This window comes from Peromyscus eremicus, chromosome 23 (assembly GCF_949786415.1).
Source record: "Peromyscus eremicus chromosome 23, PerEre_H2_v1, whole genome shotgun sequence".
In the NCBI taxonomy this organism is placed as follows: domain Eukaryota; kingdom Metazoa; phylum Chordata; class Mammalia; order Rodentia; family Cricetidae; genus Peromyscus; species Peromyscus eremicus.
In genome coordinates, this window is record NC_081438.1 from 28,266,594 (window position 1) to 28,407,541 (window position 140,948).

The 140,948-nt window shown below is 51.3% G+C and overlaps 2 protein-coding genes across 6 annotated transcripts; one reads left to right on the forward strand and one right to left on the reverse strand.

The window, feature by feature from the left end:
- The first annotated feature begins 8,142 nt into the window (after positions 1-8,142).
- On the forward strand, positions 8,143-102,447 carry Tnrc18 (trinucleotide repeat containing 18). Of its 4 annotated transcripts, XM_059249653.1 has the most exons (29): positions 8,149-8,971; positions 32,306-32,461; positions 34,910-35,035; positions 36,481-38,097; positions 47,564-47,660; positions 47,914-48,119; positions 48,337-48,483; positions 48,959-49,149; positions 50,008-50,437; positions 51,744-52,745; positions 59,223-59,398; positions 60,094-60,230; positions 60,380-60,508; positions 62,061-62,232; positions 64,830-65,190; positions 69,150-69,428; positions 74,033-74,287; positions 81,997-82,424; positions 84,760-84,909; positions 85,442-85,583; positions 87,622-87,739; positions 88,219-88,294; positions 88,425-88,533; positions 93,305-93,421; positions 94,030-94,197; positions 94,456-95,816; positions 99,282-99,518; positions 100,127-100,201; positions 100,955-102,447. In XM_059249653.1, exons 1-29 carry the CDS (start codon positions 8,785-8,787, stop codon positions 101,159-101,161), a joined length of 8,856 nt encoding a protein of 2,951 aa, XP_059105636.1. In that variant the 5' UTR covers positions 8,149-8,784; the 3' UTR covers positions 101,162-102,447. The 4 variants fall into 4 exon arrangements, with proteins under 4 accessions (XP_059105638.1, XP_059105636.1, XP_059105637.1 ...); XM_059249654.1 differs by lacking the exon at positions 32,306-32,461; XM_059249655.1 differs by lacking the exons at positions 32,306-32,461; positions 60,380-60,508 and having other exon boundaries at positions 8,143-8,971; positions 50,011-50,437.
- Positions 102,448-104,954: 2,507 nt separating this feature from the next.
- On the reverse strand, positions 104,955-119,720 carry Slc29a4 (solute carrier family 29 member 4). Of its 2 annotated transcripts, none has more exons than XM_059249683.1 (10): positions 119,552-119,720; positions 115,327-115,458; positions 114,428-114,541; positions 113,673-113,764; positions 112,039-112,108; positions 109,351-109,595; positions 108,495-108,624; positions 108,216-108,403; positions 107,258-107,498; positions 104,955-105,469 (listed from the first exon to the last, which is right to left on the reverse strand). In XM_059249683.1, the coding sequence occupies exons 1-10, from the start codon at positions 119,718-119,720 to the stop codon at positions 105,327-105,329; spliced, it is 1,524 nt and encodes a 507-aa protein (XP_059105666.1). In that variant the 3' UTR covers positions 104,955-105,326. The 2 variants fall into 2 exon arrangements, with proteins under 2 accessions (XP_059105666.1, XP_059105665.1); XM_059249682.1 differs by having other exon boundaries at positions 112,039-112,113; positions 113,673-113,801.
- Between the last annotated feature and the right edge of the window lie 21,228 nt (positions 119,721-140,948).

The window sequence follows — 140,948 nt, forward strand, 5'->3', positions numbered from 1 at the left end:
ACTAACGTGTATGAGTGATTGGATTCCATTCACAGCACTAGAAGGGGGGAAAAAAGATCCTATGAGACCCCGAACTCGCAGCCCAAGCAACTTCCTAGCGGAGTGGCTGTGACCTCCGGCATCTCCTCCATGAATTCTTTCAGGACACACTCAGACCACAGAGCTGCGAGTCTGCAGTGGCTTCCTTAGGCAACATAGAAGCTGGGAGGGCTCAGCTACAGGGGGTGGGACAGTCCCAATTTGGAAGCGGCCAGCCCAGATTTGGAGGCACCACGTGGGTTAGGGAGGCGGGAGGCCAGGAGCTGCCTCTGGGCGCCAGGCATGCTGTGGAATTTGCGCCACAGCTCCCTAGCATGCACGGGCCTGCCAGCCAGCCCCGCAGAGGCCCAAACAAAGCTGGGAGCCAGGAGAAAGGGGGAGGGGAAGGAACTTCTGAGATCAGCCAGCCCCCTCCTGGGGCACCGAGTCCCCACCTAGGTGCAGCGCCCCTCCCCAAACACACGTGCTGCCAAACCCTCCATTAGTCACCCCGGCACTCACACACATAAATCCGATTAGTCACACCCCGCACAAACTCGCTGCGGAACACACCCGGTCACACCCAGACAAAGACCCGAGGTCCCCAAAGAGGCCTAGTTTGTCCATCGGGGTCTGTTCCCCGTTCCCCAGGGACTAGCCTGGCGTTTTGCGGGGGAGGGCACCGCAATCTGGGGTTCACAGGCGTTTTCGCAGCAGCCAACTCCCCTTTACAGGGCATTGCACCCCTTAAATAACCATAGTACCCCTTAAGCTCTTTCCAAACTCTCCTCGGGGCATACATGCTACAATATACATCCACCAATGTCCTTGGCCACCCCCTCTTCCGTCTTATCTGGGTAGTGCGTGGGTTGACGCTGGGCCCCCTCCCCCACACCAGTCCTGGGACGGGTCTAGCAGGAAAACATTCCCCCCAAGGTCACCGCAGCTCTAAAGCGGGCAGCCGGGGAGCTGATTTATTTGCGGTTTCTTTGCAGTAACGCTATCGCTCTGATTCCGGAGGGGGTGGAGAAAAAGAAAAACGCTTGCGGTGGAGTTTAACCTTGGATGAAACTAGCAAAGCTTTGTTTTTTGTTTTTTTCCGAGGCGCTTCGTTGGGGCCTTGCACGGACTGCTTGGCCCGGAATGTGGATCTGCAGCCTCTTGCTGCTAAGCTACCACCCGGGTCAGTGCTCATATTTCTCTGCGCCCAGCCCAAATCCCTCGGCCCCCCTAAAAGTGCTTTTGAAACATCGTAGGGAACCTAGTAAGAGTTCCGTGGGCGAGAACAAGGATTCCACGTCCTGCACCCCGCATCTGACACATGTAGATGCATCCAGGAGGGGATGAATGCTCGCCACCAGTGTTGCTGTCCCCACCCTGAGCCCCATGCACTTACGGAGACCAGCATAATGGGCTGTTGCCTGCCTCCTTGGCAAAGATAATTCTTGTGGCATTAGACGTTATTAACCGCAAATGCATCTACTTGGGTAGTTCCCCCTTTAGGGGTAACCGTCACCCTATGGCCGCCACCACCAGATGACCAATGCCTGCTTTTCGGATGGTTCAGTTCTGACTATTAAGGCGGGTGGTGGACTTGGTTAAAACCAGACCCGAAGGAGACGCTTCGGGGTGTCCTTGGCAAGGAGTCAAGGGAAGCCCACGAGGTCCTGCCTCCAAATAACATGCCTGTAACCACTTCGATCGGTTCTTGGATGCCCCCTCCCCCAAAATAGATCCTGTGTAAGAGCCTGGGATTAATACGGGTCCAGAGTCTCCCTCCTTGGTATAAATGACCACACACCCACCCCAGACTCATCGAACTTTCCCACATGAAATGCCTGGGCCCAGACACCCCTACCCCCGACCGTGATCTGTGAGGCCCGTCACTCGCGGTGCTGGCACCGAGTGGGTGAGGCAGTTCCCTCTCTTTGGCGAATGGGGAAGCTCCTGGCTTGATTCCCTGCGTGGTCTCGGAGTCCCCAGGCCGTGACCAAGGAGAAAAGAGTGCCTGGCCCAGCCTCAGGGAGGAGGGCCAGCGAGCAGATTTATGACCCTACCCGGTCCCCGCGCACCAAATGCATCTCGAGCCAGACAGTGGAATGTAAGACCCGACCGGGGCCAGAGGAGGAGGCCAGGGTCGGAGGCGGGGCTGAGAGGAGCAGAAATCCGAAGTGGCCCGGTGCCACCGCACCAGGGTTACGGGTTGCGCGCTGGGGTCTGGGTGGCGTGCGAGGCTCTGGCACCACATCTTTGGTCTTGCTGGCGGGCCCGGGCTGCCCTTGGCTGGATGAATCTCTTCAGGATACCCAGCTGCTGATGGGCCAGCTGCAGCTAGAGACTGCGAGCGTGGCTGGGCCGGGCGCGGCCTCTCCGGGTTTTAGCGGCGCCCGGGCCGGGAGCTCTTGGGTAGCCGGATTTAGGATCTACGGAAACGCGCGCCTTAGACTCTACTAGGGCATCTCCAAGAGACGCACAACTCAGCTTTCTTTTGGGGTCCCTTTCACTTCCGTCTCCAGTGGAGTCCCATTCCTTGGGAGAGCTGGTTCAGGGCAACGAATAGACGGTGGTTTGGGGTGCCCTCTCTTAGGAATGGAAACTAGCTTTGTTTCTTTTTCCTTCTTCCCTTGATGGAGGAGTATGGGTTGGAAACCTGTCCACATCGCTTGCAACATCGGGATTGTGGAAGATGAGGGGGTCAACCTTTCGTGGGGCAGAAGTAAGGAAAGCGCGGGGTTCCCTGGAGCTGGACAAAGGCGCACTGCAGGGGAGGCAGCCGCGCTCAAGGTTGGCTTGTCCTCTGGTTTTACAACAAAGAGTTTTGAGTTTTGTCCGTGGGGACTCGTTCAGAGCGTCCAGACCGGGATCAGGGACCTGGAAGAACACACTAAAAGCCTCAGGAATGGCCGGGGACAACCATGCCGGACCAGACAGGCCAGCCCGGGTGGGTTGTCCTGGAACTGCGTGGAGGTCCCTCACCCCCAGCTGAAATTCCATCCAGTCAGTACAAAACAAAACACACACACACACACACACACACACACACACACACACACACACACACTCTGCGTCAACAGTTTTTTCTGGCCACGGATCCCGCCGGGTAAACAAGCGAGAGGGATGGGGGATGGGGAGCGAAAGATGGCGCCTGGACCCGTGGTCCGTGCGGTTGTCACCAGCTCCGTTTTAGGACGAGTACACCGGGCTTTTGTAGTTAAGTGTGGCTCAGCCTGGCCTGGAGGTCATTTCTCCAGACCCGGAGACTCTCTGAGGTGGTGGTGGTGCAACCTCTGCTTTTCTGGAAGTCCCCACGCCCCAACATGGCTCCCGGCCGTTGTTAAATGGGAGACACAGGGGCTCAGAGACCAGGGCCCTCGGGTGCCCACCGCAGACAAGTACTTGGCTGCCTGGAGAGACTCGGGAGAGAGCCTGCGTTCCCCTGCCCGGGGGCTGAGAATCCAGCGTCACGGGTTCCCCAGGTCTAGCGCACCGGTGGCCCGAGGGCGGAGTGGCAGGCCGAGAGGGGACCCGGGGCGCCGCACATTCCAGAGGGGAGCGGGCCACGTTCCACACCAACCACGGCCCTAATGAAACTCTGGGTCGGTATGCCACGGCGACAGGGCGCACACTTGAAAAATGCAAACGCCATCGGCAAGTCCCGGGCAAATTGGAATAATTTTTTATTAGCAGCTAAATGATTTATGGCACAATACCCCGCCGTCACAATTACGGCGTCTTGGAGCATCCAGGGGTGAAAACATTAAACATTTATAAAAACAGGCCTTTGTTTTTTTTTCCAAACCCGCAAGCCTTTTGCACAATCCCCCACCCCATCTCTCTCAAGATACATATTTTTTCTTGAGCTGTATTAAAATAAGGAAAACATTCTGGATCCCGGGAGGGATGAGGGGGTTGGGGAAGATCAGGGCCTGCGCTCTGAATATTGGAAGGCGATGGGGGTGGGGGAAAGCGGTGGAACTGAGGCGTGGGAGGGTTTAACTGGGAACCCACAAAGGCCTCTGGATAAGGCTCAAGGGCACTAGGCGCCCCCCACCCCCTCATCCCGTTCCTCTCTGGTTTCTAGAAGCCCGCGCAGCTTAACCGCATTTATTTTATTTCTTGCAATCAACCCCCCCGTCCCCTAAGGCACATAGACACAATACCTCCTTTCTCTAACCCCCCTCACTCCGTCTTTGCTCCTGGCCGTCCCCGGGCAGCACCGGGCGCCTCCGGTCGCCCCTGGCTGCCACTGAGACCCGCGCGCCCAGCTCCAAGCGCTCGGACACCGCCGCTCTGTTCCCCTCGGCTCGGGCTATTTTCGTTCTTTTCTCTCCTTCTCACTCCTCCCTCCTCCCCCTACCGAGCTCCAGCTTCCAAAAGAGGGCAGCCTAGAAACCAGCGCAGGAAGCTCCAGGAAGGGCAACTTGAAACTGCCCTCAAGAGGCCGAATTTTTTTTTCCTTCAAATTTATCCTGGAATTAAATTAGACACCCCCAGTTCTCTCTCGAATCTCTCTCCCCCCTTTTTTTTCTTTCTAAAAGTAGAGAAAAGAAAATAGAACGGATGAGCGCTAACTAGCTCATTAAAAAAAACCCTCAGAAAAAAATGCCTTAAAAATGGATTTTCTTAAAAAAAAAAAAAGCAGCAGTGCAAAAACGCTGAGTCCGCAGAGCAGGGCGAAAGAGCGGGCTTCTTTTGTTTTAATTAAAATCCTATAACCACGGTTGCTCTCGAGGCAGGATCTGCAAGCTCTCTGCCTTTCCAAGCTTCTTTTCCAGGGTAGGTAATGCCTAGCTGGGCTCGGGCTCCTGTGGGGCTTGCGGAGAGGGTGTGGGGGATCCCCCCCCCACAACTTAGGACTCGTCCCTTCGGCGAGGACCACACTCCCTGCGTCCCCAGACAGGTAGATCTGCCGTCCGCATTTCCCGGCCACTCAACCTCGAAAGTCTTTTTTTTTTTTTTTTTTTTTGCTGAAGGAGCAAAATTAAAGTACAAAGTCTAGGGGATTGGGTCTCCCCTCCCCCTCTGGCCGCCGTGGCCAGCCAAGCACTTTTGGGCTTGGCTTGCTTCCTCTGAGCTCAACAGATTTTTTTTCTCCCTTTCCCGGTCTCGCCCTCCCTGGAGGGGGCGCGGCGGATGGAAGGCGAGAGAGGCCCCCAGCCAAGAGGTTTTTAATATTACACCTTAATAGGTTTCAGAAGGCCCCATGGAGAAATGCTAATAGGGCTGAAATGTCAGAACCGAGAGGGATTCAGCTCGCGCTCCGCCGACCTAATCCTTTTTTCTGCTCTGGTTTTTCTTGGGGGGTGGAGTGGATTTTTTTTTTCCTGCTCTGGTTTTCTTGGGGGGGGGTGGAGGGGGAAGGAGGGGCGCCCACGCCAAAAGGGGCTTTGGAGAGGGGCGCGCGGTGCGCACTCAGCCGCAGAGCCCCACAGCCCGGGTTTCTATAGGAACCCTTTTTATAAGATGCAACTCACCGCTGCCGGTCGCCGCGGCCTGTCCAAAATATTAAATAGCAAAGCCTTCTGACACCGCGTTTCAGGGAGGGGACCCGCAGGCTGGGGCAACAGGGAAAAAAAAAGTCGGTCGCCTGCCCACCCTACCAGACCGCGACTGCTGAGGGGACAAGGAATGAATCGCTGCTTTATTTTAAAGAAAAACAAAAAAGAGAGAGAGAGAGAAAACAGGCCTTGTTATTTCGGCGTCTGAACTGCGCGCTTTGGAGTGGCACCCTGGAGAGGGAGCACCAGGCGCGGGCGCAAAGAGCAGCCCACCGGCGGACGGCCCTGCCCGGCTAGCTTGTCACCTCCTCCCGCTGGAGGAAGCTGACAGGAGGCCTTGCAGAGCCCGGGATTGCGGCGACAACCATCTTCCTATATTTTGATCACTCAGCCCAGACGCAGGAGGAGGGGCTGGGATGGGGGGGGAGAAAGGGAGAAAGAGAAACGGGGGGGGGCTGCTGGAGCTGGTGAGGGAGGGCTGCCTAGAAACGGCTCGGAAAAATTCTCACCACCAGTTTTGATCATTCAGCCCCGCCGTGGGGAGCCTGGAAACTGCTGGAGCCCCGAGGTCCGTAATTGGTTTTATAGGAATGGCTGAGGGCCAAGGTGTTTACATGCGCGTGATGGGCGGCGCGCAGGGCCAATGCGCTGCGGCCGGGGGCTGGCCCGAAGGGGGGGGGCGTGCACCCGGGAACAATGCGTGTTTCTTCGCCTGCGAGGCTCCCCTCCCCCAACCCCTTCTACCCCCCCCCTCCGCTTTTTTTTTTTTTTTTTTTTTTTTTTTTTTTTTTTTTTTTTAGATCCAGCGAGAGGAACTTGAAAGGGGGGTTGTGTAATGTACCTTTTCCAATCCCGGGCTGTATATGGAGATTTGGGATTCTTTAAACCGGCGCTACCTGGATTTTATTAAAAAGCGGGGAGCTCGGCGGGAGGAAAGCTGGCTTTTCCGGGGGCTGCGGGAGCGGGGCCGCGGGAGGGCGGAGGAGTTGGCGCGCCGCGCGCCCGGCCCGGGGAGCGGTTTTCTACCAAAAAAAGGAAAGGCGGGCAAAAAGTGTGAGGCGGCTGCGGGTGGCGGAGGGGAGCGGCGGCCGAGGGATGGCGGGCAGTACGGGCGCCTAGCCGCGCCTGGAACCGCGGCGGTCGCCGGAGTCGCTGTCGGAGCCTGGAGCCCGGAGCCCCGCCGCGCCAGGTACGCTCCGGGCCCCGATGCTCCCTAAACTTGTGCAGCGCATCCTTCGGGCCCGTTGGGCAGGCGGGCCCTGAAACTGTCGGGGTCCCCAGAAGGGACGCGGAGGGCAGGGACCTGGGGGAGAGGGCGCGCCACTGCGCCCTGGGCTCCCACCCGAGCGCCTAGCCTGCAGCGCCGCCGAGGGCGGCGGTTCCCTACTCGGTTCCCGGCAGGCGGCGGGCTAGCCGGGGGACGCCGAGACGGTTTCGATTATAGGCTGTTTTTAATTAAAAGCCGGAATTCAGCCATTTTAGCTGCATTTAAGAGGAGAAAAGTAGAGGAGGACGCAGTGGAGCCCCGCAGATGGCCATGCCAGCTTCTCGGCCATCGCAAAGGCTGCTCTATAGGGCTGGCTTCACCCCGACTTCCTTAAAGTGGGGCGCCTGGGCAGTGCCTTTTTCAAAACGCTGCCTTTAAAGATTATATTTAAGTACGTGCGGGAAAGCTCCTCGAGTCTTTGAGACACGTATCCCGGGCTGTGGCGATCGTAGATTTTTTCAAAAATAAACGCGGATCTGGTAATCAGACCCTGATGAGAGCGAGGGAGGGTGAGGAAGAGGGGGTGTTTGTAACCAAAGCCACGTTAAAATAGGCGTCCTTAGCAAAGTTAAGGGAAGAGGACTTTGGGGTCTGGAGAAGGGCGGCCACCCGGGAGCCCGTGGCTTTGGCTTAGTCCTCGGCTACTAGAGCGCCCCGGGCCTCCCGGAATCAGATGATCTAGAGCTGCCTGGGGCTGGCGGATGGTCTGCGAGGGAAGGGTGGGCTCTCCGAGACTTCCTTCTGCCCCCCACGGGAAAACGACAGATCTTTTAAACAAACAGCTTAAACTGGAATTAGAAGGGTTTCTACCCGATGCTGGGGAAGCGCCCCGTTGCTGGCCCGCGCAACTAAGGTTTTCCTTTGTAGGTTATTTTGGGGGTGTGTGTGGGTCGCAAAGCTAGAGTAGAAGAGAGATCCTAGGAGCCCCCTTCTTTCTTTGACGATCCCCAAATCCTCCATACCAGGCCACGTCCTCCCGTCCTCGGGATTCCCAGGCCTGGGCGTTGGAAAATGAAACCAAATCTTGTTTTGAAGGAGTCTTTTTCCAGTCCGCGGGCGAGAATGCCACGTCTCGGGGACTCGGATTCTGCGACTCCCAGTGGCCCAACGGGGGCAGCAAGAGGGGGCGGTGATCTTCCTTTAAAAATAAGCCCGCTTTTGTATCTGACCTTGGTAAACAACAACAAAAAGCCTCGAAACCGAACACTATTATTATTATTTTTGTTAGCTGACAAGGGGATCCACAACTCGGGGGGAAAAAAGAGAGAGAGACGAGGGCCCCAAAAAGGTTAAACATTAAACTTTGCGGATCAGATAGTGGCATGGCGTTATGGACACATTTCGACCAACTCTAAAGAGTTTGCAGTTTTAAACCCCCGGAGCATGTGACGCCTGGGAAATAAAGCACTCTTCGGATTTGGATTTAGCTGAACGGGCGCGGTCGGCTGAGTGGCCTTCCCCAGTTTCAGGAGGACTTAACAGGCAGGAGTCCGGGTTGGGACGCAGCGCGCCGGGGCAGTTTTCCCAAGCCAGGTTCCTGGGAACCCCGAGCTGTTGGATTATAGGTCTTTGCATTTCGCGGAGAGGGGTCGGCGAATCCCGATTTTATTTCTAGCTAGCAGCTTGGTTCGCTACTCTCCGACTCTGAAGGGCGAGGCGACTTTCTGAAACTTGTTTTTGTTTTTTTTTTCTCCCCTCCTTTTTTCCCTTTCCTCCTCTTCTGTGACTTCCGCGGCTCATCTTATTCCCTCGCCAAGACGTCGTGTGCGCCTCCTCGCGCATCTCCGCTCGGCCGCCCGGAGGGGACTCACCGCGGGCTGTTCATGCGCCCCGGGCCGCTGGCCCGTGGTTGAGCGCAAGCCCCGCTGGCCGCCGCCATGCACGCCGCGGAGCGCCCGCCACCCGAGGACACTAGGACTACATCGAGGCCGAACTTTTAAGTCCAACTGAAGCAGGCCGGTTGGCCGGGTGGGGAGGCTGACCGCGGCACTCCCGCGGAGGATGGATGGCCGAGATTTCGGGCCCCAGCGGTCCGTCCACGGCCCCCCGCCGCCGCTGCTGTCCGGCCTGGCCATGGACAGCCACCGCGTGGGCGCGGCCACCGCCGGACGCTTGCCCTCCTCGGGCTTGCCAGGTCCTTTGCCGCCCGGGAAATACATGGCTGGTCTCAACCTGCACCCGCACCCGGGTAAGTGTTGCTCACTGAGCTGGCACCCACCCTCCTGCTTTGAGGCGGGTCCTGGGGAGGGAGCCCGGGGCAGACCTCCGCGGCTGGAATTGAGAGCCTCTGTCCTGTTTCACCGGAGTGTGCAGGAGGCTCCTCTCCCAGCGCAGAGGTCGGTCCCGAGGCTCTAGGAAGACAGTCTCGGTTTCTGTCTCTGGGGTACCAGATAGTCTCAGTCTTCCCGAGGCTCAAGTGTCTGCAGTCACAGCCACCCTGAGGGAATCCCAGTCCAAGCGCTCTTGAGGAAGTGGAGTTTGCAAAAATAAATAAATGAGTAATAATAAATAAATAAATAAAATAAATGTAGGCGAGAAAACAACGTGTCGGCTCCGCACCTCCGAAGACAGCCGTTCCCGGATCATTTCCTTGGCGAGCTCTCTTCGTTGCATGGGTTCTGTACCCTCGTGGAGCCGCTTCCTGGGCGATTCCACAACTCGGAGGGTAGGGTGGGGAAATGAAGGAGAATAGGAACACCAGTTTTAGGAGCCTGATCTGTGGTGACCCTTAAGATTCTGGGGACCTGGTTATTTGGAAGAAATGAGTGTACCTGGTCTGTACAACCCAGCCGCCAGTCCGACTGAGCCCGGGCTGCACTGGATACCTTGCGGTGGCGCATGGGAGGTGGTGGCTGAGAAGGCCCAGACCCTCACCAGTTTCCCCGGGCTACTCCGGGAAAAAGCAGAGGGCCAGGCAGGGCCGAGCCAAGCCTTGGCCACTGCGCGCCGCAAGAGAGGGAGCCTGGGATCTGCAGACCTGCCTGCTGGCGGCTCCGTGAGCCGGTCCCTCCTCCCCGGCCGCTCCTCGCTTCTGCGCCTGGCTTAAGGAGAACGCTCCAGCTCTTCCTTAAAAAGCACCACCTTGTCGATTTCACAGGGACCCCGCTCTTCTTGTCCCTGGAACAAGTCTTGGAACAGACACCCTGGGGGCCCACAGCCACCACTTAAGTTTCTCTCTCTGCCCGCCAGGGTGACCAAGGCTCGCCGACTTGGCCTCTGCCTTTGATTTTTCTCCTGGAACTTTTCTAGAATCGGGAGTCTGGGACTCAGCGGGACAAAGGGCCTTTGTGAAGCGCCTAGCGGGGGAGGGGCGAGTGGAGATCCCTGCCGGCGGGGGCGCAGGGACCCGGGTCACCTCCCCCGGTGCGCGTGTGCCCCTTGAGAGCTGGAGGTGCGTCCGCACGGGGGGAGGTGGTGACAAGACCGGATTCGTACAGGAATGGTGCCCTGTGACCCAAGTGGGTCATCAGAGACCACTCCCAAGGCATGATTTGGGAATGGCCTTGGGATACAAAGGCCATTTGGGCCAACCCCTCTTGAGCGTCTATGAAAGGGGCCATTGGAGGTTCATGGATGTGTGAATTTGCGTGCTTTTGGGGGGTCCCTGGGTTAGTTGGTCTGGCTGGAGGTGGTGGCAGGGGCTCCTCTTGTGGCCTGGGAATCTGACCTCAGGGTATTCCTGGCTGGCTGAGTCTCAGCTTGTCGCCTGCTTCAGGTTTGCCTGGGATCTGGCCCAGACCTGACTGAGAGCAGTGCCGACAGCCACTCCTTGCCGGTGCACAGCCTTTTCCAACACTGATAGCACAGCATAGTTAGACTGCCTCCCGTGCCTAACCCCCATCTGGTGGATGGGGTGGCTGTGGTGCAGACTAGGAAGTCCAGCTGGAAGCCTCCTTGGAATCCTGTGTCGTGGCCTTCTGTGCTTGGAGCTGTGTGACTTATGCACAGGGTGGCTTGAGGGCGTGGAGGAAATGGAGGGAAAGCCACTGCAGTCCCCCTGAGGCCTTGCTTACCAGAGAGGGAAGAGTAGGGGCCCTCGAAGCTCTCTATTACTTCCCGCTGGCCCCATCTGTCCCCCGCTCCAGATGGGGCAGAGAGACCGGACCCCAGGTCAACGCCCAGAGCTGAAGCCACACTTAATCCCATTAACCACGACATGCGACTGCACCCCATTCATCCCCTAGGGATGATGGGGATAGAGATGGGAGACACCCCTCCCCCACTCCGCTTTCCTTGCGGGGGTGCAGGTGCAAGATCTTTTTACAGGGCACCACCCTGTGCTTTTTCTGGCTGCCAGCTCTTTAGATCTTACCAGCCTTCTCAGAGCCATCGTTATTTGTTTACTTTTGTATAAAAAAAAAAAAACAGAGAAGCTGAGCTATTTGCCAGGGTCACACAGCCTGGAGGGAAGAGAGTGTTTGTTACCACTGGGCTGGTCCCACTGGGGATGTGTGGATTTGCCCATGGCTTCTAGGGTCAGAAACATCTATGAAAGTCCACTAGGCAGAGGGAGCTTGGTCTGGTAACCTTGAGGGAGGAGGGCTGTTGAGTGAGGGCCCGCTGGAGGCAAAGCTGTCTGCTCTGATGTGGGTTTGGCTAAGGTCTCTCTCTAGTCCCTTCCTTAGAGGAAATAAAATAAAAAATAAAAACAAAAAACAAATGGGGTGCCAGGTATGGAGGCTCACACCTACAATCTCAGCACTCAAAGAGGCAAAGGCAGAAGGAACCAGGAGTTGGGGGCCAGCCTAGACTACATACCTGGACACACACACACACACACACACACACACACACACACACACACACGGTTTGGATTAAAGCAGGGGTGGTGGCTTCTTCCTTTTTCCTTGGCTATAAGCCCTGCTGTAGTTTGAGCAGTGACTATTCACAGCCTGTCAGTGAGCTGGACCAGTGGAGGGCCTGGGGGAGAATCTGTCTTTCAGTTAGTGTGCTGTTAGCAAGATCCCGCACCTGGATACTTATTTTCTCTGAACCCACACCCTGGACTGAATGAGGGGTGGGACTCAGGGCTCTGGACACAGGAGGCACTGCACTTTGACCTGGGCCTTCAACAATAGGCAGCTAACCATGGGCTCCAACTCCAACCGGGAGTCCACCCGGTTAGCCTACTGGGCTTGATTTAGAAAGATTAATCAGTTAGGACCGGCTGGTGGAAACAAGGAATCCAGAATAAGGGATTTCTCTCTCTTTCTTTCTTCCTTCCTTCCTTCCTTCCTTTCTTTCTTCGGTCAGAGGCAGCAAGGGAAGGCACGGGGAAGGTTCTGGAACCTAGAAGGGCCCCTTGGGTTCCCTGGTTCTTAGAATGGTCACCTCCTGTTCTTTTTTTTTAAAACATTTTAAATGTGTGTGTGTGTGTGTGTGTGCGCGTGTGCGTGCATGCGTGTGCGTGTGTGTGTGTGTGTGCGCGTGTGTGTGTGTGTGTGTGTGTGTGCGTGCGTGTGCACACCCCACTGCAGAGATCAGAGGACAGCTGTCTGCAGTCGATTCCCTCCTACCCCGTGGGTCCTGGGATCGAACTCAGGTGTGGCCTCGGGCCCACTTCAGCCTCTGAGTCACCTTGTCGGCACCTTTGGTACTTCGGCAACTGAAGCCTTGATTTTCTTCCTCCTTCACTTGTTCATTTGCTTAGCAAATGACTTCCAAGCATTTCCTGCTCACCGGGCATGGAACTGGGTCCTGGACCTGAGGCAGGGAACCAAACAGAAGTAAGGCTTTGCTCTTCCTTGGGGCTCACTTTCTAGTGTGGGAGCCAGGCAATAAACACACCAATCGGGAGGAAATCATTGTAAATGGGGACACAGGCCATGTAGAAAATAAAATGCCCTGGGTCTGCTGTGGCCCTTGGGGTGAAGGGCCGGGCCAGAGGGCTTGACCTCAGCCATCCCTAGAGTGAGCTCTTTTGTGTGTCTGAAGAGCCGAAGGATTGACAGAATGCAGAAGCAGAGAGCTTGGTGAGGTATCAGAGACTTGAGAGCCCTGGGATCCGTCAGCCCAGTGGGAGATAGAGTGTATGGGGCGGGGCAGATCTCACCCGGTCCCTGAAGAGCAGCAATGAAGTCTTGGAATTTTAAACAGCCATTTTACAAAACTGGCCTGGACTCTTAAAAAAAAAAGAAAAAAAGCCAGTGGTATGCAAGGTGGAGGTAGGCAGAGAGCCGTGACTGCTTAAGAGACAACGGAAAAAAATGGCCATGGCTACAGGCAGTGTGCAGCCCAAGACTGAATCTTGGTTTAAGGAAAAAAACCTGCTCCAAAGATTATGGAGGCAATTGGAGAAATTGGAATATGGCTGTAGATTAGCTGATAGTGATGAATCAACACCGTGTTCTCGGACACCAGTCACTGGGTTAAGCGCTATTTTCACTGTTTGGGAATAAGGATGCCAAAGTATTTAGGGCAGGGGATGCCATGTCTGCCGCTGTCTTGCGAATGGCTGGGATTGAAAAAAGGAATACTTTGAATTTAGATGTCTGGGCATGTTTGTGGGGGACCGTAGGTCATGTCAGATAACAAACAAAGTAAGAGGTATAGTGGAGTGATTGAAGCCCGTGAAGGTCACAGTAGTTATGGTAATGACTTCAAACTTCTCTGAATTTGAAATTCTTCCAGAGTGAGCATGTAAGGGCAAAGGGGAGGGGGGCTCCCTAGAATGGCTTAGTGGGTAAAGGAGCTTGTCAAACCCGGGGACCTGAGTTTGATCCCTGGGATTCACATGATAGAAGGAGAGAACGGATTCTGGGGAGTTTGTCCTCTGAACTCTAGAAGCATGTGTGTTTGCGTGCGTGCGTGCGTGCGCGCGCGCGCGCACACACACACACACACACACACAGAGAGAGAGAGAGAGAGAGAGAGAGAGAGAGAGAGAGAGAGAGAGAAAGAGAAAGAGAGATAGAGACACCCTGGCGTTTGGTCAGAGATGTTCATAGAAGATGGAAGGAAGTTTGATGGGACTCCCCCACCCCCTTTCTTTCTTTCTTTCTTTCTTTCTTTCTTTCTTTCTTTCTTTCTTTCTTTCTTTCTTTCTTTTTGTCTGTCTGTCTGTCTGTCTGTCTTTTAAAACAAAGTCTCAAAGTCCTGGCTGGCCTGGACTTCACTGTATAAACCAGGCTGGCCTCAATCTCAAGGAGATCCACCTACCTCTGCTTCCTGAGGGCAGGGATTAAAGGCCTTTTTTTTTTTTTTTTTTTTTTTTAGTTTTCGAGACAGGGTTTCTCTGTGTAGTCCTGGCTATCCTGGAACTAGCTCTGTAGACCAGGCTGTCCTCAAACTCACAGAGATCTGCCTCCCTCTGCCTCTGGAGTGCCGGGATTAAAGGCGTGTGTGCTCCGCCACTGCTCAGTGATTTTTTTTTGTTTGTTTGTTTTTCCTTTTAAGATAGAGTTTTATGTAGCCCAGGCTGCTCTGGAATTTATGATCCTTCTGCCTAAGACTCTGGAGTGCTGGTAATTGCCTGGGGGTGGTGGGACATATTTGTATTTTGTTGTTGTGGCTTTTTTTTTTTTTTTTTTTAAATAAGACAGGGTCTACTGCAGCCCAGGTGGGCCTCCAATTCACTACATAACTGAGAATGACCTTGAACTCATGATCCTGCCTCAGTCTACAAGTGTACCGCTTGATTTGGTTGTGGCCAGTTAGGGATGGATGGTCTTGACTCCTTTGGTGGACCTGATTTTGCTTCCATCTCATGATGTAGTTAGTATTCATAGTCTAGACTCTAGGCCGTCTACTGTTTACTAACCATGCATGAAACCCTGGGTTGGATTCCCCAGCCCTGCATTGTTGGCATATACTTTGTAATCCTGGTTTTCCTTCGGTGAAGATAGGTTGAGGCCAACTTGGGATTTGTGAGACCACTGTCTTAAAAACAAAAAAACAGAACAAAAGAAAAGCCCACCATCTGGAGTTAAGCCTCCCCCAGGGTCCTTTTATTTATTTTTGTATTGCTAGCAATGAAACCCAATGCCATATGCATAGACCACTGTATCAGATCCTCAACCCATGAAGGCCTGGGGACCTTAGCATACATGTTGCCCAGAGAGGCCTGGCATCTAACTTTGGTGGAAGTGAAAGCCATCATATAGTGAGATCCTGTCTCAAGATAAAAAGTAGGACTATGGAGATGCTGCTTAGTGGTAGCGGACCTGCCTAGATTCAGCTGGGGGTGTGACTCAGTGGTAGATGACCTGCCTAGAACCCCCCAGTGAGGATTTTGGTGCGTGGCTCAGAGGCTCACACACCTTTCCTAACAATTTTACACATTTCTCAGCAGGAGGTAGTTGAGGTTCTGAATCTGCAGTCTTTTGATAAGAAACTGCTTCTTCTGGAGGCTGGCTGTTTTAGGGCTGAGGTTTCTTTCTTGTTGTTTTTATGACATTTGTGTGTGTGTGTGTGTTCAAGTGTATGTTCAAAAGGACAATTTGCACAAATCAGTTCTCTCCTTGTACCATTTGGGTCCAGACGACCAAACTCAAGTCATCAGCTTTGGAGGCAAGTTGCCCGGTGAGCCATCACACCTGCCCAGGCCTGAGACTGAAGTCTTGATTTTCTGCCTGTGATGAGTCTGAGAGTCTCAATTTTCCCATCTGCAAAGTGGACCAATTAATACTGAAAGCTTCCTTGTCTTGTGATGTTTGATGGAGCAAGCTCAGGCCAGGTGCCTGACCCAAGCACAGCCCTCTGCAGAAGTCACTGAGAAAGTGATTGCTGTAATTACGGACATCATTAGTGGGGTGACTCACAGATTCCTCCGACTCATCCACACCTCTCCCTGGGCTTTGGAATTCCCTTCGAACTCTCTGGTGGAGCACAGTCCTTAGCCACCAGGGGCCAGCCTAAGCTTTGATTTTATTTTGGGTCTGGTGATTGACCCCAGGGCTTTGCAGCTACCACTGAGCAGTTCCCCAGGCCCTCATCGCTTATTTTATTCTTTTCCCTTTTTTGTATAATAGCCAAATTAAAATGCTTCCATTTTATGTAGCTCAAGCTCGCTTTGAACTCCTGATCCTCTTTCCTCTACATCCCAAGTGCTAGAATCACAAATATGTGCTATCAAACTCATACCCAGCCTTAGAATGCTTTCATCTCAAGTTTCTCGTTTATTTGACTTTTTTAGGGTCTCACTGTGTAGCCCAACTATAGCTCAGGTTTGCCTCAAAACTGGGAACTTTCTGCTTCCAATATTGCCACACCCAGTGGTATATGCCTTTAATCCCTGCATTTGTGGAGTTGGAGGCTAGCCTGGACTACATATTGAGAGAGTTTCAGGCCAGCTAGGGCTATATAATGAGACCCTGCCTCAAAAGAAATCAAAGTATAACACCAAGCAAGGCATGGTTGAGCATATATATATATATATATAGCTCAGTACATGTTTGTAGCCCTGGATTTATTTGATCAGTCATGGTGAAGCTCACGGTGGTGCATATGCCTGTAATCTAGTACTCAGAGGCCAGAGTAGTTCAAGGTCATCTTCTCTTGAGTACACAGTAAGTGTGAGGCCAACCATGCCTCAAAGAACAAAACCAAGTTGGATGTAATGGTGCTAATTTTATTTAAGATCCGCCTGGCTCTGCCTCCTGAGTGCTGGGATTAAAGGTGTGCGCCACCACCGCCGGGCAAGGTGCATAATTTTAATCTCAGCACTTGGGGGAGGCAGAGGCAGCTGGATCTCTGAATTCGAGGCCAGCCTGGTCTACAGAGAGAGTTCCAGGACAGCACAGCCAGGACTACACAGAGAAACCCTGTCTCCAACCTCCCCCCCGCCCCCCGCAAAAAAGGAAATAAAAAGAATAAAGAAAAAGAAAAAAGAGTATTAAAAATAATGAAGTGGAGGGGCTGGAGCAATGGCTCAGCAGTTACGAGCACTTTTTGCTCTTGCCGGGACCTGGGTTCAATTGCCAGCACTTATACAACAGCGCAACTATCTATCTATCTCTAACTCCAGTGCCACAGGATCCGATGCTGCCCTTTGACCTCTGTGGGCTCTGCGTGCATGTGATGGTGCAAAGACATACAAGGAAAGCACCATATACATAAAAAAAAGAGAAATAAAATAAAATGGAGTATGATAATAGGATATCTGAGAGATGTTTTTGAGGATTAAGTGGTGCAAATGAAGCATTTAATAACACTGTGCCTGATATATCATAGGGACCTAGTAAATGGTTATTATTGTGGTCACTATTTACTCCCTCCCTGGATTCAACCCCTATCCTGATCTAGATGGAATACAGTTTTGTTTAAGCCGGTTTTATTACTATGGCTTTATAAATTTTGTTCCTAGAGTCAATGATGTAGTAAAATTAATGTCTTCTGGAGTTACCTTTTTTTGTTTTGTTTTGGTTTTGGTTTTTCGAAACAGAGTTTCTCTGTGTAGCTTTGCGCCTTTCCTGGAACTGGCTCTGGAGACCAGGCTGGCCTGGAACTCACAGAGATCTGCCTGCCTCTGCCTCCCGAGTGCTGGGATTAAAGTTGTGCACCACCACTGGCTGGCTTTTTGTTTTTTCAAGAATCCCTGGGGGCGGGAGGAGGCAGGACAGGGGAATCTGTGGTTGGTATGTAAAATGAACAGAAAATCTTTCTCTTTTTTTAAAAAAGATTTATGTATATATTTATTTATTATGTATACAGCATGTATTCCTGCAGGCCAGAAGAGGGCACCAGATCTCATTACAGATGGTTGTGAGCCACTATGTGGTTGCTGGGAATTGAACACAGGACCTCTGGAAGAGCAGTCAGTGCTCTTAACCTCTGAGCCATCTCTCCAGCCCCGAAAAATCTCTTAATTTAAAAAAAAAAAAAAAAATCCTTGCCTTCTGGAGCTGGAGAAATGGCTCAGGGTTAAGAGCACTGGCTTGCTCTTCCAGAGGTCATGAATTCAATTCCCTATCTGGATACAGTAGTTTATGTTTAGCAGTATCTACTGCCCAAGTCACCCTTGTATTTTCTTGAAGGTTCTAGTCCTGGGTTATTCCGTCTTCCTTCATGTGGTTGTCTGCTGCTACTCTATTCCTTGATTTCAGGGCCTTCCTGTTTCCTTGTTTCTATGGAGCATGTCCAGCAGTTGCTTTCTGAGACATGGTGTTTTGAGGGCAGATCTTCTGAGGTCAAATGTGCCTGGAAAATGCCTTTAACCTGCCTTGACATGTTAGTGGTTAGTGATTTTACTAATTTCCACTATTCTAACGCTTTCAAAGGTTATGATGCTATGTCTACCCCTCCCCCTGCCTTTCCCCGTTTTGGTGGTGCTGTGGATCAAGGCAGTACGGTGTTTCATTATTATGTGTTTAGCTTGTGAACGATTATATGTACTTATTTTTTTATCCAGTGACAGTTTCGTTCATGTACATAATGAATTTTAGTCATTTGTACCCGCTCTCATCTACTTGCCCTTTTTTGAAGCTCAACTTCCCAGATCTTCCTCCTGTTTTCATGGCTTTTTTGTGCATGACCAGTCAGTTTAATTAAGAGTTTCTTTCTTGAGCTTGGGTGGCAGCTTACTTATTGGAACAGCTTAACCAGTGGCCATACCACTGAAGAAAACAACATGCCACCCCCTATGAACTGCCCACAGACCCTCAGAGCCTCACCCCCCTGGAACTCACTAGGTAGTCCAGGCTAGCCTTGAATTTAGAGTGCTAGGGTTAAAGGCGTGGACTGCTCACTTTGAATCTCGATCTCTGTATGCAAAGTGCCCCTCCTCCTGTAAATGCTTGATATCTTTTATGGCCTCACAATAGTGGCACACGTGGCTATGGAGACCCGGGGAAGGCTTGGCCTCTTCTAGCTGCGTGGGATGAACATTTTGCCTAACTGACCTGCCTTTTTCTCTCTACTAAAATGGCTGATAATAGTCGCTTTTCACGACTGTGTGGAGGCTAAGTGTGTTTAGGCGCAGAAGCACCTAGAGCGTTGCCTGGCTCAAAGAAAGCCTGAGCTGCGAATGGGGATTTTCTTCCCATCCTAGTTGTCTGGAGATTCTGTGCACAACTGACTGCCGTGGCCTCCTTTTGTGTCTGCTGTGCTGCATGCCCCGGCAGCCGGTCAGTCTTAGAATTCAGTTCTTCCAGTCTGAAATTGTTTTTGAGTTTCTATTTTTATTCATATTTGATCATTTCCTGCCCACCATTCTCTCTCCGTGCCAGGAGTGAGATATCTTGAGGCCCCTGCTCCGGTAAATACATTTTCTGTATCCTTTCTTTCTTTCTTTCTTTCTTTCTTTCTTTCTTTCTTTCTTTCTCTCTCTCTCTCTCTCTCCTCCTCTCTCCTCTCTTCTCTCTCTCTCTCTTTCTTTCTTTCTTTTTCTCTGAGACAGGACCTCAATATATTGCCCTAGCTAGCCTGGAGCTCTCAAACTCACAGAGATTCATCCATCTGGGTCTGCCTCCTGAGTGCTGGGATTAAAGGTCTCCAGGTCCAGATTTATCTTTTCTTTCCAAAAAAATTTCTTTTTTGGTATTACAGTTCTGTGTGTGTGTGTGTGTGTGTGTGTGTGTGTGTGTGTGTGTGTGATTCAGAGGACTTTTGAGAGTAGTTTCCTCTCCTGCCTGGTTTGGTCCTGGGATCTAACTCAGGTTGTCAGGTTTTGCTGCAATCGTCCTTACCCACTGAGCCGTCTCACCAGCCCACACCTGCTTTGCTTTTTATGTTTTGGCTTTTTGAGAAGGGGTTTTCCTGTGTAGCCCTGGCTATGCTGGAACTCACTCTGTAGATCAGGCTGGCCTGGAACTCAAAAATCTACCTGCCTCTGCCTCCTGAGTTCTGGGATTAAAGAACCCACCTGGTTTTCTTTGCTATTTTTTTGCCTTTCTATTTCTCAATCTTTCAAGATGTCCTCCTGTCCCCCCACCCCCCTTTGGTTTTTCGAGACAGGGTTTCTCTGTGTAACAGCCCTGGCTGTCCTGGAGCTCACTCTGTAGACCAGGCTGGCCTCCAACTCACAGAGATCCGCCTGCCCCTGCCTCCTGAATGCTAGGATTAAAGGCGTGCACCACCACCGCCCAGCTCAAAGATGTCTAGGATTTCTAACCCTTCACTATCGTTTTTGAAGTTGGCTGTCATTCATACATAGAATATATGTAATGTACACACACACTCCCCCGCTCCCCATGTAGTCCAGGCTGGTCTCAACTCGATATGTCCGTGAGGGCAACCTTCAGCTTCTAATCTTCCTGCCTCCATCTTCAGAGAGTGCTGGGATTACAGGTGTGTGCTCCCACAGCCAATTCTGGGGCTAGAACTTGGGTCTTCCTGAATGTCAGGCAAGCACTCTGCTCAGCCCTGTTATTGTTGCTGATGTCATCATAGCATCCCGTTCTTTCATGGCTGTGTTAGCTCTCGTGACTTGGATGGTAGTGACTGTGTGTGTGTGTGTGTGTGTGTGTGTGTGCGCGCGCGTGTGTGCGTGCGTGCGTGCGTGTGTGTGTGTGTGTGTGTGTGTGTGTTTGTGTATATATATATATATATATATATATATATATATATTTTTTTTTTTTTTCTTTTTTGGCTGGCTTGGAACTCACAAAGATCCGCCTGGCTCTGTCTCTGGGATTAAAGGCGAGTGCCACCATCGCCTGGCTGTGACTGTATTTTTTGTGAGGTTTCCTTTTTCCTGCCTTTTCTCTGTACCCTCTAGGTCTTTTGTCCTCTCTTGTCTTCTGGTTGGAAATGTGTAGTTATCTGTCTTGGAAGTCTCACTGCTTGGGAGGTAGAAGCAGGAGGGTCAGGAAAGAATTCAGGTCTAGTCTTAGGTCTGTATCAAGTTTGAGGGCAGCCTGGACCACGTGAGAATGTGTCTGAAAAATACGGACAGGTTAGAGCCCTTGCTACTTAAGCGTGAGGACCAGAGTTCGGATCCCAACACCCACTTGAAAAGCTGGGCAGGGCTGTGCCTGAGCTTCCGTTAGTTGGAGTGCTTTGGGGCGTGGAGACAGACGGTTTCTGGGCTTGCTGGCCTCCAGCCTGGCTCCAGGTTCAGTGAGGGAGCACTGAAGAGTGAGAGGAGAGGCCACCCAACCCATGCTATCTCTGTAAAAAGATACTCCCCCCACATGGTTGTTTTGAGACAATTGTTGCTGTGTGGCTGACCTCTGCCTCAGCCTTCTCCCCCAAGTGCCTGGATCACAGGGCCAGGCATATCTGGTACAGGCTTTTGCTGCTTTTCTTTTTGGCCTTGTATGACTCAGAAGTGAGAGTACGCTAGATGCTTAGGCGCCTGGGTTTCCGCCTGGCTCTGCCTCTGCCTAAACCCAACCTTGAGAATGTCTGTCTTTTTATAAGTTAATTCACTAATTTAACCATTGTTATTATTTGAGATAAGGTCTCTGACACACTTGTGTAGCCCTCTGTAGGTGAGGCTGGCCTTGAGCATCCTGCTTTCACCTGGAACTCCTGCCTCAGCCTTGGGCATGGAGGTGGGCAGAACCCCTCCCCCCATGAATTCCACCCTTTTATAGTTTCATCTTTGTCAGCAAGGGCTTGTGGGAGACTAAATTCTTCCATGAAAACGGCTCCTCAGGTATGGCAGACAGCCGTGGCCTTTGCTGGGCTTTCCATATGCCATGTTCTATCCCCTGCAGGGCAAACAAAACAAAACAGACCCTGCCCAATCAGCTGTGGTCTTAAGCACCTCCCTGCCCCCTGGGTTTTAGAGATGCCAGGGCCTCCAAGTTGGGAGGACCGGAAATATTCTAATTTGATTGCCTTGTCTATTTGTTTTGAGACAGCATCTCACTCAGCTCCTACTGGCCTCCAAGTTCTTGGGACATGCGCCATCATGCCTTGGTGGTTTTTTGTTTGTTTGTTTGTTTGTTTGATTTGGTTCTGGGAATGGAACACAGATGCTATATCAGCAGTCTGCCACTGTGCTACATCCCTGGCTTTGTTTGTTTGTTTATTTGTGTGTGTTGGTGTTTATTCAGAGGCAGGGTGTTAGTGTCCCAGGTTGACCTGGGCTTTCTCTGTGTAGCTACGTAGGATGGTCTTCTTGCAACCTGGGGTGCTAGGATAGGGTTATGTGTGCCACCAAGCCTGGTTTATGGGATGCTGGTGATTAGGCTAGAGTCACATACCCCCAGCCTTTTGTGTGTGTGTTTGTATTTTCGAGCGCGCGCGCGCGTGTGTGAAACTGGGTAATTGCAAAGTGTGTGTGCATGCATACGTGTATGTGTATGTGTAAAAACGTGGGCAAGAAAGAAGTGTGTGTAGAGGTCAGACAACTTGGGATATGGGCATTTGGTTTTTTTCCTTCCATCATGTGGGTCCCAGGGATCAAACTCAGATCATCAGGCTTGGCGGCAAGCTCCTCTACTTACTGAGCCATGTTGTCAACCCACAGAAGGAATTCTTAACTCTAAAGTTGTGCTACAGCTTCTGGTATGATGCCTCACTCTGAACCTACCGCTTTGCCCAAGCAGTCTTTAGAAGTTCATCTATCCCAAACTCCTTCACTCCTGAGGCTGGCTTGGTCCTTAGGGGATGCATTCTTTCCATAAGGAAGTCCCTCTGTAATTACCTGCTGATTGTGACCTGTCTGGAGCCTGCGGGCTTAAGCTGAGTGGACCTATTTGCATATCGTTGGAGCCTTTGATACTCTTTTTTATTTAAATTTTAAGCATCTCATTTTTGGGGTAAAATATCTCGCGTGTGTGTGTGTGTGTGTGTGTGTGTGTGTGTGTGTGTTGAGACAAAGCCTGTGCACCCCAGGGAGGATGTTTGATTTTGTGATGGTTGAGGGGCTTGGATTTGGGGGGAGGCTGGAGGTCCCGTAGTAGGCTTTGAGGCTGAGGGCCAGGTAGGGTAGGGAGGCAGGGATGGGCTTTAAGTCCCTGGGACCAGCCTTTAGGCTCTCCTCCTAGGGTGGGGCTGGTTTTTTTAAAATTGGCTTTGCCTTAGCTCCATTCCTTCAGCCCAGAGGAGGTGGCAGCCACAAGTCCCCAGCCACTGCACCCAGAGAGCGCAGGGGAAGCCTCCACATCTGCCACCCCAGCAGCTGCTGTCACCTGGTAAGTGCCAGAACGCCAGGGACGGGAGAGTTTCAGGGTCTTGCTTTCGAAATGCCCTTGATTATTTTGTAGGAGTGGGAAGGCACAGAGAGGTTGGGTTGCCTGCCTAGGAGCCCACAGCTGGCAAGGGAAGCCTACAGAAGCCAGGCTTTAGCTGTCGCTGGGAAGCTGGGGATGATGGGGGCAGGGCTTGGTGAGAGGCATTTTTCTTACTAGAGTTACTTTAAAAAAAAAAATGACTTCTTATTTATTTGCGTGGATGTGGGACGGTGTATGTGTGCTAAGGTGCACACGAGGAGGTCAGAGGACAGTTTTTAGGAGTCAGTTCTCTCCTTCCAGCATGTGGATCCCAGGCATCGAACTCAGTCATCAGACCTGGCAGCAAGCCCTTTATCCACTGAGCCATCTTGCCAGCTGGTGCTTGTGCTGTGTGTGTGTGTGCTGTGTGCGTGTGTGTGTGTGTGTGTGTGGGGGGGAATGGTTGGGCATGCGGGCTTGCCTGCTGTGGCTTGAGTATGGAGGACACCTTTTGGGAATTGGTTCTCTTTTTGTTGTTGCATCATCCAGGGCTCGAACTCTGGACATCCTGCTTGCTCGGTGAGCACTATTACCCACCACACCATCTCATTCATCATGGACTCAACTTTTATTCATTTACTTGCCTTGCTTTTTTGGTAAATTATATCCATGTTAGAGTTCATGGGAATTAGTCAAAATAGAAATTATCTCAGGCTTCTGAAAGTTCAGATTAGTTACTGGCCACACATACCCTTTGTACCCCTTCCTTTTGCACATTCCTGCACCCATAGTCCCTTCATAAGGAACAGCATATGCTCTACCGCTGAGAGTCCACCCCTCTCATTTTATTATGCGGCAGCGGCTAAGGCTGGCCTTGAACTCGCTCTGTAGCCCAGGCAGACTGAACGTGTGATCCTCCTGCCTCACATTCCCAAGTGCTGGGGTAACAGGCTTGTGTTTTTACCCTCTTTCTCCTTCCCTCTGTCCCTCCCTATTTTTAATTCTAACTGCACAGTTCAATGCATTTATACTGTACAGCTGTCCCTGTCCCCTGACTTCCTTTCTCCCTCCCCCAGCCCCTGGGACCTACCCTTCAGCTTCCTCTTTCAGTGAATTGGTAGTTCTGGGTTCCTTATCACCATGTCCCTCATACAGCATTTACCCTTTTGTTTGAATAGGTTTTTCTTCCTTTTTAAAGGCAGAATAATATTCCACTGCATAGACATGCCACAAATTTGTTTACCCATTCGCCCACTGCAGAACTCTTGGGCTATTTTTGTCTGGGCTATTTGAAAACACTGCTGTAATGCTTCTGGTGTGCAGATAACTGTTCATATGCCTGCCAGGGTTAGCTTTACAGGACTGAGCCTCCAAATCTGGCTTACATTTTTTTATTTCCCCTTTAAGACAGGGTTTCTAGCCCAGGTTGGCCTTGTACTGGCTATGTAGCCAAAGGTGACCCTATGAACTGATCCTGTCCCCACCTTCCAAGTGCTGGGATCACAGGCAAACACCTTGTCTGGCATTGTTTTTGTTTTTTGAGACAGGGTCTTACCATGTAGCCGGAGCTGCCTCGTAACAGCCAGGATTATAGGAGAGCATCCATACACACAGCTTGGATAGCATGGCTTTAGGAGTCCAAGCCTGCTTCCTAATCCATGGAAAGGACTAGAACTACTGTGGCCAGCTTCCCTGATGCTTTGGAAGCAGCGTGGGGCAGGGCCTGTAAGCAGGGAAGTGAGGCATGTGGACAGCCTGATTACCCCATAAGCTGGAGATGTTTGGGAAAGGGGCAGGGAAGGGTGGGCCTCATTCTGTGTGTCTGTGTCATGTGAATCCTTTCCGGTATCTAACAGGTTGGATTCCCAGCTGCTGTGCCAAGGCCCTTAGGTGCCAAGTCCCAGGTATAGCCTTGGGAAGCCCTTTCCTTCTCCAGTGGGTGGTTTCCAGGGTGCCCAGTGCACCCAGACAATCTGAATATGGCCTGTGGACTGACTGACTGCCTCTCTCTGTCTCTCTGACCCTCCCTCCCTCCCTCCCTCCCTCCCTCCCTCCCTCCCTCCCTCCATTTATTTATTTATTTATTTACTTATTTATTTATTTATTTATTTATTTTGTGGTTCCTGGAACTTGCTCTGTAGACCAGGCTAGCTTCTTAATTCAGAGATCCACTTGCCTCTGCCTCCCGAGCACTGGGATTAAAGGTGTGCGCCACCACCGTTACTGGATTTTCTTACATGTTCATACCCCTGCTAAACTCTTAACTTGTAAGAGTAGACAGAGTGAGAAATGAGCAATGATGATTGATTGCACAATAGAATAGTCAGAGTTGGGAATGGGGCTCCTTTTGGTAGGTGCTTGACTAACGTGCTGGAAGCCCTGGGTTTTCCCAGCAATGCAGCAACCAGGCATGGTGGTGCACACTGAAATCCCACCACTCAGGAGGTGGAGGCAGGGGATCAGGAGTTCAAGGTCATCTCCTGCTACATGAGTAAGTTTAGGGTCAGCCTGGGCTACATGAGACCCTGTCTCAAAAATAAAAAATGGGGCTGGGGAGATGACTCAGCAGACAAGAGCATTTATTGCTCTTGCAGAGAACCCAAGTTTGGTTCCCGGTAGCCACAGTGGGTAACTCGGAACCACCTGTAGCTCAGAAGTCTCTGTCACTCGTGTGTACATACCCACATGCACACATGCATACATAATTCAAACAATAAGTATTTAAGAAGACAATTATAAGTACACTCAGAAAAAAAAAGTTTCGTTTTCATTCATTGTGTGTGGACGTCTGTGTGCCATCATGCACTCCTGAAGGTCCGAGGACAACTTAGAGAGGTTCTTCCCCTCTACCATTTGGGTGCTGGGGATTGAACTCAGGTTGTCAGCTTGTTGGCAAGCTCCCTTGCGTGCTGAGCCATCTTGCTGGCCCACAAGTACACTTCAATACAAGTAGCGTGACTGTGGTTGCTCATAAAAATACCTATTATTTATTTATTTATTCAAGATGAACTTACTATATATCCCAGGCTGACTTCAAAATTGATCCTTCTGCCTCCAGAGTGCTCGGGTCACAGGTGGACATTTCCAAGCAATCTTATGTTGTTTTCACACCTCTCCCACCTCTTCCTGAGATGGTTTCATGGAGCCCAGGCTAGCCTAGAACATGCTAGCTCTGTAGTCACTGATGACTTCGAACTTCTGATCCTCCTCCTTCCACCTTTGAAGGGCTGGGATCCTAGGTGTGGACTCTCCACCCTAATCCTTCTTTTGGGAATGACGTGAGACAGTTTATTTGACAAGATGAAGTGTTTGAAGTAATGTACGGGCACTGGAGGGGTGCAGGTGATGAGTGTTAAGGGCAGCATATGCTGGGGCTTGAATGCATTGGGAAGAGATGCTTCACTTACGGGCAGAATAGATCAGAAGGGCGCACGATTCCATTCCATCAAGCTATTCAGAATGGCATGGGATTTAAAACTTTACCAATGGTTTATTTCTGGGATTTTTTTCACCTAGCACTTCTGGATTATGGTTGAAATCACAAATAGGGTCAACTTTAGGTTTCCTCATTCATCTGGATTTTATCCAGAGCACAGGGAGGATGCCACTGGCTCTCCAAGAGGCTTGTACCCCAGCTCCCACAGACAGTGCCCCCCTTACGAGGTGATAAGGAAGTGTGGTGTCTGGATTTCCCCATCAGCCCCTGGCGATCCAGGCAAGCCACAGCGGCTTTGCTTTCTCCTTTGTAAGTGAGTGCATCGTGACTAACTCCTTCCGGGAGGAGCCTGGGGTTACAGGAGCTGGTGAGGTATGTGTTTGGCACACAGCCTGGTGTGTAAGAAAATGACTCGGGAAAGTTGAACGTTTTATGAATGTCATTAAATCTTTTCACAAGAAACAGAGATACCCAAGAGGGCTCTCGTCCTGACTTTGAGCAAGTGGCACCCTTATTAACCCCAACTTCTGAAAATGTGTTTTTTTTCTTGAAGAGCTGGAAATGGAACCCAGGGCTGCTTCATGCATAATATTCAGATGCTCTACACATTCAGCCCAGCCCATCCTTTTTTTCATTTGGTTTTTCAAGACAAGGTTTCTCTGGCTTGGCTATGTATGTGTAGGCTGGAGAACAGCTTTGGGTGTCTGTCATTCCTCAGGTAGCTGTTCACTTCCTTTGAGGCAGGGTCTCTCTCAATGGCCTGGAGTAGGCTAGGCTGGTTGACTGAGCCCTAGGGATTTGCCTATCTCTACTTCCTTAGCCTTGGGATGACATGGGTGTGTCACTACATCTGACTTTGTGTGTGTGGTTTTTCAAGACAGGGTTTCTCTGTGTAACAGCCCTTGCTGTCCTGGAACTTGCTGTGTAGACCAGGCTGGCCTCGAACTCACAGAGATCCACCTGCCTCTGCCTCCGAAGTGCTGGGATTAAAAGTGTGGGTCATAGTACCTGGCTGCATTTGATATTCAATCTGAAGATTGAATTTATGACCTCATGTTTGTAAGGCACTTGCTTGACTGACTAAGCAATTGCCCCAGCCTTTTTATGTTCTTATTTATTTGTTTGTTTTTTTGAGTCAGGATCTTTCTGTGTAGCCAAGACAGGCCTTCAACTTGAAGATGCCCTGTAGAGAAAATTATTGGCATGTACCACCTACCTCAGATGAGTCATAGTTTACTCCTTGTCTGTTTCCCTCTGTTAGTTGCCTAGGCTAGCCTGGAATTTACTTTGTAGCCTAGGCTGGCCTTGAACTTGACCTCTTCTTGTGTGGGTCCATAGTGGGATTATAGGTATGAGTCTTTAAAATAAAGTTATTTTATTGTTATTTTATGTGTTATTTTGCCTGCATGTATGTCTCTTTACCATGTGGCCTACAGAGGCCAGGAAAAGGTGTTGGCTGTGAGCCACCATGTGGTTGCTGGGAACTGAACCTAGGTCCTCTGAAAGAGCAGTCAGTGCTCTTAACCACTGAGCCATCTTCCAGTCCACTGGTTCGAGTCTTAGTTTTTGTTTTGTTTTATTTTTAGACAGGGTTTCTCTATGTAGCCCTGGCTGTCCTGAACTCTGCTCTTAGACCAGACTTGCCCTGAACTCAAGAGATGTGCCTGTCTCTGCCTCCTGAGTGCTGGGTTATGGCATGTGCTGCTACCACTGATTTGAGTCTTAATTTCGTCTTTTTTTTTAAAAAAAATGATTCTTCAGTTTTATTTTGTGTACATTGGTGTTTTACCTGCATGTATGTCTGTGATGGTGTCCAGTCTCCTGGACCTGGAGTTACAGACAGTTGTGAACTGCCATGTGGTTGCAGGGGAATCCAGGTCTTTGGAAGAGCAGCCAGTGCTCTTAACCACTGAGCCATCTCTCCAGCCCCAAAGTCTTAATTTCTTGCTTTCTTCTTCTTGTTTTTTTTTGTTTTGTTTTGTTTTTCAAGACAGGGTTTCTCTGTGTAGCTTTGCGCCTTTCCTACAACTCGCTTTGGAGACCAGGCTGGCCTTGAACTCACAGAGATCCGCCTGCCTCTGCCTCCCAAGTGCTGGGATTAAAGACATGTGCTATCACTGCCCGGCAGTTTTAATTTCTTAATCTGAAATATGAGTAACAAGGTTCCTAGGCTCTAGGGCTTCAGGAGAGTGAGCAAGGATCTGGGAAGTGTCCTGAGGCATGTGGGCAAAAGACACCTGAGGTTTGGAGGTAGAGAAGGGCTTGCAGGTTTCTCCTCCCCCCAGCTCCCTAAGACAGAGTTTCTCTGTATAATCCTTGCTGTCCTGGAACTCACTCTGTAGACCAGGCTGGCCTTGAACTCACAGAGATCCACCTGGCTCTGCTTCCCGAGTGCTGGATTAAAGGCGTGTGCCACCACTGCCTGGCAGAAGTGTTTGGGATTTTGATACCACTTCGAATGTTCTGATCTTGGAAGCTAAGCAACTTGGGGCCTGGCTAATGCTTGGATGGGATAAGTACCTGGGTCTTTGGTGGATATGACAGTCATAAGCCTGAGGACGTGATTGATATCCAGCACCCTTGTGAAAAAACAGAAGAGGTATCACCTGCCTGGAATCCAGGTGCTGGGAGCCTGAGACAGGGGGATCCCTCAGGATCTAACCAAATCAGAGGCCCCAGTCCAGGGAGAGACCCTGTCATAAAAAATAAGATGAAAAGTGACTGAGGAAGACATCTGAGGTCAACTTCAGGATCTGTATGCACGGACACACATGAACACACACACACACACACACACACATACACACACACACACACACACACACACACACACACATACACACACACTACACAATTCAAAGATAGTGTGTCAATAACTTATAACCACTCACTTCTCATCCGAGGAAGGATAAACTATGTGTGGGTAGGGCAAGTGGACCCCCTCAAACCCTGACCTTGGAGAAGTCACTTGTGGCAACAGCTGGCACTACATGGCACCCTGTGGTAGACAGAGCTCCAATCATGTTGCAGAAGAAGCTTTTTAAATCTTTCTGTACATCAGCCTCGGCTGTGAAAGCATGGGGGCCCGACTTCAAATCCTGGTACCCACGTTAATAGCTGAGGAGACGTGCATATGCTGAATGAACGTGAGTACATACACACACACAGTGAGCCGGGGAGCTAGCACGTGGCCCTTGCTCACCCTAGGAGTCCCGCTTTGTCCCAGTTCTTCCCCATGGAGACTGACCTTCCACATTCACTCCTTCCGTTTCTAGCTGGGAAAAACCTTCAGCTTAGAACATTGCTGAATTAAATCTAAATTAATTGAGATTTAATAAAATAAAACAGAATTCTTCAGTCTCAGTAGCTGCATTTCAGATGCTCAGGCGTGACATGTGTTCAGAGGCTACCACATCCCACAGCACAGTGTCTGCTGGGCCCTGGTCCTCTCGGTGTTGCTGTGCATGTTTATTTACCCAGTCCTGTACCTGACAGACCCAGCTATGCTTGTGGCTTTGTTGATGATGTCAGGCAGGGTGATGAGGCTGGTGGTCCTAGTGTAACTGTTCTGTAGGAGCTATTTAAAGTCCCGTGAATGGGACCCGTAAGTGGGTGCTATGCCACTGAGCCATACCCCAGCCACTCACTGGCGGATTCTAGGCAGGGGCTCTACCACTGAGCCACACCCCAGCCCCTCACTGGGGGATTCTAGGCAGGTGCTCTACCACTGGGCCACACTCCAGCCCCTCACTGGGGGATTCCAGGCAGGGGCTCTACCACTGAGCCAGCCTTCCTAGCTCTTTATGTCTTTTATTGAGACAGTCAGAGTGGCCCTGGCCAGCCTTTGTCCACTCTAGTCCAGAGTGGCTTTGAACTTTCCGTCCTCTTGCCTCAGCCTCCTGAGTAGCTCCAGTGGCTGTCCTGTGCCACCATTCCTGGTTTTGCACCTGCTTTAGGATGGCAGCTCCATGCTCAGAGGGCATCACTGGCTTGCTTGGTCACTGGGAATCCCCCTCCCACCAGCTGTTCTTATTCCCAGCTTGGGAGGCAGTAGTTGGGGCCCCTTGGATCCCTGACGGTGACAGGAGCCGTTGGTGGCATCCGGGCTCCAACGCTTCTGGGTTTTGCTTGCTGGGTTTCACAAGCCCAGGCAGGGGAAGGCCTGGGCCCTGCACTTCCGCACAGCCGGGGCAGGAAGAACTGGCGGCTGATGTAAGCCTTTGCGCAAACCCCTGGCTACTGGCTTCCGGAGCCTTCTACCCGCCATCTGCCACATCAGGGAGGAAGCCTAGGGCTTGGCAGGGCCCAGAGGCCCTACTTCCCTGGGACTCAGGCAGCATGGATGTGCTGACCAGCCACAAGGGCCCTTGGGCCGCAGGAATTTGCGCTGGACTCTGGGCTGCAGGAGTTGGCCGCAGTGACGGTGGCTGGACATAGACCATGGTAACAGGCATGTGGTCAGAGGGTGTGTGCTGTCTCTAGCTACCGCTGTCCCTACTCTGGGGGTAATTAATGAGGAAGCCCTGCCTTTGGCTAACTCAGTTTTCCTGTGTCTACCTCAAAGGGCCTGGGGGTGTATTTTGGGATCTTTCCCCGTTTGAGAGGTGGTCAGTGGGCACTTGTATACAGGGCTTGCATGGGAGGGCTATTGGGGACACAGAAGCTGGAATGTGTATACACATGGGTGGAGTCTGTGAGTTCCCTGTGGCTTAGACCAGGGGCCCCCCGGCATCTGAGCCACACGCATCCTGTCTGTGTGTCCAATGTAATGTTACTTGCCTGTGTTGTTGCAAACAGTGCCTACCTCTCAGGGACTAGAGAAGGCCCTGTGTGTTTACACGAAGCCCTTCTCTGGGGACTGGCCAGGATGGGCACCTGGCGGGTGCTTGGTTAGGGTGCTGGGCCTAGTTATGTGTTCAGGGCTCGCTGCCTGTCTTGCGGGGTATATTGGGGAGAGCTTGAAATCTCCCACGGAACATCTGGCCTATTTACTATTATTGTTCCTAAAACTATCATATCTATTATACAGTTCTTGTTAAATGCCTCCCACCCGGTTTTTTGTTTTTTAAATAGTTTTTTTTTGTTTTGTTTTTTGGTTTTCTTTGTTTTGGTTTTTTTTTTTTGGTAGTGCTGAAGATTGAACCTAGGTCCTCATGCATACTAGACAAACACTCTACGTTACTTCCCCAGACCGAGGATGGGTATATTAGACAGGGTCTCATCCTGTAGCCCAGACTACCTGGAATCTGCTACATAGCTCAGGCTGGCCTTGGATTGCCTCAGTCCTCCTGTTGATAACCGATGGGAACTATCATTGGCAGGCTCCATCTTTTTAAAAACTTTTTCTCTTTGAGACAAGGGCTCACTTTGTAGCCATCCTTCTGCCTCAGCTCACAGGGGCTGGAATTGTACATGGATGTCACCATTCCTGACTTGCTGTTTTCCTCTCACCTTGTGATGGTTCCACGTGTCACACCTCTCAGGTTGGGCTCTGAGATGTCCCTCTAGGTGTCACTACTCTTTGGCCATGCCAAGGCCTTTCCTCTTTGGGTGTCCGCTTCTCCACCAGTTACATGGGCACTGTAAGTGTCTAGTGATTGTCCAGTTACAGTCACTGGACACTCAGGCTCTTGCACATCATGGGTGACTGTGGGGTCCTTGGGGACGTCGGTGTCCTGTGCTGAGGTTAGAACATGAGCTCCTTCTCCAGTAACCATTGTCTTCCTTACACTCTGTGGGTCGCCTGGGTGGTCGCTGGGGGCCCCCTACTCCCATTCCAGACTGGACTCAGGCTTACGTCTGCAGCCAGAGTAGTAAAACTATTCGGTGTGTGTGGGGGGGGTGCTCAGGGGAAGTCTAGCTGTCTTCCTTGGTTGCTATGGTGATTGGGCCCATAGGGTGTGGCCCGGGCTGGGTAAGGGGTGCCTTTTGATCTCTCTGGCAGTGAAGGATTCGTGCAGTGAGGGGGGGCCTTGGTATGGTGGTCCAGGTGGTTTACTGGTTTGCTGGCTGCCTGACAGGGGACCCCCCCCCCTTTTCTCTGCAGGCGAGGCCTTCTTGGGCAGCTTTGTGGCCAGCGGGATGGGGCCCTCGGCCTCGTCTCAGGGGAGCCCAGTATCCCTGCCCTCTGACCTCTCCTTCCGCTCCCCCACCCCCAGCAACCTGCCTATGGTGCAGCTGTGGGCTGCCCGAGCCCATGAAGGTAAGGAGTGGGCCAGATGGGAGGGGCTGAGGGCTGCTGGGCCACTGTCTCTACCATGATAGCAATTTTATGTCCCCAACACCATTCTCAACAACTTTCTCACAGTGCTTATCTTGTTACCACAGGGCCTTTGCACAAGCTGTTTACGCCTCTGCTTGCAGCCTCTCACCCCAGCCCACTGGCTCCTCCTTCATGGGCTGCTTAAGCAGTCACTCCTCTCCCTGCTCTTCTGTAGTAGAAGACAAAAGGCTTAACCCATGTGGTTATTCCCAGGTGGTGTGCGTTTTGAGGTCAGGGGCTGGTGTCTATTCAGTGAGAACTATCCCCGCCCCCACATTTACTCCCACCTCATGCCCCAGCTATTGTGGGGAGCCTCAGGCCTACGGATTCTGGGCTTTTTTTTTTTTTTTTTGGCAGTGCTGGGAATTGAATAAATCTAAGGCCCCATGCATGGGAGGCATGCCTCCTCCACCTCTGGCTCTGGTGGATTTGGGGTATTGCTTGGTTGAGGTTAAGGCCCTCTATGTCTCGTAGACCCTGTGGGCTCCCCTAGAATCTGGGATACTGTAGTTCTGGGAGGCCCCTGTTGCCTGCTTTAGGCTGTCTTGGCCATTCCCTGTTTCCTGGGGTTGGAGACAGAATGAATGCCCACCAGCATGGGGTTGTGGGCTGCTGAATTTTGCTCAGTGGTAGCTGAAAGTGTCCCTGTCAGGCATGACAGCGTGGTCCTTCCTGTACAGAGGAGGTCACTAAGGCTGTTCTTCCTGGGCCTTTTGAGATAGGCACCTGAGTCCAGGAACGAGTATATATGTCTTGCAGGGGAGGGCTGTATCCCTCTGCCGGGTGTTTGCCATGGTCTGGGATAATGGATGCTTGTGTGGGCTGGTGTTCTGAGTCCCTTCCACTGAGTTCAGCCGGGGTGAGTGGTGAGCAGAGGCTTGGCGCGGGTCACCTCTCCTGCATCACCAGTTCAGTCCTCAGTCCTTCCCGAGATGCTGATAGCAAACACATATGCCACTGACATGACCTGGTCCTGGGGCTGTGTTTTTGGGCCCGCTCCATCCTCTGCAGCAGTCTGGGAAAGGGACTGAGGTACCCATCTTGCAGTATGAAAGCAGAGGGACCCGCTGCAAGCAGCTTAAGCACTGGTTCATGTTTATCTGCGATGCCGTAGACCACCAGTCTGTTTTGTTTTGCGACTTGTGTTGTGGGTTGCCTTGTCTTGTTTAGTTTTCAAGACAGAGTCTTACTATGTAGTGCTGGCTGGCCTAGAATTCACTGTGTCGACCAGAATGGCCTTGAATTTGATGCAATCCTCCTGCCTCTGCTTTTCAAGTATTGGGATTACATGTGTGAAGCCAACACTCTGGACAACCCCCTTTTATTTATTTATTTATTTTTGTTTGTTTGTTTATTTTGAGACAAGGGGTCTTTCTTACTGTGTAGCCCAGGCTGGCCTCGAACTCACAGAGATTCACCTGCCTCTGCCTCTGCTGGATTAAAGGCATGAGCCACCAAGTGCTCGGCTATCTGGTGGTCTTTAATGTATCAGGTGATGTGGAAAAAATATGTCAGCCATGCCTTGCATCCCTAATCTCAGACAGACCGAAGACTAGGTCCAGGGATACTGTCCCTTGTTGCTCTCCAGTAGGACCCCAGCCCCAGGCAGGACGCAAGAAGTTTTCCTGGCCCCTCAGTGCCCGTCTTTCTGGCCCCTCATGCCTGTCTTTCATCCCTGCTTGCTCTTCGTTGTCTGTGTTTGATACCTGTCGCCACCCTTTCTGAAGTCACACCACTTTCCCCTTGGGCTTCACTGTAGGAGCCTTTTCAGGGGACTTAAGAGGTTTTCCTTGCAAGATGGGGCAGCTAGAGATGCCTGGCTTCTGTGTTCAGAGAAGGCAAACAGTCAGTTCTGAGTTACACAGCAGAGGCCCGTGAAATCCATTCATCCAGGGTCCACACTCTACTGAGGTCTGGGCTGTAGGGTCCAGGCCCTTCAGTTCAAAGCCAGGTTTAGCTACAGTGTGATCTCTTAGATAGCGGTCTGTACTGTGAGTCTGTTTTTGTTTTATTTTGCGTTGTGTTTAATCTGTAAAATGAGATGATAAGAGTGTGTGGTCCTCTCAAGGTTGCTTTTGAGGTTTAAAATGAGAATCATGGCTTCCGAGTCTCCTCTAGGTTGGGTCCATTCTGATTTTGATTCTGGGGTATTTGAACTTGCATCCAAGCCCTTGTGGGTTTCCTGGGCCTCAGGGAAGGCTTGAGGTGGCAGGGTTTGGAGTGGGACAATGGCCACCCTGCGAACTGGTGTTAACCGCTCAGCTTCTTGTACCAGGGAGCTGACAGGCCACTGTGTTTTTTTTCCAAGGAAAAGAAAATGCTAGAAGGAAGTTCCCTGTGGGGAAAGTGTGACTGACTGGTCTAGACCTCTCTGTCTTCTCTCCTTAGGCTTCTCCCACCTGCCCAGTGGGCTGTACCCATCCTACCTCCACCTGAACCACCTGGAGCCCCCCAGCAGTGGGAGCCCCCTCCTCAGTCAGCTGGGTCAGCCCAGCATCTTCGATACCCAGAAAGGTTAGGAGCAGGAGAGGGTGGGACTGTTGCCTGGCAGGGAGGGGGTGGCGGAGTGATTTCCTGTGGTTTCTCTGGGGGTGTCCTCTGCAGGATTCCAAGTATCTTCCATGTTGTTTCCTTGGGGGGGGGGGGAGATCCCTAGGATGGAGCCCAGGGCCTTGCAGGTGCTAGGAAAAGGCTCTACCACTGAACTGCAATCCCCCTGCCCCAGCCTCTTCACGAGTATTTACTTTTCTTTTATTGACATAGGGTTTCTAGGTAGCCCTGGCGGTCCTGGAACTCACCATGTAGACCAGGCTGGCCTTGAACTCACAGAGATCCACTTGTCTCGGCCTCCCAAGTGTTGGGATACGTGTACCACCATACCTGACCTTCAGCTATATTTTCTTTTCCCTCTTTCCTCCCCCCCCCCCTTTTTTTTTTTTTTTTTTTTTTTTTTCTTAGACAGGGTTTCTCTGTGTAGCTCTTGAACCTGCCTCTGCCTCTTTTTTTTTGGTCTTTTGAGACAGGGTTTCTCTGTGTAGCTTTGCGCCTTTCCTGAATCTCGCTCTGTAGCCCAGGCTGGCCTCGAACTCACAAGAGATCCTCCTGGCTCTGCCTCCTGAGTGCTGGGATTAAAGGCGTGCGCCACCACTGCTTGGCTTTTCCTTTCCTTTTTTAAACTAATAATTGAATCATTTTTTTCCTTTCTTCCTTCTTTTCTTTCTTTCTTTCTTTCTTTCTCTCTCTCTCTCTCTCTTTCTCTCTCTCTCTTTCTTTCTCTCTTTCTTTCTCTCTTTCTTTCTTTCTCTCTTTCTTTCTTTCTTTCTTTCTTTCTTTCTTTCTTTCTTTCTTTTTCTTTCTTTCTTTCATGTGTAGATCAGAGGACAACTTGGAATTCTTTCCTTCTACCACACTGGCCGGAGATCAAACTCAGCTCCTCAGGCTTGAGAGCAGACACTGTAGCATGCTAAGCCATCTTGCAGTCTCTCCTTCATTCCTTCCTTTCCCTCCCTGCTTTCTCTTTTCTCTCCCCACCCCTCCCTCCTTCTCGCTCTTTCCTCATGCAGCCCATAGTGGCCTAGACCTTGCTCCATAGCTCTGGATGCCTTTAAACTTAACATCCACCTGCTTTTACCGCTTTGAATGCTGGGATTACAGGTGTCGGCCTCAAGGTGCCTTTTTGAAACACAGTCCCAAAGACCCTTAATGTCATTGTGTCACCCACAGCCTTTTAATAAACCTGGATAGCTCTGAAAGCAGCCTTTGGCCTTTCTCCCTTTACAGTGAGGAAACAAGCCGGGGAGGATGAGATGGCTAAAGTCAAGTTTTTACTCGTTTTCCAGCCGTGCCTGGCCCTTCCCTCGGAAAGACCAGGTCCCTACACATTGTCTCTCTGGGGTGCCATGCACCCTTGGGTGAGGAGTGGGTAATTATTCTAGTTCACTGTGTCCTTTTCTCCCTAGATGGCTTCTACCTGCCTGCGCCTGGGACCTTGCACTCTCATGCACCCTCGGCCAGAACCCCCAGTGGCCACTCCTCAGGTGGTCCAGCCAAAGGCTCCTCCCGGGAAGGTGCAGGGAAGGATCGCTCAGGCCGTGGTGGAGACCCCCCTCCGTTGTTTGGCAAGAAAGACCCTCGGGCACGTGAGGAGGTATCCGTGCCCCGTGGCGTGGTGGACTTAACCCAGGAGGCCCGAGCCGAGGGCCGCCAGGACCGTGGGCCCTCACGCCTGGCTGAGCGCCTGTCACCCTTCTTGGCAGAGGCCAAAGCCAAGGGTGCTTTGCAGCCATCCACCTTGAACCTGTGCAATGGCGCGGTGGACGCAGGGCTGGTGGCGGAATTGGGCCGTGGAGGTGCCAAGGAGGTGGCCAGGCAGGAGGAGAGTGCTCGGCTGCTGCGGCGGGCTGAAGCTCTGCTGCCCACGGCAAGGCCCTGTGGGTCCCCACTGCCACCGCCTCCGCCGCTGCCTCCCAAGGGTCCCCCTGCACCCCCTTCCTCGACACCAGCTAGTGTCTACACCGTGTTCCGTGAACCAGGCCGTGAGCACCGCGTGGTGGCACCCACCTTTGTGCCTTCTGTGGAGGCCTTTGATGAGCGTGTGGGACCCATCCAGATAGCATCTCAGGCTCGTGATGCCAGGGCCAGGGAGCGTGAGCCAGGCCGTCCTGGCGTCCTGCAAGGTCCCCCTGGATCTCCACGACTGGAGCGACCAGAGGTCCTGCGGGAGAAGAGTTCTGTCATCCGTTCCCTCAAGCGTCCACCTCCATCCGATGGACCTCCAGCCCGATCCTCTCGGTCCTCCCCGGATGCCCGCGCCTACCTGCCCCCCAAGGAACTACTCAAGCCTGAGGCTGATCCGAGGCCTTGTGAGCGTGCACCACGAGGCTCTAGCTCCTCTGCTGCCCAGCAGGCTGCTAAGTTCTTTGGCCTGGAACCATCCCGACTTCCTGGGCCAGAGCACAAGTGGAAACCTTTTGAGCTGGGCAACTTTGCCACCACGCAGATGGCTGTCCTAGCTGCCCAGCACCACCATGCCAGCCGAGCTGAAGAGGAAGCAGCTGTTGCCACAGCGTCCAAAAAGGCCTACCTAGACCCAGGGAGTACAATGCCCCGTGCCTCGGCCACCTGCGGCAGGCCTGGTGCTGACCTCCACTCCGCAGCCCATGGACCCGGAGAGGCCTCTGCTATGCAGAGCCTCATCAAATACAGTGGTAGCTTTGCTCGGGAGGCCGTGGCTGTGCGCCCTGGCGGCGGTGGGAAGAAGAGCCCCTTTGGAGGCCTGGGCACCATGAAACCTGAACCTACACCCACATCTGCAGGTCCCCCCAGAGCCCAGGCCCGACTTACACACTCTGGAGTCCCTGCAGCTGGAGGGGGCCGGCAGCTGAAACGGGACCCAGAGAGACCTGAGAGTGCCAAGACCTTTGGGCGGGAGGGCTCTGGTGCCCAGGGGGAGGCCGAAGTGAGACACCCGCCTGTGGGCATTGCTGTGGCTGTGGCGCGGCAGAAGGACAGCGGGAGCAGTAGCCGGCTGGGGCCTGGGCTGGTAGACCAGGAGCGCTCTTTGTCACTGAACAAAGGTAGGTGCTGGGTCCTGTTTTTGTTTTATTTTGGTGGTGGGAAGGTCGAACCTATAGGATTACTAATGCACAAGATAGGCAAGTACTGTGCCACTCTGTTATTTTTTGGGGGGGGCGAGTCTTATATAGATTCCAGCTCATGTTGTAGCTAAGAATGATCTTGAACTTTTGATCCCCTTGCCTCCACTTCCTGAGTGCTGGGACCGGCGGCATGTGCACCCTGACACTGGTCCATGCAAGGCTGGCATAGACGCCAGGGCTTGCTGCATGCTATGCAAGCAATCTAGCAAGTGACCCACACCTCCAGCCCCCGTTTCTTGTTAAGTTGCCCAGACTTGAACTTGCTGTGTAGCCTAGATAGGATTTGGATTTGTAGTAGTTGGCATTACACCAGGCCTAGTCCCACTCTTAAATTTTAATCTGTGGGTGTGGGTGTGGGTGTGGGTACAGGTGTTATGCGCAAGTGTAGAGGTCAGAAAACAACCTCAGGAGTTCTTTTCACCGTCTACTTTGTTTGAGATAGGCTCTCTTATGATGTTTACCTATTGTGTGTGTGTATGTGCGTGCATGCCCAGACACACACGTGAGTACACTGCACACATGGAGGTCAGAGGACAAGTTGTAAGAAATGGTTCTTCTTCCATGTGGGTTCTGGGAATGGAATTCAGGTCTTCAGGCTTGGCAGCAGGCGCCTTCACCTACTGAGTCACCTCATTGGCCCGAGACAGTTTCTATTGTGGGGCTTCAGAGACCAGGCTAACTGGCACCAGATCTTCTGTGGATTCTCGTTTTTCCACTTCCCAGCTTTACATGCTTCTGTGGGATCCAAACTCAGGTCCTCACACTTGTACTTTGCTTTTTCTGAGTCCTCTCCCCATTCCCTAATCCTTGGATCTGCTTGCCTCGATGTCTCACTTCTAGTTTCCTGTCCTCCACCCTTTTTAAAAAACAAAAACAGGCTTCATTGTGTGGCCCTGGTTAGCTTGGAACCTACTCTGTAGACCAGGCTGGCTTTGAACTGCCTCTGGAGTGCTGGGATTTAAGGCACGCACCACCGCTCCGGGCTGGTTTCCCACTCTTTTTCCCCTAAGCCTCGCCCGTTCCCCAGTACTTCTTGTCCATTGTGGCTGCTATTGAAACTTTGATTGCCTTTCCCATTGTCCATATAGACGTGTAGAGTGCAGGAGAGGAGAAGGAAGAAAAAGACCATTTTGTTTTCCCAGCACCCCAAACACTTTCCTGGCTTTCCCTGAATTCATTTCCCCGTGCAATTTGTGTCTACCTGCAGAGCGGCTAGCGCGGCATAGTCTTGGTCTTAATGCGTTGTTCTGGCATCACAGTGTGGGTCGTTTCTCCCAAGATGGTGGACTCTTTACAAGTGTCATTTCTTTTACGGTCTTTAATATTCCGTGGGGAGCACATGCCAGCAGGTACCATAGTTAGGTTTCTGGTCCCCTGTGGGCATTTTAAGTTTTTGCCTGCTCTCTTTTGTGTCGAGAATGCTGTGTGGAATATTTTTGCACGTAGTACCTCTGTGCTGTTTTGAGTCACTTTGTTATGTCCTGGAGATTCCTAGGTATAGACTAACCTTAAGCCTCCTGAGTCGGGGTGGGGGGGATAGAGCCGGGTGTCGCTTCATTCAGTGCCTCTGGTGCCCTGTCAACATGGGGCTTGGAGCATAGTAGGTGTTGGGTAAACAGGTGAATGATTGAATGCTTGTGGATGGTAGAGACGGCTTCCTGACAGGCTTTAGTGAATCTTATCTAAGTGAAGAAATGTATGTGCATGCGTGTGAGTGTATATCATGTGTGTGCTGGTGCCCAGAGATGTGAGAAGGGGCAATCATATCCCTTACACTTGCTGAGTCTTCTCACCAATGCCCTAGCTGCTGCTGTTTTTTGTTTTTTTGTTTTTTTTTTTAATTATTTCTATTTGTGTGTGTGCGCGCGTGTGAGAATGTGAGTATGTGAACATGTGTTTGCACATATGGAGGTCAGAGAACAACTTCCAAGTGTTGATTCTTTCCTTCCACTCCGGGTTCAAGGGATCAAATTCAGGTCATCAGGCTTTGTGAGGCAAACAGTTTTATCCTCTGGATCATCTGTCTCCCTTAGAATTTTTTGTAATTTTTATTGATTGATTGATTGATTGATTGATTGATTTGTGTGAGTATGTGTTTGGATTTGTGTGAGTATGTGGGCATGTGTGTGCCAGGTTGCATGTTTTAAGGTCAGAGGACAATCTTGGGTGCCAGTCCTAGCCGTCTACCTTGTTTGAAGCAGGGTCTCTTGTTTGTTACTGTGTACGCCAGGCTAGCTGGATTGTTGGCTTTTGTGGGGCCTTTCCAGTCTTCGTCTCCTACATCACTGTAGGAGCTCTGACATAAAGTCATCTATGTGTTTTGGGGATCCAAACTTGTGTCTTCACACTTGCACGGGTGAGCACTGTATCTGTTGACCCACCTCCCCAGCCCCCCCCCTTTTTTTTTGAAACAAGGTCTTGTTAATAGCTGAGGCTAAGCCCAAACTAGCCTCAAACTTGTAACCCTCCTGCCTCAGTCTCCCTTATCGGTGTTAGCCACCATGTTGAACTCATTTTTGAGGTTGGATCTTCTTCCGGAACTTGGTAAGTTGGTCAGTATTTTGTGTATTTTGGAGACCTATTTTCAGCATCTTTATTGAGCTCTGCACTCTGTCAGCTAAGGGCAGAGCCTGCTGCCGTGCTAAGGGTCTGTGGTTCAGGCATTGAAGCTGAGTGTGTCCTGGTGAGGGCTTGGTAGGCTGAGTGAAGGCCGGGAAAAGGTCATGTCCAGCTGGTCTGCCCTTGTATGACATCTCAAGGCAGGCATTGTCTCATGTCCCCAACTTTTTCTCTTGGACCACAGTCCAGGACCACCCACAAAGCTCCCTTCTTGCAGCTTCCGGACTACACACCCATAGCTGTACTGGGACCTTGTATATATATCTCCTGACATGCCCTGGGTTCCTCCCCTTCCCAGCCTGCCTGCTGCTGCCTTCTGGGTTCCATGGTCTTCATAAGTGTAGTCTTCTCTACGACCTCTCTCTTGGACTGATTTCAGTCCTATTTCTCAGACAAGCTAGCAAGGCCAGGTGTTCGGTGTCACTCTTACTTGTAATGTCTCTGTCATTCAGGTTTCAGGGCCTCACCCAGCCTCAGGGCTGGGGTACTGGGCCTGGGTCTTTCTCCTGCCACTGTTTTTATTTTTGGAGATGGGGTTTTACTGCGTAGTCTTGATGAGGAACTCATTATACACATCAGGATGGCCTTGAACTCACAGAGATCCTCCTGTACTACCACACCCAGCTTCTAGCAGTAACTTTATACCACCCAGTGCTCCATCTGGTCCATGCTTGTTTTCCTGGTAGAATATCCCATCCTGTGTTGACTGTCCCTAGCTAGTCCCTGGAAGTCCTTATGTCTCTTGAGAATATCTGAGCCTTTGGACTTTGAATCAGGATGTGTCTGCTGACTTTGAAATCTTCAATCATAGAGGTCTAAGTGAATGGTGTTTAGTGGATGTTTGCTGACTGAACGATCGTCTTGCTCTGGGCAGAGATACCTAGCCAAGGAAGCCAGTCCTCTGACGAGAGGGGGTGGTTGCAGCAGCACATGCTTATTCTGGGATGGTATGATAGTGGACAAGTCTTCTACCCTGAATAGGGTTCTGTGACATGGTAGGGTACTCCTCTTGTGTGTAGGGTGGCTTGTGATTTAGTGTCTAAAATACCTGTGCCCGCACGGGTCATAAGTGTGTGTGTGCAAGAAGAGGATATGGTTTGAGTTTGGTGCTTTCTTTTACTGATGGGAATGAAAACCACTGTCACATGTACACTACCTGCTTGCTAACTCAGCCATGTCCCGGCCCCTCACTGTCTAGGCAGGTGCTCTACCACTGAGCCACACCCCAGCCCCTCACTGGGGGATTCTAGGCAGGTGCTCTACCACTGAGCCACACCCCAGCCCCTCACTGGGGGATTCTAGGCAGGTGCTCTACCACTGAGCCACACCTCAGTCCCTCACTGGGGGATTCTAGGCAGGTGCTCTACCATTGAGTCACACCCCAGCCCCTCACTGGGGGATTCTAGGCAGGTGCTCTACCACTGAGCCACACCTCAGCCCCTCACTGGGGGATTCTAGGCATGTGCTCTACCACTGAGTCACACCCCAGCCCCTCACTGGGGGATTCTAGGCAGATGCTCTACCACTGAGTCACATCCCAGTCCCTCACTGAGTATTCTAGGCAGGTGCTCCACCACTGACCACACCCCAGCCTCTCACTGGGGGATTCTAGGAAGATGCTCTACCACTGACCACACCCCAGCCCCTCACTGGGTATTCTAGGCAGATGTTCTATTGTTGAGTTCTCCTTTTCTGTTCCCTCTCTTGCTTACTCTCATTGGCTCTTCACTGTTTCTTTGCAGGTTCTTGCCCCAGGGTTCCTTTCCTTCTACATATCTCACTTTTCTTCCAGACATCTGTTCTTCCTGGCATTTGCTGTTTGTTGATTGCATTTCTGTCCGGTTTTATGTGGACAGCTCTGTTGGGACCTGAGCAGTGGAGTGCATACATGTGGTGCAGCCAGTTGGATGGTGAACTAACCACAAGCAGAGTCGTCATGTTATGATCAGTGCAGTGAGAGAGAGAAATGAGGGATGTGATGGAGGGAGAGGTGGTCAGGAGCTGGTTCCTTCCTTCCTGATGTCAATTTAAGTCGAGTAATCCAGTGGAAGGGCATTCTGTGGAAGGAACAGAGTGTCCCTAAGATGGGGAAGGGATGCATGTGATTGACATGCAGAGATTGGCAGCTAGGGCTAGGGAGGGCATCTGGACCCCGTGATGTTGGCCCAGGGCAGGGACTTGGCTCTGTGGGGTGACTGGACAGAGTGAAGTGTGAACAGGTCATAGGTAGCTACAGAGTGATGTGGGTAGGGGTGAAGCCCCTCGGAGCATGGGGTCAGGTGTGGTAGTCATGTCACATTTCTTTGGCAGCCAGCCAGTTTGCTGCCTGTAGTGGCCTGGAGCTCTGTCTAGTGGCCCTGGGCATGGAGGCTGCTCTGAGTTGGTGTCTAGTGGCAGGTGACACTTGGGACAGGAAGTAACCCAGCACAATTCAGTCATGGTATACAGAAGACTTGTGGCCCTGAGCCTAGGCTGCATTCCAGGCACCTCCCCTTTCTGGGGCCCCAGCAGCAAGCGCCGCCGTATGCAGCTGGTCTTAGACACAGAGACTGGTGGCACGTGCCCTTCCCAGATGGCTGAGCCCTTGGGAGTGTGTGAGCCTGGTTGACGTGGCGTCTCCCCCGGGACAAGGAAGCATGAGCTCAGGCTCTGATTTCCAGGCACAGCTGTGGAACTCAGGGTGGCTCTCCGAGCCTGGGCCCTGCCTCATACCTGCTGTTCCTTTTCTAAGCTAGTTTCTCAATGGCTCCTGGGCACAGCCCTTTCTAGTTCAGCCAGTGTGTGTGTGTGTGTGTCTCTGTGTGTGTGTGTGTGTGTCTGTCTGTCTGTAGGCTAGAAGTGCCTTCCTCAGTTTCTTCTACCTTTAAATTTTTTTTTCTTTTTTAAATTTTGTGTGTATGGCTGCTTTGCCAGGGTTGTATGTCTGTGCATCACATGTGTGCCCTGATGTTCTTAGAGGCTAGAAGAGGGCTCCAGATTCCCTAGAACTGGAGTTACAGGTGATTCTGAGTGGTCCTGTGGGTGGTGGGAAGTGTGTCATCTGCAAGAACAGCAAGTGCATGTAACTGCTGAGCCATCTCTCCAGCCCCTACCTTGTCTTTGGCGATAGAGTTTATGACCGAACCCAGAGCCCACTGGTTCAGCTAGGCTATCTGCCAGCAAACCCCAGGGATCCCTCTGTCTGCCTCCCCATTGCTGGGATTACAGTTTTGTGCTGTTGTGTTCAGTTTATCTTTTACTTTTATATTTATTTATTCTTGGTCTTTTCAAGACAGGATTTCTCTGTGTACCCCTGGCTGTCCTGGAACTCACTCTGTAGACCAGTCTGGCCTCAGACTCACAGAGCTCCTCCTGCCTCTGTCTCTTAAGGGCTAGGATTACAGGTGTGTGCCACCATTGCATGGCTTGTGCTCAGTTTTTAAATATGGGTTCAAGAGATTCAAACTCAGGTCTTCATTTCACCAACCCAGCCCTCTCCCCAGCACCTGGTTGGTTCTGTCACTTTTTGCTGTTATTCTTCTTGGCGGGGAGAGGGGTTTGTATTATTTCTCCAGTTGCTGTGATGGAATATCCAACAAAAACATTTACTTAAGGAAGAAAGGAGGCATTTATTTTGGCTTATAGTTTGAGTGCACGGTCCATCGTGGTGGGGGAGGCACAGAGGCAGGATTGGCGACATCTGTGGTCAGGAAGCAGAGAGAGATGAATGCTGGGGTTCAGCTCTCCTTCTCCTGTAGAACTTTTATTTGTTGTTGTATGCACCTGTGTGCGCATGTGTATTCAGATATGTTTACTGTATGCACGTGTGGAGACTAGAAGAGGGTGTTGGGTGTCGTCCTCCACTCCTCTCCTACCTTGTGTCTTTGAAGCAGGGTCTCTTTCTGAAGGTAGAGCTCATGTCACCTTGGCTCACCTGGCAGCCAGGCAGCCCCAGTAATCCTCAGGTCTCCAGTCCCTTGGAGCTGTGGTTACAGGTGTGTGCAAGACACCTGGCTGGTTCCGTGGTTACTGGGACCCCAAACTCTGGTTCTTATAATGACAAAACAGTTTCTCTTAACTGCTGAGCTCTCTCTCCAGCCACTTTCTTCTCTTAAAATTTTTTTTTTTACATTTATTTACGTATTTGTGTATATGCACACACATGTCAAGCTCAGAGGACAGCTTTCAGGAATTCCTTCTCTCCTTCCGTCAAGTAGGTTCTGGGGGTCCCAGGGATCGAACTCAGGCTGTTGGGCTTGCCTACATTGCTTGCTGAGCCGTCCCCTGGCCATGCTGTTCTTTACTAGGTCTGAGTCAGCAACCCAGAGCGTAGTTCTGCCCACATTCAGGAGTGGATCTTCTGACCTCTCATGAAGCCTCTGTGGAAACCCCTCATAGACAGATATGCTCACAGCTTTGCTTGCTTATGTCATTCTAGAACCCTGTCACACTGGTGATGTTCACCGCCACAGGAGGGTTCCAAGGTAGTTGGAGAACTCCATGGCCTCAGAGGCAAGGAGTGCCCTGCCTGGGTCCCCCCACCCCATCTGAAGGTGGCATTGCTCCCTGCTTCCTGCTTTCCTCCCCTCCCCTCCTTAACTCGCCCTTCCAGTCACTTTGCACTGGTGTAAGTAAAGAGCTTGGTGAATGCTTCTATGGACTGTGGCTCTGGGGAAAAGGGTCCTGCCGGTGGCCAGGGACACCTCCCTCCCCTGCCCCACCTCTGCCCACTCTCACCACTTAAATTGATCAGGGTTTCCCAGTGTAGGGCCTGATTTTTTTTAAAAGATGTTCTAGGAAGCCCTGAGGTTCACTCCAGGTAGACTTGCTGGCCCTGTTCCATCTGCCTCCAGGCGCTGTCCCTGTCCCATACTAGACTGTTTGGCGGTCTGTAGCACATGTGGCCCTTGGATGTCTGGCCTCATGTGGCTCCTGTGCTCTGGACGGCTGCATCCCCATCTTTGGGGAGACCAGAGGGTCTGCCGTCTCTGAGCTTGTCTTGGGCAAGGACAGTGCTCTTGAGGACTCTGAGGTTTTAGGGGTGCAGGGAGATAAATGAGGTACCAGGAGTTCAGTTGCTGCCTCTCAAGTGGGACCTTGGCCTGTGAGAATCCCGAACTTGGCCTGCTCTAGACCCCGAGTTGGGTCTGTTGGGCCAGGCCAGGGGTGGCTGCTCCGATTACGTCATCACGTGACCAGTTTTATTTATCGATTTGCCGAGACAGAGGCTCATGCAGCCCAGATTCACTTCTAATTTGCCATGTAGCCCGAGGATAGCCTTGACCTTAAAATCCTCTTCTGTGTGTATAGACCATGCCTGGTATCCCCCTATGGGGAGAAGGGGATGGAATCCATGGCTGCTAGGCAAGCAGTTTGCCAGCCAAGCCACACCCCCAACCCCTTCTCCTTTATACCATTGTGTGAGTGTGTGTGTGTGTGTGTGTGTGTGTGTGTGTGTGTGTGTAAATGTGTGGGCATGGACATGTCACCCCATGTGTGTCAAGGTGAGAAGGCAACATATAGGAGCTGTCCCCTACCCCCCACTTCCACCATGTGGGTTCTGGAGATTGAACTCAGGTTGTCAGACTTGGCAGCAAGCACCTTTACCTGTTGAGCCTCCCCATCTTTTTTCTTTAAATTTTCTTCATCGCCACCACCATCATCATCATCATCATCATCATCACTGCTTTTCTGAGACAGGGTTTCTCTATGTAGTCCTGGCTGTCCTGGAACTTGCTCACAGAGATCCTCCTGCCTCTGCCTCTCGAGTGCTGGGATTAAAGGTGTGCACCACCACCGACTTTTAAATACATTTATTTGGGCTGCAGAGATGGCTCAGTGGTTAAGAGGGCTTTTTGTTGTGGAGGATCCAAGTTCAGTTCCCAGCTTACAACCATCTGGAGCTCCAGTTCTAGGGAATCTAACACCTTCATCTGAACTCCTAGAGCACCAGGCAAGCATGAACGTAGTACATACACAAACATGCAGGCAAAATACTTGTATGCATAAAATAAAAATGAAAAAGAAAAGACATTTATTTTGTGTGTTCGTGTATATGTATAGGCACAGGTATGCCACTGTGCACATGTGGAGGTCAGAGGTCAACTTGCAGGCGTCTGTTCCCTCTACCCTATAGATTTAGGGGATTGAACTCTGGTCTTCAGGCTTGGCAGGAAGTACCTTGATCCACTGAGCCTCCTCTCTGCCTTAAAAAAAAAAAAAAAAAAGACAGAATCTCACTCTGAAGCTCAGGCTATCCTGGAACTTGATATGTAACCCAAGCTGGCTTTGTATTCACATCTATCCTCCTGCCTCAACCAAGTGTTAGGATCACAGGTGTGTGCTGCCATGCCCAGTTGTTTGATTTTTTTTTATTTTTTATTTTTGGAGACAGGGTTTCTCTGTGGAGCCCTGGCTGTCCTGGAACACACTGTGTAGACCAGGCTGGCCTCCAACTCAGTGATCCATCTGCCTCTTCCTCTTGAGTCCTGGGGTCAAAGGCGAGTGCCACCATGCTTGTGTTTGATAGATTTTATTGTGTTTAAACTTATATCTGCAGGTGTTATTTTCACCACAGCTGTCCAGGCAGGCTCCTGGGATGGGAAGTTTCTGGGCCAAAGACCCCTCAGTGGGGTTCAGGGGTCGTAAGGATCTGTGTTGCTGGGAGAAAGATCCTCACAGGGAGGGTTCTGTTGGGTGTACGAGGGGAGGGCATCGATGGGTGAAAGATGTAATGAGAGCCTGGACCACTGTAGGCAGGGGACTCACTGCCAGCTTTGGCCCCCAGGGCATGGCCGGACTGATGATGAGTGCGATCGAGCCAGACACCGGGAGGATCGGCTGCTAGGTACACGGCTGGACCGCGACCAGGAGAAGTTGCTCCGGTGAGGGCTTGGGGTACCTGAGAGTCGGGGCTGGGAGCTTTTGGGGTAAGGGTGATGAGGTGACCTCTGAGTTCCACCATGGTCCTTGAGAGCCAAGCCACCTTGGGTTTGGAGGCAAGTCCCCTCCAGCCAGTAGGGAAGAGCCTCAGCTGTCCCAGGCTCACCCTGTAAGCCCCCCGAGCTGTGGCCTTCTGTCTTTCCCTCCCCATTCCTGGGCCACCAGCGGTTCTCATACCTCTGTTTCCCTTTGCAGAGAAAGTAAGGAGTTGGCTGATTTGGCCCGTCTACACCCCACCAGCTGTGCTCCTAATGGTCTGAACCCCAACCTCATGGTGACTGGGGGCCCTACGCTGGCAGGCTCAGGACGCTGGTCTGCTGACCCCGCCGCTCACTTGGCCGCACACCCCTGGCTGCCTCGCTCGGGCAGCACATCCATGTGGCTTGCTGGACACCCTTATGGTGAGTGTAGCTCCAAGGGGTTTCTCTCCTTGAGGGAAGGCTGGGACCAGCTAAATACCTCTCAGCTTCCTAGTAGAGGTGGGACAGACGCCTGTCCCCAGTCTGCCTGCACTCTTCAGTGTTCTTTTGGGATTCTCAGTGGTGACCAGGGACTACAGTGCCGTCAATGGGCCTGGAATCTCCTTACATTGATGTGAACTTGGGTTTCTCCCCCTAGGCCTGGGACCCCCCTCTCTACACCAGGGCATGGCCCCCGCATTCCCACCTGGCTTAGGGGGCTCCTTGCCATCAGCCTACCAGTTCGTCAGGGATCCCCAGTCTGGCCAGCTGGTGGTTATCCCTAGTGATCACCTGCCTCATTTTGGTAAGTGACAGCCAGGGACTTTCCTGGCCTCCTGTGGGGGTGGGACAACTCTGCATACGGAGTGGGGACAAGTGGGCCCAAGAAAGCATCCAACCTCAGTCGTGTCCAGAGAACAGATTCTGACCACTCCATGAGAATTCAGTTAGGGTCACCTGTGGGGACTGGGTGTCCCTGTCCCTTCTGAGGCCCACTCTGCAGACCGTGGGTTGTAGTCCCCATGGTGACTTTGGTACCATCCTGCATGTTGACATGCTCCAACTGTGACCTCTGAGGACGTTCTCCTTGGGGGTTTGGCAGCGGTGTGTGCATATACACAGGGGATGATACTCCAGGCTGAGAAAGCCGGCAGGAGCCTCGGTTCTGGTATTGCCTGGCTGTCTGCACTGGGCCTTAGCCTCTCCCCCTGGCAATGAGGGGAGAGTCCACACAGGAGCTGGGGCCGTGAGTGCAGCCCCCCTGTTGTCTGTCTCCACAGCTGAGCTAATGGAACGAGCAGCAGTCCCTCCTCTCTGGCCAGCCCTGTACCCACCTGGCCGCAGCCCCCTGCACCATGCCCAGCAGCTGCAGCTCTTCTCTCAGCAGCACTTTCTGCGGCAGCAAGAGCTGCTGTACCTGCAACAGCAGGCAGCCCAGGCCCTGGAGCTGCAGCGCAGCGCACAGCTGGTGGTGAGTCCTGGCCCCGTGGTGGGAGGCAGACATGGCAAGCCATATATGACTTGAAGAGAGTGGCAGTCCGGGAGGGCTGCCTGAAGGAGGTAGCATCTGAACAGAGGAGGACCAGAGAGAAGATCAGATACGAAAGCTAGGTTGTGGTAGGTGGTACCCACTAGTGACAGGACCCAGTGAGTAGTGGAGAAACATGACAGAGGTGTGGGTTGGCGATGTTGTGACTGGATGCCCAAGGGATCTTGGAGGTCCCCATCTGTCTCTAGGCAGTAGCTACTCGGGAGTAATCAGTTGGGTGGTACAAAGATTTTTCAGGCTCTGTGTCCTCCAGCAAGTGACTTAACCTCTCTGGTCTTGAAGTTTCTGCTTCCAGGAAACAGGGGTCCTAGTAATGGTTAGTTACTTAGCTCTTAGGTACCGGTGGCCACACAGTGGCGAGTATGTGGAGCGGTCTTGGGTGTGTTTTGGGTACTAGCTGCCGGGCGGCAGTGAGTACTGGCCATTGTAGAGCTAGGTTTCTCATTTTGATGTCAGATGTCTCAGTGGTGCTTGGTTAATGCAACTTAGCACTGAGCAGGTAGTTAAGCACACTAGGCTTCAACTGCGAGGGTCCCAGCTGGGCCAGAGTCCTGGCCTGAGCTCCGTGCCCTGCCCCCAGCCCACTCTCGGGGTTCTGTAGAACGCCATGTTTATTACACGTGTGCCACGGTGGAATGTCTGTGGTGTATGGGACAGGGAGGGCTGGGTGGCCTGGACCTTGGATCTTGCCTGATAGTCTCTGGAGTGGAAGGCTCCAGGGACCAGGCAGGTGATGATGGCTCCTGCTGTGCCGCTCCTACCCCTGGTCCCATTCCCCAGCAGGAGCGCTTGAAAGCACAGGAGCATCGAGCTGAGATGGAGGAGAAGGTGAATAAGCGGAGTCTGGAGACCACAGGCAAGGCCGGCCTGAGTGCTACAGGCCCGGGGCTACTGCCTCGCAAGCCTACCGGCCTAGCTACAGGCCCCACAGGCACCCATGGCAAGGCTGTGAGTCCACCCCCGTCTCCCCGAGCCTCCCCCGTGACCTCTCTGAAGGCCAAGGTTATCCAGAAGGTGGAGGATGTGTCTAAGCCACCAGCCTATACCTACCCTGCCACGCCTAGCTCGCACCCCAGCAGCCCGCCGCCTGCCTCCCCACCACCTACCCCTGGCCTCACCCGCAAGGAAGAGGCTCCTGAGAACGTGGTGGAGAAGAAAGACCTCGAGCTGGAGAAGGAGGCGCCCAGCCCCTTCCAGGCCCTGTTCACAGGTGAGTGTGCAGGACAGGGGCCACCTGTCCATGAGACACTGAATTCCTGAGTGTTCATTGGTGGCTTGGCTCATTCATTCATTCTTGTCTGTTCACGGTGCATTCATTCACTCACTCACTGGCTCATTCATTTATTCCTTCCCTCATTCATTTACTTGCTCATTTGTGAACCTGTGTCGTTCCTGCTTGTTCATTCATCTTCCATGACAATCTGTTCTCTGCTTCATTTAGTCACTGACCCCTGTCCAGTGGCTCATTCGTTCATCCATTCACTCACTCTCTTGATGAGCACTCTGTGGATCCCCTAGTCAACTCTGGAAAGAATGTAGCTGAGATCTCTTCCCGGTCCCTTGTTAGTGTAGTGCAGGGGACATGGGTCTGATAGCATCCGTGCAGGCAGGCTACTCAGAGCACAGCGAAAACCCAGACTTGTAAACTCTGCACCGTCACTGCTGGGTCACCCTGGGAACACTTAGAGGTTCCCATCTGGGCAACCTCTTTGACCCCACACACATGCTGTCCCAGTGTCCTGTGTTCATTAGGACTGGCTGCAGGTGGCTTTGGGGCCTGAGGTCTGTGTCCTCTTTAGTGAGCTCGCACTTGGGAGGATTTGGATTTTAATTCAGAATCCTGTATTAGTGCTGAGTTAGTTTGGGCAGTCTTTGGTGTAATGCTGATGCTAAGGGGTAAGCACATGCCTGGCCTCGAGCCTACTCTCTGGTAGACTGTTGCACGTGTTAACCTCCTGTTGGGCATTGCCCAGGCCTGGGTCAGGACTGACGCTGCCACAGTCATTCCTCTCAGCCCCGCCTCTTAGGACAAAACTGTATTACCATGAAGGATTTTGCTCTGCTGTGTTTCAAGACAGTGTCTCACTATGTACCCGTGGTTGCCCTTGAACTCAGAGATCTGTGAGCTTCTGCCTCCCAGGTTCTGAGATCAAAGGCATGCGCGCTCCACCACGCCCAGCTACTGTGAGATTTTTGAACACATGCTTTATTGGGGTGAGGTACAGCCCGGGCTGACTGACAGATCTTCATAGACCTTGTTTAATCATTTGCTTCTGGTCCAGTCCCAATTCACCTTTACAGTTGTAAGACCCTTGAGGACAAGATGGTGGCTGACTCTCCAAGGCTCAGACATGTAGAAGGCTCTTGGGTTATTTCAGGATCAGAGGGGAGGGTGTTCCCGACCCTGCAGCTGATCAAGCAGGAGCAGTTGGTTTTATGTTGTCTTCTCTCTCAGGTGATGGGATAAGTTAGAGCCCCAGGGAGCCCCCTTCACTGACTTCTTCTGTCTTCGGCAGATATCCCCCCCAGGTACTCATTCCAAGCCCTGCAGCCACACTACGGGCGACCCTACCCCTTCCTGCTGCAGCCCACTGCGGCTGCTGACGCTGACGGCCTCGCCCCTGACGTACCACTCCCAGCTGATGAGCCCGAGCGCCTGGCACTGTCTCCTGAAGACAAGCCCATCTGCCTGTCACCTTCCAAGATCCCAGAGCCACCCCGGGACAGTCCAGAGGAGCCCCTGCCGCTCGTTGACTGTGAGGTGAAGGCTGAGGTTGAGGATGTCGAAGAGGGCCCCACGGAGCTGCCTCCCCTCGAGTCACCGTTGGCTCTGCCTGTCCCCGAGACCATGGTGGCTGTAAGCCCTGCAGGGGGCTGCGGAGGTGGCCTGCTAGAGGCCCAGGCGCTGAGCACAGCGGGTCAGGGCTGCCGGGAGCCCTCTGAAGCCTCAGACTTTGCGCAAGTGGCTGAACCACAGATAGAACTGCCGGGTAGGACAGAGCCCTGCGTGGCTGCCCTGGAGCTGGGCACTCAACTGACACCTGAGCCGCTGGTGGAGACTAAGGAAGAGCCGGTGGAGGTGCCCCTGGATGTGCCAATGGAAGGGCCCATGACAGAGGCAGGGCCTGAGGACGGCCTGCCCCAGCCATCCCTGACGGAGCCTCAGCCCGGCCTAGAGCTCTCAGACTGTGACTTACCTGTCCCAGAGGGCCAGTGTCTGAACCTGGAGGCCCAGGAGGCTGCACCTGCTCCGGGGAGTACCTGCTATCTTGAAGAGAGCTGCTCTGAATCACTCCTGCCAGGCCTGGAGGACCCGCTGGCCGGCATGAATGCACTGGCAGCTGCAGCCGAGCTGCCCCAGGCCAGGCCTCTGCCCTCTCTGGGTACTGGGGTACCAGCCGGGGAGAAGCTGGACACAGCCCCCAGCGTAGGCCTGGAACACAGCTTCCTGCAGGGCATCACCCTGCTGAGTGAGATAGCTGAGTTGGAGCTTGACCGCAGGGGCCAAGAGGTTGTAGGTAAGTCCTGGGGCTGAAGGTTTCTGATGTTCTTTTTCAGAAAATTGATAGAAGCCAGTGGTGGTGGTCCACATCTGTAAATCTCAGCATTTCTGAATCTGAGGCAGGTCTGTCTCTGTGGTTCTGGGTTAGCTTGGTATACACAGCAAGGTCCAGGCCAGCCAGTAGATTTACAGATGTAGATTTTTTTTTTTTTCTTAAAAGCTTCCAAGGCTCCCAGAATATGTCTTATTCACATTCTTTTTGTTTTTGCTTTTAATTGTAAAACGAGGATTGGTGGCACGAGCTATCATCCCAGCTACATGGAAGCCTGAGGCAGGAGGATTGTGAGTTTAAGGTCAGCTTGGGCTAGAGAGAATAGAAGGCCAGCCCAGGCAACTAACTGAAACCCTGATCTCATGATAAAAAGTAAAAAGAGGGCTGAGGATTAGCTCAGTGGTAGAGCACCTGCCTAGAATCCCCCAGTGAGGGGCTGGGGTGTGGCTCAGCGGTAGGGCACCTGCCTAGAATCCCCCAGTGAGGGGCTGGGGTATGGCTCTGTGGTAGAGCCCCTGCCTAGAATCCCCTAGTGAGGGGCTGGGGTGTGGCTCAGTGGTAGAGCACCTACCTAGAATCCCCCAGTGAGGGGCTGGGGTGTGGCTCAGTGGTAGAGCATCTGCCTAGAATCCCCCAGTGAGGGGCTGGGGTGTGGCTCAGTGGTAGAGCATCTGCCTAGAATCCCCCAGTGAGGGGCTGGGGTGTGGCTCAGTGGTAGAGCACCTGCCTAGAATCTTCCAGTGAGGGGCTGGGGTGTGGCTCAGTGGTAGAATGCTTGCTCTATGGATTCCATCTCAGTATTGAAGTGGAGATGGGAGGAGTGAGAAAACAACCAGAGGTGCCATTTTGATGAACGTAAGTCGTAAGTCTCCGGTTCCATCTCCTTCCTCTGGCATTGTATGAGAGCAGGAGTTTTTTTTTGTTTTGTTTTGTTTTTTTTTTTTTTTTAAGTTAAATTGGCTTGGAGAGAGGTTGGACGGGAGTGGGGGTGAGTGAGAGGGGCGACTCCATGGGTAAAGGCACCTACACCAAGCCTTGATGGTCTTGAGCCCAGAACCTACATAATAGAAGAGAGAACTGATTCCCAAAAGTTGTCCTCTGAGCTCCACATGTGTGCTGCAGCATGTGTGTGCGCACGGATGTGTGACACACACACACACAAGTAAATAAATGTAATGCAATAAATGGAACATAGTTCTGCTGGTAGAGTGCTTGCTTGCTCAGCATGCATGATATTCCATTCAGCACCACTTGAACCAGTAATCCCAAAGCTTGAGAGATGGAGGTAGGAGGATCCAGACTTCAAGGTCATCTTCTGGCTACATACTGAGTTTGAGGCTCGGCTGGGCTATGTTAGACTCTCCCCCTCCCCCGTCCCCAAAGGGCAGAATTTATTTGCTCATGGAACCAAAGTTGAGCAATAATAAAGCGGCATTAGATACAGCTGGAGCTGGGCGCTTAAGTCATCTTGAGGGTTTTTTTTCCTGTGCATGCCCAGTTGGTTCTTCCTTTTTCTGCCTCTCTCCCCTTCCCTGTTCTACTTTCTCTCTGTTGACCTCATTTTGCCAGGCTCACTGCCCTCAGTGGTGCCTTCAGGAATTCCTCCTGTGCCTGTGGGCCTGCTCAGCTGGTCTGAGCCTGTCCTTCCCAGAACCCCAGTAAGAACTCAGACTCCTCATCATGGGCCCACTGGAGTGCATGCTTTTTGCAGTACAAAAACCTGCAGCTTAGGGCCTGCGGGGATGGCTCCAGTGACAAAGCACTTGTCACCTAAGTGTGAGGACCTGGGTTCAAATCTCAGAATCCATATAAAGCTGGCTATGGAAACAAGCATCTCACATTCCTTTGTTGCTACAACAAAATTGGAGGCGGAGCTAGAATTCCAGCCTGTTGTACACGCCAGGAACAAATACTCTTTCTCAAACAAGGAGGGAGGCAAGGACTGACACCTGACTAGGCATCTGAATGTCTACATGTACAGTGGGAATGCATGGTTGGGGAGCAGGGACTGCCTTCATGCACCTCCATACTAGGTGCCTGTTGCTTTTTGAGGAACCTCTCCTCATACTCCTAGAGATTAATTAAACCCCCAAATCAAAGGCCAGCAGTGAGCAATAGCTGGGCCCACCTCTAGGTCATCTCTGATTGTGACAGCCACAAGCTTATTCACTTGTTTGCTGGAATTGCTTGAATAGTTTGCCAGTGACTGGGCACCTTTGACTAGAGATCTTTCTTTCTTTCTTTCTTTCTTTCTTTCTTTCTTTCTTTCTTTCTTTCTTTCTTTCTTCTTTCTCCCTTCCTTCCTTTCTTTTTTTTTTAAAAAAAGATTTATTTATTTATTATATATACAGTGTTCTGCCTGCATGTATGCCTGCAGGTCAGAAGAGGGCACCAGATCTTATTACAGATGGTTGTGAGCCACCATGTGGTTGCTGGGAATTGAACTCAGGACCTCTGGGAGAACAGCCAGTGCTCTTAACCTCTGAGCCATCTCTCCAACCTTTCCTTTCTTTTCTTTTCTTTTCTTTTTTTTTTTTTTTTTCTTGAGTCAAGTATGTAGCCCAGGCTGGCCTAAAGTCTGCAGCAATTCCCCTGCCTTATCCTCTTGAGTGCTGGGACTGTAGGCATGCTGTGGACCCATCCAGTCCTTTCTTTTTGGTTTGTAGATGTCTGACCTTTGCCTGCCTTTGTTTTAAGACTTTTACTTCCTTTGGGAGAAACCATACATATTAGATTAGGACCTACCTCAATCCACCTCTGTAGGAACCCTCTCTTCAGTCGAGGCCACATCCTGATGTACCTATGAGATTGGTTGGGCTGGTGCACACCTTCGGTGCCAGCATTTGGGAGGCCAAGGCAGGCGGCTCTCTTGGACTGTAATATCTGGGATTAGAATCCAATTGTCTATATAAGTTAGGGGTTGCAACTGTACCCATAAAGGCTGGCTTGGCATGTGTCCCCTGGGTAGCTTTGGATCAGGAGGCTGGTGGGAGGGAGATGGACCTTCTGGAACACAGGTCAGCTGTCCTCTGCCTCACTGAGGACCTTGACGTGATGAGGGTGGAGTGGAGCAGCACTGGCCTGCTTCATCTTGATACAAGGAACCTGGTAGGTTCACTACCTCCTGGCCTTTGTTTACCCAAGGATATATAAAAATAAAACCCAGGCCGGAGAGATGGCTCAGCTGCTAAAGCCTGGGCTCACAACCAAAAATAAAAGAATAAAAACCATTGGCTGGGTTCCTTGGGCCTATAATCCCTGTTGTGACCGAGACATGAGGAGTGAAAGCTCCAGGACTGCCTGTTACATACACTGTCAGTTCAAAGCCAGCCTGAGGAACTGTTGCAAAGTAAAAAAAGGTTTGAAGATGTAGCTCAGGATAGAGTGCTTGCCTAACGCATGCACAGAACCTTGGGTTCCATCTCTAGTAATGAATAAGCCAGGCACAGTAGGACAGCCTGTTACCCAGCACTCAGGAAACAGAAGCAAGAGTGTCTGGAGTTCAAGGCTAGCCTGGACTACATGAGACGCTGTCTCAAAACAAAAGAGGAAAAAAGTGGAGCTGGAGAGATGGCTCAGTGTTTTAAGAGCATCGACTGCTCTTCCAGACGTCCTGGTTTGATTCCCAGCACCCACGTGAGCAGTTTACAACCATATGTAAGTTCAGGAGCTCCAACACCATCTTCTGGCGCGCGCGCGCGCGCGCGCGCGCGCACACACACACACACACACACACACACACACATACACACACACACACACACACACACGCAGACACACCAGGCAAAACACATTTAAAAAAAAAAAAAAAGCTGGGCATGGTGGTACACACACCTTTAATCCAAGCACTCAAGTGGTAGAGGCAGGCAGATCTCTAGGAGTCCTAGGTCAGCCTGGTCTATATAGTGAGTACCAAGTCAACTAAAGTTATATATCTCAAAACATAATTGAAGAGTTAATTATATATAAAAAAAATTTGATTGAAGTAAACCACTGATTTTCACTAAGGGGAGATATTTTTCTGTCCTCTGGGATGTTGGCTGCAGCAATTCTGGTTGTCACTGGTTCAGAAGGACACTGCTGACACCTAGTGGGAACAGCAGGGAGACTTCAGTGATTCAGCCAGCGTGACATGGGGCAGCCCCCAGCTCAGGAGTCCAGCCAGCATTGGGAACCAGGCTTCCAAGCCTTGATTATTATATAAAGTGCTGGGATTATTAACGCTCACTCTCTTGGCCTTCAGACATGGATGATTGCGTTTTCTTTCTCAAATATGCCTGAATTGTACACAAAAATTGGTTAACTTTTAGATCAAAGAGAAAATGTCAATTTGAAAATGAAAAGAGGGCCATTTCTGTGAGTTAGAGGCCAGCCTGGTCTACAGAGTGAGATCCAGGACAAGCACCAAAACTACAGAGCAACCCTGTCTCAAAAAACAAACAAACAAAAAAACAAAAAACAAAAAAAAAAAAAAAAAAAAGAAAGAAAAAGGAAAGAAAAGAAAAGAGGGCCAGTGAGATGGTTCAGTGAGTAAGGTGCTTGCTGCTAAGCTTGAGGTCCTGAGTTTGATTCCCTAGAACTCAGGATGGAAGTGAGAGAGCCAGTTTCTGAAAGGAGGTCCTTTGACCTCCATATACATACTATGTATATGTAGCAATTCTCTTTCTGTTTCTCTCTCATAAAACACACACACACACACACACACACACACACACACACACACACAGAGTAAAATAAAAACAAAATTAAAACAACCCGGCATGGTGATGCAGATCTTTCATTCTAGCACTCGGGAGGCTGAGGCAAGAGGATTGTCAGTTTGAGGCAGACATGGTCTCATGTAGCTCACGTAGCCCTCAAACTCTGTATGTAACCAAGGACGACCTTGAACTCCTGATCCCGGTGCCTCCACTGCCTGGGTACTGGGGTTATTCTTGTGTGTTATTATGCCTGTTTATGGTGTTGGGGATTGAACCTAGGGCTTTGTGAGAGCAAGCACTGTATGACTGAGCCAACATCCCCAGCCCTCCATTGTGTTTTAATATTTATGCAGGAGGCTGGGTGTGTTAGGAACGTTTGAACATGACAATACATTCCTGGAACTCTGGGATACTATGTCACATTCGCCCCCAGAAGAGACTGTGTGTTGTGGTCTTTACATCTTTCTCCTTGATTTGTGCTTTTTAAAATATGTACTTTTTGTGCATGTGTGTAATTCTGATGTGCATGCACACACACACACACACACACACGTGTTTAGTGTTGATTTGCACATGCCACAGCATGTGTGTGGAAGTCTGAGAAAAAAACCTCTGGTGCCCGTTTTCCCCTTTATTCCCTGTTTGCCACAGGAAGTGCCGGGCTAGCTGGTTCTCCAAGTTTCTGGGGAATTTTCCTCTGCCTGACTTCTGTCTCACCATAGGAACACTTGTAGGAACACTGGAACTATGAATATATGTTCCTGTGCTGGGCTTTACATGCATTCTGGGGATTTGAACTCAGTGCCTCACAGTTGCAAAGTGAGCATTTTCTTCAGCTATTTTCCCTAGTCCAGTTTGTGGTTTTTATTTCTGTCTCTCTCATTCATTTGTTTATTTTATTATTATTATTATTTTTCCTGAGACAGAGTTTCACTATGTACTCTTGGCTGATCTGGAACTCACTATGTAGGCCAGGCTGGCCCCTAACTTCTAGAGATCCACCTGCCTTCCAAATGCTGAGATTAAGGGTGTGTGCCCATGCCTGGCCCTTTTTAAAAAATATATGTATTATTTATGTGTATGTGTATGTATACATGTGAGTGCAGGTGCAGAAGGGTTGGATGCCCTGGAGCTGGTGGCTCTGAGCTGCTAGATGTGGGTGATGGGAATTGAATTCAGATCTACAAGAGCAGCTCACTTCCTTACCTGCTCAGCTGTGTCTTTTTTGTGTGTGCTTCCCAGCCCCCCACCCCCACCGTTGTTTGTTTGTTTGTTTGTTTGTTTGTTTGTTTGTTTGTAAGGAGGGAGGAGTCAGTGTGGCCTGAGCTCAGGCCTTCTGCCCAAGCCATCTGAGTGCTGGGGTGACAGGTGGTTCCCTGGACCTCTTTTCTGATGTAGGAAACAGCATATTCACCAATGAGAAATTTAAGTAGGAACACTTGGGGATGGATACCCATTGTCCTGAGAAGGAACCTCTGCCAGCCTTTGGTCATTCTGAAGTAGTCCTGACCTTTCACACACGCTGCGGGGACAAAACTGTTCCATATCCGAGGTCCGAGCATTCTCTTGTCTTTGACACTGTGTCCTACATCCCAGAATGGCTTCAGTCCAGTAGATCACAGTGTGATGTGCAGTTTCTGGAAGTTTGGTCTGGCCTCAGGATGGCTGGCTGGCTGGGTGGAGCCATCTTGCCAGTGGTCCAGGTCCCAGCACTGACTCACCTGTCTCTCTCGTTCCCCAGGTGCAGATCCAAACCTGGCCGTGCGACCCTCGCTGGAGAGCCTGCTGGCCGCCAGCAGCCACATGCTGAAGGAGGTGCTAGACAGCCCCTTCTCAGATCCGTTCAAGAACTTGCGGCTTCCGCGTGAACTGAACTCCAACAAGAAATATAGCTGGATGCAAAAGAAGGAGGAACGGGTGAGCCCGATGGCTTCTCTTCCTCCTGCAGGCTATCCGTCCTTCCCCTCTTGCTACACTCTGTCAGGCATGTCCCTTGGGTGCAGTGTGATGACCTGGAATGAAAGCAGACTGGCAGCGAGGCCTGGGGCTACCCTTTGCTGCCTGTGTGGTCTCGGGTAGCTGCCGTCCACTGCAAGCCCCTGTGTGTAAATAACACACTTGCCCTCATTAAATCATGACCATGTCATCTTAAGTTTTGATGCCGCCTGGCAAAGTTGGCATTAGGGGGTCCTGGACATAGAGAAGAGGCAGGTCCACAGAAAGTAGGGAACAGTGATAGAATAACCTGGTGGCTTATATCTTGTAACCCCGGCAATTGCAAAGCCGATACAGGAGGATTGCTGAGAGTTCCAGGCCAGACAGACTAGGCTACTTAGTTGGTTTGAGCCCAGCACCACCTACACTGGACATGGCGGTGCTTGCCTGCAATCTCAGTACTCAGGAAGGAGAGGCAGAAGGTTAAGAGGTCAAGGTCATCCTTGACTACGTACTGAGTTTGAGGCCAGCCTGAGCTACGTGAGACACTGTAAAATCCAACCGAAAAGGGGGACAGCAATGGGATTAAAGTCAGTCTTTGACAGGGGTGAGGTGGGGGGGCATAAGCAAACGTCGGCATCCTCATTTGTCCCCCCTCCTCCTGACCCTCCCTCCAGATGTTTGCTATGAAGTCTTCCCTGGAAGACATGGATGCCCTGGAGTTGGACTTCCGGATGCGACTGGCAGAGGTCCAGCGGCGGTACAAAGAGAAACAGCGTGAGCTGGTCAAGCTCCAGCGACGCCGGGATTCGGGGTGAGTGTCTCCCCAGCTTGCACTCCATCCTGGACATCTGGTCGGTAGGTCGACTGTGGTAGTCATCAGGTGTGTGCGTGGACCCAAGCACCCCGCTCCGCGCCCCGCCCACCCCAGGTTCCCAGCCGAGCCTGTGAATTCTTTTTAAGGGACAGGCACGAGGATGCCCATAGAAGCCTGGCACGCAGAGGCCCTGGCAGGCCGCGGAAACGGACCCACACCCCGAGCGCCCTGTCGCCCCCCTGCAAGAGAGGGAAGAGCCACAGCGGTGGCGGAAAGTAAGGCTGGCCCCTCGGTGGATCGGGGACTGACTGGTACCCAGCTCGGAGGGGAGGAGCAGGGCCCCCCTCTAAGGCGCCCACTACTGGGCGCCAGGGGACCTAGTAGTGCCTGGTGCTCTGATCCCTGAACGGCAGCTCCCAGAGAGCCCGGAGTGCTGCCCAGACCAGGAGGGTGAGCGAAGAGAGTGGAAAGATGAAAGTGGAAAGATCGTCAGTGGCTTAACTCTAACCCGAACACTTGGCCCCGCCTTCCTGCCCCGCCCACTTCTTCACCGCCTGGGACTAATTCTTGCTTCTTTCCGTGGCTCCTCCCTGCGGAAGTACCACTTCAGCTCCAGCCTTCTAGGACAGGCTGGATACATCCCTACCCTGCTGGGATCCCACAGGAGACCAGGGCTGCTCTCTGGGGACAAGGTCCTCTTGGGTGGCACTGCAGCCATTTCAGGGGCCCCTCCTGAGGTGGTCTTGAATGCTGGCTGGGATGAGGGCTCTTTCTCTCCAGAGCCAGGCTTCTGTACAGATGGGCTCCAGCCTCCCCATGTACCTGAATGGGCCATATGAGGTCCGTTGAGGAAAGGGGTCCTACAGCTTTCCGTGTTGGTACACAAGGGTGGGTGGATACTAGGTTGGCCAGTGCTTTGAAACAAAAAGGAGTCTGGAGGGCTGGCTCGGAGTGGCCACAGGCAAGGCAGTGGGATATTCATGGTCTTGTCATGAGAAAATGGCCTTCATCTTGCCACATCTTTAACCTTGGATGATCCTGACTGGAAAAAGGACAGAGATGAACGTATAAGAACAGAGATGAATATATGTCTGTCTCCAACCACAGGAGGATAGAAGAGCGGCTATGGAGAAATAGATAAAGTATCTGGGGCCACCAGCGATGTAGGCCTAGTGACCAGGAGTGTCACCATTATGCTAACCTTCTTGCTCTGAGTTCCAGCTCCACCACTCCTGTGACGCTGGCCCATTGTTAGCTTTTCTGAGCATCCAGTCTCTGTTTTTCTCACCTATTTAAAAAACAAACACACCAGCCGTCACGAAGGCACTGGAGATACAGTGCAATGGGTAGAGTAATTGCCTAGCATGCACCAAGCCCTGGGTTTTGCCCCCTTCTGTGTCCCTGTTCTCCAGAAAAGGGAGTCCAGTGCAGGGCTTCCCCTTCACACCAGCATTTGATATAATCACCCCTCCTACCCTGGTAGATTTCCTTAGTATTTCCTGACCTTTGCTCTTGGTGCAGTTTTGGTAAAGATATGTCTTAATAGTTGGTGTGTGTGTGTGTGTCTGTTTGTCTGTCTCTCTGTCTCTCTGTCTGAAACCGCATAAGAGAGAGGCTGGTGGAAGATGCCGACTTGAAGCCCCCCTCCCCCTTGGTACTCCATTCACTAGCATTCACCTGTCTTCCCACACTGGTCATTCTGGTGTCCATCACTGTTTCTTTCCACATCTAGAGCCCAACCCCTGAGGGCCACATGGGTGGATGACCCCCTGCCTTTGAGTGTGGCCTGGCTGAGGTGCTGACCCCCATGATGTGTTTGGCTTTCAGGCTAAACAGTAAATCCCTGCTGACTTCAGATGACTACGATCTGGGAGCTGGGATAAGGAAGAGGCACAAGGGGCCTGAGGAAGACCAAGATGCCCTCATCAGCATAGGGAAAGCCCGGGGCAGGAACCAGAGCTGGGATGATCACGAAACCTCATCTGACTTCATGAGTCAGGTCAGTAAATCAATCTTGCAAGACTCTGGGATGCAGTCCTCAACTTGGAGGTCTGGAGGTCATACCAGAGACAATGAACCTTCTCGATAGAGGACGGTTGGTCCCTACTGCTAGTTAACTTCCTCCCTGTGGGGAGAAAAGGAAGTCCCAGGGGAGATCAAGGAGCTGGCACAGTAACAGGAGGTGGAGGTAGGGCTAAACACTACATCAGTTTGTGTGCACTGAGACGCTGCTTAAGCAAGCGGGAGGTTAGATCGCAAGCGTGTAACCAAATCGCGGTTTCTCCGTTGTTTAGCAGTGTAATTGTTTAATGAGCACCTTGGCGTGGCACATGGCCTTGATGCTATTGTGAGTCAGTCTGAGTTCTCCGGGGGTAATTTCTCATTTCTACAGAGCCTTGAGACCGTGCACTTAGGGACCCTGTTTCTGAATGGTAATGTGCCTCCTCATTAAGTCTTGTGGGAAGGAGGTGTTTTGATTGGTTTTTGTCATCAGAGGTGAAATGTCACATAAAGGGGCTGGATGGGGAAGATAGTCAGTTTGGAGCCGTGGAGATGGCTCAGTGGGTAAAGCATTTCCTGTTTAAGTGTGATGACTGGAGTTCAGATCCCTAAAACCCACGCACAGCTGGGTGGGCATGGTGGTTGATCTGTAATTCCTGTTCTTGGGAGGATCCCTGGGGCAAGCTGGCTGTTGAGACCAGCCAGAACAGCCAACTCTGGGTACAGTCCTAGCTTGAGTGAGAAATCCTGCCTCGGTATAAAAGGTAGAGAGTGAAGGAGGAAGATGCCGGCTGTCACCCTCCACCTGTATTCAAATACATGCGTGCCTCTCTACATACAAACACACATACCATACACACATACATATGCAAAAAATAAAATTAAATTTAAATTAAAAAGGTATCAGGGCATGGTGGTGTGTGCAGAGAGTCCAGCCTGGTCTACACCACAAGTTCAGGTCAACCATGGCTTTATAGTGAGACCTTGTCTCAGGAAAAGAAAATCAAAATAAAATTTAACTCCTTTAATCCCAGTACTTGGGAGGTAGAGGCAGGAGGATCTCCGTGAGTTCAAGGCCAGCTTGGTCTACAAAGCAAGTTCCAGGACAGCCAGGACTCTGTTACACAGAGAAACCCTGTCTCAAAAAACCAAAAAGTTGGGGGGGCATGAAAAGATTGCCAGTTTTTGTACACTAGGCTCTTCTTTCCTCTCAGGTGAGCGATTTTGTTAATTATCTTAGCAACGCTATCCCAAACCCTCCCCCACCTCCTGCAAATGCTGATTAAAAATATATAGCTAGTACCCTGAAATGGCAGAGCGTTAATGCCTTTGAAACTGCACATTTCATTTCAACAAATGACTCCCATTGGCGATAGACATGCAAGGAGAAATTTAATCTGTGAAATCTCTAATCATTCTCCCTGGTCTAGGCATTCAAGGCATACTCCAGCCGTTTTCTTGGCAGCTCTGACCCATTTAGTTGGACAGGCTGGTTTAGACTGAGCAGCAGCCTCCGGCAGCTGCCGTGGGAGGTTGAGATAGAAAGCAGATCTGCTCTGGGCTCAATTTCTAGTCTTGGCTCTCATCGCTTCATCCAGCTACCTTCTCCCGCCCATCTGTAGTCCTGCTTTCTCAAAGTTCTTCTATAGGCACTTCCAGACAGGGCTGTGGAAAGCCAGGATGGGAAAGCCGTTGCCAGCTATGATTGTTACCATGGTAACAGCTTTTATAAGTGATTACTAGACCAGGCATCTTAAAATATTTTTTTAAGTTTTACGTGTACGGGTATTTCGTTTGTGTGTATGTCTGTGCACCACATGCGTTCATCTCCTGGAACTAGAGTTACAAAATGCTTGTGAGCTACCTTGTGGGTGCTGGGAATCGAACCTGGGTCCTCTGGAAGAGCAGCCACTGCACTCAACCATGCAGTTATCTCTCCCAGGCTAGGAGTTTTTAATAAGTGCTTTATTTATTGCATTTATGTATTTTTAAATAGGTTTATTTCTGTTGTTTTTAAATGTGTATCTATGTTTGGGTATGTGTGCACATTAGTGCAGATAGATACCCACAGCATCCGGAAGAGAGTATCATATTCCCTGGAGCTGGAGTTGCAGGGGATTGTGTGTTGGGAACTGAACTTGGGTCCTTTGCAAGAATATTACAGGATCTTAACCACTGAGCCATCTCTCTAAGTCCTCACTTTTTATTTATTTATTTATTTGTGTGTGTGTGTGCGCGCACATGCTCATGCATATCAGGGACATGTATGTCAGGTACGTGTAGAGGTCAGAGTCTATTTTCTCCAATCTGTAGGTTCTAGGGAATTGAATTCAGGTCATCAGACTTGGTGACAGGTACTTTACCCGCCGAGCCATCTCACTGGCCTGATTTAATGTTTTAAGGACCTTACACCCTGGTTATCTTCATAATAGACGCAGATAGCCCCATTTTAGATGGAAAGACTGAGGATTAGTTAAACAATTTCGAAGAGGACATGGGATGGGAGTTAGCCCAGTCTCATAAGCATTGTGACCCAAAATTCATGATTCTATTTGGCCATATGTCTTAATCTGTGACTCAACCTTCCTTCCTCAGCTAAAGATTAAGAAGAAAAAGATGGCGAGCGACCAGGAGCAGCTGGCAAGCAAGCTAGACCGAGCCCTCTCCCTCACAAAACAAGACAAACTGAAGTCACCCTTCAAGTTTTCCGACAGTCCTGGGGGAAAATCGAAAACTAGTGGGGGCTGTGGCAGATTCTTGACACCGTATGACAGCCTGCTGGGCAAGGACAGGAAAGCGCTGGCCAAAGGCCTCGGCTTGTCTCTGAAACCCACCAGAGAAGGTAAACACAAAAGGGCTGCCAAAGCCAGGAAGATGGAGGGGGGCTTCCAGGCCAGAGGCCAGCCCAAGTCTGTCCATTCTCCATTTGCCTCGGAAGTGAGCAGTCACTCCTATAGTAAGTATTGCCTCAGCGCCACTGCATGGTCAGCGCTAATCTTACATGCTCCGTAACCATTCTTGCCCTCCTCTGAGGGACTTCAGGGTATCTCGAAGCATTGCACTATGCCTGAAGCCAGATGATGCCAGCAAATGGCAGATGTGGTGTTGGATAGGCACTTGTAATTGGTGGATGGAAGTGGTTGCTAGTGGCCAACCTTCCACTGGCCATAGAGTGGCCTTGTAGAGTGACTTCTTTTTAGTCCTAGAGGTGATGGGCTCCATTGCCTGCAGGAAGTTTGTCATTTATACCAGACAGAAGTGCAGCCATGGGTGGCGGTGTTAGTGGGTTATGGAGGGATTAGAAGATGAGTGTGGGCCTAAGTGGGAAGAGACAAACTGGGAAGAACCAGGTTCTGTTTGATCCGCTTGCCCATGACAGCTCACTACTATGTCTGGATGTTCTTTTCACTTTGACACGTCTACTGCAATAGATAGCTATGTGTGACTGAGGAGCCAAGGAAATGGAGCAGCCTGTGGGACTGACTGAGCTTTCAGTGCACTTAAGTAGAGACTGGACTCGTGGTTGGTGTGTCAGAGGAAGGCAGCTCTCCTTGGCCTCTTGTGGGCCTTGGCCCTCTACCTGTCAAGGGAATGGTACTCACTCGTTCTGTATGGATGAGTACCTGATGCCCAAGACAGGCAGGTACTAAGGATGCGGATGCTTTGGCAGGCAGGAGGGGTTTCTCTATCTGGTCCCATGTCACAGAGCTTTTGCCCTGGCTGTCCTCAGGGTTTGCTTGTCTTCTGTCAGGTTCGCTGTGTCTTAGAATTTGCTAAGCTCTGGTTCCTGGGATATGTGTGTGTGTGATTTTAAGTGTCAACTGGAAAAAAAAATGACACCCATATGTCTTCTCCCCTTTTTGCTGGTAGTGCTGGGAAATTGACCTAGGCTCTGATGTTTACCAGCCCCAGTCCCCATCTCTCTGTATCTCCATCTGGTGTCTCCCTCTGCTTTTCCTCTCAGTGCCTGGTCTCATTCCGTAGCTTTGCTGGTCTTTACAGTGTATCTATGTATCCCAAGCTGACTTTGAATTTTCAGTCTTCCCACCTCTACCACCTGAGTGCTGGGATTACAGACATGTGCCACCATGCTTGCTTAATGAGGTGGTCTTTTGTTTTGTTTTGTTTTGTTTTGTTTTGTTTTGTTTTGTTTTGTTTAATCCTAGCACTTGGGAGGCAGAGGCAGCCTGGTCAACAATAGCGAGTTCCAGGATAGCCAGGACTACACAGAGAAATCCTATATTGGAAAAAAATAAATAAAAATAATTTTTTTTAATTGTGTGTGTGCGTGCTCATGAGTGCATGTGTGTGTGTCCTTGGAGGTCAGAAGAGGACATTAGATTCCCTAGATCTGGACTTATAGGCAGTTGTGAGCTGCCATATGGATGCTGGGCACAGAACTTGGGTCCTTTGGAAGAGCAGAGAGTTCTCTTAACCACTGAGCCATCTCTCCAGCCCAGTGTTTTCCTCCCTCCTCCCCTCCTGCTTCCTTCCTTCCTTCCTTCCTTTCTTCCTCCCTCCTTTCCTCCTCCCTCCCTCCCTCCCTCCTTCCCTCCTTCCCTCCTTCCCTCCTTCCCTCCTTCCTTCCTTTGTTTGTTTTTAAAGACAGGGTTTCACTATGTAGGCTTGGTGGGCCTAGAATTCACAAGGTTGGCCTCGAACTCGCGGAGCTCTCTCTGCCTCCTGAGTTCTGGGATGAAGGCATATAGTTTAAACTTAGAGCATGTGTGAGCTTTGGAGTTCAGGCTCCCCAGTTATGGTCTTCCCCAGGTGTCAGTGGCCTTGAGTCTGCTCACGTGCAGGGAGGTGGACGCTGTGCCTGCCTCAGGGTTAAGTTGCTGCTTTGTGTGTATTTTTGTTTGTCTTTGACCTGTGGGTCCCCAGGACTGACGCTGCAGTGTGTGTGAGGCCTGCCCATCCCCTCAGCCTTACACACGGGGAACGTGTTGGGTGGTGTTGGCTGCAGCGCTCCTCACAGCCAAGTGGTGTTTGATTACTTAGGTCCCTGCTCGTGAACAGGCACAAGGAGAGGAGGACTGGGGAAGAGAGTGGTGGCCTCTTGCTTTTCCAGTTGGGGTTGGAGGACAGGAATGTCAGGTCATACCTGGTGTATTCTTATGGGAGGCTAAGTTGGTGAGTGTCACCTGTCGGCAGCTGTGGCCTTGGATCAAGTTCGAACACAGAGGGAATGATGGCTACTGCATAGCTTGACAACCTGAGTTCCGTCCTCATAACCCACAGTGGAAGACAAGAACCAAGTCCTAAAGAGTGTTTCTCTCATCTCTGTATGTGTGTTGTGATACATGTGAGTGTGTACACACACACACACAAACACACACACACTAAAACAGAAGAACATGAGAAGGTATTATGGTAAAAGACTGGTGGTTTGGTAGGATTTGACATCCTCCACCAGACTCAGTGGGCTGCCCTGAAGTTGGGGTCCTGGTTGTGGTGGAAAGTGTTTTAGGGACACCCTGTGCCCCTGCGTGTTTCTCTTGGACTTGAAGATGTTAGGCGCTGCCAGGCTGTAGCTGTGTGTATTCATGTTCCTCTTGTTCCGCGTGGGTTATTAGAAGATCAAGGGATTACTTACTGTCTTGGCTGTGGGGCCCTTTCTTCTTGTCTTGCTCAACAGCCCAGCAACCGTGTGAAATAGCTCAAGATGGTGTATGTTTGGGTTGAAGTTGGAAGGGACCAAAGAGCCTCCTATGTTGGGCTCCTTCCCAACTCTGGCAACGCAACCATGTGTTTAGACCAGAGACTTAGAAAGCCATCGGCAGTAAGCTGGTCAGCTGGCTCTCTGATGGAAAAGAGAGTTGGGGGTGAGGGGAGCCCTGGCTGAGAGATCATTTCATTGTTGTGAATGCCCTCACCTACAGCCCATTTCAGTCTGCTGTTGCTGTGAAGCTGAGCGAGGACCTGGGAAGAGATACATAGGATTGGTCCTGGTCAGCTGTGTCCTCCCCTTAGAAAAGCCCCTGGGCTGTGTGCCATGTGTAGGGTGGACAGGAACCATATGCCTCTGGCCAGTAGAAATTGGAGGGTCCCTCCTCAGAATTTTGCTCATGTGTCATTGCCCCCAGCCCTCATACCCAGTGGCCGGAGAAGTGGATGTACCCAAGGTGGGTGATGGCAGCAGAGGAAAGGGCCTGGACTGCCTCTCAGTGGGCGATCCAAGCTGTTTGTGACAGATCAGAGAAGAGCTGGGGTATCTCACATGCCCAGGCTTGTGGACAGTTGGCGCTTGGTCCTAGCACATTTCTGTTTTCAGAGCACTGACCAGAAAAAGAGACAACAGCCCCCTCCTCCTTGTGCCCCACAACTTACCTGTATTAGAACATACTCCCAAGGGCTGAGAAGATGCCTCAGAGGGTAAAGTGCTTGTTGTGGAAGCATGAGAATCCAGTAGTTCCCAGGACCCACAGAAAAGAAAGGTGTGATAGCGCATGCTTGTGATACCAGTGCTGGGCAGGCATAGACAAGGAGGCCATCTGGGGCTCCCCGTCAGCCATCCTAGCCTACATGGCAAGTCCCAGGTCCCATTGAGAGACTTGTCTCAAAAAACAAGGTGGGGCCAGTGAGATGGGTAGAAGGCACTTGCTCCCAAGCCTGGCTACCTGAGTTCAATCCTTGGGACCCATAGGTGAAAGGAAAGAATTCACTCCCACAAGCTGTCCTCTGTCTTTCTCATGTGTTCCTTGGCATACTTACGTCCCCACACACGGACACAAAAGGTATTAAAATATAACAATTTTTTTTTTAAAGTGACAAGAATTTGAGGATCCAAGGTCAAGGTTGACCTCTGGTTCCCGTACTCATGCGTACATGCACTCCACACTCACATACACACAGAGACACAGACAGCACATACATACACACAAAATAAAATAAAAAAACCTACTTTGACCGCAGATACGGACTCAGACGAAGATGAAGACTTCTTGAAGAATGAGTGGTCTGCCCAAGGCCCCTCCAGCTCCAAACTGACCTCGTCCCTCCTGTGTGGCATGGTGGCCAAGAACAGCAAGTCAGCCACAGGCCCCAAGCTGACCAAGAGGAGCCTGGCGGGGCCCCGGACTTTGAAACCCAAGGCGGCCGCCAGCAGGAAGCAGTCCTTCTGTTTGCTGCTCCGAGAGGCCGAGGCCCGCTCCTCCTTCAGCGACTCTTCCGAGGAGGACTCCTTTGATCAAGGTTACTAGCGCCAAACACAAAATAACCTTCCATGTTTTTAGAGCGAGAGTGAGTGGGAGAGAGCGAGCAGGCGAGCATGCGAGAGTGTGTGCACACGGCAGGGATGGCTGTAGCCGTCTAGGTTTTTGGCAGCGTAGTCTGCCCTATCCGCCTATATTTTTTTTTTTTTTTGTATTCACTTTTTATTTTCGCTTAGACTTGTGATAACATCACTGGCCAACCTTTAGGGAGCTCTTACACGGACTCGTTTTTAGTCCCCCAGAATTTCTCACCTCTTCCCTCTGCACCCCACTGGCCCTCCCCAAAGGGTCTCCCCTCCCCAATCCAAAAGCCTAACCTTGCCTTCCCAAGACCCCCAGGCCGGCCTGGGCTTTCTCTTGGCATGAGCCTGGCGGAGGCTTGCCCAAGGAGCATTTTGTAAAAACGGACTTCTTGTGTGGGCATGTGACTTGCTGTTTGTACCGCGGTTTTGGTAATGCCAAGCTTTATTAAACATACCGAGTTCATTTTTAACTAAACTGTGTGCCTCGTTTCTCTTGCTATGTCCTTAACTAGACGTCAGGTTGCCGTTTCCCTTCATTCATTGCTCCTCCCCCCTCCTCTCTCCCCCCTCCTCTCTCCCCGCTCCTCCTCCCCCACCGCTCCTCCTCCCCGCTCCTCCTCCCCACTCCAGAAGCCATAGACATGGGTGGACTGCTTTTCTGTTATTCAAATATCCCTGGTATCTTTGGCATCCATTCCATTTTTCAGGTGTACAGTCAAGTGTTGTTTCATCTATCTGTTTTTGTTTTTGTTTTTGTTTTTTTCCCTTTTTAAGCTGCTTGTCTGTGTTTTATTTTTCTGGAAGCTTCTGCTGCTACCCACCAGTGGTTTAAAACAAAACAAAACAAAAAAACAAGAACAACAGTTAACTTACCAATACTTGTTTGCTAACACATTTCTGTTTTGAAGGGCATGTGGGCAGTACAGAGTCAAGGCCTTTTGGCCATCTCGTTGATCTTTGTTTTCTTCTTTTTTGTTTTCCTTGTTCAATTTGAAAGTGTTGGCTCGGTTTTCACGTTGAGGATCAAAAATGGTCTTCCGGGGGGCTGCTGACCTGAGGTCCAGCCTCAGCTCAGCCTAGGGGTCCACCACCAAAGAACATTCTGGCTCCCACTTTGCCGACATCAGAGTTGCAGCCTGCAGTTAGAAATTTGAGAGCCCTCAGGCCCTTCAATCAGAAAATGTCCCTGCGAGGGAAGAAAGTGAGACTGTTCATCACCCCTGGCTAGGGTCTGTTTCAGGGTAAATTCCCTTTAGAGCTAGAACTTGAAAATCCCCAGACAGGTAGCAACATGTTACTCATTCCCCCAGGATGGCCCCAGATGTGGGGAGGAGGGTCACAGGAGGGTCAGCCCTGGGACCAGGACTCTGGCCTACTTTCCAGTCTTCCTGGTTCCTAGTAGAGCTTTTCTCCTCCCACACCTGCCTTCCAAATTGGCAGAGATGCGTTTTGGGTTGACTGAGTGACGGTACGAAAGGAGCCTGGTTCCTTTTGGGCTGTTCCTGTAATATCTGAGCCAAGACAACCTGGGCTACAAGGCAGGTCACAGGCCTCCTCACCCTGGTCTTCTGCGGATGAGACTGGTTGGCCCCTATTCCCATGACTTGGGGTGGTACCTTTGCCCTTTCCCTACATGCCTTAAAGTCAGGGTCCCAGCCCCAAAGTTTTTGAGCCCCTCCACAGACCAGAAGCAGGCATCCCCAGGCCTCCTAGACAGTGAGTGCCAAGGACCATAACCCAGACAGGATTTGGAGGGGTGAGGGCCAGGGTTTGGCTCCCCAGCTTGCCCCTACCATTCAAAGCAAAACCAGCTGGTGAGGTCTCAGAAGGGATATTTGGGTAATAGGGCCTTCTGCCCCTTTGGTACTAAAACACTTAATTGGCGTGGCTTTTCTAGTATGTCTGCTTTCTCCTCCCAGCAGCTTGACCATCCCTCCAACCCTTGACCCCTACCCATGATGCTTTGAGTGTCTGTTTCGGTCTCTCGCATTTGCTCTCACGCTGCACTTGGACGCAAAGCGGAGGCTGGGAGTAGGGCAGGAGACGGCGTAGCGGGTTACTGAGTTTGAGTCCGAGCCTGGCTCGTTGCTCCGTAGGTAGGCAAAAAACATTTTCCTTTTCTATTCTCTGTTTACTCCCCCTCCTCGGGGTCTGCCCCCACCGGGTCTGGCAGCTGCACATCACTTTGGCCTTTATCAGGTTTTGGGATGTCAAGAACCCAACCCCTTGCCCTGAGCCAGGATTTAAAAAAAAAATACATATATTGATATTAAAGTTTTGTGTTTTTTTTCCCTCCTTCATTCCCTTGAGAGTCTTTGTTGGGACTTTTCTCCCCCTCTACCCTTGGCAAGCTCTGTGGATCCAGGTATAGACAATTCCAGAAATTCTTGATAGTCCTTTCCTCCTCAAGGTCTCTCAGCTCTCCTTGTCCTCATAGATGCTGGGCCAGTCAGACTAGACACTGCATGAGTCTTGACAAGCACTCAGTTGTGAGGACCACAGGAGACCTCAGGAGAATCCAGTTTCCCTCTTGGGAAAACACCCATTCTGGGCTTCTACCTTCTGCAATGTTCTGCAGCATCAAAGTGCTGAGACCACCTGCTCCTGGCTTTCTGGGATCGGACTATGGATCTCAGAAACCCAGAGCAGGGACTCAAACTCGCCCTCCCTGCTGGTGATGCCTACTGCCCGAGAATCCTGGGAAGAATGTTCTGGACTTCCAGTCTCCACAGCTGAGCAGCCAGGACAGAGGGGGAGTTTTTAGAAAGGGGAAGTTCCCAGTCCCCATCCCAGCCAGCCACCCTCCCCATCCCCTGCCCACCCTACCCAAATTGGCCAACTCCAGGGAGGCCTGATGTGGGGTTACCCAGGCGCTGCCGAAAAAGTCTGCCTACACTTAGCCTGCTTTGCCGCTGTGGCCCCACAGGGGCGGAGACAGAACCATGTGACGTCGCAATGTGATTGATCGCAAGTGCGCACTGCCTGCCTGCCCCTGCCTGCCCTGCTGGCATCCCCAGGCTGCTTCATCCATCACTCTGGGAACACCTCCCACCTCTCACCCTCTTAACCAACTTGCTCTCTCTCTCTCTCCCCCTCTCTCTGCCTTCCCTCTCTCCAGCCCCTGTGCAGACCCTCCTTAGCTCTTCCCACCTCCCCTCCCAACCTGGCTGGCCCGGCAGAAGCTAAGGTTCCCTGCCCTAGACAGGCAGCTCAGGCCTCTACCCTCTGGCACTGCTGGCGCCAGCTGCAGCCACTAGTTGATCTAACAAAGCTGTGATGTGGACTTTAGCAGGAAAAACAGTATTTGACCAGTATGTCCAACCCTCACATCTAGGATGAGTGTATCTAGCCATTGCCGCCCAGCTCTGCTTGGGCCCCAGTTCACAAGCCCTGGAGGCATTTCACACCTGGTGCCACCTGCTCCTTGGTGCCATTTCTCTTGGAAGGGCCTAAGCCAGTCTGTACCTTAGGGTGTCCTCACTCTAGTGGAGAAGTTGGTTGCTTGTGTAGAGTAGTGCTGACGGTCAGGTTGTTTTCTGTCAGCCCCATTGCCCAGCCTGGCAGGGGATGCCAGCCCCTGAGACAGCGGAGCCAGTTTCTGAGGTGAAGTTGTCCTCTTACCCAGCAAAGATCTGGACTGGACATCTTTAGCCCGAACTGCTGCCTGAGGGCTTGGCCTTGGGGGGGGGGGGGAGGCTTACATCCCTACTTCTGAGTGGGCTGGTCTGCCCACCCCCAGGGCAGTCTGAGCCCAGATCCATAGCTGACACTGTTTTTTGTTTTTTCTTCTTTTTTCTTTTTTGAAACTGGGTCTCACTGTGTAGCCCAGGCTGGCCTTGAACTGTGAGTTCCTCCTGCCTCAGCGTCAGTGTTTGGACCACAGGCATGTGCTACCATAACAGGCCATGCCACGTGGGATCCTATGTGGACCCTCCTAACCAGGCTGATGGGCTGGAGGGTCACCTCAGGCTCAGAGAGGCTCCTTAGCATGGGGGGTGCTAGATTCTAGCTCTGTTTTGGTATTAAACTACCAGGGCCCCCCTAGTCTCCAGGAAGGAGAGATCAAATTCTGCTTTCTGCTAACAGCTCCCCGCCTCCCACCTCTGCCTGGCCAAAATGCTATAGGCCCCCTTGTCTAGATCCTCCAGCCTGAGCCCAGCCCTCCCTTCTCTTCTCCCCTCCTCTGCCTCTCTTCTTTCCTATTTCCTTCCTCAGCCTCCATGTCTATGTCGGGGCGTGTGTGTGCGTGTGTGGACCGTGACGAGCGCTGTCTCCTGTCTTTGTCCATCTGTGTCTGTCCCCCGCCTACAGCACAGGTGCATGTCGGTGCTGCCCTCCCAGAAGCCCATCCTGACACCCAGAGCCACCCGTCTCCCTTCCCCAGGCTGCCCCTGTGTGGCCTTGGGCCGTGGGTGGGACTGTGGGCTGGTTCTGGACCCACCCTCCCCCAGAGGCCCTTGGTGAGGACAGAGACTGGAGCCAGGGTGGGTGGTGGGAGGAGGTGGGGGCAGCATGCACCCAGGTCAGGACCTTGATTTGTTCCTTGTTTTCTGCATGCCAGATGACAGCTCAGAAGAGGATGAGGAGGAAGAGCTGGAGGAGGAGGAAGAAGAGGAAGAGGAAGCCGTTGGTAGCTATAGGCTGGGTGCCGGGGAACAGGCCCTGTCGCCGGGCCTGGAGGAGAGTGGGCTGGGCCTGCTGGCTCGCTTTGCAGCCAGCGCCCTCCCCAGCCCTGTGGTGGGACCACCTCTGTCTGTGGTGCAGCTGGAAGCCGAGCAGAAGGCCCGCAAGAAGGAGGAACGGCAGAGCTTGATGGGTGAGTGCCATTGGCTGTGAGGTGGGTACTGCAGGCCCATCACAAAGATAAGGAGACTGAGGCTCAGTGGTGGGTGAGAGGGCTGGATGGAGCTTGTGTCACCTGACTCAGCCCTTACCTAAACAGAGTAGGGCTGGTTGACCCTCTTGGGCTGTTACCTTCTGGGAGGGGTGCCCAGGGTCACATAAGAATAGCTTTCTTCACCCTCATGATGTCATTAAAGAAACTGGTATTGCCAGGCGGTAGTGGTGCACGCCTTTAAACCCAGCACTCAGGAGGCAGAGGCAGGAGGATCTCTGTGAGTTCGAGGGCAGCCTGGTCTACAGAGTGAGTTCCAGGACATGCTCCAAAACTACACAGAGAAACCCTGTCTTGAAAAACCAAAAAGGAAAAAAAAAAAAAAAAAAAAGTAGAAGCTGGTATCTAGAGGGTCTCCGGGAGCTCAGGGAAGGCCGTGACCCAGGCTTGGGGACCAGGAGCCACTCTAGGGAGCAATCTCTAGGGAGAGAAAGAGTGACAGGTACAGAAGGAGGAGAAGGGGAAACATTTTGTGTCCAGGTCACTGGAGAAGCTCTGTGAGTCCAGCGAGGCAAAGGGGTGGCCTCGATGGCCTGGAGCTAGCAGCTAAAGGAGTCAGGGTTGGCAGGCTGCCTTAGTGGGCTGAGGGCATGACATTAATTGGGGCAGGAGGCTCAGGCTGACCCTGTCATCATATCCTGAATCCTCTGTCCCTGATGAGTCCCAGGTGTCCTTTGCTGCGGCTGGTGATATGTCGCTCAGTGGATAGAGTGCTTGCTTGGCCTTCATGGAACCCTGCATTCTATCTATCTCCGGCATTGATAAACCAGATACAGCAGTGCGTGCCCGTAATCCCAGCACCTAGGAGGCAGGAGGATGATCAGGAGTTCAACATAGCAACTTGGAGGCCAGCCTAGGATATATGAGTCCCTGTCTCAAGTAGGGGCCGAGGAGTAGGCAGGAGGCCTTTCAGTTGTACTTTTGTTGACTTTGCTTGTGTGTGTCTGGGTGCATGCATGCTGCAGCAGACAATGCTGAGGTCAGCGGTTCCGGGAATTGAACTCGGGTCGTCAGGCTTGGTGGCAGGCACCTTTTTCTATTGAGCCATCTTGTTTGGCCCCCTGTTGTTTGTTTATGCTTTTCAACCCCTTCTCCATTTGCCTGGCATGTAGTTTGCTCAGGTCTTGCCTTGGAGTATGCATCCTTCTGGAAGTTGTACCAAAGCATCTTGAGCCTGAATCTTCCTTTTCTTCAGCTTGAGGCCTTAGGGCATTTTAATAGAAAATGAATGGAGGTCGTCTGGTGCTTGGTGTGTCATCCTCTGAACCAGACACAGTTTGGGTTACCTCTCCTCCCATTCGTTTTGTGGTATCCCCTACATCCAGATTTCTCCAGCGGCAGCTTCGAGCTTCAAAAGGAAACCTTCCCATGGGCATTCTCTAGATGCCCCCAGTCACATGTGATTCTGAGCAGCCACTGAAGATAGCAGATGTTTTAGCCTCTTAGAGTGTCTGTTGGGTCACATCGCCACTGGCAAATACTAACAAAGGTTTCCCTCGGGGTAGTTTGCTTCTTAATGTCTTTTAGAGACACAAGTGTCTCAATACCTACTCAATCGTATCCAGCTCGCAGTATAGCCTGTTACTAGATCACTAGACCGCGTCTTACCATGGAAGCCAACATGAATGCTGAACAAGACTCCTGTAAGAACAGCAAGCACTCTTGACGGCTGAATACTCTCTCCAGCCGCTTTATATGGATATAGGTCTTTTGCCTGCATGTAGGTTTGTGCACCCTTAGAGCAGGAGAGAGCATCAATTCTTTGGAGATAGATGGAGTTCCAGATGGTTGTGAACCACCATGTGGGTGTTGGGAGTTGAACCCAGGTCCTCTGGAAAAGCAGCAGGTGTTCTCAACCACCAAGCCATCTCTCCAGCCACGCCCCCACTTTGAATGTAGGTTCTGTAGTAATTTCTTTCTTTTTTTTTTTTGGTTTTTCGAGACAGGGTTTCTCTGTGTAGCTTTGCACCTTTCCTGGGACTCACTTGGTAGCCCAGGATGGCCTTGAACTCACAGAAATCCACCTGGCTCTGCCTCCCGAGTGCTGGGATTAAAGGCGTGCGCCACCACTGCCCGGCTAATTTATTTCTTTTATTGCTGATACACTCCTTGATCAGTCTGGATAGAACTTAACTGCTGCATTAATCCCTTCCCCCTTCTTTCATTCTTTTTTATATTTATTTTGTATGTATGTGTGTTTGGACTTGCCATGGTGCTTGTGTGAAGATCAGAAGACAGCCAGGCTTCGGGAGTTGGTTCTCTCCACAGTTTGGGTTCCAGGGGTTGGGGATTCAGGTCATCAGGCCTGACATCAAGCTTCCTTACTTGCTGAGCCACAGCACCAGCCTGGGTTCATTGATTTCTGTTCTTTGCTTCCTGTTCTTGGGGCGTGTCAATCATTGGCAGCCACTTCCTGTTTTGCAGGGTAGACACTTGTGGTTGATTGGAGACCTTACTCTTTTCCAGTAGAAACATTGTTCACAGATATAAGACCTCTCTGAAGACACAGCTTCAGATGCATCTCACGCATTTTAATGCTTTTGGGATTCTCGTTATTTAGGAATCATTCTAAGTTTCTCTTGCGATTTCTCCTTTGATCCATGATGACTCAGAAAGTTATTTATTCTCAGACAGTAGTTGCTTGGCCATCTTGTGGATCTCTGCTTGGATTCTGTTCTAGTTGGAAAGCACGTTGAATCATTTCAATGAAAAGAAAATCTGAAGTTCTAGTGCTTCCTAGGAAGTAAACACGAAATATGTACTGATAGCCTATTAACTATTAGTCACGCCAGTGTGATTCTGTGTAGTTCAGATTTACTCTTTCCATCATTTTGCTAGAGATAGGCGCTAAGATCTGCAGCTATAATTTGCAGACTTCACTATTGCTTCTTTTAATTCTGCCAAGTTTTGCTTTATGTGTTTGTAGCTCTGTTGTTGAGTGCATACATGTTTTTGGTTATTTTGTTACCCTCTTGATCGTCATTGTTACGAAGTGTTTCTTTCTCCCCCCAGAGAGTATGACTTGTTCTAAAATCCATTTTTATCTGCTATTACATTCTTGTGTTCTTTTTTTTTTTAATTTTTAAAGATGTATTATGGTGTAAGTGATGTGTACATATGGACATGTATGTCACAGTGAGTGTGATGGAGTGAGAGAACCAACTCCTGAAAGTTGTCTTCTGATCTCAATACACAGCTGTGCACACACCAGCTTCCCTCTTTTCAAACAGATAAGCAAATAAATCCTTTAGTTCTAATCAACTATTTCTTTGGATTTACCTGTTTCTGACGTTGCGTAGAAATGAGACCCTGTAATACATAGCCTTGTATGTTTGGCCTCTTTCATTCACCACAGTGGTTTTGAAGTTCATCTGTGTGGTAACAGTTGCTAGGACTTCATTGTTTTTTGTCACATGGTATGTCTCTGTACCACATTTACTCAGGAGTTGATGCATATTTCAGTTGTTTCCATTTTTAGGCTTTTTTTTTTTTTTTTTTTCAAGACAGGGTTTTTCTGTGTAGCTTTGCACCTTTCCTGGATCTCGCTCTGTAGACCAGGCTGGCCTCGAACTCACAGAGATCCGCCTGCCTCTGCCTCCCCAGTGCTGGGATTAACGGCGTGCACCACCACTGTCCAGCTCATTTTTAGGCTTTTAGAGCAAGTGCTGCTTTAGATGTCTGTGTGCAGGTGTTTGTGTGTGCATGCGCAGGTGGTTTTGTGTGTGTGTGTGTGTGTGTATGTGTGTAAATGTTTTTAATTCTTCTATACTTGAATTGCTGAGTGATTTGGGGAATTAATAAACCTTTTCCTTTTTGTTTTTAAGTATTTATTTTTTTAACTGTGTGAACTCTGTGTGTGTGTGTGTGTGTGTGTGTGTGTGTGAGAGAGAGAGAGAGAGAGAGAGAGAGAGAGAGAGAGAGAGAGAGAGCGCGAGCAGAGTGAGAGGGGAGAGAACGTGCAGACGAGTGCAGGTGCACCCCGAGACCAGGAGCTGGAGTTATAAGTGGTTATTGTGAACCTCACATATGGATGCTTGGAACTGAACTTTGGTCCTCTGTAAGAGTGGCACATGCTTGTAACCTCTGAGCCATCTTTCCAGCCCTGTTTATTTCTTTTTAATTATGATTGTGTGTGTGCACGTGTGTGTGTGTGTGCATGCGTGTGTGTGCCCCTACATGTGTGTGGAGGTCAGAGGACAACTTCATAGGTTCAGTTTTCTCCTTCCACCTTTACATGGGTCCTGGGGATCCAGCTAAGCTGACTAAGCTTGTGCAACAAGGGTCTTGACCCTCTGAGCTAGCTTACTGGCTGGCCTGGTGACACTCCTGTTGCTGTGATACACTATCCTGATAAAAGACAATTTAGAGGGAAGAAGGAGTTTGTTGTAGCTCACGGTTCCAGGTTGCAGCTCCTCAAAGCAGGACAGTCAAGGTGGCAGGAATGTCATATAGCTGATCACATTTCAATCACAATTAAGAGCAGGAAGAAAATGACTGCATGAGCTTTGGTGCTCAGCTTACTTACTTCTGCCTAGGGAATGGTGCCACCCAAAGTGAGCTGGATCTTCCTACCTCGGTTAACATAATGAAGACTAATACCCTACAGACATGCCCACAGGCCAACCTGATCTAGACAATCCCTCCTTGAGACTCTTCCTAGGTGATTGGATCGCAGCTGAGTTCACCTTAAGGACTTGTCAATCAGAGCCGTTCAGCTCTAGGTCTCTTTAGCAAATTTCTTATTTCCAATACTGCAGTTTCCAGTTAATTTGTTTCTTCAATGGTCTCATTTCTTTTCTTTTCTTTCTTTCTTTCTTTCTTTCTTCCTTCCTTCCTTTCTTTCTTTCTTTCTTTCTTTCTTTCTTTCTTTCTTTCTTTCTTTCTTTCTTTCTTTCTTTTGGGGGGGGGGTCTTATTTCTTTAGTGAAATTTCCATGCGTTGAAAACTGATTTGGGGGCTGGGGGGTTTGGCTCAGTTGGTAGACTGTTTAGCATGCACAGAATTCTGTTTCACCCACACATAAGCTAAGCATGATGGTTCACATTACTCTAGAGCTCAGAAGTTGAAGGTCATCCTGACACAGTGAGTTTGAGGCTATCATAGGCTACCTGAGACAGAGGTGGGAGTGGGGTGGGGATATGAATTTTTTTTTTCTCTCATTCTGTAGCCCAGGTTAGACTGAAATTTGGGGTATTCCTCTCTCAGCCTTGTGGATGCTCAGGTTGCAGGCATAAGTCACCATGCCTAGCTACTGTGACATCATCAAAGAGCTCATTTGTCAGCCCCAGCGTTGGCTTCTTAGGGTCAAGTTCTTTATGTCTCCTTTGTCAAGGAAGTGTGGGTTTGTGTGCCAAGCGTTATGGAGGAGAAGTTGGTCAGAGTGAGAACATCTTTATTTTTCTGAAGTAAATATTTCTTTTTCTTTCAGCAGATGGAGACTTGCCAGGGCTTGTTCGGTCTCTCTAGTCTTTGTTCAAGTTGCGTGCGTGCGTGCGTGTGTGTGTGTGTGTGTGTGTGTGTGTGTGTATGCGTGAGCACGCGTGCATGTGGTGTGTGGCGGCTGCAGGATAACCTCCAGTACTGTTCCTCAGGTGCTGCCCACCTTTTCTGAGACAGCACCTCTTATTGGTCACAACTCCCTAAGTAGGCCAGAGTCCCTGTCTCTGCACCCCCAGCTCTTGAGTTACAAGTCACTGCCACACCTGGCTTTTTTACGTAGGCTCTGGGAATTGAACCCAGGTCCTTAAGCTTGCAAGCCCTAACCATCTCCCTGGCCTCCAGGTCAGTTTTTGCTGTCATTTGAGTTGCGTTGGGTCAGTTCTGTGGGTGGTTGACTGTAGGGCTCATAGTCTGACGGGTGGCTAGACAGAGTTTGATGTGGCCTCTCTCCTACTCTTTAGGTTTCTCTTTCCTGAGTTCTGAGATCAGGATTCATTTCTTTTGCACACACACCCCATACTTCCACCTTGCCCCAAATTCCTGATTAGGGGGTGCAAGGTGGAGATCTGACTTCTGTAGCTGCATGCTTTTCTTCCAAGAGTACTTTCTCCAATGTCCTAGTGTTTCCACAAGGGACTGCATATATTGAGGATGACCTTGAACTCCCAGTCCTATTGCCTCTGCCTCCCAGGTGCTGAGATTACAGGCCTGCCTGCACCACCAGGCAGGTTTTATACTCTGCTGGGGATGGAATCCAGGGCTTCCTGCATGCTAGGCTAGCAACTCTTCTGTTTGTTTTTTTGTTTTGTTTTGTTTTGTTTTTTGAGACAGTTTCTCTGTGTAGCCCTGGCTGTCCTGGAACTCACTCTATAGACCAGGCTGGCCTCGAACTTAGAGATCTGCCTGGCTCTGCCTCCCGTGTGAGTGCTGGGATCAAAGGCGTGCACCACCACTGCCCAGCTAAAGGCTAGCAACTCTCTTACTACTGTGCTACACTTCAAAGCCCTCAAAGCTCAACAAGCCTGAGTTCTATGGCCTGAACCCTCTTCATGTGCAGGAATGCCCCCCTCCCTCCACCGCCAGCTCCTTCCCTGCATATTTCATCAGGGAGAAGCTTATTAACAAGTTAATTAACAAGCTTTTTAAGCTTCGAAGGGACTTCTCACAAGCTCCCCCTCTCCCCCCATCCCTGCCACTGTAGCTTCCTCTGAGAGGGCTGTGCCTCCCATGGGGATCCCTGTGAATAAACTGCCTGGGAGTTAGTAGGGCTGGGATTGGGCCCTCAGCTCCTTTGCTGGCCTTCTAGAGGACTGTCAACCCAACAGGCTATCTGGTCTGTGCGATGATAGACATACCTTTTTAGCCTATGTTTCAAAGAGACATGCCACTGACTGAGAACCTTGAATGCTGCCCCTGGGTGCTGGCTCTGTGCTTAATTTGAGGTTTGGGAACAGGAGAGAGACCCCAAGAAAACTCAACAAAGAGACCTCAAGAGAGCTATTTTTAGGCTAGGATAGGCTACAATGTGGATGGAGAGGCCAGAAGTACAGGGAAGGATTGTTATGCTGGCAGAGGGACTGTGAACAGAGACGATGGGGGATCAGGTGGGTCGTAGCATGCTTGTGTTTCCCAAGTCAAGGTTGTTGTGCCCTGGGCTGAGGGAACAGAGTCTGAGAGATCCAGGGCATAAGGGTCCCCGTTGTGTAGGGAAATGTTAAGTCACCTGAGGATGAAGGGAGGGACCTGAGGAGCCTCCTGGCAAGGAGTGGGCGTGGGTGGTTAAAGACCCCAAGAGCAGGAGGGAATCTGTCAGGAGGTGGGAAGATGGGCCTCAGGCTTGGGGCACAACCCCCTCAACCCCCACCCCCGCCTCCCTGTGCAGCCCTCACACCAACCTGCCTGGTTCCTGGTTCCTGGGGTTTTCTGAGAGGCTGTGTAGAGAGGTACATGTGGGCCTAGGGCCTACATATTTTAGCAGTGCTCTTGGAGTAAGGGGTGGGGAGCAGCCATGGAGTAGGGGATAGGGAGGGGACTTGGGCAAGCCCTTGTCTTTCTCTCTGGTATCAGGAGAGTGTGCTGCTGGGTAGGATGGGTCTGTGGATTTCTTACTGGTGGCCTTGCAGACCCAAGTGAATGGGAAGGCCCATGGAGACCCTACCCACCAGCCCCTAACTCCTCCTTTCCACATCCAGGCGCAGAGTTCGAGTACACAGACTCGGAGAGTGAAGTCAAGGTTCCCAAGCAGTCACCTGCTGGGCTGCTGAGGCCCAAGAAAGGGGTTGGGGAGCCAGGCCAGTCTATGGCTGCCCCTGTACCTGGTACCCGGGCTTCCGGTCCCACCAGCCCAGACAAAACCAAGCTGGCCTCAGAGAAGGGACGCAGAGCCCGGAAGATGCGTGGCCCCAAGGAACCTGGCTTCGAGGCTGGGCCAGAGGCCAGTGATGATGACCTGTGGACGAGACGCAGGAGCGAGCGTATCTTCTTACATGATGCCACAGCCGCAGTCCAGGCACCCAGCAACACAGCACCAGCACCCAAGTCCAGCCGCTGTGGCAAGGGTGGTGCCCCAAGCCCACGCAAGGACACCGGCCGAGCCAAGGACAGGAAGGACCCCAGGAAGGTAAAGGCTCAGCACAGGTCCCCTGGTGTCCATCCTGTGGCTTTGATGTTAGCAGTATGCCTTTGGAAGGTCCCACCGTGTTTGATGGTCAGGAGGAACCTTGTTTTCTTCTCCTGTCCCTGACAAAGGGCCTTAGTCTGTCACCCATAATCTAAGAATAATAATTAAAAATGTAAATAAATACCTGGGACCTGTATTAACTATAACAAAATAGCCAACACAAACAATTTATAAGGAACAGGTTTCTGAGTTTGCTGACTCTTATATGTAACCCCAGCATTTGGATTATTTGATTGGTGTGTGTGTGTGTGTGTGTGTGTGTGTGTGTGTGTGTTTGGGTGTGTTTGGGTGGGTCTGTGTATGTGCTATGGCACATGTGTGGAGGCCAAAGGACGACTTGATATAGTTGATTCTCTCTTTTGACTCATGTGTGGGTCCTGATGCTCTGAAAACAGGCCACCAGGGTAGCATGAAAAGCTCATTTATCTATGGAGCCACCTCTCAGCTCTGGTTTAGATTTTTTAGACAGGATCTCTTGTACCCCAGACTGACCTTGAACTTCTGATCCTTCTGCCACTGACACATGCTTGTTGTAGTCTCAAGGCTTGAAGCAAAGTTTCAGTGTGCTGGCTCCCTAAGCCGTGGCGTTCAATTCCAAGCCTTCTGCAGAGGCTTATAATGGCAGCACGTGTGGGTGTCACCTGTGACAGTTTGTGGGACACCTAGGTTATTTCCAGTTCTTTATTTGGAAAGACATTGGTCAGTTCCCATCCCACCTGCAGGGCAGAGTGTCTAGATCTCTATATTGAGATAGCCAGGAGGAGGTTCTTCACTGCAGAGCCCTGGAAAGTCTCACACACATCTACAGGTGGCTGGGCAGCAGCTAAGCCGTTTTAAGTGCCCTTCCAGGAATATGGCTGCTAGAACTCATTGGTAAGGTTTTTATTGTTGCTCTTGTTGGATTTTGATAGCATTTGAGTGAGTACTTAAATAAAGCTGCTCCCTGCATGCTATGGGACAGCCCCCTGCAAAGCAGAGCCTCTGTAGGTACCAGAGGTCCTCAGAGGAGACATTTTCTAATAGGACTTTCGTGAATCTGGGTTGAACAAAACAAAATAGAGAGTGCTTGCCTGTAGGTGGTATGTGTATTGCTCCACAGTTTTTAAAAAGGCTAAAGGCTGGAGGCATGGCTTAGCTGTGAAGTGCTTACTTAGGATTCCTCAGTAAGACACAGTGGGCGTGGCTCAGTGGTAGAGCACCTGCCTAGAATCCCCCAGTGAGGGGCTGGGGTGTGGCTCAGTGGTAGAGCACCTGCCTAGAATCCCCCAGTGAGGGGCTAGAGGCATGGCTTAGCAGTAAAGCCCTCTCCTAACATGCCCAAGGCTCTGGGTTTATGAAACATCCCCAGTAAGGAAAACAAAAAGCTCATATGTAAATATTTCTGCATGGTTACCTGGTTGTGTGTGCTTCTGGAAAGTTCTGTAATGATATTCAGGCTGCCGATAGTGTTGTTGCAGAAACTCTCACATTTTAGCACTTTTTTTTTTGTTTGTCTGTTGGTACAATAAAGTATACAGTAATGATAGAAATTCATTAAGAGGGCTGGTGAAATGGCTGGATGTGTAAAGGCAATTAAAGCCTGACCATTGACAACCTGAGTTCAGTCCCTGGAGCCTACACTGTGTAAGGAGAGAAGTGACTCTGGCAGGCTGTCCTCTGCCCATCACATGCACACTTGGCACAAACATGCTCTTACTCACATACACGCTGGGTCAAAACTCCCAGAGTCTGACGTCTCTGTTTATTTCTCTTACACGTTTAAGCACAGATTTCCATGTGACAGTTATTACAACAAGGCTTCTGGAGTGGCTACATCTCAACTCCCTTGCAGAGGATCAAAGCACCTGTGGCCTTTGAATAAGAATGAGTCCTATTGGCTGAGGAATAGAGCTCAGGGCCAGGGCCTAAGAGAAGGGTTTGTAAATAAGCATAGGGATGGACTCTGTTGATGGAGGATGCAAAGTACCTGGGACCTCTTTCATAAGGAAGGGTTTTTTTCACTGAGAGACTAAGCTCAGGATAAGGGCTTAAATAATGCCCCAGCATATTGGGGCATTTTGCTCTGTAGAGTAGCAAAAGACCACCAGGTTGTTAGACAACATCCACGCCAGCCTTCCGGGTGAAAAGGCATCATTTCATATTCTTTCTTTGAAGAAATTAGGCCTGGACTTTGTAATGCGTTCTGGGAACTGTGTCTCCTCCGCCCACCTCCTCGTCTGAGCAGCCTGGGCCCTCCGTGCCTTCTGACAACTCTACCTTTTGTTTTCTTCAACAGAGGAAGAAAGGGAAGGAGGCTGGGTCAGCAGCCACGCTGCCACCAGCCCGTGTTTCCACCCTGCCTGACTCCAGGGCGCCTCACACAGGGCCCCTGGCGACCGCCAAACGGAGCAAGGCCAAGGCCAAAGGGAAGGAGGTGAAGAAGGAGGTAAATTGAGGCTGGATCGGGGCTGAGTTCCAGGTGTGGGCATGCAATGCTCCTAGTTCACTGTCATTGTCACCACCACCCCCCCATGCTGTGGGGTGGTCGTGCCAGCTCGGTTCTCAGCCACGCCTCCTATCGAATCGGGAACCCAGGGACACCCAAACTACTGTCCTGAGACCTGTCCCTCAGTGGTGCTCCCCTTGGGAGTCCTGAGGCTTTTCTCTGTTGACAGAGGGCCATGGTGTGCCTGGCTGTGCCGTCACCATAGCCCTGTTTTCCCTCAGCTTCATTATACACAGCTAGAGCTCAGTTTCTCTAAGGCGGAGGCCAAGGTGTCTGCCGTGATCACATGAGGAGAGGTTACTGAGCACTGAGTACCAGGTACTGTGCTGAGTACACAAGGCTTGGGCCACAGTGCTCATATTCATTACCTCTGCAAACTAACCATGGCCCTGGATGTCCAAGGAATGTTCCCAGAATGATGGGATGACCCATGCCTTGTGCAGAGCTATCAGTGTTGCCTGTTCTCTCCCAGAACCGAGGAAAAGGGGGTGCTGTGAGTAAACTGATGGAGTGTATGGCAGCAGAGGAGGACTTTGAACCCAACCAGGACTCAAGTTTCTCTGAGGATGAGCACTTGCCCCGAGGTGGGGCTGCAGAGCGACCTTTGACCCCAGGTGAGTGTTCTAAGAGTCTGCGGGGGTGGGGGGGGGTGCTACCTAAAGTGTTTAGATCTCAGCCCAAGGTAAAGCCCCAAAGCCTGGGCAGCTCAGCCAGCCTGTGGTGTGGATGGGGAGGGGTGGAGTAGGCCAATAACATGTTGACCTTGGAGCTGGCAAGGAGACACAGGCAGTGTCTCAGTAAGGGGCTCAGTGTATGTCTTACTGTAAACCTAATTGTGCAGGAGGCAGGGAGACAAGCAGGAAGCTGCTGGCAGAGAGCTTCAGCTACCTTTGGAGCAACAGTGGGGATGAGGACGGGGGTGGGGATGAGGACCGGGGGGGGGGGGGGAGCGGGACACAACGATGACAGAGACAACTTAGAGCATGATGAGCATTAGGTGGGAGAATGGATGGAATGTGGGGGGTGGGTCATATGTGCAGATGTATTAGGATGGAGGCAGGAAGAGGTGAGGGCTGATGTTTGGGGTCCACAGAGGAGCTGTGTGTACAATGGGTCCCAGAAGTGTGAGCGACCACACACTTGAGTTTGGCTACAGTTTAGAGGTGTTTTAAGGATGCTCTGAGGAGGTTACTTGGCTCCTGTGGTCTGTTCTAGGAGGAGGAATGATGGATGTGAACTTGGGGAGCAGGTTGGAAGAAGAGTTAGGCTACCCCTGTTTGGGTATCTTAGTCATTCTGGTGATGAAGCAGCCAGCTACATCCTCACATATGTGTCTAGGGGGCAGGGCAGCCTTCAGCGGGCGTGCTGAGGGCATGTGAGGGGTGTGAGGGTCCATAGCACCCTGCCGTGATGGTCATGCACAGCACAGTACAAGGATAAGAATGGTGCAGCCAGGGCCCAAGGGGATGACTGAGGACCAGGGGTCCCCGTCTCTGTGAAGCTAGCATTCTGTTCTCCGCTGGCCAACTTACAGAGTTTGCTGTTCCCTCTGCCCGTGAGCATGGAGGTAGAGCCCATGGGGCGGAAAAGTGGGTTTTTCTTCCAGTGCCAGACTCCAGAGCTGCCTGATTTTATTTGTTTGTTTGTTTTGTTTATTTATTTATATTTGAGCTTCACACATCCTCAGACAGTGCTTCCGGGGGTGCCCCTTATTCTTGGATTCTAAGTAGGCTGTGTGCGGTGGGTGGAGCCATGCCTCCAGCCCCTCATTGGGAGATTCTAAGCAGGTGCTCTACCACTGAGCCACACCCCAGACCCTCACTGGGGGATTCTAGGCAGGGGCTCTACCACTGAGCCACACCCCAGACCCTCACTGGGGGATTCTAGGCAGGTGCTCTACCACTGAGCCACACCCCAGCCCCTCACTGGGGGATTCTAGGCAGGTGCTCTACCACTGAGCCACATCCCAGCCCCTCACTGTAGGATTCTAAGCGGGTGCTCTATCACTGACTGAGCTCTGCCCTCAGCCTTCTTTGTAACTTTTCAAGGTGGAATTTCACTAAGTTGCCCCAGCTAGCTCCGAGCTTACTGTGTAGCTCAGGCTGGCCACCACCACCAGCCCCAGTTGGGCTCTTTTTCATGTTTGCCGCTGACAGGGACCAGGTCTAAGGGTCTTATGGAGAAGAGAAAGGGAGGGACTAAGGAGCCCCGGGATGGGCCATCTTTGAGGGGGGGGGGGGGCTCAGGTGGAGAAAAAGAACACCATTCTATGGACATGGCAGAGGAGGCTGGGCACAGTATTGGAGGAAGGTACCCTTAATATCTGTTAGGGAGCTTCCCAGCTGGGACCTCAAGAGCGTTTATTGATCTAGGGGATGAAAGAGTTTGTTAGTCCTGGCTTTGCGTTTACCCGAGATCTTCCTAGTTGTCTGTAAAGGCTGGGAAGAGGCACTGCTTGCCCCCTCCCCATGTGCATGTGGGACCCAGTGTGTATGGGGACAGCCATGTATACACATGCCCAACAACTTTACCCAGATGCCCCACAGCCTTTATTTCCTTGAGGGGGCCTGTGGAGTCAACCAGGCAGGCCTGGGATGCTCTCCCCTAGACATCTTCTGATGCTACCTGGCTTCACTGTCCACCTCTCTGCAGCTCCCCGCTCCTGCATCATTGACAAAGACGAGCTGAAGGATGGCCTACGTGTGCTGATCCCTATGGATGACAAGCTGCTGTATGCAGGACATGTGCAAACAGTGCACTCACCCGACATGTGAGTGACTTCTCTGGGGTTTTCTGGCTCAGCTCCCACACCCTCGCCTGGTTCTGCCTCAAGGCTACCTGGGCAGGTTGCTTCTCCCCTGTCTGAGCTGGGAGATCAGCAGTGTAGGGGTTCTTGTGAGTCACTGAGGCCAGTAGTTGGGAGTTGTACCAGAGTAGACCCCAACTTCTATTGGGTGGAGCCAGGCCTTTTGGGACCCAGCAGGACGTGGGTAAGTGAGGTGTGCAGCTCTCCTTTGGAATTGGGGGTCTGGCTGGACATGGTTTCCAGCCCCTGAATTATATAAATGAGAAAGTGGATACAGGAAGAGTGAGAACTCAATCCATATTAGTAAGTTAATAGACACCCGAAGTTGAATCCCATGGACCAGGCGGCAGAGCTGGCAGGCTGGGTTTGTGGCAGGGCAGTGTCTGGAAGGAAGGGGGTTCTGTGACCACTGCCTCACTGTACATTTGGCCCTGGCCTTGCAGATACCGTGTGGTGGTGGAAGGCGAGCGTGGGAACCGTCCTCACATCTACTGCCTGGAGCAACTACTTCAGGAGGCGGTAAGTGGGAGAGGGGAGGTGACTCCAAGGCCTGGAGGGAGGGCCTCCAAGGCTGTGGCCAAGTGCTTTGCTCTTTCTTGGTCACCCCCTTCCTAGTCACTTTCTGACCCTCAGCCCTGTACTCTACCAGATTATAGATGTGAGGCCGGCCTCCACACGCTTCTTGCCCCAGGGGACCAGGATCGCCGCCTACTGGAGCCAGCAATACCGCTGCCTCTATCCAGGCACGGTAGTCCGAGGTGAGACACCCCTCCTCCCTAGCTCACCCAGCTCCTAAGAAGTCGGTCTCAGTTCATCTGGCTCCCAGCTGGCTTCATTATAGAGGCAGTTGCTGGATTGTATAACTAAACTCCAGGGAGTGCTTTCTGGTATGGCTTGATCCAGGTACTACTCAAATGAAATCCACAGGACTCAGGCTCTTGGGATCTGATCTGTGGGCTGGCTACACCAGCTTCTTGGGAAGGTATTTCACCTTCCCAAATCCCGTCATCAGAGAACGTCACAACTCCTGCTTTCCCACGTAGGTTGGGGGTTGACTGACTTAGCTCATGAAGTTTATTGAGGCTACTACAGTGAGTCCGCGGGGGTGGTCCCATTACAATCCTGTTCTTGCTGCTAAGGAACGCAGTCGGCCTCCCTTCTCCATCGACAGTGTATCACGGTGGATTTTCCATTGCTCTGACAAAGTACCAGGCAGAAGATGTCAGGGCAGAAGGACCTGTTTTGACTTGCAGTCTAGGCAGGCACATTGCTCTTCTGGTCCTCAACTCTGTTGATTCTGGGTCTGTATCAGTGTAGAGCGTCATGGCGCCACAATGTGGCCAAGGCCGCTCACAACCTGAGAAAAAGGAAGCAGAGAGTGTGAGCAGACCAGATGCCAGGTACAACCTTCAGAAAAGATAATCCCCAGTGACTTGCTACTCCGGTGAGGCCCCACTTCTGAAGGTTTCCACCCCATATTAGCACCAGCCGCTGGGCATGAAGTATTCAACACGTGGGGAAGTTGGGATGTTGTTAACCCCACAGAGAGTGGAAGATGGGCAGATGGAAATAAATAGGGTGGGGCTGGGATGATGGCTCAGAGGCTAAGAATGCTTGCTTCAACATGATGGAAATCAGAGTTCAGATCCCAGCACCCGTGTAACAAGCTGGATTTCCTACACACACTTGTATTGTCAGCTCTGCAGGGTGTGGAGACAGGAGGATCACTGGGCTCACAGAAAATGTGGGCCTCTGGTTTCAGGGAGAGACCCTGTCTTGACAGACTAGGTGGAGAATGATAGCTGAGGATACCTGCTGCCCTCTGCAGGCACATGCGCACTTGTGCATGCTTGCGCTCTCTCTGTGTCTCTGTCTCTCTCTCTCTGTCTCTCTCTCTCTGTCTCTCTCTCTCTCTCTCACACACACACACACACACACACACAGAGAGAGAGAGAGAGAGAGAGAGAGAGAGAGAGAGAGAGAGAGAGAGAGAGAGAGAGAGAGAGAGAGACATGTATATACAAACAAATGAGTAAATACTTATTTGAAGCCAAAAGAATAACAGATATGGAGCTGGAGAAATGGTCCAGTGGTTGAAGATGCTTACTGCTTTTGGGTACCCAGCAGCCTATATGACAGCTCACAGATGTCTGTAACTCCAGTTCGGGGGATCTGATTGATGCCCTCTTCTGGCCTCCATGGATTCCTGCATGCAGGAATACAAACTCATGCAGGCACGCACATAAACATAAATAAAAATGAGTAAGTCTTAATAAAGAAACAAGTGTGTACACCAGAAGACAGATAGTAAAGGTGTCAGACAGACACATAAAGCAGATACTTGAGCAGCTCTAGCCTTAGTCATTCCAAAACCAACATATTGGGGGGGGGGGGGTGTAATTGGTGTTGGTTGGACCAAAAGGTCAAGCACAGTACACCCCTTGGCTACCTCTCATTTTACATACCAAAAGGCAGTATACCATTAAACAACAGGGTGTCCAGGACAGTCGGAGCCACAGGTAAGCTGGGAAGATATTTCTTTGCAATCTATAAGTCACTCATCAAACACCAGAAATCATGTTACTATGGTAAACATTTATCAGGAGTCTGGCATTCTGAGACTTTGTTTAGTACCATAAAGGACCAGGTGCTGGCCAAGCCTGCCTTGGGGGGCCCCTTGGAGTTTCAGGCCTGAAGCTGGCTAGCATCTTAAGGCTCCCCTTGGTCTCATCTGTGTGACATTCTATTTCGTTCATGGTTCATCTCTTCATTTTAACAGATATTTCAGTAGCTTGTTTGTTTGGGGATGTGGATTCATGTAGCCCAGGCTAGACTCAAACTCTCTATGTAGACAATGAAGACTTTGACCTTCAGACCCCTCCTGCCTCCAGCTCCCAAGTACGTGTGCCATCTCACCGAGTTGGTGCAGTGCCAGGGATGGAACCAGGGCTTTGTGTGGGTTCGTGGCAGGCACTGTGCCAGCTGAGCCCCAGCCTCTTGGAGTTTTTAGAGAAAGAGCCCACGGATGATAGTTTATTTCGTCCTGTGTGTTACCATCTCTGTAGTCTACCCTTAGATAGAGACAGTTGAGCTGGGTATAAATTCCACATTGGAAATAATTTCCCCCTTCCTTCCTTCCTCCCTCCCTTCCTCCCTCCCTCCTTCCTTCCTTCCTTTCTTTTTCTTCAGTTTTTCAATATAGGATTTCTTTGTGTAGCCTTAGTGGTCCTGGAACTTGCTCTCTCTCTAAACTAGGCTGGCTTTGAACTTGGAGAACCACCTGCCTCTGCCTCCTGAGTGCTGGGCTTAAAGGCTTGTGCCACCACACCTGGCTTCCTCTTACCTTTTCAAAGTCATCATTTGTTTTACTTTGAGACAGCATCTTACCATATAGCTTTCTGGCTAGTCCAGAACTCACTCTGTAGACCATGCTGGCCTTGAACCCACAGAGGTCCACTTGCCTCTGCCTCCCAGGTGCTTAGAATAAAGATGTGCACCACCACACCTGGCTGTATATGCTGCTTATGTTGAGCTTCCAGTATTTGGTAAATTCAGCATGTTGTAATTCCTAAATCTGGGGGCTGAGGAGATGGCTCAGAGGGTAAAGCAATTTCTGTGCACGTGTGAGGAAGTAGAATTCAGATACCCAGCACCCATGTAGATTCCAGGATAGTGGTCTCCCCATAATCTCAACATGTGGGAGACAGACCTGGGATCCCCAGAGCCAGCCAGCCACCTAGCTAGATTAGCTGACTCACTGAGATCTGGGTTCAAGTGATAGAACTCACCTCAATATATGAGGTGAACAGAGGTCGGGGAGGATACCCAATGTCTGCTGCTGGCCTCCACACACGTGCACACATGTGAACTTGCACCTACTGGAACACACACTTCATATACACGCAGCAAAACTAGTCCCTAAATCGTTATAGGAGGCTGCTTTTGTTCATGTCTCTCTTTAGAACTGTTTAGTCTTCTCGTTGTCTCTAGTTTTACAGTCCTGTGAGTGCGCATGCATGTTCATGAAGTGTAGGCTCATACATGCCAAGGCATTCATGTGGCGGTCAGGGCTCAGCTTGTAGGAGTCTGTTCTCTCCTTCCACTGTGTGGGTCCCGGGGATGCAAATCATGTCTTCAGGCTTGGTAACAAGTGCGGTTACCCACCAAGTCTCTGGCCAGGCCTGGCTTGGAACTCCTGATCTTCCTGCCTCGGGCTCTGGAGTGCTGGGGTTACGGGCATGCACCCCCACTCTTGGCTTGACTTTCTTCTCTCCCTTGAGGGTTGATTTTTCAAGAAAATCTTTCCTCCATCCGCACATCTGTTTTTGAAGAATCTCACAGAGGGTGTTTTTCATTTGTTTGGGATTCCCTTGGCTCCTTCTTGCCTTCTGCGTCTCTTCCTGGTCTGGGTTCGTTTTCTTCTTCTTATTAGAGATGGTCCTGGCATCTTTATTGATCCTTAGTGAAGAGAGTAAGAGAGAGATGGAAGAGCCAGTCTGGAGTTCTGCATGTTGGTGGGTGGGTGGAATCTTCTGCTCAGGGATTCCCTAATACTGGCATGTGTAGGTTCTTCCTCCTCAACTGGTCAGTGCCACCAGGCCCACGTCTTTGAGGATGTGGATTTAGCATTTGCATATTGAGAAGGGGTTGGTGTGTCCCCATGTTCGGTATGCAGATGTACCCAGTACCCTTCAGTCTAGAGCTATGTGAGTCTTTCCGTTCATCCTGCTAGGCAGACATCTTCATTCAGTATTGGGGACTCCTCCATCCTTGGCCTTGTTGGCCTCAACACCTTCCAGAACAGTAAAGTCAAAGCCAAACTATCCAGACTTGGTGGCACGGGCCTGCCAACATGGGTACTCAGGAGGCTGAGGCAGGAGGATCACAAGGTCAAGGCCTCCCTGGGCTACAGAGTGAGTTCAGGGCCAGCCTGGGCAATTTAAGTGAGGCCCTGTCTCAACAAATAAGAGTAAAAACAGGAGCCGGGTGGTGGCGGCGCATGCCTTTAATCCTAGCACTCAGGAGGCAGAGGCAGGAGGATCTCTGAGTTTGAAGCCATTCTAGGCTACAGAGTGAGTTCCAGGACAGGCTCCAAAGCAACACAGAGAAACTCTGTCTCAAAAAAAACAAATGAGTGAAAGCAGGGCTGGGGATGTGGCTTGGAGGTAGCTCTGGCCTGACTCGCATGAGACCACAATCAACTGTGACTGCCCCTATGGAATGTAGACGTATGTCCCACTTCCTGTCTTTGATATACAGAGCTGGTGTACTGGTAATGCTTTTAAAGTGGTTTTGGGGAGGGTCTTAGGTATGAGCAAACCCAGATAGGTGTGCAGTCAGCCATCTCTACCCCCTAAAGTCTAAGACACAGAGCCAGAAATGAGAAAGCTGGTCCTCTGTCCTTGACCTGTGTGGTTCTTAACGCCCATGCCAGCACAACTGTGTGTACATCCCAGGGTCCTCTAAGGCTGTGCCTCTGTGTCCTGGGCTGCAGTCCTAGGAGCCTCCCTGACCAGCCTTTACCCTCAGGGCTGCTGGACCTGGAAGATGATGGAGACTTGATCACCGTGGAGTTTGATGACGGAGACACGGGCAGGATCCCCCTCTCACACATCCGCCTCTTGCCACCTGACTACAAAATCCAATGTGAGTGATGAACCTATGGCATGGGGTGGAGAGGGGGTGTCTGAAGCCCCAGCTGGGCCCACACACCCAGACCCTTGCCTGACTACCCAGTAGCATATTCTACCTGCTTATTGTTGCCCAGGTTCTCTGGGCCCAGTTTGGCATTTGGTTCTCTCTTGATTTGCATTGCTAGGGATGGAGCCAGCGTCTTGTACAAGCTAGCGAGGCACTCTACCACTGAGCCACACCCCAGCCCCTCACTGGGGGATTCTAGGCCGGTGCTCTACCACTGAGCCACACCCCAGCCCCTCACTGGGGGATTCTAGGCAGGTGCTCTACCACTGAGCCACACCCCAGCCCCTCACTGGGGGATTCTAGGCAGGTGCTCTACCACTGAGCCACACCCCAGCCCCTCACTTCAGATCTGAAGCTCTGGATGCTGGTGGGTGGGCAGGAATCTTCTGCTCAGGGAGTCCCCTGAGCTCTACCATGGAGCCACACCTCCATCATTGGAGGACTCTAGACCCTACCGCTGAGCTCCCTAACGTGGGTTGGCTGCAGGGTATTCTGCCTGCATGCCAAAAAGCCTGGTCAGTAGAACCTGAGCCACTGTCTGCTTTGTCCTGTAGGTGCTGAGCCATCCCCGGCTCTCCTAGTGCCCAGTGCAAAACGCCGTAGCAGGAAGACCAGCAAAGACACTGGGGAAGGCAAAGAAGGGGCTGCCACAGCACCCCAGGAGGCCACAGGGGCAAAGCCGCGAGGGCGAGGACGGAAACCCAGTGCCAAAGCCAAGGGTGGTAAGTTATCCCTGGTCTGGGAGGATGGGCATGAGACCACTGTGGGAATCAGATGCTGGGGCTCAGGGCTTCCCATAAATAGACCGCTCTCTGTCCTGTGAGAATTCTGTGCTGCTGGGCAGTTTTTCCTGGGTTCACCTACTGCTTAGAGAAATTGGCAAGCGTTTGAAGGACCTACTGTGGGGCTTTCTGACCAGGATCCCAGCTCATCGAGCAGGAAGTTCCACCTTTGACCTCTAGTTGTGGTCTCTCTATTAGACAGAGCTGTTGTCCTGGAGGAAGGGGCTGCCACGGATGAGGTCCCCAGTGCTCCCTTGGCCCTGGAGCCCATCAACACCCAAAGTTCCAAGAAGAGTCCCCCAGAACCAGTGGACAAGCGGGCCAGAGGCCCCAAAGCTCGCTCAGTCTCTGCACAACCCAGTCCCGCACCACCCACCTTCTCCAGCTGCCCAGCTCCTGAGCCCTTTGGGGAGCTACCAGCCCCCACTGCTGCCCCACTCATCAACATGCCTGTCACCATGCCTGCCACTCGCCCCAAACCCAAGAAGGCTCGGGCTGCCGAGGGGTCAGGTGCCAAAGGTCCCCGGAGGCCAGGGGAAGAGGACGAACTGCTTGTCAAACTGGACCACGAGGGGGTCATGTCCCCCAAAAGCAAGAAGGCCAAAGAGGCTCTGCTCCTGCGGGAAGATCCAGGGCCCGGGGGTTGGCCAGAATCCACGGGGTTGCTCAGCCTGGGTAGCTACTCACCAGCTGTTGGCAACAGTGAGCCCAAGGCCACCTGGCCCAAGGCTCTGGAGGGAGACCTCACTCAGGAGCCCGGGCCGGGGCTTCCTTTAGAGGATTCTGGCAACTCCAAAAGCCCAGACAAGGCCCAGGCTGAGCAAGATGGGGCCGAGGAGTCGGAGACCACTAGCAGCAGTAGCAGCAGCAGCAGCAGCAGCAGTAGCAGCAGCAGCAGCAGCAGCAGCAGTAGCAGCAGCAGCAGCAGCAGCAGCAGCGGTTCTGAAACAGAAGGCGAGGAAGACACTGAGAAGAGCAGGGAGGCCAGCCGGGGTGCAGGGGGCCGGACCTGCAGTGCTGCCAGCTCCAGGGCATCTTCTCCTGCCTCCTCCTCCTCCTCTTCCTCCTCTTCCTCTTCATCTTCTTCCTCTTCCTCCTCCTCCTCTTCTTCCTCTTCCTCCTCTTCTTCCTCCTCTTCCTCTTCCTCCTCTTCCTCCTCCTCCTCCTCTTCCACCACAGACGAGGATTCTTCCTGTAGCTCAGATGATGAAGCAACCCCTGCACCCGCAGCCAGTCCCTCCACGCAGCCAGCGCTCCCCACCAAGGTGTCCAAGCCACCTAGCAAGGCACGCTCCTCAGCTCACTCCCCAGGCAAGAAGGCGCCCCCTGTCACCCAGCCACCGCCCCAGCCCCCACCCCAGCCCCAGCAGACTCTGCAACCCAAGACCCAGGCTGGGGCTGGGGCCAAGAGCCGACCCAAGAAGAGAGAAGGCGTGCACCTGCCTACCACCAAGGAGCTGGCCAAGCGGCAGCGTCTGCCATCAGTGGAGAACCGGCCTAAAATTGCTGCCTTCCTACCCGCCCGGCAGCTTTGGAAGTGGTTTGGCAAGCCCACTCAGGTAAACTTCCTGGAAGGGAACCGTGGGTGGGGTTAGTCTTGAGGTCCAGAAAAGCACCCTGGGTTCCAAAATCCATTTTAGTCCAGAGTCCATGTCCTGTATAGATAGCATGGCCTTGCCCAACCTGTTCCACAACCTTCCCTTTGGAGCTCAAGTTATGGACACTGGGACCCACACAGGCCCTCCTGTGGTGCTCAGGCCAGAAAGAGAGGGCCCTTACAAGCCCTTCAGCAGCTAGCCTGCTCATCATTGTACCTGCCTCAATGTCAGCTGCTTTTAAACCTCAAGGTCAGAGAACTGAAGGCTGTTTCTTATCAGCAAGTGACTCGAGTCAACACCTTTTGCCTGGCTCAGACCCGGTATAGCCCCTGAGCTAAAAGCCCTAGTGTGGTGGGCCAGGGGTCATGGGTCCCACCTCTATCCTGACAGTCAGGGCTGGTCTTCCAGGAGCAGGTTCCAAGCACTCCCCACCCTCACTGTCTCCCATCTACTCACCTACATGTACAAAGAGTATACATGGATGTGTACGCACGTGCCCATATCTGCTTGTGCAGGGGCACCAAGTGCTCACATGGACGTACATTCAGGCACACAATGTGCATGCACGGGTGCTATTATGAATTGAGTGGAAGCATGCCAAATCTCATCCCATCCCCACTAGCCACACACTGTCATGTTCTGAATACTTCATCCACTATAGTGGCACCATGTCTGATGATGTAGAAACTTGGGGAAGGTGGTCCCTGACTAAAGGAAGTAGGTCACTGGGGCGTGGGTCCTGAGTATATGTTAGCGCTGATCATTCCCTGTTTTCCTGTTCAGCTGTGAAGTGAACAGCTTACCTCCACCTCATTCTCTCATTACCACGTGGGCTGCCCCAGCATGTAGGGTCAAACAACCATGGACTAGCTCCTCTGAGAACATGAGCCCAAAGCAAATCTCCTCCCTTTTTCAAAGCTTTCTCTTCTTTCTTCTTTTTAATCTGTCAGGTATTTGGTCAGCAATGAGAAAAGTAACAATCATAAATAGACCATAGACACATGAACACTGCACACAGGAATAAAGTCATATGTGTCTGTAGGTACATGCATGCAATATATATGGGGCAAGGTACATGTGTACATTCACTTCTCAGTCAAGGGTATTGTCAGCAGCTATTCTGGAAGCTTCCATGTGGAGTATGGTAACAGCCCTCCTGATGAACAGTCCACCCCATACCTGAGCTCCAGTGTGTCACTTAGCTTACCCTCCTAAATGACAAAGTACTCTGTGCATAGCCAAGGATGAACTTGAGTTTCTGCCTCTGTCTCCTGAGTGCTGGGATTACAGGCATATACTACCATGCCCAGTTTATGGCATACTGAGGATGGAACCCAGGGCTTTGGGTGTGCATGGTGAGCACTCTGCCAGCTGGACTCCAGGACCAGTGCTAGACACCATTATCTTTAGTCTCTGGCCAAGTGCTGGGTGCCATAGTGGAGAGGCATATGTGGGACTAAACTTCCCATACCGTGTCCAGGAAGCAAAGAAAAAGAGAGAGAGTCCTAGGCCTTGAATCCCCTTGAGGGCATACCTTAGTGACCTACTAACCTTAGTGACCTATAACCTCGATAGCCCCGCCTTGCTGTATCCTCACCACTTTTAGTAACCCCATCCTGGACAGCCATGACCTAATCCAGAGCCTTTGGGGGCAATCCATAACTGAACCTTGGTAGCCAGGCTTGTGTGTGTGGTTTCCCTGTCCACGGACCCACCCTGGGCTTGTTCTTAGCAGCCACATGGTTAGACCAGGGTTCCCAGGCTGTGTGAACAGCTCCGAGGAGATGCTCCCATTGGTTGGAAGTTCTTTTCTACACCCTTATGTTACCCTGACAGGTTTAGGAGTTGGGAATTAACAGTGACAGTGGCGGGGGGGAGGGGAGGGTACTTGGTGACCTCCCTTGGGGTTCGGGGAGACCCTGGCTTGTGTGTGGTATCGGCTCCTAGGTTCAGGGAGGCTGGAGAGGTTGGGGGGCAGTGATGTCAGAATGAGGCCTGTTTGGGAAGGGGGCACTTTGTGGGCGCCCCTCCATTCCTCCCCTCCTTTCCTGCCTGCCCCTCTCCCCTCCCCTCCTTTCCTGCCTGCCCCTCTCCCCTCCCCTCCTTTTCTGCCTGCCCCTCTCCCCTCCCCTCCTTTCCTGCCTGCCCCTCTCCCCTCCCCTCCTTTCCTGCCTGCCCCTCTCCCCTCCCCTCCTTTCCTGCCTGCCCCTCTCCCCTCCCCTCCTTTCCTGCCTGCCCCTCTCCCTTCTCCCATCCCTCCCGAATTTTCAGTGGCAGATGGATTAATCCAGGTTCAGTGAGAGATCCTATCTCAAAAAATAAGGTGGCACCATGAATGGTGGCATGTGCCTTTAATCTCAGCACTCTGCAGGCTGAGGCTGGAGGAGCTCTGTGAGTTCAGGGCTAGTCTGGTCTACATAGAGAGTTCCAGGACAGCCAGGGCTACATAGTGAGACTCTGTTTAAAAAAACAAAAACAAAACAAAAGAAGAAAAGAAAAGAAAGGGTGCCAGGGCTGGAGGAAAGGCTCAGAAATTACTAAAGCATTTAGCTCCGTTGTGAGGCCCAGAGTTTGAACCACAGCACCTACATTGGCGGCTCCCAAACACCAGTAAAACTTTAGTTCCAAAGGATCTGAAACCTTTCTCTTGCTTCTGTGGGCATCTGCACACACATGTGCACAAACACTCACAAAGACATACATAAACAAAATAAGTATATTTTTAAAAAAAAAATAGGTAAGATGGAGAGCAAAAGAGGAAGACACCTATGGCCGCCACACACCTGCACCTCACATGCACACATGTGCACCTGAATGTACACCCATTACATGTGTATGCACACATGCGCACACTCCCTGCCTCTAAAAACGAAGAGGGGTGTAGCAGACAGCTTTTGTTGCTATGAGAGAACACTTGAGATGACTTGTGAAGAGGAAACTCGTTATGGCTCATTGTGTCCATCTGCTGGCTCTGGCTCTACTGCTTGGGTCTTTGTGTCCATCTGCCAGCTCTGGCTTGATTGCTTGGGTCTGAGCTAAAGCAGGAGCACATGGTGTGGCAGAACTGCTCATCTCTTGGCTGCCAGGAAACAGAGGCCTGAGAGCTCCTTTAAGGCTGTACCTCCAGTGACCTGCTTCCTCCTGGTTTGGCACCAGCTCTTAACAGTTCCACTCCCTCAGTAGCGCCACCAGCTGGTCCTTCAATAAGCTCTCAGTGGGTGAACTCGGGGTGGGGTTGGGGCTTCCAAACTCAAGCTAAGGCATCCATTCCGTGCAGACCCCCAGTATCGGTGGCAGGTGCTTAGGTCCAGGATGAGGGAATCCAGGCTTGCCCAGCCAGGGCCTGGCTGGTGGGGTGCCTGGCATGAGACTCCACGGGGCTGGGCACAGTGCTGGGCTCTGGTCCCTGACTAACACATCCTACAGCGGCGAGGCATGAAGGGCAAGGCTCGCAAGCTCTTCTACAAAGCCATCGTTCGAGGCAAGGAGATGATCCGAATTGGGGACTGTGCGGTCTTCCTGTCGGCTGGCCGCCCCAACCTGCCCTACATTGGCCGGATCCAGAGCATGTGGGAGTCATGGGGCAACAACATGGTGGTTCGTGTGAAATGGTTTTACCATCCGGAAGAGACCAGCCCGGGCAAACAGTTCCACGAGGGCCAGGTGAGCCTTTCCCTGCTGGGAACTGGGAGAGACCCTGGTACATAAAGGCAGACCCATGGTTGTTGAAAGGCAGAACCCATGGTTCTGTTGGTGTGCTAAAATACCCTGACAGAAAGCAACATAGGGGAGTAAGGGCTTTCTTTTAGCTGACGGTTCTACGTTACCGTCCATCTCTGTGGGGACAGCTGGTCATATCACATCCACAGCCGGGGCAGAGAGAATGAATGCATTCATGCTTAGTGCTCAGCTCGCTCCCTCTACTCATACAGTCCAAGGTTCCCTGTGCAGGGAATAGTGTTGCCCACAGTGGGCTGGGTCTTCTCACCTCAATTAACAAGATCAAGATAAACCCCAGCAGAGGTACCCACACCCCAACCTACCTAGAGGGCGCCGTATTGAGACTTTCTTCCCAGATAATTCTAGATTGTGTCAAATTGACAGTTAAAAACTAACCATCACACAGCTTGAGGCTGGGCATCTGGATGCTAAGAACAAGCCCTACAAGTGAGGAGGTTGAGTCCAAGGGAGCTTGTATAGTCAGCCAGAGATCTCAGGTGGAGGTAAAACAAGGCTCAGACTTAACCCTATCCCATCATCTATCCCCCCAGCACTGGGACCAGAAGTCGGGGCGCAGTCTCCCTGCAGCCCTGCGGGCCTCCAGCCAGAGGAAGGACTTTATGGAGGTAAGAAGGCAGCGGTGGGCTGGTGCTGGGGTATCGGCTCTGTCCAGATGGGGTGGACTGTAAACTTTCTGCTCTGCCCCGCCAAGTCTCTCCCTCTTGTGTCTGTGGCTCTGAGCTACTGGGGTCCCTTTCTCTGTCCCACCTGCTCCCTGAATCTGCACATCTGTCCCTCTTGTGTTGTTTCTCTCATTTTTATTTCTTTTCTGTGTGTCTGCATATACGAAAGTTCACACCCATGGTGGGGAGTGTGCGTGTGGGTGTGGGCGTGGGTGGAGGCCCAGGGTCGGCACTGGGCATCTTCCTTGATCGGCAAACCCAGATCTTACTAGCCAGCTTGCTCCAGAGGTCCCCTGTCTCTGTCATCTGAGGCTGGAATTACAGGTGGGCCGACACACCCACCTGCTGCTTATGTGAGTTCTGGAGATCTGAACTCGGGTCCTCATAACTTGCTGCTTGTAAGGAGTCTGCACAGGCCATGTGTCCATTCTTACTTTGGGGCACTGTCTCCTCTTGCCATCTCTGTTTCTCTCTTCTCTCTTCATCTCCTGTGGTCTCTGTCTCTCTGTCATTGTCTCTTGGTCTCTCTCAGTCTCAGTCTCTCCGACTCTTGCTCTGTCTCTTTTTGTTTCCATCTTTTTCCATCTCTATCGCCATATCTCGGTCTCCAGGTCTGTACCTTTAAAGCATCCCGGGGTCCCCCTTGATCCAGAAGGGTTCCCTCCAGTCCCTAACACCGACACTGTGTCCCCGCAGCGTGCCCTGTACCAGTCCTCCCATGTGGATGAGAACGACGTTCAGACAGTGTCCCACAAGTGCCTGGTGGTGGGCCTGGAGCAGTATGAGCAGATGCTAAAGACCAAGAAGTACCAGGACAGCGAGGGCCTGTACTACCTCGCGGGCACTTATGAGCCCACCACAGGCATGATCTTCTCTACAGATGGCGTGCCTGTGCTCTGCTGAGTGCCCCCTACCCAGCGGGGCCCATAGAGACCCCTCCCCACCACTGCCATGGCGCGGGACCATGTGTGTTGTGTGCATGCCAGTGTGCTCGTGGGCGTGTGCATGTGACCAGGTGGACGCCCCAGGCAAGTGCGAGTGTGTACATGTGTGTGCCCGTATGCATGCACGTGTGTGCGCACATGTGCACACATCTCTAGACCCTTTCTGGTCATCCCCTGGTGCCCTCATGCTGAGACACCTCCCCCATCCCCACCCCCCACATCCAGCTATCAGGGTCCGGCTCTGCTGTCCCGTCAGGGTCATCTCAGAGGGGACTTCCCTCCAGCACTTTGTATGCGCTTAATGAGGCTGCCCTCCGAGCTCTGGGCCTGTGTAGACTTTGATTCTGTGGATGGGGTGAGGGAGAGTTCCAAGGACCCAAACCGATGCTTGGTACAGAGTTCAGCCACACCCAGCACGGAGCCCATCGAAGGCCTTCCACCATGGGCCGGAGGGCCCCAACGCCAGCCAGCTTCACCAATCACTGGGCATCTGGGTGCCTGCATGCCCGGCCTCCACCCTCTCAGGACAGCCTGGACTTGGGGAACAAGGCAGGGGAGGGCAGCCCAGGAGCATCACCATACCTGGTGGGCCCCCCAGCCCAGACCCTTACACTACAGAAAACCCCAATGGTGCTGAAACCCGCGCCCACGCCCGGCACGGCCCGCCCGGCCCCCTCCACCAGGAGGATCCGAAAGGTTACCTGTACAGTTTATTGTAGCCTGCCCCTGTATCATACACCTTTAAATGGAGTCAACTTTTTAATTATATATATAAAGATAAATATATATAAATATATATATAAACTTTTTAAAACTGTGAAAAATAGCTATGAAATTATAAAAAAAAACACATTCTGACGTGCAGAATATTATTTTTTATTTCCTGTTAGATTGTGAGTGTCTAGCACCGGCTTTATGCCTCCCCCCAACTCCCTTGCACCCTCACCCCTGCCCATGTGTACTGTATGTGCCCCCAAATGGACGAGAGATGGAGATAGACAGAGGGGCCCCAAACCCAGCCCCCAGCTCAGCCCGAAGCACTTAACCAGCCCCCCTGTGCCTGCCAGACCCCAGTGGGGTCCCCGGAGGCTTTGAGCAGACAATCTTGAAGGAAGGAAAAGCCAGACTTCGGTTTTGTTTTGTTTTGTTTTGGGGGGGGAGTAATTACTGTTTCCTGATTTTTTTTTTTAACATTTCTTTTGGAATTTTGTTTGTTGGCAAATTCTGTGTGATCTTTTTCATAAAAAAAAAAGAAAAGAAAAGAAAGAAAAGAAAAAATTTAATTGGAAAAATACTATGGCTTGGAGTGGCTTATTTGGGAGCCTGGGATGGTGGGGTCAGTTTGGAGGAGCCCCACATGCCAGGGGCAAAAGTCAGGGTGCACCCTGGAGCTGCTCTACTAGGCACAGAGATGAATGGACTAGGTCAAGCATTTCAGAAAGTTCTGGAAGCCGGGATGGTCTGTCTTTTTTAAAATTCAAGAGCTAGGGGCTGGAGAGCTGGCTCAATCATTATGAGCACTTGTTGCTCTTGCGGAAGGTCCAGGCTCAGTACCCAGCACCCACATGGCAGGTCACAACTGTATGTAACTCAGTTCCAAGGGACCTGACACCCTGTTCTGACCAGGGATCACTTGGTGCACAGATACATATGTAGGCAAAGTAAATCTTGAAAAAAAATTAAGAGCTACAGGATGGAGAGTTTGTCGGTAAATTGCCCGAGTTCCATCCTAGGAAAGGAACAAGCATGGTGGTGCCCTCAGGATCGCAGGGCAGGGAAGGGAGGGCAGCCTCCATGGCTAGCCACTCCAGCCAAATAAGCAAGCAGGATGGCCTACGGCCTGTGGGCTCAAGCCCACATATGGATGGGTCACGGTAACAGTTCTGTGCCCTGGAGAAGCTGGATTGACGGACTGGATGCTGGCCATTGCCAACCCCAAATGTGAATCTGCATAGATAGCTGCAGCCCTCATTCTGGGCTTTTCTACATCACAGCCGGGGAAGGGGTTGGGGGTGGGGGTGACAGGTATTAGGTTGAGCAGGGAGACTGAGTAACATGGTGGATGGGAAGAGTCACTCTGTTGTCATCTGGTGGTCCCTATGACATCACCACCATCCCGGTCTTGATTCATAAGGCTGCCCTGCTAGGACCCAGAAGGGTTGCACACCATGTGAGGGCCCAAGGCTATAGGACTGAGGTGGCCCTCCTCCAACGCCCCACTTTCCCAGCCCATTCCTTGGGTCTCCAGGAACAGAGCAGTGAAAGGATGCTTCTGGTCCTTGCAAGGTGGCTCAGTGAGTGCTATACAAGCATGAGGACTGAGTTCAAATCCCCAGAACTCAAAAAAAAAAAAAAAGAAAGTACGATACAGCCAGTGGGTGGTAGTGGGCAGATTCCAGGAGCTTGCTGGCCAGCCAGTCTAGCCTAAAATGTTGAGGAGCAGCTGTGGTGAGAGACTAGATAAGGCAGAGGGGATGTGACAGTGACAGTAGATGTTGGGGGTCTTCCTCTGGTCTCTGCACATATACATGCATAACAGAGAGAGAGAGAGAGAGAGAGAGAGAGAGAGAGAGAGAGAGAGAGAGAGAGAGAGAGAGAGAGAGAGAGAGGAGAGAGAGAGAGACTCCAAATCATCACCAGAGCTGGAGAGACTGCAACAGGAAGACTCCATTCCTGAGCAACCCACCTCCTGGACCAAATCACTCCCTTCTGAGCTCTTCTTCCAATGCACCAGATGGGAATCCTCATGGGGCCAATGGTCACTAGGGGCCAACGCAAGCTCCAGATGGTCAGCACTAGGCACGAAGAACAGGCCCCTGACCAACCATCCGCTCTAAAAACACCTAGCTCAGGGCAGGTGGGGCTGCTTCATAGGTGGGACCATAAAGGTCTCAGCATTGTGGAGAAGACAATCCACCAGGGCCCCATTTTAATCTCCCCACCCTACCCCCAGTGGCTCAGTTCCCCCCACTCCCCCCACAAACACCCAGTGAGGGACAGCAGTGGGCAGTCTCTGCCATCTTTAATGGCCAGTGCGGTAGTCAGAGGACACATAGGTAGACGGGACACAGCAGGGGTTGGTACAGGGTGGTCACAGCTGGGGCCAGAGTGTGCAGAGAGGCAAGTGTCCTGGCTCAGCAAAAGCCATCTTTGGCCAGAGGCCCCACAGCCAACCCCACCACCCAGTGACCCCACTCCCCAGCTCACTGTCATTTGCCAGGGTTTCAAGTGGGTCATGTTACTACTTGATTCTCAATGGACAGGGGCGGGGTGGCCTAGGTCACGAGTGGATCTCGGCTGTCTTGCATTATGGATAGGTTGAGTGGCGCTGGGGAGGAAATGGGAGGACCTCCCTGTTAAGCATGACCCTTAGCCTGTGCTCTAGGGGGGTGCGTGGGCGAAGTCCTCTACCTCAGGTGGGTACACCCAGGTCAGCTCTGCAGCTATGACTACGGGAGGCCTGTGTAGACCCAGGAATGAGTTTTCCACACTTAATGCGCTCTCTCTCTCTCTCTCTCTCTCTCTCTCTCTCTCTCTCTCTCTCTCTCTCCTCTCTCTCTCTCTCTCTCTCTCTCTCTCTCTCTCTCTCTCTCTCTCTCTCTCTGTGTGTGTGTGTGTGTGTGTGTGTGTGAAGTGTCTAAGAAGGGGAGAAAATGGGACGAGGGACTGCCCCTTTCCTTCAAGATTTCTAACACTCATGAGGATGTACCACCTACCCAATAAGTGAAAACGACATTGAAGACCAAGGGACCTTTGCAGCAGACCCCACAGCGGGGTCATAGGGAAGGGAGTCACTCAGACTTGTGGTCAGCCATTCTGGATGGCTTTGAGTCTGAATAACCCCATCATGCTGACAGGACAAATGTTGGGCCTCTGGACGTAGAGGATGAAGAGCAGTTGTCTGATCAAACACAGAACACATGGGTAGGCGGTGTCCAGGGTGGTGAAGACATGTTCCAACTGCAGTGGACAGCTGGAACGAAGTGGCGAGGTGGCTTTAGTGGCTTAGGAGGCGGCCAGGACCCCGCAGGCACTGAGGCAAGGGTGGGGAGGGTCCTCAGGCCTTGGGGTGGCTGGCCTGAGCAGCCCTCCCTGGGCAGTGGGCAGGGTCAGGTGGGTCTGGCTCAGGGGCCGACGGGGATGGAGTCATTGGCGGTGGCTGTTTGGAAGCAGCTGCTGTGGGCGTCACGGGTGAGGCTGTAGGTGCAGTAGGCAACAGCAGAGCCCAGGGTCAGCCCCGACATATAGGACACAGTCATGGTGTTTCCTGTGGGCAAGAGTGACCTGACCTGAGTAAGGGGCGAAGAGCAGCCATGGGAGCCGAGGCCACACTGTGCTGGACAATTTCTGTGGCCATGGCTTCTCGGGTGTGCACTATGGTGACAACTGTCAGTGCCCAAAAGCCTGTGACATCCTGTGTTAAGTACTCCTCCCCTAGAAACCCACTGTCTCAATTTTGGGTCTTTTAGGAGTGATCTCACTGGAGTCCCTGAGGTCTTGCCTACTTCTCTGCCCTTCCCTTCCCTTCCTTCTTCATTCTCTTCCTTCTCTCCATCCCTCCCTCCCCTCCCTCCCTCCCTCCCTCCCTCTCTCTCTCTCCCTTTCTTCCTTTCTTCTTTCTTTCTCTTTCTTTCTTTCTTTCTTTCTTTCTTTCTTTCTTTCTTTCTTTCTTTCTTTCTTTCTTTCTTTCTTTCTTTCTTTCTTTCTTTCTTTCTTTCTTTCTTTCCAGTCTTAGAGATAGAATATGTAGCTTTTCACAAACTAAGCCAATTATCTACCCCTGAGCCACACCCCAGCCCCTCACTGGGGATTCTAGGCAGGTGCTCTACCACTGAGCCACACCCCAGCCCCTCACTGGGGATTCTAGGCAGGTGCTCTACCACTGAGCCACACCCCAGCCCCTCACTAGGGGATTCTAGGCAGGTGCTCTACCACTGAGCCACACCCCAGCCCCTCACTAGGGGATTCTAGGCAGGGGTTCTACCACGGAGCTACATTTTCTGGCCTCTTTTTACTTTTTTTATTTTGAAAGTGTTCTCATTTACCTCAAATCAGGAATCCTCCTGCCTTAGCCTCCTGAGGAGCTAGATGACAGGCCTACACCCATCAGGCCTGGCTTCTTTCCATTTTTATCTATTGCCTCCTGCCTCCAGCTGTCTCCTTCTTGGGGACAATTCAGTATGCCCCACATCTGACCTGGATGCCCCTTCCTTCACTTCCCTATCAGTCCATGGCAATACCAGCCTCACCTTCAGCAGGAGGCCCCAAAACTGGAAGTTTGACTCTCTTAGACCTCATCTCTCCATCTATCAGCTAACCCTGAGAACCACTGAGACAGGTTCTAATACCAGCCCTTCCCCCACCTCCACACAAGCCTGTCCTCAGGCCTGGACCACTGCAGACGTTTTTGAATAACTTCATCCCTGTCTGCTCCCTCTCCGTCCACCTGGCCTCCACCTGGCCTCACTGGGAGATCAAAGGCAGGTGCGTGGGACCTTTGCACATATGGCTCCTTCTGCTTGGATGCCATTTCTGGCAGCTTCCCGTACCTGTCTCCCTCACTTCTTCCTCCAGGATTTTGCTCAAAAGCCACCTCCTCAGTAAAATCTTGCAAGATTGTTCACATTATACCATACCCCCCCCCAATCCCTGTATCTGCCCCCACTTCTCTAACATAACTCCTAGGACTTACCGCCGTGAAACATATCCCATCTGTTTGTTATCTCTTTGTTTATTGGCTGTCTCCATCTCAGGACTGTAACCCTGCAAATGTGGGCGGCATCATGTCTCCACTGCCCAGGAGAGTGCCAGACATACAGGCTCCCCAAGTAGTAGCAGAATGAGTGAATGAATGAATGAATGAATGAACGAAATAAAGACGTTACTTACAGATGTCCTCATACCTACAACTTCCTTGTCACTTAACCCTTGGGACCAAATATATTTTCTCACTCACTGGCTCCCCTTGGCTTCTCCAGGCCTCAGTTTCCTTTCTAGAAGGGCACTAGGCTATCAAAAGGGAGCCCTGGGTGTCCCTGAGGCCAGTGAGTCTTACCTGCCAGTTCCCGCTGCTTGGGGCTCACTTTACCGGCTGCCAGGATCATGGGCACACTGCCAAAGTAGCCATTGCTGATGCCCATTAGCAGCGAGAAGACACAGGGCCAGGCAGGGTGGCGGAGGGCAGGCATGCCACTGGGGTAGACACACAGGATGAAGAGGGGGATGAAGACCACACGAAGGCAAGAACAGGCCAGCAGATGAGTGCCCCGCCAGTCCACGGGTAAGGCCGCCAGGATCTGCAGGTAACAGGGAGTGTGAGTCACCCACTGAGCCAGGAGCCTGCCTCTCTACCAGACACTCAAGCTACAGCCTGTCCCCTGGCACCGTGCTCCATCCAGCTCACTCTGCAAGGCCCTCCAAAGCATTGCATGTACTTTTTTCCCTCTTCAGTACTGGTGATGGGGGATGAGACCTGGAATGTGCTAGGCAAGCACTCTGCTGCTAAGCCACTCCCCCAACACCTCACTGGGGGATTCTAGAGCATTTCTGAGGGGGCGGTGGGGGATAGGGTTGCTCAGTGGTCAAATGAAAAGGGCAAGGCCCTGGGTCTCATCCTCCATACTTCATAAAACACAGTAACAGCAAAACTGGCCACAAAGAGACATGGCTCATCTGAGCTGCAGGGTGGCTGGGGTCCCATTCCACCTCTGACCACCAATCCCTTCTACTTGTGTGACAGATGTGCTGCTCAGCTAGCAGCCTGTGCCTGTATCATCCTCAGAGGGATCCACTAGTGACCATGAGGCAGGAGAACTGGGGTTGATTCTAGCCTGAAATGCACTTGACGCCAGAGAAACCAGGCAGGGGCTATACTCCACAGGTCAGGGTTAGAGATGCCAGTACTCCATGACTTCCACCCTCCCCACCTGGAACTCACATGAACCCTCAGTCTGGGGTTGCCCCAGAAAGACCAGAGCCTTCCTGGGACTCCCCAAAGCCACCCTGTGTCTCACCTTGCCCACAAAGTCTGACAGGTTGAACACAGCCATGACCAGGATGGGCAGCCACTCGCCCAGCACGCAGTGGCGGATCTCGGACTCCAGGCCAGGAAACAGGCACAGTGTAATGAAGTAGGTCACCGCAATGGACAGCATGTCGGCCCAGATGACCCGCGCCACAACGTACCGGTGCAACAGCAGGGCTAGGGGGATTGAGGCGTGTTAGAGGGTGGTGTTCATGGGTCCCCTGATGTCTCAAGCCTGGGTGACAGCCCCACAGTGCCTCATACTGACCTCTGAAGGTGGGCCAGTTTCGTTTGACTCGTGGCTGAGGCACATCAAAACGCATGTAGGCCCCACTGTTGCTGTGGGCTGGGCTGTCCTTCGGGGACCTGCTGCTGGACAGGGATGGGGTTTGGTGCTCCTGGGTAGAAGGGGATGATGGGAGTCATGGGCCAGGTACCCAGGGCAAATGGTATAGCCACAGTCATCCAGACATTCAGTCAGCGCCTACTGTGTGCACTTCCGTATCAAGGGCCATGCTTACCTGTCGTCTTTCCCTCCACCCAGCTAGCAGTCACCATCAGTAGCCTCCCTCCTCCGAGCCCTGAGGTGGGTGAGAGCGGAGGTGGTATGCAGCATATAACCACCAGAGGGCACTCTAGCTTTCCAGAACTGTGAATTGGCCTTCCCAGGCTACAGCCAACCACTCACGGGGTGGGTATTGAGGCTACCCTTGGAGCACCCCTGAGCTGTGACGGAAGGGAGTTCATCACAGGATTCCCTTGCCTTCCATCTATTGGACTTCTTTGGACCCCACTTTCATGGCCCTGGGGTTCTCCCCCATCAGGCTTTGGAGATTTGCCACACACCCTGGGCTCTTCTCTCTGGCCATAGCTGAAAAACCATCACCTCCCGCTGTCCCAACAGGGTGTCCTAGCAGGTTGGTCACAGGAGCTGAAGAGAGTCTTGGGCCACAGATGTGGGATGCCACAGCTGGTGGAGGGTCACAGACTCTCCATGGTGCTCTGGAAGGCTGAAACAGCCCACAGGATGGAATGTCTCAGAGTACAGAAGCAAGCCTGCAGCCTGAGATCATATTCAGACACCTGTGTGGGAGAATGAGGCCAGGCCAGACCACCGCACTTACAAAGTGGATGTCTCCTGATGCGACATCGTGGTGCACTCGGTAACCTGCCCGGATGGGGCGGCTGTCGCGGGGCCGTGTGGTGTAGTAGAGTACAAATCGGCTGCGCCGCACCAGCAGGTGCAACAGGAAGCACAGCAGCTCCAGGCCCGCGGAGACCAGGAAGAAGATGATGGTGCTGGCCCGCTCATCTGGGAGCAGCAGTTTAGTGAGGATCCGGCTCAGAGAGATCATCACCCCTGCGGTGCCTGGAGGTGAGGCAGTGGCTACTGAGCATTCCCAAGGCCTCTCTCACCCACGCCACCCCTACCCCGACTCCATCCCATCCACCACCAGTCTTCCCTCACTGAGTCCTACCCACTCCATCCACCCGCTGCTCCAGTCCCAATCCACAGTACCTGGTCTACCGTCCTACCAGGCTCCACCCGCCATCCTGTCCAAGGCCCCAGCTTCTCCCAGCCCCACCCTACTTTGCTGATCTCTGCCAGTTCCATCCTGTCCAAGGCCCCAACTTCTCTCCAAGCCCTCCCCCAGCCACTTGAAGCCCCTCACCCTATGTCTTGTCTCCCGACCCCCAGCCCAGCTGAGCCTGATCTCACTAGTCCCACCCACTCCTAGATTCACTGCCCGTCTACCCATACAGCCTGCTTCAGCTCCCCTTCCCCCAGGACTGCTGCTGCTCTCAACCCCCACCCCCACCCCCGTCACTTCACACCATGGGCAGCATCACTGAGCTGGTGTCCTGACCTGAGGTACTCCACAGGGAGGACACAAGGCCCTGCCTTCCTAGGCTTAATGGAGAGAGGCCACAGATAAGCCATGGAAACACACAACAGTGGTACAGGGTATACACTGTGGCAGAAGACGTGTCCAGAGGGGAAGGATCAGAGTAGCGGTCCCTGGGAGGGACAGTTAAGCCAGGGGGTCTGCGGTACTGGAGAGCCAGGCACACAGACTGAGAGTGAGCACTCCAAGTGAACAACAGTCACAAGGGTGTGTGAAATACCCCCAGCAGGGGCCGGCTGGAGGAGGGTGTCAGGGTCAAGGCAGGCAGGACTGCTGCAGAGAGCACGTAGAGTTTTGCTTAAGTTCAACCCACAGCCGCAGAGCAGTGTGGGGCAAGACTAGTCATGTCCGCCATGAGTGGATGAAGATGGGCAGGGCTCTAAGTAAGTCTGTGTTGAGGGGCTCTTGGCTACCAAATCAGTACACCAACACCATCCTGATGGGCTAGCCACACTGATTCCACCACAAAATCTACTGGTTTGGGTTAGGAATGTGGCTCAGTTGGTAGAGTGCTTATTAAACATGTGTGATGTCTTGGGTTCTACTTCCAACCCTTGGTAAAGAGAGTGTGGTGGGGCTGGGCGGTGGTGGCACACTCCTTTAATCCCAGCACTCGGAAGGCAGAGTCAGGTGAATCTCTGTGAGTTCAAGGCCAGCCTGGGCTACAGAGAGAGATCCAGGACAGCACCAAAGCTACACAGCTACACAGAGAAACCCTTGTCTCGGAAAAAAAAAAAAAAAAAAAAAACCAAAGAAGAAAAGAGAGAGAGAGAGAGAGAGAGAGAGAGAGAGAGAGAGAGAGAGAGAGAGAGAGAGAGGTGGCACATGCCTGGAATCTCAACACTTGGGAAAAATCTTCTGGCTTGCAAAGCCACCTGTGTGCTGACCACCTTCAGAAGTCAGCTCTAGGTGGTGTGATTTGATGTTCCAGGCAATACATTGCAGAAGAAGCCGAGATTCGGAGAGCAGCCCCTGAGGATGATGGTTGGGCCCAGCTTCTTGCTGGGTTGTGACTAGCTACAGAATAGAGGGTGGGATGGGACATACTTGGAGTCCTCCTGGAGGGCATGTCCAGAGGTCTTTTGAGGTCTGGACATGGGGTAAATTTCAGACTTGTGCAAGGGTGCTGTGTATCAGAAAGGGGCATCTGGGATGTGGCTTGGCAGACAAAAGGGTTTAAGTAGCAGAGTGATAAGCAAGGGTGTCTGGTGGTGGTGGATAGGGGGAATTTGAGGAGGATTTGGTCCTGAGCGCACACACACACAGACACACAATTTTGCAAATTTCTAAAATTGAAACACTCCCTCCTAAAGGAAGGAGGAAGGTTCAAAAGACTCAAGAAATAAAGATTAAAAGTCTAGCTGAACCACACAAGATTCTCAAGGCCCCTCCTGAAGGTTATCCAAGCAGTAGCAATCGCTGCGGGGAGGAGAATCTCCCACCAGCAGCAGAGCTGCCGGCAGGCTGTGCCAGGAGCCCAGGCACACAGTTTTCCCCGGTTAACACCGGGCCTGGGGTGGGCTTCCCAGTGATGCTCCTGTAAGTCAGTCCTAACAAACCCATAGGTGCAGCAAATCTAGACTGGGTGGCATGGGTTTTGGTATACCAATGGTGTCCTATCTGGAGTGAGCAGACATTTGATTACATCTCTCTGGAAAAAAATCACACAATGGGTACGCAAATATCCCCACCTGAATACTCACTGGAACTGTGGCTCTCACGCTGCAAAGGAATTCCACACATAGGTGTGCACACATGTCCCTCCCACCTATCGGTCCATCCCTTGCCATCGACAGTCACCATCCCCAATCCAGCATGTGTAGAGCTTTCTGGAACACTTCCCTAACTAGGACATGCCCAGTAGGCTTCCCAGACTGGTGCCCCCTTGGGGGTCTCAATACTCACTCTCTCCAGTCATCACCCCCTGCGTGTACCTCTTGGGCAGTAATCCTGTGTAGCCATAGAAGCTAGATTGCTGCACTTAAGAGAGAGAGGGAGGAAGTGGTCAGATATCATTTGACACAGAGGCAATATGAACCACCCGTGTTATGTTGGCACTGGAGGACAGGTGCTCAGAGAGCCTAACACTAGAGCGGTGGTGAGATTTAACACAGCCATACAGCAACATGGGAAGGAAACAGTTGCCCTGAACATAGCACACAGAGCAACCACTTCCCTGCCCCTGGGGTTCAAGGTCACTGACAAGTACTGTCTGATGCAAGTGGAGATGATACACGTCCCTTGCTGGATGAGACAGGTCAAACTTACTCTCAGCCTTTTTTTCCAATAGTAGTGATGGTAGAGGCTATCAGTTGAAATGGGGCTGTCAACCTAAATCTCTGAGTGGCTCTATGGAACACAGCTCCCGCCCCATTTCTGATGGGGTTGGACCATGTAGTAAAAACAAGGGAGAGCCGGGTGGTGGTGGTGGTGGTGGTGGTGGTGGTGGTGGCGGCGGCGGCGGCGGCGGCGGCGCATGCCTTTAATCCCAGCACTTGGGAGGCAGAGGCAGGTGTGCTGTGGGATGGTCTGTATGTCAAATGTGTTGCTGATTGGTCAATAAATAAATCACTGATTGGCCAGTGGCCAGGCAGGAAGTATAGGCGGGACTAACAGAGAGGAGAATGGAGAGAACAGGAAGCTGGGTGGGGAGACACTGCCAGCCGCCACCATGACAAGCCGCATGTGAAGATGCCGGTAAGCCACGAGCCATGTGGCAAGGTATAGATTAATAGAAATGGATTAATTTAAGCTGTAAGAACAGTTAGCAAGAAGCCTGCCACGGCCATACAGTTTGTAAGCAATATAAGTCTCTGTGTTTACTTGGTTGGGTCTGAGTGGCTGTGGGACTGGCGGGTGTCAGAGATTTGTCCTGACTGTGGGCCAGTCAGGAAAACTCTAGCTACACAGGTGGATCTCTGTGAGTTCGAGGCCAGCCTGATCTCCAAAGTGAATTCCAGGAAAGGCGCAAAGCTACACAGAGAAACCCTGTCTCAAAAAACCAAAAAAAACCAAAAAAAAAAAAAAAAAAAAAAAAAAAAAAAAAAAAAGCAAGGGAGAGCTGAGCTGAGTGTGTGGATGTACATGCGTAATGTCAATACTTGGGAGCTGGAGGCAGCAGGATTAGGGGTTCAAAGCCAGCCTGCCTGGACTGCTTGAGACTGTCTCAGTAAAAAAGAGGGAGTGAGCTTAGCTAGTACAAGAGGTTGCCTGGCATCCATGATGCCCTGGGTTCTGTGCCCAGCACTGCATAATCTGGGTGTGGGAGTGCATGCTTGTGATCCTAGCATGAAGGAGGTAGAGACAGGAGGATATGGAGTTCAAGAGAACCAGGGGGCTGCATTCCAAACCTGTGCCACATGAGAGTCCCCTTGGTGCCTATGTGTGCATGTGTGTGGTGTGTACACGTGTTCTGGTGTATTCATAGACACATGGCCAGCACCTGGACTGACTCACCTTGTAGAGTGTGTTACCTGTGCAACAAGGCCACAGAGCACTTAGGCTCAGCCCTTCTGGTGCATCCTGACCCCACTCCCTACCTGTGCATCCAAAGGCCACAGTACCCACAGCGGCCAGGTTGATGGCGTAAGCCTGGTCGTGAGAGAAGAGCTGAAGCCACACATCACATATGCTGATAAAGAGCAGGGGACCCAAGGCGAGGAGGTAGCCTGCAGGGAGCAGAGAAGTCATGAGGGGCACGGTGAGCACCAGGTGGGCACTCCTTCCGCCTCACCCCATTTTCCAGAGAGCTATGTCTCAGACACTGTGGCTACCTGTCCCCTAGAATATTAGGCAGTTAGAAGACTCCAGGAGAGTCTACAGGGAAATTCTGAGGGTTTTCTGGAGGAGTAGTCATCGGAGCTGAGCCTTGAAGCTGAAAGCCACTTTATGGGGGGATCTAGGGCTCTAACTTAGGGGTCACAAGAGCCTGTGGAAGCGTTTGCCATTGTACTGGCAAGTGGCCTGATGCTGACTTCCAAGCACAAAGCCCACAGTGGTCCTAGAAAAAGCATGTGTGGAGCTGGAGAGATCACTCAGCGGTTGGGAGCACTGGCTGCTCTTCCAGAGGACCTGGGTTCAATTCCCAGCACCTATATGTCAGCTCACAACTGTCTGTGACTCTAGTTCCAGGGGATCTAACACCTTCACACCAATGCACATAAAATAAATTATTAAAAATAAGGAAAAAGCACGTGTTTCACAGACAAGGCTAGGAAGCTGGGTGGGCAGGTGCCATGGACTGAGGCGCTTAGAGCCTCTGGGGGGGGGGGCAGCATAGAGTAGCTTTGAATACCTGTGGTGATCCTAGTGTGCAGGTTCAACCTCTCCACCACAACGTTGTTTAGAAGCACAGCCGCCAGTGCCACCAAGATATAGGTGAGGCTCATGTCGAACACAATGGAGGTCCCTGGATATAAGAGAGACAGTGACTCAGGGACTCTCAACCTCTGCACTCACCCCTGCAAGGGCTCTTCACTCTCCCCCAGGGGCTGATTGCTCAGCACGAATCAGTGGCTACCCTGAGGAGAGGAGATTCACATACTTGACAGTTGTCCCTCGGCCTGCCATGTTGGTCCCTGGGTAACTCAGCCTCCACACGTAGGTCCATAGCCTACCTTTCTCCCTTGTCGAGGTTTAAATGTGAACTGTCCCCATGGGCTCACACGCTGGAACACTTGGTCCCCAGCTGGTGCTGCTGTTTGAGAAGGCTGCAGACCCTTTAGGGGGTGGAGCCTCACTGGAGGATGTCAGTCACCAGGGAGGGTCTTGGGATTTTACAGGGGGAACCACTTCCAGCTCACTCTCTGCTTCCGGAGTGTGACTGCAATGTGACCAGCCAGCCTCCCGCTCCCTCCACCAAGCCTTCCCAGCCTTCTCTCCCAGGGTGGACAATATCCAGCAAACCATAAGTCAGAACAAGTTCCTCTCTCCCTTCAGTGGCTTTTGCCAGGCCTTTTTACCATAGCAACAAGAAAGTAACAACTACATTCTCCAGATAAAGTCCACGCCACAGTTACTCATCCACCCAGCTTGGTACAGTTCCCTGCTGGGTCCCCAAAAACCACATTCAAAGTTCTCTCCATACAACATCTCCAAGCAGGATCCCACCCCTTGGGATTCCCAGAAGGCCCTGGTCCAGGCAGAGGGTACTGAGCTGCCTTCGAGGGCAATGTAGATGGCAGAGGGACCCACCTGGGTACTTGTGGTGAAGATAGTCCACATCAGTGATAAAGCTGTTGTATGGCAGCAGGAAGCCCACGCCAGCCAGCAGCATGGCAAAGTAGATGGCATGGTAGCGGTCATCTGGCACAGGCTCCTCTACCGCTAAGTGGGGAGACACCAGGAGAGACTAGTGAGCACACTCAGGCTGTGGCCAGTGCACCAGGGCTGCCATCTGCCACCACCACAGCCACTGTTGACGACCAGGGCCCCAGCCATCCACATCACTATCTTTAAGGCCACAAACATCACAGCCGTAATGATACCTAATCTATTTATTTATTTTTCAATGTGTGTGTGTGTGTGTGTGCTCGCAGAAACAGGGCATCCCATTTCCTAAAGTTAAAGTTACAAGCAGTTGTGAGCCACCTGACGTGGGTGCTGGAAACTGAACTTGGGTCCTCTGGAAGAGCAGAAAGGACTCTTAACCTCTGAGCCATCTCTCCAGCCCTTTAATTTTTTTTTTTTAATTTAAATTTTAGCCGGGTGTGGTGGCACATGTCTTTAATCCCAGTACTCTGGAGGTAGAGGCAGGTGGATTACAGATGTGCACTACTGTGCTGGTTTTTTATGAGTTCTGGGGTTTGAACTCATATCCTCATACTTGCTTGGCAAATGTTTTACTCATTGAACCACTTCCCCAGGCCTGCTGATAGCCAATCTTGATTGTCAAGTAGACAGGGTTTAGACTCATGGTGGCCACGTCTGTGAGAGAGTATCTAGATGGGGTTAAATGAGATGGTAAAACCCACCCCGAACGTGGGTTACATCAATGCCATGGGCTGAGCTGAACAAAGCTCTCTTCTCTCTCTGCTCATGATCTCAGGTTATGCCTTCTCCACCACAATGGACTGTATCTTTCAAACTGCAAGCCACAGCACCCCTATCCCTTCCTTTAAGTGGCCTTTGTCAGGCATTTTTGTCACAGCCATTAGACAAGTAACTAACCCAGCCACTATGGCCACCATGAGGGCTGTCACTGTACCTATTGTCCACCCATCACAACCACGCTGGCCACTGCCACAGGAATAGCAAGCCTGACCAAATAGTGGGGTGGCCTTCTGAAGACCCTGTGATGGGATCAGCCAGTGGCAATGCTTTGTGGGGCTAGTAAGGTCTAATGTTCTAATGCAGTGTCCTGGATGGGCAGCTGTCTCCCCTAGACAGGATGCTGGGATCCAGGAACCAGGGTGGACATAGCTGTGATACATGGACATGTCCCTTTAACAACTACTGACAAAAATGCTCATTTCTGTCCCTGCTGATCTGGTGGGTTTCTTTCTTTCCTTTCTTTTCCTTCTTTCCCCAACTCCCAATAAGACTCCAGGCTGGCCTCCGACTCACCATGTAGCCAAGGATGACCTTAAACTTCCGATACTCCTGTCTCTACCTCCTGAGTGCTGGGATTATAGGCATAAACTACCATACTTGATTTACTTGATACTATGGATGGAACCCAGAGTCTCACACATGCTAAGCAAGCACTCTACCAACTAGGCTACATACTCATCCCATGACCTAGGGAGTTCCAGCTTTGACACTAAGACATGATGATTTTGTTGTTTGGAGCATAAATGCTTGCCACTCTGGCCCTGAGTCCCCAGCCAAGGAAGAAGACCTTTGTGGAAGGGGGATTGATCCCAACCATCAAAGGGATGGCAAGTTGATGCTGTCTGTAGGAATGAGAAAGAATGGGTTTGGGGCCAGGTGTGGTGGTTCATGCCTTTAATCCCAGCACTCAGAAGGCAGAAGCAGGTGGATTTCTGTGAGTTTGAAGCCAGCCTAGTCTACAAGTGTGTTCCAGGACAGCCAGGGCTGTTACACAGAGAAACCCTGTCTCAAAAAAACAAAAACAAAACAAACACAAGAGACCATGCCTGGCATATGAAAAGGCCTCTTGGCCTCTTGGGGCACTTCCATTCTCTGTGTCACAGCTAATGGGAGACCCCAAGAGCCCAATGCAATCAGGGTCCCTAATACCCCAAGCCTTCAGAAATAAAGGCTCGGTCACCTGCCAGGACCAGTGCTTTGGGCAGGGAGGTGTCTGCTGGCAGCAAAGGGAACCCGAATGGACCAGAGAAAGAGCACATCATGAACATACACTACGATCCATACATACTCTATCCATACATCCTCCATTCATGCACTCATCCATCTATCCATACATCCTCCATTCATTCATCCATCCAATCCACTATTCATCCATCCATCCTTCATCCATCTATCTGTCATCTAACCTTCATCCACCCACCCATTCCTCAGTCATCTTTCTATCTATCCATCTGGCCATTATCTATCTATCCATCATCTATTTATTCATCTATATATCCATTCATGCATCCATTCATCCTTCATCATTCACCTAATACCCCTTCCAACTGTCCATCCATCATCCATCTACATTCATACATCCATATAGCCTCCATTCATCCATCATCTATATATCCCTCTATCCATCTGCCTATCCATCTACCCAATTTATGATCTATTTAATCTACCTATCCATTCACCCACCCACCTATCATTTAGCTATCTGTCCCTTTATCCACTCTCCCACTCATCCATCTATCGTTTATCTATTCATCTATCTTTTCAGATACCTATTATTTATTTATTTTTGTTGTTGTTTTGTTTGTTTGTTTTTTTCAAGACAAGGTTTCGGGGCTAGAGAAATGGCTCAGAGGTTAAGAACACTGGCTGTTCTTCCAGAGGTCCTGAGTTCAATTCCCAGCACCCACATGGTGCCTTACAGCCATCTGTAATGAGATCTGGCTCTCTCTTCTGGCCTGCAGGGATACATGCAAACAGAACACTGTATACATAATAAATAAATAAATCTTAAGAAAAAAAAGACAAGGTTTCTCTGCAGCCTTGGCTGTCCTGGAACTCATTCTGTAGACCAGGGTGGACTTGAACTCACAGAGATCCACCTGACTCTGCCTTCCGAGTGCTGGGATTAAAGGCATGCACTGCCACTGCCCAGCCAGTTGTCTATTATTTATTTGGTTTTTATTAAGACAAAGTTCAGTTATGCATCCCAGGCTGGTCTAGGGTATTAGCAATCCTATCTCTGCTTCCCAAATGCTAAGATTATAGGTATGAGTCATCATACCTGGCCTTCTAGCATCCATCCATCCCTCAGTCCATCTATCTATCTATCTATCTATCTATCTATCTATCTATCTATCTATCTATCTATCTATCTAATCATCTGTCAATCAATCATTTATCTATCTTCTATCCATCATCCATCTATCTCTCTTTCAATCATCTATCATCTTCCTTCCTTCCTTTCTTCTGTCTAGCATTTCCTGACTCTCTTTCTCTAACTGAACCCTGGTTGATACAGCCTCCACCACCAAGAGCACCATAACTGCAGGCTTTACAGTTCAAGTCAGCATTGATGCCTGAGCACTGCTCACTACATATCCCTGTCTGCCAGGGCCCTTCCGCTACCATGTCTACTGTCATCCTTGGGGGCTGGCACTGAAGTGACTCCACCCCTCTGCACAGGAGCAGGTGTTCTTCATAACCCAACATGGGGCTCAGCCAGCAGAACTCCACCAAGAACGTTTCCGAGCCAGAAACAGAACTACTGCAAACAAGCAGCTGCACAAAATGCTACCTCACAGGTGTCCCCAGTTCCCAGGACGGTGCTAAGGGACACCAAAGTTTGCTTCAGTTGTAGTTGCTTTGAGGCCTGCACTGGGCACTGTCCTTCAAGCATGCACCAAGTCCCCAAGCAGGCCAGAGATAGGGGCAGGGCTGAACCTGAACACGTCCCACCCCAGACCTGCTCTGCAAGTCCAATTGCACAGTAGGTTGGGACAGCTCTTTAGTTTGGGGAAACAGGCTCAGGGATGTTTTAAGTCTCTGCCCCAGATCACACAGTGGAACTGAGAAGCAGCAATTTGAACTTCCTATCCAAGCCTCATTGCCTGCAGCCAGGAACAGTTTACTTTGAAGAACAAAAGAGAAGGAAACTCTTCAGCCATGGCCTGTCTCTGTGGATGGCCACTAGCAGAGGTCACATGACACAGTGCAGAACTGGACATCAGGTGTAATTGTTACCCTAGCCACCTAACCCTGACTGAGTCTCTTAGTCTCCATGACAACCTGAGGCTCCTGCTGCCCCAAAGACTAACTGGAGGCTGTGTGGCCAGTCATGGCCCTGAGGAAGACAGTGTCACTTACTCACCAGAGTCTGTGAAAGTAGGGACACCCCTGACTCTGACACTTGGATCCTGAGCACCCTCTGCTGTTGTCTCCAGCTGGAAGTTGTCAAAGCTGAAACTTGTCACCACACTCTGGCCAGATGTGGCTGCCACGCAGGGCTCCTTGAGGCGCTGGCTTCCAATGGAGCCCATGGCAGTTCACACTGTGAGGAAAGAAGATGAGGCAGAAAAAATGGTAAGGGGAGGAGACACCATGCTCCCACAGCTAAGTCATCAGGCTGCATGCCTGAGGGTCGTCCTGTCCATTCATTCCTTACCCATTTGTTTACTTGTTTTAACATATTTTGCTGAACTGGGGATGAAGCTCAGAGACTCATACATGCTATGCAGGTGCTCTACAGTTAAGCCACGCCCCCAGTCCCTCACTGGGGGATTCTAGGCAGGTGCTCTACCACTGAGATACATCTGCTTTGTTTTGAAACAGGATTTTCTCTGCATCCCAGGCTGGCCTAGAACTTGTGATCCTCATGCTTCAGCCTCCCAGAGCTGGGACTACAGGAATGTCCTACCACATCTGTCTTTATTTCTCCCATCACTTAAAAATATATTTTTAAAAATTATCTTATTGCTGGGCGGTGGTGGCGCACGCCTTTAATCCCAGCACTTGGGAGGCAGAGCCAGGCGGATCTCTGTGAGTTCGAGGCCAGCCTGGTCTCCAAAGCGAGTTCCAGGAAAGGCGCAAAGCTACACAAAGAAACCCTGTCTCGAAAAACCAAAAAAAAAAAAAAAAAAAAAAAAAAAAAAAAAAAAATTACCTTATTATTTTAATTATGTGTGTCTGTGTCCATGAGTGCTGGTTCCTGAGGAACTCAAAGGGCTCAGATCCCCCTTAGAACTGGAGTTATGATCCATATTGAGCCACCTGACTTGGGTGCTGGGAACCAAACTTGGTTCCTCTGCCAAAACAGTACATGCTCCTAACTGCTGAGACATCTTTCCAGCCCTGTTTCTCCTTTGGTGTTTCATCATGAAGGATACAAGCTCAGCAGTGAGGTGATGTGACCTTGCCTGTTGCTATGGAAACTGGGTGGTAAGAGCAGAGACTACAGCCCAGAAGCTCAGTTCAGAGGTCTTTGTCCCAAGAGCAGCTAGGTGGCCTTCGCGCAGGAGAAAACCCTGGGCAAAGGAGACATACATAGACAGAGTGGAAAAATAAATTGGAGTTGGAATGCCAGGACCCAGTGAGCAGTCAGAAACAACAGGTGACATTACAGAGACTGTTCGCCAGCGAGAGCTGCAACTGTCTCACTCATCCTTTCCCTCTGAGAGGAAGGTGCTGCTACACGTTCCTCAGGCAGCCGACAGAAGGGAGCGATGCAGGGTAACGATGCTCACTCTGGTCTTGTGGGCAGAAAGTAGGAGAGTCCAGAATCCAACTCAGGTTTGTGTGATAATGTCTTTCTGGGACACTGAACCATAGCTACAGCTCCCCCAGGAGATTCTAGGCAGGTGCTCTACAGCTGCGCCAGGACCCCAGCCCCTCACTGGGAGGTTTCAAGCGGGTGATCTACCACTGAGCCACACCCATTGCACTCTTTCTTGCCTCATTGTTTCTTGCTTCAGTTCAGATCGGCAGTCCTGTCCTTATCTTTGGAGAAAAGGGAACCCATGGCTGGGAAAAGCCCCGATACCTAGGTAACCTTGTGTACATGGGTGTCTAGCTTTCCTCAGGTGAATTTTAAAACACTGTTGAAAATTTGATCTGAAAACAAAAAGATCCATACTCTTCCTAGAGCATGAGACATACACAGAGATGGGAACATCGCAGTGCTGGTCAGATCATGGACATAGACAGCTTCTCTTTCTCAGCAAGCACACATGAGAGAGGCCATGGAAGAAGCCGAGGCCCCCATCCCTAAGGGAACTTCCGCCTTTCGGAACTACATCAATTATTTCTATACCTGTGCCACCAGCATGCCCTGTGCCATAGCCATCTGTTTTCATTTCTTTGCCAGGTCATTTCTGCAGCTCTTCTGCCTCAGTTTACCTCTTTCCCAGAGCCCAAGGTTGGTTCTTCCCACAAGTTACCAAATCCTCTTCCTGAATATATCTTCTCTCCATTCTCTCTCAACAGAGTTGTGTTAGGGTCAAGGACCAAGACTGGGGTCTCCTTGGGGCCTTGGAACCCAAAGCATATTTGTGGCTGACCCAGAGGTGACTAGTACTCATGAACAAGAGGCTGGGAACTTCTTCTGGGAGATGGGAAGCCAGGTGAACCTCCCCTCCAGGCTCAAGACTTTCCTAAGGTGCCCCTCTCCAGCCACTCTGGTTCTAGTAACAGCATCTGGAATTGGGAGAGACTTAGAAAGGCTTAGGGCATAGCTGGCCTGGGCTTGAATGACAGTGGAGTCGGGTACAATCCTGGTCTTGTTTGTCACTTGCATACACTTGTCTGATCTCCAAAGAGGTGGGTTGGTGAAAGGCTTAAAGTTACCCAATCGGACTGCAGCCCACCAACCCTCCCTCACTAAACAGGAGGGGCTGGGTAAGGGGCTACTGTTGAGATACTATTCACAGTGTTCATGGACCCACTAGGCATAGAGGCTCAGTCCTGGAGGACACCCAGGATCCAAAAAGCCTGGCTCATGTTCAGTAGGGGCTCCTATGATGCAGTCTCCTAGACAAGCCGGACCAGCGTGAGAGGTTTCTGCCTGGCTGAGGCCACACCATCCGGGAAGGCGGATGTGTTCGGCATCCTGCCAGGCTGCTTGCTCTGGCTCAGTCAGCGTGGCGGGCAGCTGCCACCCACACTGTCCCCACGGCTTTCATCACTCTCTTCTCCCAGCCCCCCACATTTAACATCCAGGGTCTCGGATCTTCCCTCGTATATTCACTTCAATTAAATTTTAAGGGCGTGCAGATAGACATGGGCAAGGAAGCTTTTCTCTACACGCCTGACTCGGGACCCCTCCGTGCTTGTCACAAAAGCATCGGAGATGACACAGGTCATTTCTTTAGCCTTCAGACCATCCTTGGCACCAGTTCACCCGCCTGGAGAGTGACAGAGTACTTCACAGAGAGGGACTGGGTGGTGGATAGGAAAAGCTTAGCTGCTCACACTTGGTGTTTTAATGCTGATCCAAGCTGCCCCTTAGCACCGAGTGGGCCAAAGAGAGCTCCTAGCTCTCAGCAGTTCTGTTAAACTAGGCACACAGCGCCAATCTGCAGAGAGATGACCAAGGAGGAGAAGAAGCCAAACCCACAGCCAGATAGCTCCAACTGGACCCTGACCTGGCTGACCACCACCGGCCCCTCCCAGTTGCTGTAGGGATTGTCTCCCAAGCTGCTTGCCCCACACCTGAAGCCAGCAGAAGGGGCAGGGAAACTAAATTTCACTTGAAAAGCCAACCTGCTCAACCTCATCAGGCCTTGAACTTCTGGCTCCAACCACAACTCCTCCTTACTAAATGCCCTTGGATGCCCCTGTCCCGTGCCCTGACATCATTTAGGGAGTCTCCCTGCGCATCCTAAGACTCCACTCCTCGCTGTAGGGGTGTGAGTTTTGAGTCCCTTGGGGGCATCTCCTCTTTGAGAGCCAGGGGACAGATGAATGTAACATCAATGCCAGACTGATCAAGGCCTGGGATGTCCTCAGGGCTGAGGGGCAGCTTGGGCCGATCTCCCTCCATGTTTTAGGTTCCTGCACAGTCCCGATACTGGCAGACCCTGATGTTTCTTCCGCAGGCAGCCCCAACAGAACCAAAGTTGGACCCCGGGCCCACACGGCCCCCAGCAAAGGGGAGACCTCTGGGGCAACTCGGAGGTCGTGACCCAGTGCCCAGGCCCCGCCTCTGCCATAACCTTTCCCAAGAACTAGAACTAGACTGGCTGTACGGGAAGGATAGATGAAAGGAGGTGGATCCGGAAGGAACTTCAGGTGCAAGGACCCCCTGAGGTGTGACCAAAAGAGGAGGTAGTGCCACGACCCGGCTTGGCCAAGGCCACTTGCGTTTGTCCCCTGCTAGAGCTTGCGTCCTGCGCTCCCAGCTGGGATGCAGGGGGTCTGGCACTGGGCGAGAGAACCCCTCTTCCCAGGACAAGGAGTGCGGCAGAGATCCGGCTCCTGGGAGGGCGGGAGGAGAGGCGGCGCGCCTGGGGCTGCGCGCCGCAGACAAAGGCTCCGACAGGTCCCCGCCGGCGTCTCCCCGCCACCTCCTCGGCGACACTCACCTCGGCCGGCCCCAGCCTGGGATCCTCGGTGGCTGCCCGCCGCCCGCGCCCGGACCCTGCGCGCTGCGCCCCGCTCGTCGAGGCTTGGACCGGGCGCGGCGGGAGTCCTCCTGGGTGTCCCGGTCCGCGGGCCCGGGTCCGGGAGCGCGTGCTGGGGGGGGCACAGCAGCTGCAGCGAGCAAGCCCGGCCCGCGCCCCGCCCGTCCACATGGCCCCGCCCCCACAGCTCCGCCCACCATATGGCTCCGCCCAAGTCCCGCCTCCAGCAATGCTTTTCACCACCAGACGCCCCGCCCCATCCTTGTGACCCCGCCCCATCACACTTCTACTCCACATGACTCCGCCCAAGTCCCACCTCCAGAGGAGCCTACCACTACCCAGACGCACCTCCCTGTCTCCATGCCCACGCTCCACCCAGTATGAATCTGTCCCTAACCCCCACTTTACCTCCTATTCACTCCACCCCTAGCCCTACCCTGTCCTTCCTATATTCCCCGCCCCATTTTCTTTAACCATGCTCCACCCACTCTACATGGCCCCGCCCCTAGCTCCGCCTCTAAACTGCTCATACTTAACGCTCCCACTTACCTTGGCTGTCTTCACCCTTGTTCCTTCTGTGCCCTTGGTCGTCCCCAACCCAGATCCTGTCCCCTATCCCTGCCTTCCACCTCTGCCTGCCTACCTAGCTCCACCCCTATTTTTTTCCCACACCCTTTGTCCTCCCCCACTCCCTTGATTGCTGCCTGGCTCCACCTTCCTACTTCATTTGCCTAGTCCCACCCTCGTCATTCACATAGGTTCCACTCCTTTCTCTGGGCCCACTTTGTCACACCTACCTGGTCTCACCTTCAGGCTTTATATATGACCTGTCCCCCCCTACCTGCTAGCTCTGCTCCATCACTTCCCATACGCCCCGCCCCTCGTGACCCCTCCCACAGTCTTCGCACGTGCTCTGCCTCTCTGCCCCGCCTCTCTTCCCCTCTCATGCTGGGCTGTCCCCCACCAGCACGCGCGCTCGCGCGCGCGCACACACACACACACACACACACACACACACACACACACACACACACACAGAGCATGGGCCCATCATTATCCTGTACCACGGCTTTCAGTGGAAGTGCTGTCCTCTACCCACTCACACCCCACTTGGCTCTGCCTGGCTTCCTTCTCCACACCCCCATATCTGACAGCCTAGCACAAAGGGTGGGCTTAGTGTCCTAGCTGGCCTTCTTCACTGCCCAACCCCTCCAACCTTCGCGCCTGGGCTTAGTCTCCTGGAGCTTAAGCTTGCTATTTGTGATACACTTGGGGCCTGCTCTGATTGCTGCAGAAGGGTCTGTTCTGACCCTGGCCCTGGCCGTGTGCCCTCTGGGGGCCAGGAAAGATGAGGCCAGGAATTAGTGGGAACAGTGTCCTAAGTCTTTACACCCTGTCACCTGTCTGTGGGGACCGGGGGCTGTCAGGACCAAGGCACAGAGAGATGCCCTTGCTGGATGCTCTCCCCTTGCCTGCATCCCCACTTCATTCTGGAAGTCTGTTTGGTTCGGCCCATGGCTGGGGTCTTTCTTGTCATCTTGCCAGCCCCCTTCAAAGAGTTCTTGGGAGTGTTTTGTTGTTGTTTGTTTGATAGCCTTTCCTTCTGTAGTCCAGGTTGGCCTGGAACTCAGGATCCTTGTGCTGGGATGTCAGGAGTGCATCACCAGACCTGGCTCAATGGAGTGTCATACGTACACTCAAGGACAGCATGTGTCCCCATGGCCTGTTGGAGGTTCTGGTGAATTATAATAATCTCAGTGTGAAAGACCCCAAGGCTTTACACAGTCTAAAGCTTCGGCAGTATGGATACAGCTCAACTATGGCACATGTCTGTTATCCTCCCACTTGGGAGGTGGTGACAGGAGGATCAGAGGTTCAAGGGCCAGCCTGGGCTACATGAAGTCCTACCCCACCCTATTCCCCAATTAAAACTTTGTGAAGGCATCCTGGAGTACAGGACTGTTGTCCTGGGTATGGGAAACTTTCAAGCAGTGTTCTCTCCATAAAAAGAAGGGCTAGTGACAGACAGGTATCATGTTCCATCAAATCCCCAAGATGAGACAAGACAGAGTGATGGAGTTGGCTGCAGCACATGACTCTGGGGAAGGAGACGAGCAGCTGTCTAGGTGGCTAGCAAAGAGCACTCTGGGAAAATGGCATATGAGTTGAGGTATTTGAGTGACTGATGGAAAGGGCCCTAGGGTAATGTGTTGGGGAGGTTTGTGGCCAGGGTGTTTTAGGCAAGAGAAATAGCAAGAACACAATGCAGAGGATGAGAGAGTTTATTACTCTCAAGTTAGGAGGGGAGGAACTGGGTGTGGTGTGTCCCAGCACTTGGGAGGCTGAGGCTGAGACAAGATTACCATGAATCCCAGGCCAGCCTGAGCTACAGAAACCTTGCCCTTACCCCTACTCCATAAAGGCAATATATATGGAACTGAGGAGGGAGAGAAGGGGGAGAAGTGAAGAGGGGAGTGCAAGAGAGAGGGAGGAAAAATGAGGGGAGGTGGGTCAGGAACTGAAATCAGACAAGGCCAGGAAGCAGTTGGAGCTTGGGGAGACATTTTGTCGTTGGAGGGGATGAGGACAGATCCAGACTTTGACGTCCTTGTCTTCCTGAGAGAATGAATCAGGAGGATCAAAAGTTAAGGCTAGCCTGATTGTAGAGTGAGCTGGAAGCCAACCTAAGCACCTTAGTGGGAATCTGTCTTAAAATGAAAGGTAAGAAGAGGGCTGAGTGTGTGACTCAGTGGTAGACATCTGCCTAGAGTCCCCCAGTGAGGGGCTGGGGTGTGGCTCAGTGGTAGAGCACCTGCCTAGAATCCCCCAGTGAGGGGCTGGGGTGTGGCTCAGTGGTAGAGCACCTGCTTAGAATCCCCCAGTGAGGGGCTGGGGTGTGGCTCAGTGGTAGATCACCTGCCTAGAATCCCCCAGTGAGGGGCTGGGGTGTGGCTCAGTGGTAGAGCACCTGCTTAGCACAGGGGTCTAAGTACCATCCCCAGTAGTACAAATTAAATAAGTAAATAAATAGTTCCCTTGCTGGTTCAAGTGTCAATTGGAATAACTCTTCTGGAAAGTACATTGGCCTAAAAACCATGCCTACCCTTTGGTCCAGAAAATCTAATGCAAGGAATTAGTTCTAAATATAGAAACGCTTTGCATCCTAAGATGCTGGTGGCAATAGCAAGCACCGCGGGTGGCCACGTAGCTGAAGAAGGTGCAGACGTCATGTGCCTCCCAGCAGGAAACAATGAGAATGCTGTATTGAAAATACCCAAGAAAATCAGTGGAATCATGCGTGAGCCCTACAGAGAATTCTTAAGTCCCCGAGATATGTAGATGGTTAGAAAGGATTTAGAATAACATGGGAAGCCAGCAGTGTGAAAGTGTTAAGCGACACAAAAATAGGGAGTGGGATGGAATCCAAAAGATAACTTCCACTCTCTCAGTATAGAAAAACCAGAGGAGTTGGGTAAAATGGCTTTCTGGGAAACGATAAATGAGCAGAAATCTGCCATCAGAAGAGAAAGGAACTCGGGGGCTGGGGAGAGGCAAAGTCTGCAAAGTACTTGCTGTGCAAGCATGAGGACCAGAGTTAAAGTCCCCGGAGACCACATAAAAAATGTTGACGTGTGCCTGTAATCCCAGCGCTGGGGAGGCAAAGACAAGAGAGTCCCTGGGGCTCTTTCTCCAGCCACTCCAGCCAAATCATCTAGCTCTAGGTTCAGTGAGAGACTGTCTCAACAAATACGCTGGGGTCAACAAGATGGTTCTGCAACACAAACACACACACACACACACACACACACACACACACACACACACACAAACCCCAAAAGCAAGCAACTTATGTAGAATAAGGCCTGGAGTGGAGAGAGGAGTATCATAAAGAATTCTTGTTTTTCTACTCTCACACACTGGGCATCAATGGCTTCAAATAATAATAATAATAATAATAATAGTAATAATCCTATGAGACTTTTAAAGGTGATGGAACCCCAATGTTATGTAAAAGCAAAAGGAGAGAGAGAGAGAGAGAGAGAGAGAGAGAGAGAGAGAGAGAGAGAGAGGTTCTTCAACCCAATGAAGATTACCCCAAGAAAATAAGAGCCATTTCATCTTTGAATAGTAGCCAAAAAAAAAAAAAAAAGTCTAAACATAGCTACAAGAATTAAGGGAATTTCAGAAAATAGGAATAATGCTACAATGCAAATGACAGAGTGGTCCCTCTAAGGAATGTTGTTTACTTTTTAAAATCTTATCCTTGTGTTTCGTCTGCATATGTATATGCACATCAGTGTGTACCTACTGCCCGAGGAGGCCAGAAGGTGTCAGGTCCAGGCCCCCTGAAACTGGAATTACAGCTGTGACTCACTATATGGGTGTCGAGGGTGGAATTCAGGGTCCTCTGCAAGAACAAGTGCTCTTAACCGCTGAGCCATCTTGCCAGCCACAACATTTTCTTTTTATTTGTGTGTGTGTGTGTGTGTGTGTGTGTGTGTGTGTGTGTGTGTACGCGCATACATACATGCATTGAAGATAGAACTCATGGCTTCACATATGCTAGGCAAGTGTTCTACCACTGAGCCACACTCCCAGTAATTCATCACTGACTTACAGGAAGAGGAAAAAATCATAGGATTATCTACTTAGTTGCTAAAAAGAAAAGAAAAAAAAACTTTGATTAAATGTAATATGGCTGGAGATGTAATTAAGTTGGTTGAATAGTTGCTTAGCGTGTGTGAGGCCATGAGTTCAATCCCTGGAGCTTCACCAAATGAGGCATGATGGGGTGCACCTGTAGTTCTAACATTTGGGAGGTAAAAGCAGGAGGAACAGAGGGATAAAGTCATCCTCGGCTACATAGCAGCTTTGAGACCAGCCTGAGCTACATGAGACCTTCGTCTTCTACTCAAAAAATAAAATAAAATAAGAAACACACGGGTTCTATGCAAAACACAGCATGATTTAACAAGCCACCTTGGGTTCTGGTACCAGAAGGGTTTTATATAGAATCCCTTGCAGATACCAAAGGACAACTGTACATTTTATTCATAGTAGTAAACTGGAGACAGGCCATGTGTTACGAATGGGAGATGGATCAAAGCCTGCAGCACGCCCACACACGGTGCCCACTCAGAATGTAAAGTTAAGAATTCCTCGTGCCTTGCACCTGTGTGCGCCTCGGATGCATTACTGGAGCTAGCAGATAGACACAGGGAACACATCGTGTGGCCTCATTTCTGTGAATTCCTAGAACAGACTAGAGGACTCTAAGGGAATCAGGTGTTTGCTATCCTCTGAGCGAGAAGGTGGGGCTGGAGAGAGCTGTGGGGAGAAGTGCTCTGTGTCCTGGGAACACGTGTCTTGCACATTGTAAGCATTTATCAAAATGTGCAGCAAAAGTGTTGGTCCTGCCTGGTGGTGTGCGCTTGTCATTCTGGCACCCCAGAGTCGGAGGCAGGAGGATAAAGAATTCAAGGTCATCCTTGGTTACATAGGGAGTTTGAGACCAGCCTGGGCTACCTGAGACCCATCAACAAAACAAAAACAAACAAACAAACAAACAAACAAACAAACAAAAAACAGGTGTTTGGAGAAATGACTCAGTAGATATGAGCACTTGCTGTCCAAGCATGAAGATCTGAATTTGGATCCCCAAGCACCCATGTTAAAAGCCAAGCACTCCTGTAACTCCAGCCCCGTGGAGGTGGTGATGGAGACGGGGGATGGCTAGGGCTTGCTGGCTGCCTGCCTAGCTTTTGGCTAAGTGCAAGACTCTGTCTCAAGGGAGTAAGATAGAGAGTGATAGATAGAGCAGGACACATGATGCCCTCCTACGGCCTCCACACACATGTGTACACACCTGCACTCACATGTACATACGACACACATGCAAACGACACAAAAAGAGTGCATACCTATAACCCCAGCACTTAGGAGGTGTAGGCAGGCTGTTCAGAAGTTAAAGGTCGTGGCCCATGGCTAGAAAGAGTCAGCCTGGGTTACAACACACACACACACACACACACACACACACACACACACACACACACACACACACAGGTTCTCCATCGCTCCCTCCTTTCTTCTTTCCTTTTTTAATTTCTTCTTCCATTATGTGGGTTCTGGGACTGAGCTGGGGGCACCAGGCTTGCCGGCAAGCCTTTCCCCCCTGAGCCATGTCACCACTCCCTCAGCTAATATTGTATTATGAAAACCTCGACCATAAACGAAAGAGAAGCGAATTGCAATGGGTGCTCACTGTCTGTTCTGTTTCTTTTCTCAGCTGTCACCCCACCTCCCCGTTCCACAGCCAGCCTCTGGCCCAACTTACGTTTAATACCTTTCAAAGGCTTATGCCTGTCATCCCTGCACTTCAGGGGCTGAGGCAGGAAGATTGCAAGTTCAAAGTTAACCTTGGCTAAATGTTGAAACTGTCAAAGGAAAGAAGAAGGAGGAGAGAGAGAGAGCAAGTGCAGATGTGGGGGTGAGGATGCTGTACCCGCAAGTTTTGACCTCTACAAATGTGCTCTCCCCACAACAAGTCAATGCAAATTTTAAAAGTTAAAAAGAGAGAAAGAGTCCAAGGGTATCCCCTATCACCCCTCAGAACTCTTTCAGGTCTGTCCTTTGCCATCTGTTTTCTGCGGACATAAACCTAATTTATTCCCAACTTATTAGCTTAAAGCCATTAGGGTTTTTCCCATCAACCCACAAGCAGCCAGAAGCCTGTGTAGGAGGCCTGCTCAGGACATGGGGAGGGAGAGAGGGAGGGCCATTGCCATGGTCACAGCGAGCCAGTGTGGGTGTGGCCTTCATATTGACACCTGCTCTTGTTCAGGGACCGTGGTGCCCAGGGAGCCCTTTCACGGATGACAGCTGGTAGAAGAGGAAGCCAGGGCTCCACTTGGGGGATGGTGGGTGTTATAATCAGTTACAGTGACACATCCCTGTGACACATTAACTACACTTATCCTCACAGTTACCCAAAAACTTGGGATTTCTGGGATCCTTTTGGGTGGACCAAGTTCAAGGCATCAAAACCTGACCTCGGGCAGAATGTCCCCTGCAGATTCGCCTAGGGACCTGCCCAAGCTGCTGGCTGGGACCTGAGGATCAACTGGTGGCATGTCCTCCATGACACTCCAGCACCATGGACAGATTCCTAAGGCCTCCTGGGCAGAAACCAGAGCTTCAGGTAGCTAGCAGTAAAATGCCCACCTAGAATCCCCAAGGGAGGGCCTGGAGATGTGGCCCAAAGGCAAAGGGTTTACTTAGTGTGCAAGAGGCTGTGGGTTCATTCCCCAGCCCAGCAAAAAATAATAAAGGCATAATGCTTGCCTAATTTACATAAAGCTCCAGGTTTATTCCCAACACTGGGGCAGAGGGGATAGGGCATTAAAAATCAGTTTTTCTAGGGCTGGATAGAGAGTACAGTGGTTAGAGTGGTTAGTGGTTCAGAGGACCCAGATTCGATTCCCAGCATCCACATGGTAGGTAGCTCACAACCAGCTGTAACTCAAGTCCCAGGGCATTCAAGGGCACCAGGTACATGCATGTGTACAAACATACATGCAGCCAAAACACACATGTACATAAATTTTTTTTAAAAAAATCAGTTTTCCAATGAAATTCATTCAGATTTGATTTTTGAAGCACTTGTGTCATAGGCTGTAAGGACACTGTGAAATCCCACGGCACTGTGTATACATTTATCGGGTGTGTTAGTCCATCCTTGTAATTTCAGCAGCTGGGGAGGTGGAGACAGGAGAATCAGGAATTTGGGTACAGTTTGGGATATACAGTGAGTTCTGGGCTAGCCCTGTCTCAAAAAGAGCAAAGAAATAAAGACAACAAGAAATAAAAATAAAACAAAGAAATGGGAAGAAAAAGAGTTTTTAAGATAAAACAAAGAAAGGGAGGAATGAAGGAAGGAAAGAGAGAAGGAAGGAAGCAACAGAGGCAGGGACTGTCCTGGCAGGGCAAGGATGTGCTGCCTGCCACACACTGCGGGGCTCCAGTGCCGTGTGTGCGTGTGTGTGTGTGTGTGTGTGTGTGTGTGTGTGTGTGTGTGATGTGGGGGTGCGGGCAAGTGCATCCTTTGCTGGGATCTGCATCTTGCCATTGGGAGGCTAGCTATCACAGAGGGCGGTCCAGCTTCTTGTCCAAGTCACACAGTGCAGCAGGACAAATGTCCATCTCTCCCCAGCCCCCAAAATCTGTCCTTCCAATGCTTGCCCGAACCCCACCCCCCCAGACTGCTAGGTCCCCTTGCGTCAGGCATTTAATGGGACTGAGCCTCCCGGACCTGGACTGGGGAGCAAGGACTGCGGGTGCTGCTGGAGGCTGGCTTGGGATCCAGGAGCTGCCTGGCCCAGCTCCAAGGGCTTTTTAGCTGGAAATACCTCTTCATTACCGGCTGCTGTGGTGTGGCTGGCAGGTTTGGAGGGGATGGGGTGAAACACCTCGGGGGACACCTAGCCTTGTTGCTGCCCCAGGAGTGCTGACTACATCCCTTCCCACTGGCTGTCTTCCGGTACTCCTTTGAACTCCGGCTTTCAGGGACCCGTGGGCAATTCCCCACCCACACTCACCCCCGCCCTGCACCAGCTTATCCTTCAAAGCCTAGCTCCCCTGTCTTATGATTTTTTTTCCTTTATCTCTCCTTTCCTCTTTCTTCTTCCTTCTCCTCCCTCCCTCCCTCTTCCCTTCCTCCCTTGGTACATAGCCCAGACTGCTCTTGAATTTCTGATTCTCCTGCCTCCCCCTCAGTGCTGGAATTCCAGGCATGCCCCCACTGTGTCCATCCTGTAGGCTTTTTGTCTGTGTTATTCACAAAGATTTCCCCTCTTGGAGAAGCCTCCCCACCCTACAGAGAGAGCCTTCTCATCTTCATGCTTTGTGCTCCTTCATCTCTAAGTTCCAGCGTCACTCCTCCTCCAGGAAGCCTCCTGTGTCTTCCCTTTACCACTGGGATGAGGCCCAGAGAGGGGAAGACATTTACCCAAGGTCACACAGCAGAGGAAATAAAAAGAATGAGCAGAAAAAAAAAAGGCTTGAGGGAAAGAGGGTGAAGTGAGACGCCCTGAAATGAACCCCCACGTGAAGGAAGGAAAGAGCACCAGATTCTCTACAGACTCATCCACTTCCTAGAAGACTCACAGTGTGTCCATTTCACAGTCAAGAAAACTGATGCCAGAGAGCACCAGCCAGACCCCACGGGAGTGGCTGAGGCAAGACTGATTCCAAGCCTGCCTCAACTGCGCTGCACTCTCTCATGACTCACTGTTGGCCCAGGGCTCCCCGCCCTGTCTGGGACCCCCTGGGCAGGGGCTCGCTTACCTGAGTCCACCTGTGCTCCCTCCAAGGCTTCTCCTCGTGGTGTGAGCCACGCACACGCCGCTTGGGAAAAGCTCTTCTACTCTCTATTTACAAGAGCGGGCTGCTGAGCGAGTGAGCCAGGGAAAATGTTTGGCTTCCGTGGGTGGGAGCTGGGGCCATCTGTTCCCAGGCGCTGAGAAAACACCGTAACTACAGCCACAGTGCCCAGCAGAGCCTCGCACTGCGAGGCCCTGACACCCACAGGCTGTGCGTCCTAAGGCGGGGCACTGCCCTTCTGTGGGCCTCAGTTTCTGAGTCTATAAAAAAACCAAGGGTCTCATCAGCTCTGTGACTCCAGGATACTCTCCCTGCTTCCCTGTTGCTCTGTGCTTACATCCTTTTGGTACACCCTACCCTGTGACACCAAGTGCCCCCAGTGTGGAGAAGGCCGCTGACATCTTTGACAGGACCCTGGGCTACCTAGGACCAGCTTTTAGACTTTTATGACCAGTGCCCTCATTTGTTCCCAGGCTGAAAATAGTTTTATTGTTTCCTCTGAAAATAGAGAGAACCATTTTCCAATCCAAAAATTTATGATGTAGGAGAGTAAATGGAGAGAGATAGTCCCTTCTGTCAGGAGACACATCTGTCGAGGACAGTGACTTTCCAGATGACTCTCTAAATGCTCGCCGTGTCTGGGGGTCCAGGAGGAAGGAGATTGGATTAGGTATTTTGAGATCCACATGGGTTGGGGTACGTAGCTCAGAGATAGAGCGCCTGTCTAGAATCCCCCAGTGAGGGGCTGGGGTGTGGCTCAGTGGTAGAGCTCCTGCCTAGAATTAACCAATGGAGGTCTGAGGTGGATCAGTCAGCAATAGACTTTTTTTTTTTTCTACCATGGACAAGACCAGAGGTTTGATTCCTAGCACCACAGAGAGAGAAGGGAGGCAGAGAGACAGATAGACAGAGGCATACATACAAACAGACAGGAAAGCTCTACCTCTCCCTGGAACCTTCAGTTCCCTACCAAGTCCTTTGGAGACTGTAGCTCCAAGGGTGTGGCTCCTTGAGGCCCTAGTCCTCCAAACCTTGTCCTTTATCTCACACTCCAGAGAAAAACAAGGTGACAAGTGTGGAACTTGTTCTGCCCTCGCTGTGTGACCCAAAACAAGTGCTTTAGACTCACCTAGAATTGGCTGTGTCACCTATAAATCAGGATGACAACAGGAGCCACGTCACAGTAGTGATGGGGTCACATTAGTTGACACGTGACAATTATTGATCCAGAGCTAACACCAAGTTGGGCATAAGTCCTAGGTGGTCAGTAGCATAAACAGATGTCCTGGGCACTGTGTTACTTGGTGTAAAACTGTTGTGTGAGGAGGGCACTTGCCTGGGAATGAGGCCTGTGCCAGTGACTGAGGCCTGTGCCCAGTGGGTGGGTGGAGCTTCTTGGTGAGGCTGGATTCTGCTTCCTATGGTGGATGTGGATACCTGTCCTGGCCAAATTCTATTTAGGAATGCTAACTAGAGCTGTAACCCCCATCTCTGGATTTCATTTTTCAGTAAAAATTTCAAGAGGACTGTTAAAACTCCAACATAATTAAAAATTAAACTGAATAAACTCATGGGAGTAGCCCACACTCTGACTCATCACTGAGTATTTTACTATTATCAGCATAGAAAGGTTATTTCTACACGCTTTCAGGGCAGAGACACACGGGGTCTCTTTCCAGCACCACAGTCCATGCCACATGATGCGGTTACCTTTGGGTCAGCCATGGTATGATATTTACACCGTAGAAATTAACCAGCACTTGGGCTGGCGAGATGGCTCAGTGGGTAAGGGAGCTTGCTGCCAAGCCTGACAAATTGAGTTCAATCTCTGGGACCCACATGAAAGAAAGAAACAACTTCAAGTTGTGCTCTGACTTCCACACTTGCGCTGTAGCACACATGCACCCATACACACACACACACACACACACACACACACACACACACACACACAATGTAATTTTAAAAAAAGATAAATTAACCAGTGGTAAAAACCAGGGCTTTTCTCACTGAGCAGCCCAATGTTACCCACATACCACTGTTAACCGTCCACATTGAGGGACTCTTCATGCTTTATGAGTGTCCCGAAAACATCCCAGGTCTCTGTCCATTTGGCTGGTGCCTGGACAACTGTGGCCTTCTCACTCCCCGCCCCCCCTTTAGAACATCTCCATGTCCCTTTGCGGCATCTCTCCCCAAACAAAGCAAAGCGTGTTACCAGAATCTCCGAATTCCTTTTTTTTTTTTTTTTTGGTTTATGGAGACAGGGTTTCTCTGTGTAGTCTGGGCTGTCCTGGAACTCACTTTGTAGACCAGGCTGGCCTCGGAATTCTTTTGTGGCTCCCACTTATGCTCAGCACACCACACCTAAGGCCGGCCATTGCTGACTTTGCTCAACTCTGTCACTGTCCAGACCACCAAATAGACACAGCGCTGCCACCGGAAGCCCAGGTTTCGGTACCCTGATGTTTCAGTTCCTTTGGGATGCTAAGTCCCAATGCACGCAGCCCCGAGGCTCCTGCTTCTACTTTCCTGATGCCGGCTACATGCTGTTGCATGTGTCCCTTACACTGAGAGTCAACAAGGGCGTGTGTTTTGGGGAACAAAATCAGAGCAAGAATGGAAAAAAACAGGGGTGTTGGGTGGGCCTGAGCTAACCAAGAGTAGTGCCTGAAGGCCAGATCAGCAGTTTCCACTAATCCTTCCAGGTGGCTAGGGAGAGATGGACAATTGTGTCCACTTTACAGTCTGCTTTGTTACTACTGATTTAGAGACAGGGTCTCAAGTCGCCTAGGCTAGCCTCCAACTTACTATGTAGTGGAGGATGACCCTGAACTCCTGATTCTCCTCTCTCTACTCTGAGTGTTAGGATTATGGGTGTATGCCACATCAGTTTTGTGTGGTGCTGAAGACTGAACACAGAGCTTCATGCATGCTAGGCAAGCACTCTAGCAACCCTTGTAATAATTGACTATGGAGTGTGAGTCTTTCATCTTCGACCCCCCCCCCCCCCCGCCACCCACCGCCTTGGCCTTGCTCATTTAGGGCCAAGCTCCACATTCTCTTTGTTCTTGCTGTTTGCTGGACCCTTTCTCCCAGCTGGCAGAATAATCAGATGTTTGCAATGGGTATAAATGTGAGACCTGAGCGTCGTTGGCGGTGGAGACATCCCCCAGGCTAGGGATCCAGGGGGAGCATGGCTGGGTTGGCAGAGGAGTTTATCTCGGCTGAATTCTCTAATCCTCTTCAAGGATTAAGGAAACGACACGCTTCCCTTGATAATGTCCTTTAAAGATTTAATAGGCATTCAGGCTTTCCAAGAGAAAGCCCTAGATGAGGAGTTTGAAGGACTTACTTAAATTCCTGACTCCCTGTGTGACCTTGGTCTGTGGCTTCCTCTGTAAAGAGCTAGATTGGTAGTGGACAAGTGGTCCAGGATGAGCTGTGTTTAGAAGGCCTAGGTTATAGTGGCTACAGTGTGTCCTTCTGGAACACTGCCCCACCCATCTGCCCTGCCCACCATCAAGCATCCAGGGCAAATCATAGACCAGCAGTGAGGGACTTGGGTTGTAGTGAACAGTAGAGAGCTTGCCTAGAATCTCCCAGTGAGGAGCTAGAGTATGACTCAGTGGTAGAGCTCCTGCCTAGAATCTCCCAGTGAGGGGCTGGGGTGTGGCTCAGTGGTAGAGCACCTGCCTAGAATCCCCCAGTGAGGGGCTGGGGTGTGATTCAACAAATGAATGTATTAATCCATTGATGGGTTCAGAGCTGAAAGGGCTGTTTGGAGATGGGCCTGGCTAGAAGTAGGTCCCTGTGTATGAGAGGTGGGACACAGCCCTTGAGGGATATATCTTCTTTTCCATCCATTGTTCACTTTTGAGCATTGATCTCTGTCTATCTGCCTCCCTGTCTCTCTGTCTCGGTCTCTCTCCCTGCTTCCTGGCTGCCGCAAGGTAAGCAGGTCTCCTCCAGCCCGCCCTCTCTTTCACGCTGTCCTGCTTTCCCTCAGGCCCAAAGCAAAGGAGCCTGTTGAGCATGGACTGGATTTAATAGACTTCAGGCTTTCCAAGACAAAGTCCTGAAAGCCAAACAAGCAAACAAACAAACAAACAACAACAAAAACCAAACAAACAACCTTCCCCTGAAGTTGTTTCCCTCGGGTATTTCATCACAGTAACCAACACAGGCAGAGGAGAGGCTGGGCCTCAAAAGAGGCTGGAACCAGGGACGAGAGTCCCGGGGACCTTCTCTGCCTCCGAGCACTCACACCTTCTGGCTCGAAGGAACCCTAACCTCCCAGCCAGCCTGGCTGCTCTCTTCTGCTTCTAGTGTTGCAAGAGGTGAAGAGGAGGGCAGTGGGATGGGGACTGGGAAGGCAGCTTTGCCCCCGAAGGACCGACTGTCTAGGAGGATTGGGGTCCCTGCACTTGGCGTGATGGAGGACTGCCCTGTGGCATCTAGACCATCGATTCTCAACCTGTGGATCTCAACCCCTTTGTGGGTCAATCGACCGGTTCACCAGGGTCGCCTAAGACCATCTGAAAACACAGGTATTCACATTATGGTTCATAGCAGCAGCAGAGTTACAGTTGTGAAATAGCAACGAAAATAACTTTATGGTTGGGGGTCACCACAACAGAGGAACTGTATTAAAGGGTCACAGACTAGGAAGGTTGAAAACCACTGCTCTAAAATGTTTTCTTTAGAGGAAACTGAGAGTCTGAAGTTTGGGGGAAACGAGAGTCCAGGAGTTCAGTGGGAAACAGAGATGAATCTATTCTAGTCTCTTTGATCCTTATCTGTATTGTCAATTCCATGACAACAGGAGACTGCGCTTTTATGCCGAGAGTGATTTTTGTAACAATGGTAATTTTTTTTTTTTTTATCTCTACAGACAGTCCCAAATGCTCCTTTTCTCAGGGTGTGGCAGGCACAGCAGGTCACTCTAGGGTTTTGATGCCTCTGGGTGGGTCACAGCCATAGTCCTGAGCCCCTGGGGTAGGGGCTGGCCAGGCCACTTTCTGATGGTTTCTTCTGCCTCCCGTCCTGTGCTCCATCCTCTCCATCGTCTTTACCTCTTGAAGAACATTTGAGAGCACCTGAGAGCTTTGTGGGGAAGCGTCACCTGGACTCTTCACTACCACTTGAAAGGATCATCTTCAGCTTGAGAGGCCTCGGTGAGGCAGGCCCCTCACACACATGCCCAGTGTCACGCGTATACGGAATAGCACAGGCTGAGTTGCACACAGACACTAACCTAGTTGCATGCACAAATCACACACAGGTACAGGGACACACACTGATTTGCATACATGCAGTCACAATGACAGATATACACCAGATACAGTGACATACATGTATACAGTGACACATATGCACAATGACACACCGATTTACACACACACACACATGCTCACATACACAAATGTCACACACATGCACAAGGATGCAGATTGACTCAAAGGTACATTCTCACACACAAATGCACATTGGTATGGCTTGATTCACGCACATACATTTTCACACATAGTAAATCACGTAGCCATACAGTCTGACTTTTTTTTACACACACACACACACACACACACACACACACACACACACACACACAAGCACAGAAGGAATATTGGCTATTCACACAAAAACAGCTTTCTCTCTCATACCTTGCAGGCCAGGGGGTGCAGACTGCCTGTGTCCTAGGGTGGAGTTCAGGGGTATCAACCCCCTCTTCCTCCAGAAGTTATTTTTTTTTTTTTTTAGCAAGCTTCCTATTGGCTTCCTGTCATTTTGGGACTTCAGTCTGCCTTGTCTTGTCCCAGCATCACTTGGCCTGTGGCCCCTAGAACTCAGAGGCTGTGTGGCTAGGTCTGGCCCTCTGAAGTGTGGGCTCCCTATTGAGCCCTTCAAGGCTGTATCCACCCTGTTCAGCCTCTGATGGGAGACAGATTTCCTTCCAGACAACTCATGTCTCATGACATCAGAGATTTGTGCCTTTGTGTGTGATTTTTCTGGCAAGTGGCCCTTTTTTAAGATTTTTCTTTATTTTTGTTTCATGTACATTGGTGTTTTTTTTTTAAAGACTGTGTGTGTGTGTGTGTGTGTGTGTGTGTGTGTGTGTGTGTGTGATATATATAGGTCTTTTCTTTTTTTTTTAAGATTTATTTATTTATTATGTATACAGTGTTCTGCCTGCATGTGTCCCCACAGGCCAGAAGAGGGCACCAGATTTCATTACGGATGGTTGTGAGCCACCATGTGGTTGCTGGGAACTGAACTCAGGACCTCTAGAAGAACAGCCAGTGCTCTTAACTGCTGAGCCATCTCTCTAGCCCCATTGGTGGTTTTTTACCTGCATTTATGTCTGTGTGATGGTGTCACACAGAATCCCCTGGAACTGAAGTTACAGAGAGTTGTAAGATGCCATGTGGGTGCTGGGAATTGAACCTGGTCCTCTGGAAGAGCTGCCAGGGCTCTTAATCTCTCAGCCATCTCTCCATCCTCAAGCAAGTGGTTCTTATCAGATTCTCTCTCTCGTTATTATTTTTTAAAGATATTATTATTATTATTATTATTATTATTTGTGTGTGTGTGTGTGTGTGTGTGTGTGTGTGTGTGTGTGTGTGTGTGGTTCAGAGACCAGAAGAGGGCATTGGATCCTGGATTCCCTAGAGCTAGAGTTATAGATGATTTTGATTCACCTGATATGGGTTCTAGGAATATAACTCAGGTCCTCAGAAAGTGCAATAAGCATTCTCAGCAACTGAGCCATTTCTCCGGCCCACCATCACCACCATCATCATCATCACCATCATCATCACCATCACCACCACCATCATCATCACCATCATCATCACCACCACCATCATCATCATCATCACCATCATCACCACCATCACCACCATCATCATCATCATCATCATCATCATCATCATCATTTTGAGGCAGGGCCTTACTCTGTAGTCCGGGCTGGCCTCCTAACTCAGTCTCCTCAGTGTTGGGATTATAAGTGTAAGCCTCCACACCCAGCTCCTATTGGATTCTCTAAGGAGCTCCTGACCTAAAAAGAAGATTCCACAGTTTTGCCTCCCAGGGAGAGAAGAAATATTGATTGCACAAAAATAACTTCAGCTTTCACAGCCTGAGAGGTGAGAGGGTGCAGCCCCAGGGCCAGGGCTGGGGCTCTGGGCTGGGCTCTGAAACAGGGAAAGCTCTGAAACAGCTTGCTGAAACAGGGAAAATTGGATTTGTGTGTGTGTGTGTGTGTGTGTGTGTGTGTGTGTGTGTGTGTGTGTGGTATGTGGGTGTGTGGTATGTGGGTGTATATGTGTGGTATGTATGTATGTGTGGTGTGTGTGTGGTATGTGTGGTGGGTGGGTATGTGTGATGTGTGTGTATGTGTGGTGTGTGTGTGTGTGTGTGTGTGTGTGTGTGGTATGTGGGTGTATATATGTGATGTGTATGTATGTGTGGTGTGTGTGTGGTATATGTGGCGGGTGGGTATGTGTGATGTGTGTGTATATGTGGTGTGTATGTGTGTGTATGGTGTGTGTGTGTGTGGTATGTGTGTGGAATGTGGGTATGTGTGATGTGTGGTGTGTGTGTGTGAGTTGTGTGTGTGTGTGTGTGTGTGTGTGTGTGTGTGTGTATGTATGCATGTATACACTAGAGGTCAATCTTCAATGTCATCCTCAAGAGTCATTTACCTTGATTTTGCCAACAGTTTCTCAGTAGGACCTGGAGCTTACAAATTCAGCTCGACTGGCTACTCAG

What these genes read in the sequence shown, in the direction of transcription:
- Tnrc18 (XM_059249653.1), top strand. Translation starts at nt 8,785, where the DNA reads ATGGATGGCCGAGATTTCGGGCCCCAGCGGTCCGTCCACGGCCCCCCG. An exon ending in CATCTTCGATACCCAGAAAG is followed by an intron (nt 35,036 to 36,480) that starts GTTAGGAGCAGG and finishes TTTTCTCCCTAG; the next exon opens with ATGGCTTCTACCTGCCTGCG. An exon ending in AACAGTTCCACGAGGGCCAG is followed by an intron (nt 99,519 to 100,126) that starts GTGAGCCTTTCC and finishes CTATCCCCCCAG; the next exon opens with CACTGGGACCAGAAGTCGGG.
- Slc29a4 (XM_059249682.1), bottom strand. Translation starts at nt 119,720, where the DNA reads ATGGGCTCCATTGGAAGCCAGCGCCTCAAGGAGCCCTGCGTGGCAGCC. An exon ending in AAACTGGCCCACCTTCAGAG is followed by an intron (nt 108,404 to 108,494) that starts GTCAGTATGAGG and finishes CAATCCCCCTAG; the next exon opens with CCCTGCTGTTGCACCGGTAC. An exon ending in TGTCAGACTTTGTGGGCAAG is followed by an intron (nt 107,499 to 108,215) that starts GTGAGACACAGG and finishes TGTTACCTGCAG; the next exon opens with ATCCTGGCGGCCTTACCCGT.